At 36.7% G+C, this 135,695-nt stretch overlaps 1 long non-coding RNA gene across 1 annotated transcript; it reads left to right on the top strand.

Moving 5' to 3' along the window:
- Positions 1-8,179: 8,179 nt before the first annotated feature.
- Positions 8,180-66,904, top strand: LOC141748634 (uncharacterized). The gene is made up of 4 exons (XR_012589063.1): positions 8,180-8,245; positions 9,539-9,677; positions 38,315-38,463; positions 66,638-66,904. It is a non-coding gene; the product is annotated as an uncharacterized LOC141748634 (long non-coding RNA).
- The last annotated feature ends 68,791 nt before the right edge of the window (positions 66,905-135,695 follow it).

Genomic DNA, 135,695 nt, shown 5'->3' on the forward strand with positions numbered 1-135,695 from the left:
TGTCCAGTAACATGAAGTTTTGATGCCGGTTATTGGTCTCCTTCCTTTTGAAGAACAAGAAAGGTTAAATTAGCTGTAGAAGATCTTGAATTGCCAATAATTTGTATCTGATTCTATGATAAGAGCTAAAAATACTCTGCACAATTTTGTGGGCAATTAATTAATAATGTTATCTTTTATGTTGGAAGCACAGTCTTTCTGTTGGTATTATAAAAACATGTATAAAAGCAGCGATCAGAATTGATGTACAGTTACTGTAGGTGTTTTTGTCCATGACTAAAGTTACGTCTGCTTCCCTGGTGAAGACTAGATACATCAAAATACAGTTTTTCCTTAGTTTTCTTGAGATGGAGTATATGACAACAGATGAGATACTGTAAAACTATAGATCTTTGCTCTTCTTTGTCATTTTGAAACTCGCCTGCTGTGTGATCTTGAGGTGTCGTTACAAGAGTTAAGTACAGAGTCCCAAGAGCATGTTGTCTCTGCATCTGCAACCTAATGAAATACATTTTTGCATTTTCCCATGGGACATAATGACAGAAAATGAGACTTCCAGCATTCCTGAAACGATGCAGCCTGTCATAAAATTAAAGTCAATATCGAATAATTCAAAATGAAAGTACTGAGCGCAGCAATGCCAAATGAAATATTCCAATATGAGAGTATCAGAGCATTGTTACTATGAAACAATTTCCTGTTGTCAAATTGAGTTTTTGCCTGCTTTTACCTTCTGTTCCATTAATTATGTTAAAGTTTGAGTAAGAGGAAAATAAAGCTTAGATATCAAATTTCTGACAGCATAGAAATGGTGCTTTTTATTCTTCCTTGTCTTTACCATGGATGTTGTTTACGAATGTCACCAGTTGAGGTCTTTAGGCCTGCTAGAGTGCCTCTTGCAGGGTCCTGTGATCCACTGATCTTTCTGTACATCTGAGTGGCTCTTGTCAGGGCAGTGATTTGTGCATAATAAAGTTAATTTAGAATTCAAAAAGATGTGAAATTACTAGTATGGGGGGAAAGGGAGTTGCTGGCTTGCTTGTGAAAGAAAGAAAACATGGGCAAAAATTGTGCTAGTTTGATGTTTAATGGTGAGCTGAAGTGCCTTAAACCTCATATTTTCTATAGGAAACTTGATGGCCTGTGCTATGCAAGGTATTGAAAGCTCTGTCAAGAATAATGAACTAAGCGTGCAGATTCGGAGATGTAGGTTCTTTGTCTGTGGGAGTTTGACTATCAAATTGGAATTTTTGATTAATTTTTTTCATGAACCCTTTAAAAACTGCAGTTTTACAATTAGTCTTAGGAAGACAGAAATTGTATGACAGCTTGTTTAGCTGATAAATGATTCTCTGGAACATGGAGACTTAGTTATGGAGACTTGGTGTTGTCAGTGTGCGAGACTGATTTATCAGGGAGAACCCTCCCATGAGATGAAATACCACAGATGTCCAAAGCTGTCAGTGATACGTAAAGACTTGAGGTGGTTCATTTTTGTTTGGTGGAGAATAGGAGAGGGGAAGAGGGAGAGAGAAAGGGATATAAGGTCAAAAGGACAACAGTTGCTACATCTCTTACTGTTCTTGTGGTGGCTAAACTTTTATAAGGCACCTCATAACAAAACCACATGAGTCTTATGGAAGCCAGGTCATAGTGAAAGTTTACTGTGACGCAAGACACCAGGTAGTGTGTTTGTAAGACAATTAAATGTGCCAGCTGAGGACAAAGATGGTAAAGAAGGTGAATTACCATATAATTTGTATCTTGTGTCAGACTATTAAAAATGCATTCAGCAGTGAAACAAAGCTTGGTAAGTTTTCTTTGCTTCAGAGGTACAAAAGACTAACATAATACATAAAGACCGTTTCTGCAGACGTGTGCGATCGTGACATTTGTGAGGAGGGAAGAAAAAAATTGCAGAACTTTTTTGGCTATTTAATTTCTCCTGAAATAATTCTCATGTAAAACCTGAAGAAAGACCAAAAAAACGCCCAATTTTTTACTTAGTTATTTGCTGTTTCGTAGGTGGAAAAGCCAACTTTATAGGATTTCATAGTCTCAGGAAAAGTGGAGAAGAACGTGTGACTCATCGGCAGCGATAGGCAACCACTAATCCTCTGATAGATGATATGACAGCTAGTAGTAGCTACTGACTTGACAATGATTTCAAATTAATGACATTTGTGAAAAGTATTCATGTTACCAATTTCCAGCCCCTCGTGTTCTGACTTTTGGGTCCCTTAGAACTGATTAAATGGAAATAGGATTCATATTTTACAGTCTGTCAGTAAGTCCATCATATTTTTAGAAGAGGATATAGTTTCCAAGAGGCATTCACTGACTCAGGATTATCGTGATTTTCTTAGCTGGCAATTACAGATAGTGTATAATGGCGAGGGGAGCAAGACACCATCATTCCCAAGCCATAATGTGGGAGAGGAGATGAAAAGGAATTATACTGGCTTTAAATAGATTGAATTTTTGTATGAAGTAAGTTGAAGCTTTCCGCGTTGAATGATTTATATTTTTTTTCTGCAGTAACTCATCCAGTTGCTTCTATTCTGTTCTGGGGCCAGGGCATTAGTATAAGTGACTGGACACAGTACTGGGAAAATGGGTTGTCTTCTGTCTTTTACAGATAGGTGCCGCTTTTACGGAACTATCTTACTGGATAATCTGCTTCCAAACCACAGTGTTTCTAAAAATTACAGCTATGTTGCTGTATTGAAAGATAGAAGGTCTTGATTTTAGGCTCATTGTTAAGGAGTAAAGAAAATAGTAATGAAAAAATGGTTAACGTACTTCTATTCATACTCAGAACAAAGCGTATTTTAAAAAAGAGAAATCCTGTCAGAATTAAAAAACTGAAAACACTGTAGTTGATTGTGGCCTTGTTGTTATAATAATAGCAGACATGCTTTATTTTAGTGTTTATAAAAGCCGTTAGGTTAAATATCTCAAGTTGATTGTCATCTCTGCTACAAAGGAGAAATTAAATTAGGTTGATCAACTGGCTGATTTTGTGACTCAGCAACCAAACTTGAGTGTGTGGGGAGGCATTTTCATTTCATTACAGAAGAAAGCCACGGGGTTATTTTCTACACTATTCTACATTGTTCAAGAAATACAAGCTTGGATTTGGCGCATCTAACTTAAAATCTCTGCAATGAGTTGAAGTAAAGTTGGTAACCAATTGAAGTGAAATGACAGTTTGCTGCATAGAGCAGAATGGTTGTCTGTATTACAAAATACGAATCAAGCTTGAATGAACAGCATTTAGTATCATTAGAAATGTTAAGCTTTTGATCCTGTATGTCTGAAGAGTTCTCTTTGGTATTTAATTAAACCTTTTAGTGTGTTTTATTATATGATTAATGCTGATGTCATTGATGAATATGAAGAGTATTATTTTCCTTTTATCACTTAGCAATTGAGTTCTGTGTGTGATTTACTGCTCCACCTTTTACTGTAAAATAGATCAAGGGAAGTTTCCATTAATCTTGTTCTTTTGGCTGTAGTTGACTTTTCACAGAGTGAATAGCCGTCAGTGGCGACAGTGCATTAAAAAGAACAACGACAAAGAAAATTTAATTTGCTCAGTAGCTTGGTTGCAAAATGTGTTTGGAATGGTGAAGAGATCAGTTCTGTATTACAAGTTTCACGTTGAAAAATTTGTCAGGTATGTAATTACAGTGTAACTGGTAATACATATTATTTTGATTCTGCTACTTTATTTACTATTTTCTGTCTCTTCACAGTTACTGTTTAATAAACAGGAGTGGCTTGGTCTTGTTTATTAAGCAAATACTTTCCTGTTTGGATGCCTTGGTAATTAAAGAGTACCTTTACGCATTCTTTGCATAAACAGAGGTCTTTTAAGGATTTAGAGCTAAATAACAAAACCACCTGTGACTGCCCAGTGCAGTAATGATTTTTTTAGAGCCTTCTTCACCTTCTACCTAATGCAGAGGAATCTTAAGTCTATAGGCTTAATTTTCATTACCAGCTTTGAAGCTGTCTACAGTCATAAATGTCTGCTTTCCCATTTCCCAGCATATTTAATAAATTAAACTCTTTAAAGAGTGTTTTTAAGTTGATTTATTTGCTTGCTTTGTTTAAAGAGTATTTGCTGTACATTTGAAATCCAAAGTATAACGTCATGGTTTCATGGTAAGCAGTATCTAGTTAAATAAGTTTAAACATAACATATGTTTATGTGTTGAATTAAGAAAATGCATATTTAGCTGATATTAATGCTGAATCTCCAGCTTCTGGTACTTGAAGTAGTCTCAGCTGCAGCTCAGGGCTCCCCCCACCACTCAGACATAAGTAAGATTCGGGCAGAAATAAAATTTAATATATATGCTATTGTATTGCCAAAACTCAGAAAATGAAGGTTAATGCATTGAAAGCAAATTTAATTCAAAGACAGGAATTTTAAGCTCAAGGCCCTAACTTACTGAAGTGATCATCATGTTTCTCCAAGTCCCTTAGGCCAGCTTGCTTTCCTTTTTCCCTAAAATGAAAATTGATTGGGTATATTTGTATGAAATGACAGTGGAGCATTGAGTTTAGCACAGCCGATCTGGCAGGTGCACCCAAACTTAAAGTTGAATTGGTCACTTTATACTTTACAAAAGTTGATATTCTCGGTGTTGTGTCATTGGACGTCAGTGCTGTGAGAAAAGTGAAAGCAGCAATCTTCACTATTTTTTTGTAACGCAGCCACAGTGTCTTTCTCTTTTATTTATCCCAGAAGGCAGATTAAGCAATAATGTGTTGTATTATATATTCATATTTTTTTCCCCTTGACTGATTCCTAAGCAAAAATAGTAAAACAGGAAATAATTCAAACCAGGCTTCTCCCTGTTGCATTCTCAGGTTTTGTGATTAAATACATAAACTTCAGGTGAATGAAGCATGTTAATCCCGGCTGTTATTTTCAACATGACTTTGTAGGGAGCTAATGCCTTTTGAATTTGGCTTTCCTTTATCCAATGAACTGTATTGGATCAGGTAAAATTTCTTGTTTAAGTAATCCTCAGGAATAATTTCTTTATTTTATTTTTTTTTTTAACCCAAGTAATACACTGGAAATATTCATAGTTTTTAGTGGTGGTTGGACTAGTATTTTTTTGTTGTTGTGGAAAAATGTATGTAAAAAATGTTAAGGTGCAATGTGAGGATCATTTTGTGCAGGAATCGGTGGTCTGTCTGCTGATGGAAAACTTACTTAAGCAATACTTAAAGTCATCTCCAAAGTACTGTTTGAGGTGTGGTCAGGGCTGACTTGGCATAGTCGGGTACACTTTGAAAATAATGTTTGAGTAGCTTCCGGAGAGCTGGAAGTGCTCTAGTGGCACATAATAAGATACAGTGTGTAAAAGATGTTTTTATTCTTGATAGGGGTAGGAAATGATATCTGATGATTACATCCTAGCTACCTTTTCAAGTATTTTGATACTGTAATGATGATCGGCTCTTCACTCATGATAGAGGGAACAGTAATGATTAACACATCTCTTTAAGGATTCTGTTTTAAGTGGAGGCGGTACTTATATTTGACACGTAGCCAGGGATTGATCAAGTGCCTAGACAGCAGTGGAAGAGTAAGATGCTACACCTAGGAGGTGTTTAATTCCTCTATCTTGATGTACTGTCTCTCAAGGGATGAGATCTTTTGTTAAGATTCTGCTTTCCTATAGTACCACTTTTGTTCTGCTGCTCTAATGTAGATATTCAAAGCAATAAAGAGTTATCCTCTAATTTTTTGTGAATGCAGAAGCTACTGAATTTTACTTGAAACTCTGAAGAGAAGGGGGGAAAAAATCCCTACAGATTTAACGATGTACAGTGTAATTCTGATGATTTCCTATTGCCCTACAAGTAAGAGGACAAGGGAATACGGGTCCATATATTACCTTGATTGTGAATCAGTGTGCGGATTGAACCGATTGCATGTGGAGTTTTTTGAGGCACTCCAAAGAAAATATTTGATGTTTCTGAAATCTCTGAGGAGAAGAGACATCCTGAACTCAAATAAAGGATTTAGTAGAAGACTTTAATTCTGATGTATGAATGTTTTATGCAGACTGTGCGCACAGTATGCTAGCTGTTCACTGGAGTTGAATAGTCTATAAAAATCAAGGTTCCTTAACTTGGTGTGGGACCAGCAGGAGACCTAAAGAAGGAATAAGGAAGTGAAGCATGAATCCACTGGCAAAGCCCGAATTAATTTTTCTGTAGAAGCAAATCTGCTCCTATTTTTAGAAGGGAAGAAAACTGTTTAAAGATCTTAAAATAACGTGATCTCTGGAATGGATAGTAAATTCATAGGAGAATAATCTATTAAATACAAATCTGATACAAATCTAATATCAGGTGAAAATTACCCATCTTAGTTGACTGTCTGCCTTTGAACTAAAAATGATTAAACCAGTATTTATACACTTCTCTGACAGTTCTTATTACTGATTACAATTATGTTGACCAATTGTAGGGCTCGTTATGTGCAGAGTATAAATCTTTCCTGGCTGATGCTCAGCACTTTCATTTACCAATTTATTATTTTTCTAGCCGATGTACATTATCCTAATCGCATATTGCAAACGTCCCATTTTGGGCTTGTTTGCAGGAGGGAAAGAATTCCAGATGATCTTTCTTTCATTGGCAACTAACTTTAACAATTAACTCTCCATCAACCTGATGCTTAAACAAGTGGAAAATTACTTCCTCAAAGCATTGAATTGCATTTTTGGTTAGAATATTAGGATCTTGCAATTTGTTACTGATATAACTCACAGATTATTTTAATAGTCTTGTGGGGTATTTTTAAGAATAGACAATGTAGTCACAAGTTTTGTGCAAAGAATTTTTAGGTGGCTGTTTAAAGAGAAATAATTTTCTTCAAAATCAAGTTTAAAAACCAACACAATTTTTTTTATTCAAAACAAGGCACAAAGCTTTCAAATGGATGTGTATTGGTTTAACAGGAGCAGCCCTAATAAAATGTTTTATGAGATACAGTAATTTTTTTTTTTAATGTTTTCTAGGTACTAGTAATAGCATGAATTATAATACCATAGGAGTTGATGTGATTTAAGAATGTCACTCAACAGGGACAAAGTGCATGCAGTCAATACATAACTATATGTGGAATCAGACCTGAACTTGTATTAAACAAATAAGAGTTGTTTAATCTTACTGTTTATTAATCAGATACTCAGTTTTTATTCCTATAATTATATAGTGCTTCACTTTGTAATTGTATGCATTGTCATACGCAATATATATCTGTCACTCACAATCTTTTCCTTGTAAAACACATCGTTTGAAAAAGTTGGGTTTTTTTTAATTTTCTTCCACAAAACATTTTAAGAGCATTAGGATGCATTACTAGTTTTTGTTTTATAAAGCTCTGAAGTACTTATGACCTTTTATTCATAAAGCTTTAAATGGCTTAGGACTTACATTTAAGACTACTGGATTACATGGCACCCTATTGAGATAGCTGGGGAATTAAACTGGGACTTGTAAAGTCAGTGGGAGGAGTCTGTAAATAAGTTGTTTATAATGTGATGGTTTGGCTTGGCCCAGGTGAGGGATGATGAAGGAGGTAGGAAAATAGTGCTCCCTCCTGGAGGACTGATTTCGGGTTAGTAGACATTAGCTGTTGCACCCTTTGACTCATCGCAGAGTCATGGCAAAAAGGCCTTTGCCAACCTAAAATACATTCCTGTAAAACACATTGTGCTGGGAAAAGGGATTTGATAGAGGAACCTTTTCTGCATGGGGTAGTCTTGAAGTTTCTTTCTCCTGGTTGACCTATGAGGCTGGAATGGCCTCCAGCTGTGGTCTGTGGGAGGCTGGCCAAGGCTGGAGCACGAAAGGCACAAAGTGAGGATTCACAATCCCGTGCACTTGCTGGGGGGGCCGGCTGGGGCTTAATCTAATTAGGTTGTAGCAGAACCAAGTGGGCTGTGGAGCTACCACTCCCGGTTCAGCGATGGGTCAGACGAATAGTGAAATGTAAAGAAAATTGAAGGTGTGGAGGGAGAGTGGAAACTTTATTTAAGCTACCAGGATTCCTGTTATTGCTAGTATGGCATCGAGATTATTTCCTACACTTGACAGAAGAAAAACTGCAGGTCACGCTTTAAACTGTGACCGTAGCTACTAATATTTTTACAGAATTGATGAACAATAACAGAAGCAAGCACAGCAGCCTCTGGAAAAACTCTCTAGGGTAAGTTGTCTCAGAAAGACTTGGGTTTTTAAGGATTTTTTTTGAACACAGAAATCCAACAGATACAGAATAGTGCTTTTCAGTATTTTATTTTAAGTTAGAATTGTATTTATTGGAAAATCTTCATGAAATACCTCGATCAATGCCGACCCCTCTCCCGGCATGCCAATTCTTGCTATTCAGGCTGGACTTTCTGCCAATAAAAAAAAATAAAATAAATTTAGAGATAAAGCGCTTTTTAATGCCTAACAGCTAATACAAAAGATAATTAGCATTTATTGGCCACCTATACTGATTGCTGCAGAACAGACATTGGTGGAATGGGGGGTACAGAGAGGGGCACAAAGCATATGTACAGTCTTGTTACAGATGTGGTAGGATTACAGCTTGGCTTTATCACGTATTTGGAAAATAAGTGGAAGCAAAGCAAAAACCCACTTGCTTTTGCCATGTTCATGCTGCCATCAACCAGCGGCAAGACTGCAGCGAAAAGCATCATCATAGATTAACCAGACATTTCCAGAACTGGTCTTGGACATTGTGTGGTAGATAAATAGAAGAGATTAAATCAGATCAACAAACTGATTTACTTTCACTGTCTGTGTCTCTTTTGTATACCATTACGCTGGGTTACAGATTCTGTATAATGCATGGGTTAGGCTGGCCATATTAGCTTTTTGCAGAGGATTATTCAATCGCAAGAATTGTATAGAACTGCTGCTGAAGGTATTGAGTCCTGTGCAAAAAAAGATGTAAACCAAGTATTATTTTTCTAAGGGAAAAAACAATAGCCACTGATAGCTGGTGTAAAAGTCCGTTGGATTTACCTGGATAAATTCTGAAATCTGAAAGGACAGTTGCTGATACTGTTTATTAAGAAATCAGTAGTCTCTTATATTTTGTTTTGTTGATATTTTTGAAGAGGGTATTTTAGTAATACGTAAAAGCTTTGGATGAGAATTTAGGTGCCAGGTGTCCTATTCCCAACTCTTATTTCTCTGTTGTGCTGCTGTGAGTTGGAGACAGGATACTGGATTACGTGGGTGATTGGTCTGACCCAGCAGGGTAGTTCTGTTCTTAGCTAATGTGAACGAGATGAAGTCCAGTCCAGGTGGGAAGCCCTGTAAAGACATTCCCTGTGCTGCTTACCTTCTGTCATGGAACAGAAACTGAAGAAAAATCTGAAAAAAATTCTAAGCCCCTGAATTTTATGTGTTTGCTAGAAAAAAATAATAAATTCTGTGGATTGTTATTTTGGTTCACTTATTTTTTTTGTTGCATACATTTTTACAGTTACACACCTTGAAATGCTGTCACCTAAAAACTACTACTAGCAATGAATTTACATCTTTTGGTCAGAAGAGAGACTAACTTCCCGTAGGATTATACAACGTTATTCCTGATTTTCTTCCTGGAAATATGATGGATATTGGTAAGTCTAACTAAAATTCCATTCTACACCATCACAGTTCTGCAGGCGGATGTAATAAGAAGGGGGAGTAGCTGTACTAAATTGCATACCTCTTTGCCTCTGTGGAATAGTCCAAAATGATGTACAGGAGGTGTCTTCTGAATACTATATGAATAAACTTGCAGAAGGGATAAGTAAGCCACTTAGGAGAATCATAGGATGATGACAAGGATTACTGTCTTGTTCACTGTGTCTGGTTTGGTATTGGTCCTGCTGGACTCTTCGAGATGCCTCTGGGTGCTGCTATTATCCTTATTATGGTTAATCAATATGAAATTTGTACTGTAAGTAGACTTCATTAGATTTTAAATTTCAGTCTCTGTGTTACAAAGAATGCCAGCTGTCTCCCCAAGGAGAAGAGATGAAGAGGAATTACTGTGAAGTTTGGTGCATAGGATCAGATTGTAATAATCCGATGCTGCAATACAAGATAAATAGCAGGAATGCTACAGATCTAGGACTAGAGAAGGTGGCACTGTGGGGACCAGGGATACTGACCAAAAAAAAAAAAAAGACTTTGCTAACCTGACAGCTTAGGTACTCCCTAAGTGATTGGGTTTGTAGTCTTTTTCATCTTTGCAGTCAAGGAAATGTGCAGTAGAACTTTCAGTATTGGCTGTGTTATTTCTCAATTTACTATTTTCTAAATTATGTTGAATAAATTATAGAAAGTAAATACATTTTATCAACATTATTATGGAATAAAATGGTACTGGAGTAAGTCATAAGTAGATCCAAGGCAGTCCTTTTCTTGGGTATAGCGGAAGTATGGCTAAATCCCAGATAGGAATCAAAACCTGTACTGTTGAATTTGCTTTGAGCATAACTAACCACAGACAATATTTTGCTACCTGGAATATAATCATGTTTTTCCTCTCTGGTTACTAATTCTCTGTCTAGATTAAGAATAGCACTTCAATAACCACTGCATAGTCATAGTGAACACTTCTTGATTTCATCTCTGAAAAGCTTGTTTTTTGTCGTTATTTTTACCTTAATGCCAATTATGATTGGTAATTATGGCTGCAGTCCCAAAGTACTTCATCCTTGCTGAATGCCTGCCTTTATTAAAACGTTGCTATTGCTTTGACAGTGTGCACAAATTGTGCTCAGGATTACATAGACATGAAAGACTAAAAAGAATTTAGAAACCTTTAATCAGAATATTCTTAAAGTTATATAAAATAACTTCCTATTTAGTTCTTAGCTGTGGCTAACTCACTGTACTGTGAAATGAGGAGTAAAACGTTAACTTTCCAGGTTTAATGTTGGGAAATGCAGTTATACTGTCTTGAGAATTAACTTCATGGTATCATTATAAGGATGAGTAAAAAGATATTGGTTGATACAGGCAGCATACTCTTAAACTACGCTTTTTCAGAGATGAGCATCAGTACCGCTAGGAATGCTTTTCTGAATGTTTTCCAATGCCATTTATCAGATATTTGCAAGCAAAAGGTCTCTTTCTGAGATGTACTTCCATTCAATACAGTAACATTTAGGAGGGATAAGAGGCTTCTGGATAGCTTTAAAAGACAGGGCACTTAAAAGTGATTTTGAGTTCTTGTTTTCATGACGAAATTGATTGAAAATTGAAGACTGTATGTCATATCGGATAGTAAACTGCAAACCGAAAGTCATTTAATACAGCAGAGACCATGAAAATATAAGTAAACTGAGAACATATGAGCTTATTCAAAGGAAGAACAAAATGTTAATGGGTCTTCTGGTGTCAAGTTTCTGTTCAGGTAGGGAAATTGGCTCCCCCTCCAGCTTTAGGTCATGGCCTTCCACTTTATGTCCTTCACTTTCTAACTTCTATAAACATACTACTGCCACTCTTTATGATGCTTAAGAGATAGCTAATGTGAAAAAGGAAAACACAAGGCAGGAGAATATGCAGCCAATTAACCTTTAGATGGAGCTGTTTCTCCTTGGATGATGTGAAGGTTGCAAATACTTAGCGTACCTAATAAGCAAAGAAAAGAATGGACTGATTTGTGCTGTAGTTCAGCAATGCGTCTTTTTTTTAAATGCGTGTTTATCACTGACGAAGGAAAGTGTATCCTGTTCATACTTCTTCAAATTTCTCTTAGAAGAACAAAATATTGATAAGGAAAAGAAGATGTATAATAACATTTTGGAAAATCTGCAGGTATTTTTTTTTATAACTCAAGTTGGGGATAGTTTTGTGGCATGAAAAAAGCGAACGCTGCATGTAAGATAACGTTACACAGTGAAGTGAGCTGAGCCTCTGAGCATTTAAATATTTCCCTTGGAGATGAGAAAAAGTTGATTTATTTTTTTTTCTTTCTGTGTGAGCAGCAGTGTATTTGTGGGAGTGATCCTCAAAAGGCTAAGAGCTGTTTGTTAGTTTCCTATCATGATTAACACAGACCTCTCTCATTAACAAGGCCTTCACAGTTTATCCACATTAACTCCAGCATACCCAAGGCAATTCTGTTAGTTGGTCCTCGGGAAGTTGTCTATTCAACCTTTGAATTAAGTGTCAGTGCAGAATGATGTGTTCTCCGACATGTGTAGTTCCAGGTCTCTGCCCTTATGCAGGGTAAACCTGTTCAAATGGTCTATGGCTTCAGTGGTGCCCACCAACAGCTCATCAGCTACTCCAGAGCATGCAGTTAATCTTGCCTGCAGTTTTTTTGCTGTCAAGAAATTTGGGGTTGGCTATGGGCTACATTAATTGTTCTGGCAGCAGTAGCAGCCTGCTGCTGCCTTTCCTCTACCACTCTTATGAGACAGGGGCATATCCATGATTTGATGAGAGAGCAGAATCATCCCACAGGGAAGAAGTGTCTGGAGTTGACCTGGTGGCAAATGAACAATATATTTGGCCCAAGGACATCTCCCTTTCTTCTCATACAGCTCGAATTGTTAAGAACAGAACTGACCTGCTGGGTATGTTGGCCCATGTAGGCCAATATTTGATCTCCAACAGTGGCATTTTAAACTAATACTGCAATTGTGTGAGCCTAGTCACTTTTGGTTATCCATTCTCCTCAGAGTTCTCCTACATCCACACTTGATATATTAGGGATACTAGGTACATCTGTACCTATTCCCTTTACTGTGTGTTTTGGTAGTGCAGGATTATAAAAATAACAGTTCTGTGTTTAGATGGATATGTTGCCTTCATGATTTTGAAAATGTTCATTTTATATCCCCTTCAGCCTTTTCCATTCCAGATGGAATAGATCTTGCCTTTCATCCCTCCCTTGTAAAAGCAACTGTGCTTCATCCCCTTGGATCAGTTTAGCTGCCCGTGTCTCCTACCACTGTATCCTATTGAGACAGAGGCCAAAACCATACACAGTACTCACAATGTTGTGTAGCCTGGTAAATATGTTTTTGCCATTACTAGTAGGCAGCAACATGCCTTGTAGCGACCTGCCAGTGGAGGTTCTTGGGACTTGTCTGTGCCTGAGCTGCTTTTGGCTTGTTGTCAACAGCTGTCTGGTGGGTGAGTGACTATCACCTGACCTAGTGTAGCATTGAGATGTACATTTATGTTAAAGTTTTGAGACTGGATACTCACTGCCTAGCAACTAATCATCCTCTATGGCAGGTGGGCCTGCAGGGAAGCTATTGTGCCACTGCAAAAAAACCCCAACACAACATCAAAAAACCCAATACCAAAAAACCACCAACCAAACAAAAAAACCCAAAACCAAACAAAAAACCCAAGCCCAACCATCTATGGGAAATGCACTAAGATCTGATACAGTAGTTTTCATTTTTTATCTTCTTTGAGGTGGCATTATTCTTAAATGAAAATAGCATAACCTCAAAGCAGTAAGAAACAGGCAGTCTTTGGGCTAGGGGACAGACACTGGAATGCAGTACATACATTTTTAACGATTTTTAAATTATTTGCTTAATAAGTAATCATTAAACGATTTAAAAAATAAATTATGTTACTTAAACTTTAAAGGTGTCTTTAAATAATTTGCTTTCAGGTCACTTTGATGTTTTTTCAGCCTTGCTAAAGACTGTTTCTGGGAACAGCACACAGCGCATTAATAAGTGGATGTGACACATTCGTATAGAAAATTTTCCTGCTTACTCCTGGCTGCTGCACCAACTCTCTGTCTGGCCAGCGTATGAAATAGGGCCTGTTCTGTTGCCCTTAGGATACAGCAGAAAATAGGCTACACAAGTGAAATATTTATCAAGGTACCCAATGCTCTGACTTTGCAACCTTGATAATTAGGCTCAGAGGTAACATTTCTTTAAGCTATACTGAACTAAAGTGCAAACCCCCCTGCCCAACTAACCAAACCACAAAACTCAATAACAAAACACCCCAGACTTGAAGTTAAAAGGTTTATGAAGGATATAGGTGATGAAATGAAGGGAACTGTGCTTGAACATTATTACTCTGAGGTTATGTCAAAAGTGGACTCACTGACAAAGTGGCAGCTCAGCCTTCAGTCTTTGTGCACCTCAATTGCATCTGTCGGACAGATGCAATTCAGAAGCCTTTCCAAAGAATTCACATATAAGGTAATGTTTCCCTTGAGCTGCTGTCATCGAAGGATGGCTTTTAGAGACTGTGCTTCAAGATTCTCGCAACACCCTTCTGGATTTCCTTTCTTCACAGAGGATATTAACTTTTTTTGAAGTGTTTTTCCACTTCAAAATGTTTTTCAGAATCTAGATGGATTCAGCGTTTTATCCTGAAATATGATCTTCCCTGTCCAGGAGAGCACCTGTCTGTTCTTACTTAAATTAAGGATTGATTAATTTCTTTAGATACCTACATACCGCTTTGATGTTAACTTCAGACAATCGTTCAAAGTGAGTTAAAATGCTTTCTGTTGATTCAGATGGGAATGAATATTTCATTAAATCTTAGATTTTCATCAGTCTATTTTGTATTGAAAATTATTATTAATAATCTAAATAGACTAGATGCGTGTAGATCACCACTGGCTCTTCATTGAGACAAGTCACAAGGAATGGTTAATGAATTTAAGATGATTGATTCCCATCTGCTTTCTACTAAGCATGTCATAATACCTGTATCTATAGACAGAAAGACTCAGTAGCATGAAGAAGGAAGAAATACAGCTATTATTGTAAAAACTTTTTACGTACAGCTTTGTAGAGTGACTCTTCTAGATAGCTTTCACATGGTTCTTCTGAGCAGCGGGCACTAATTGTGTTTAATTAGCCATCGTAAGCTTATTTGGGCACTTGAGTTGTGGGCAAACAGCCTGATTTGGTATGTTGTCTTTTTCTGCTGGTAACACCAACTGGAATTTGAAGTGGGAAGTGTCTGTAAGTAGATCAGAGCCAAAAATGAGTAAGCGGGTGCTGTAGCAGCTTGAAGAGTTGAAGGTGTCTTGCAAGGACTGTGTTCTAGGGAAGCAAGGAGCTTGTTGCGCTAGTATTGCAACTCCCCTGGCCCTGCAAAGGGGCAGCAGAATGGACAAAGGCAGTACCACATTGCAGAGTTTGAAGTCAGCTAGATGACAATTGGCTGGTTTTCCAGGCTTTCAGGAGAGTCTTGATGCTCTTCCTCAGAAACCAGAGTGAATTCTGTAACGGAGGAATCCAGGAACTGTATTTGCACTAATTTTATATGGGTTCATAAAGGCCAGTCTTCCCTTTGTGAATAATTTTTTTTAACATTCACAGTTGCTTCAGGAGTTATAAGTAAGCTGTTGACTCTGTAGACCTGAAAACAGGAAGAGTTCTTCTGTTTCATAGTAAGAAATTTGAAGTGTAAGAGAGCAAAAGAAATGTAGCGTTGTTATGAAATTGGTATGAATCTCTCAGAAAACGCTCTATAGTATCATCTAAAGAATGTTTGAATGCTAAATAACAGCTTTTTAATGATTGGATAATGAAAAGCATATTTGTAGTACTGTTCTTTGTATGTTACTGGCTTTGCAATAGTTAAAAAAGATGGTCTGTGGTCCTCAGAGAGGTAGACAGAATCCAGAACAGATTAATAGAAAAATATGTGTTGAAGAACAGAAATTACAGGCAAGTTAGAGACATCAGATGCATTCATTCATTAATACCCATGTAATAAATGTGATTCTTTAATAGGAATTAAAAATCTTAAACTGTCTTGCCTGTTAATATCAAACTCTTGAGAAGAGCATTGTCCAAAGTCAACAATACAGAGGAATTGTGTCAAATTAATCTAAAACTTCTTGATGCCCTCTGGAAACTCACGTATGGGAGATATTTCTAGCAATCCAAGATAGCTTAAACCGAAAGACACCAATATAAATACTGTTTTCTGCTTAACTGACCACGTTAGTTGACATATCCTTGCTTGTACATTACCAAGGGGTTTTTCTGTTTAGCACCTGTTTCTCTCTTGACTTTCTGAAGACCTCCCACAACCTAATTCAAATATTCTGTCTGGCTTCTGGTAAGATCCCTGCAGGTTGTGATAAAGCTTTATTAGTTTCATTAGACTTTCATTACAGAATAATCAGAATCATGCTAACAAATCCTCTCGTTATTGCTGTATAAATCTTACATCATAGCTGCTTTGTTCCTAACAGTGAGTAGCTGAATGTTCTGCAAGCGCGAGAGGTAAATAAATCTCTAGTGGGCAGAGGCCTGTCAGGCTTCTATTTATTTCCAGACAGTCCTGAAACTCTTCCTCAAGCCTTTACTCATACTTATCTTCCATGAATGAAGTAATTGAGTAGCTGTCCTGCCTGTTGTAGAGCAGCATCCTAGAAGGTACCCAGTAGCTGTTTAGAACAGGATGTCATGGGAAACAGTGCTGCCCTACAAAGCCCAACCTGTGAGTAACAGGCAGAACTTTACTTCTCTTTTAAATTTGTCTTTGTATGTGCTATGAAGAGAATATCTAAGAACTTCTCTAACAAAGGTATCTTACATAGATATTTCAGATATTTTCCTACACAGTGTTGTAATGAAAGAAATTACAGGGTGACAAGATGACTTCTAACCTTCAAAAATAATTTGTCTTTTGATGTGATAGCAATTTAAAACCACTTCAAAGGTGTGATCATTTGGAGAAAATGCAGAGAATCAGACTCAGACATGTGATACAAAGACAATCTAATTTTCAGTTAAAAGTGCTAAATACTTCTTTTGTGAATATTTTCTTAAAAATACATACATGATTTCAGCAACATTTTTTTATACACTGGTGATCTCTGTGTGATGCATAAACTTGCATATTGTGCTAACTACTGTGAAATTAATCACGTTTTGTACTGTGCTTACACATCCTTGTCCTCTAATCAGCATCCCTGCAGTTTTCTTCTAATGTTGGATAATTTTTAGCAGCTTTTTTTGTTTTATACTTATGATTCTAAAGATGCTTCCCTCCTAATCTATTACTTTGGATTGATCATCAAATGTGAATATGGAATTTATCTCCATGCTTGTGCTCAAATTCTGATTGCTTGGCGCTGAAACATTGACCTGGACAACAAGAAGCTACATTTTCCTTGCTATGGTGCATTACTACATCTCTATATTAATAAAAAATAAACGCTTTCCAGATTAAAGATTTTATGTCAGTAGTAATTCTCGCCTATTCTGAGAAAGAACTGAGCTGCTTGGGAAAGCTGGAATACAGACTCCTGCTGTCTTGCTCAGTGGTACTGCCAGGTCACATCTCTTTTATCTAATTTTACAAGCAGTAGTGCTGTTTTTTTTTAAAAAAAAAAAAAACAACAAACACATACACAAAAAAGACATACATTAGAGAATATATCTGTATTTCTAATTAATTAATACAGATTTGCTTATAGTACTTAAGGCACTGTGAGTGGAGCCCTGCTCTTTGTGCTCAAGGTCACATTTTGGAAAGAAATTCCTGTCTTGGAGGAAAGGGGGGTGTAGGTTTTTTTTTTTATTTTAGATTTATGGACTGTCACCATAGCTGTTCCTATCTTTTTTATATATTCCATTTTACTGATTGTGTTAGAGAAATAATTTAATGTGCATATGTTGCTCTGTGTGCCTTGCTGGTATTCTGTCACGAAGCAGCTCGTACTCTTCTCTCTGCCACTTCAATTTACCTTTTTGCTTTTTGCGATCAAAGCACAGTATTTACTGTATTTTAATCCTGCTGTGGTTGAACCTATCTCAAAAATGATGTGTGTTTCTGTTTGTTAAAAAGGACTGATTGGCTGTTGCCTTAAGAGATTTCATTATTGAGATTTCTGGAATATTTTTCATTAGCAAAGCATTTTAGTTGAATGTCATTCAAACCTGCTGCATATACAGTCTGGGGATCAACCGGCTTTATTTCAGAAGACAACCTGATGGATTCAAATATACGTTCTGTCACTCGTTCTGCATCTCCCGTGCAGCGATAAAATGCTGGAGGTCTTTCCATTACTACTAAATTGGACAATGCACGATTTCTGGGCCTCCTGTTCAGAGGATACAGTTGAAAGAAGTTTTGCTATAGTAATCTCTTAGGAATTGTACCTTATTTCTCTTAAATATTTTTCCTAGAGTGGTGTACTTGTATGTTTATAAATCCTTCTTTTATGTATGCATTCATAGTTTAATCCTCCTGTGATTCAGACACTGGCCTACTCAAATATTTTTTTTCTATGGGAAATAAAGGCTTTAAGAAGTGACTGACTCTAGTCTGTCCAGGCTTTGATAAATTTTTAAGTTTCGGGTTGTTTTGAAAGGCATATACTCTATTTCGTGATGACATCTGTATTTTCAAAGTGGGGAGTAGGGCGGGGATGCAGAGTTTCATATTATAAATATTATATAAATATTATTCATATTATAAACAGTCTTTTGCTCAGGATCTTCAGAAGGAAACTAATTTATATCAAAACCTAAATAAAAAGAAAAGCAAACTTTTAGAACGGTATAAGGCGATTACTTTTTTTAATGATATGAATGGCTAATTACTTGCCTTCATTTCTGGTTTTAATGTTTGGTTTTATTTATATTATGTATCTTATATCCACATTCCTTTTCCAGTCTAATTAATTTTTTTTTTTAGTAGCATAAATATTTAGGAAGTTCGAAAGCTAGGCAAATAAATCTACTGTGTTATATTACTTTGGAATTCGATTATATCGTCTTCTGCTTTCTTGAGAAAAACCATGAAGTAATAAGGGGGAAAGGGGGAGTTCTTTAGTATGCACAGAGGCCTCTGAAAGTCTTGTGAGAGTACTTCTGAAGTAACCCTCAGTGGTTTGAGGGTTTTTGTCATGTAAAACTGACTGTTAAGGTAAGAGTATGAAAAATATCCTGGAACTGCGATACTAGGTGTTTGGTAGTAAATAGTTTAATCCCACTGACTCTTCTAACACCAGAAAGCTGAGCTGTGTTTCTCCAGGCCCAGAGAGGGCCTGCTGCTCCCGCCATTTTGCTGTGGTGGCTTCAGTCTGGAATCTTTGTGTTGCTCACAGAAACACATTTGCAATTCCACATACCGTTCCACTTATATCCAATAAATTCAGGATTTATAGCTTAGTTTCTGCAGCAAGAGAAGGTAAAATACTTTTGAGAAAAGGAATGAAGATAAAATAGGGGGGTTTCAGCCTAAAGAGAGTCCCCCCTTCCTTTCAGGCCTGCAGTTTGGTTTCTCAGAAAGTAAAGGTGTATCACAAAATGTGTATTTTGTCAGTGTTTCCATCATTCCTTATTGCTCAATACTGCTGAAAACCTGGATAAAAAGAATCTAAAAAAGAAATTAAATGCCTGAGTGTTAAAACCGGTATCTCATTGACCAGGCAGTTTTATTATCCAGCCATTTTCTCTAATGACTATATATGCAGTGTCTGTGAAACAGAAATTACATTAATTGATGGGAAGTGAAGAAATTGGTCTATGTACCAAAAACACCCTGTTGATGGTCATCGATCATCAGCAAAAATAAGCATTTGTGTCAACTCATTTTGAGAAGAAAAACTGCATTAAGTGCCCTTTAAGCCTGAGCTAATCTTGAGGTCAATTACTAACTTCTCTACTATTATAGTAAAAGAAACAATTATTTGGTTTGGGTTTGTTTTGTGCTCTGTGTTTGGGTTTGTTTCTTTTGTCCTTTTTTTTTTTTAAAGCCTCAGAATGTACAGCTGGCTTTTAGATTCATAACAGCATTTCAGCATCTCATGAAATCTACTTTTAAAACATGCGGTACTTATACAGCCTGACTTTTCTCTTTTCTAACATTCTATAAGAAAGTTTGGGTTTTCTAAACTTCAGAAGGTTGTCTATTTTCTTATTCAATGAAGAAACAATTGCTGTGTAACAGTTTAAGATAATATTGGCAAGATAATAATCAAGCTAAATTGCAGAAAAGGAACGTGTTATTTTGAATGGAAAAAAAGTTAATGTTGTAAATAGCCTTATTAAATTTTCTTAGGATTTATGTATGTAGATGATGAGTGATTGTCTTTTTTGATCCACACTGTTGAAGGACTTAGAATTTTCTTAGTAATCTCTCCTAGATAAGTGGCTTGTTTTTCTATTACAGATTTTGTGCTGTCCGTAGATGTTCAAAATTTTAAACTATTAGGCATCCAATACTCCATATTTGGTATATTGAAATATCTTGAAATTATCATTATCTAAGTCTAAAAGACTGAGATAAATGGACTTCTATAGGTCCAAAAGTCTTAGACTGAAATATCTTGAAATATCATTATAGAAGGGATTTCTTTATATTCTCACGATTTTCCTGTATATTCTAAGGCTCTTTCACAGCACCTGGTTTTGTTTGGATTTGTAAATCTTGTTCACTTTACCTTTCCCTGTGTTTCTGGATATTCCTCTCTTTAATATTTTCTTTTTTTCAGACTATATATTAAAGCTCTCTCTCTCTATTGCTTTAGGAGACCAGAATGTTTTAAAATGTTAGCATCTCCTTTTCTGACAGACAAAGAACATTCATACAGAAAGTGGAGTGTGGAGTGGAGATGATGGTTGGACTTGATGATCCCAAGGGTCTTTTCCAACCTAAATGATTCTATGAAAGAAGAGTTTGCAGTAACTCAGCAACTGGTGCATTTCCCTTGAGCATGGCAAAGTGTTCTGAGAACGTTCTGACACTGGCTAACATCACGTAGTGACGATCTCATGCGTTTGGAGGCTCTATATGAGAACTGGACTTGTCCTACATGTGTTTCCTGAAAGAGCAGTTCATCACCTTCCCACCACGCCTGAAACTGCCAGGGTCCCTTCTCCCACAGGACACCCTCACATCTGCTTGCCATCCCTTGGCCTGAAAGCTCCCAGCTAGCTAGTGCGTGCAACTCTGCCAACCACTGCGAACAGATAGGCCCAAAACTACAAATGTAGTAGGAAAGAATTCTTTTGTAGTACAAAAGAATTTCCAAAGCAGTCTGGCACAATAGTACAATTTACCAGAACTTGTGTCAATTGAGGCTTCAACATTACATAATATGCCAGAACCTCATTGTTCTCTGATTTACAGCAGATATCTCAGCTTCCATGTACCTGCATATATATGTAAATATATATTTAAACACACGTATTTCTGTAGAATCTATATAATCCCCCTTCCCCCCCATATATTCTCTCAACTTGAAGTTTACTCTTGGCTATATACCACTTACCTGAAAGTAGCACAGACCAATAGTACTGATTTCTCTTTTGAGTACATAAACAACCTTTTCCACAACTATAAAGGGAAAAAAAGTGCTTTGAATCTACACCTAGAGCCTTGAGAAAATTCAAAGCTAATGTAGAAGTGTTTTTCTATTGACAGTACAAGACATAAAGTACTGCTGACTACTAGAAAATGTATAAAAGTGTCGTCTGTATGTGTTAATTTCCAAGGGCGTTTTGATGGCCTGTGGCAGCAGGAAAAAGGAAACTGAAGTACAATGGCAGAAAATAATCGTGTTTTCAAACGGATGTAGAGAAACCTTCTTAGTCATTTTCCCCACCTTTCTCATGGAAGAAGCAGAACTGCAGTAAATAGACCATAAGTGTCTTCATGAGTATCTGTGTAGAACAAACCATTGTACAGAAATACTCACTGTGGTGAAGCTGAGGGACCAGGATCTGCCAGTGCAATTCTGTAGGAGTATGAGCTGGATGGAAAAATGCTGTTAAGCTGACTGTAAGGAGGATCGTTTGTCCCTTCCTTTCTCCAGGAAAAAGCCAGCTTCATTCCTGGTTAGGGGTATGTACCCCTGTCCTTCTGACACAGCTTTGTTATGATACTTAGTACATTCTGATTTCTAGGCATGGGCTGTTGAATGTATAGTTCCAACTAATGTCCCACTGAGGAGTATTGGTCACAAATGTATTGCAGTGCCCTGGTACTGCAGTTCATCTGTAAAGACTCCAAACAAGCTACCTGCCTGTGCGACGGTGTTCATGTCCCTTCATTGTCACTAAGAACAGAAAAGAAAGCTCTATAACCACAAAAACTTGTCATTTCGATTTAGTTATTACATTTGTCACAGGTTGAGTACCTTTAAAGGAAAGCTCAAGATCGCTTAAGAGAGGCTACTGCATCAGCTGAGGCAGGTTTTTAGATGATGAGATTAGTATACCTTTTATATTAGGTGCTAACATCAGTTAACCTTTCTCAATAGTTTATCGCTTCCTGCAAAAATTATTTTTTCGTGTGTCACTTTGCTTCCCAGAGAACAGCTATTCTTTCACGTTTCACCATTTGTAGCTGCAGTGATCCATCTTGCTGTAGAAGTATACACTGGTAGAAAGCTAAACAATTTTTGCAGGCTGTCAGTGTTAATAATTTGTTCCATTTTGTCATAAGAATAAATCTTATTTCAATGAGTTTCGTAAAAAGCTAAGTATAGCACAGGAGATAGAGAATTTGGGGGCAGGTAATGATACAATGCTTTTCTCAGAAAAAAGATTATTTCTGCGGAAGGGGATGTACCTATTTTTTGTGAATTTGTGTAATTTTTTAACTATTTTGCATTCTTGAAGTCTGTGAAATTTTCTTGCTTTTATGAAGGGGTACATGCATAGTGTGAGAAATCTAATTTTCCAGAGAAAACAAGATCATAATGGAAATGTGGAGTGTTCCTTCTTGTAAACAGATAGTTTTGTTTATTTTGAGGTGTGAGTTTCTTTGACCAGCAGTGTTTATTTTAAATTCCATTGAAAAGCTTTGAGGAAAAAATGATTAATTCTCCTTCATGTCTCATTAGTCTTTCTAAAATTCAGAACTGAACAGTGACTCAGTCCTTTAGAAACTAATGCTTTAATAAAGTTTTTATTGTTTTGAAATTCTTATTTAAATCAAGATTCATGTAGGGAAAATCTTTTCCAACAATACAAAGAAATATTTATAATCTTTGAATCTGTTGCCTCATGATTCTCGCTGCATTTCTTGCATAATCTTTAATTGCTCCCTTCTCACAGGAGGCCAATGCATAAGGCTTAGGGTGGTTTGTCACGTGCTTGAAAAGTTTACTTGTTACATTTTATTAATAATTTTCTTTTTAATATAAGGAAACAATCAACGATGCCATTAGGAGAAGAAAATCTGGATTTAGAAGAGGAGTGGGATTTCTGTCTTTCCATCCTCCTTATTTGTTAGTTGCCTTGTCTTTAGGTGGATTCCACCTTTTTTTTTTTTCCCCCCTATTTCCTCCCTTCCTCAACATCATAAGCATTAAGAACCCAGGCACTTCTCTGAACGTCTGCCAAATCTACTAAATTACTCTGGTGCTCACAACAGAAGATATTATGGCAGCTTTTGGAGAATCAGCTGGAGAAGAGTCTGTTGCTGCAATTTTTTCCTGTGGGATGCCAGGATGATGGAGTGTTCCATGCTACCACATAGAGCTATAAGCAGTTTGTAGTCTAATAATTACAGTGCAGAATACTGAATGCACAAAGACATGTCATTTTACAAAGTCAAATTAAAGCTTCGAAGATATCATTGCATCCTCTATATTTTGAACTTATATTAAAATAGATTCATAGAATGATGTACTTGTCTATAAATTTTCATATACTGCCAAAGCCACATGAAAACAGTAATGCTTTGAGGTTGTTTTGTTTGGGGTTTTTTGGTTTATTTTTTTAAACTGGCAGAGCAGACTAAAAGTGTTTGAAGAAATAAATGGTCCTGGCTTTGATCAAACCTTTCCACATAATGTGTCAGAAATTGCTTACTTTATTGTTTCTGTCTGAACCTTTTCTAGTCCTGTCTCTGTTTAGTCCCAATTCCTGTGACAGACCATTAGTAGCATCTTCTCAAAGTAGTGAATGGCTTGTCTGATTACATTTAAGGCTTGCCTGTGCTTACAGGCAGCAGCAAGTTGTGTGGCTTTGTCTAGAGCACAAGCCTTTTTTGCTTCTGGTATCCCAAGAATTCATGTGTGTTACTGTACCATGCAGAAAAGAACCTTCTGAAAATGAGTATTTCTGGTGATTTATTGGGCTGCTTATGTTTCATTAGTGGTGGGAACAATTCATTTGGCTTTGTTGTCCCAGCATGCTGTTCAGCTTCTGCAGGTGCCCATTTTGGGTTGGAGGCTCTGGCATTGTGTTGCTTTCTGCTGTTTCGTATGTTCTTATCGCTCTAATGAACGCCAGCTCGTCTCACGGCTGCTGTTAAACATGTTAGTGGTGTGCTTTACTGTAACTTAAATGATATTGGACTTAGTGATATGATAAAATTCTTTTCCTCTTTACATTGATGGCCACAATTTCCCTGTTCGGTGTCCATGCAGACCCGCTGCTCTGCTGATGGGATGTCAGGAGTCAGAGCCACACTAGTTGACACTCATGATCCATTTTGAACCACCAAATTGCTTGTTTTAGGTAATAATCTCTTGTGTGTAGAGGAAATCTAGAAAAGCTATGTAGCTTTGGATTCTACTTGCTGGTTGGCACAACGGCCGACGATATCCAGGTCTTGTGTACTCTTGCCATTTATTGTGCTGCCTGAATAAGGGAAGCCTATTGGGATGGTTTTGAAATAGGTTTTGAGTAGCTTCTTAATGACAGAAGCAAGAGAGAGACTGTAGAGGAAAAACAAAACCAGCAATGGCTTTTTAATATAGATGGCCAAATGGCATTCGTTTGAACTATGTTTTGTGACATTTGTTGAGGTGGGTGCATCTTTATTTGTGTATTTTATGTGTGATAAATGACTCACATATATGTTAGCCTATGTTTACTTAATCTGCAGGCATGTAACTAGAATAGAAGAAGGAAAAAGTTAAGTAAGAAAAAATATTAGAATTATGTAACAATTGTATTCACCCTAGAATAGGATAACAGTATAAAAGAAAAATGCTTTCTTGTTTACCTGCAGTAGGTAGTTGTGCTAACAATAGCGCAATCCTAGTGTAGGTTAAAAGCAGTGATACACAAATCTTGCAAAGTGTTTTCACTTCTTATTTTGCTAAACTGTTCTTGTGGGATTTTTTTTCTGCTTTGCTTAGTAGTATACCAATACTGAGGGTGAGCGTGCAACAGGGTATCTGCATCTGTGATTTACACTGTTGTTTAACCCTAGCAACTGCGTTTCCATTGAAGAGATTGATACAGCCTTGTACCTTTCTTCCCAGCACAAATACATATGGCCTCATAGTGAAGTTGAGTGAATTAACTTGTTATTGTTCTTAAACTCAGATCACTTGGTGTTTCAATTCACCACAAGTTTGTGGTGAAAGTTTGTGCTGACACAAGAAAAGAGGTGGCTCTGGGTTATGCGTGAGCAACTGAATGATGGGATTGCTTCTTTTAGCAGCAGATTGATTAAAATGGTTGTTGATATTCCACTGTTTTTAAACTGTGTCAAAGATCAAAGGCTTTTTCTGCAGCTGCAAACGATACTTTGGAAGCAACGTGCAAGGACTAATGATGCTGCCTCCAAGCACAGTTAGCTCTAGTTGCATGTCTTTCACGTTTTGGTATCTCTGTGCATGGGAACTGTTAGGCATTTAAGTTTGCAAGCCTACTATTTCTGCTTTGAATTTTGACTTGGAATCTTACATTTTACTTGAAGAATGGTATCTTTGTATTAAAAAGTCAAAATAGGTCTTTGCTTGTCACAACTCATGCCTCTTCCCAACTCCAATAATTAGATGTACTGGTATAATTTGCATCTAGTCAGACAGTTATTTGTAAATGACAACCATTTCCTAGATTTCTTTACTTTTTTAAAAATGATAAATCTCACGAGAGTTTCCTGCCTCTTATTGTAGTTCAAATTTTGAATGCAGGGGACAAGGAGAGAGGATGGTTTGTAGAATCCTGTTTTGCTTGAATATAGGCAAATTCACAGTAATAAATTATACTAAAAAAAAAAAAGTCTTTCTGGAAGTAAATCATAATATTGACAGTCAATTTTTGTGACTTAATACTTCCTCTTCTCTATCAAAAAATTTGGGTCTGTCGTCTCTGTGAAGATCGAGGGTTGTTTGTTCACAGGTTTGTAAGGCTCTTTCATCCACCACATATTTACTGCAAAACAATTCATTCTAATTTGAAAGAGTTCTTATAATGTAGAGCAGCTGGTCAGTATTAATTTCTTGGGTTAGAAAGCCCTTTATCTTATAAGAAAGACCCACATAAAGTTAAAATGTAAAAGGAGGTAGCTGTGAGGGGTTTTTTCTACTCACTTAAGAAAACCAAAGCATTTTGCAAGGCAATACTCCTAAATTTTGTGATTCAAGAAAATGCTGAGAAGCAGCAATTAAAAAGGTGGCGTTATCAGATTATTAATTTACAGTAAGCTTCATTTTCTATTTTGGATTACTTGGAGGATGTTGTTCTGTGTGAAGATTTGGGGTGGGGTGGATTTAAATTTTGCCCATGAAAAGCTTTTAAAATATGGAATTATTTGTAACAACTTCTACGCATGCATAATGCATGCAGATGTGAAGGTTTAGCGTTGCCTAAGATTGTAGATAATCCCCATTTAGAAAAAATGAAATGTCAGATTGGTGGAATTCATCCTGGGTTTATAACATAGTAAAGGGTGCACCACATTCCCATTTAATCAAACATTTCAGAACGAAGGATTTGTATATAGTCAATTCTTGGAAATACAATTCTTTTTTTCTTTGAGAAGGTAGATGCCATTACATTTTATTATTGTTTTAATTGCCATGTACTTTGTCTTCTGCTTAATACCAGTTGAGTCTTAAGACTGTTTTACCTCGCTTCTGTCATCTGTGTTTTACGACAGAAACTGAATGTAGCTCTTCTAATCAAGCTGGACCAGGTTATTGTGATGGGGACCTCTTAACAAAGTTGCAATTTTAGGGATGATCAAGTAGCATAATAGAAATATTCATGTATCCATGAAGCTTAAAGTAATTATTTCAACCTTTAATGTAAAGTTACTAAATCTCCATGAATAGTCAGGTTGTGTGCATATCCAATATTTATGGATTTTTTTGCTTGCTTGCTTTACACTGGGCATTACTAAACTAATGTTTTCTAGGAGGAAGTTTCAAATGTTTCCGAAACACAGAGTCAGAAAGCTTAATCAGATACTAAGAATGAAGGTGAAATGAGTCAACTCTTATAGAAACAATGTCAATTCAATTTATTTTCATTAGAAAACACTACAGAGATTCATAATCCCAAAGTATCAGTAATTCATAATGCTTACATTTGAAATTTTAATTGTATCCTTGTTGAACTGAACACTGATGTTAATTATCAGACAGCAAAGGCTAGCATTTCATTACTGAAATTAGCTTTAAGTTTGCACTGTGTCTTTCTATCTCAGTTCTGTGGGGGAGACATAAGGGAGTAGGTGCACCCAATACACAAATGTATGTTTAACTCAATTTTTTTGAACCTGGTAAATAATATGCCTTGGAATGTACATGCTTAATGGGTAGCAACTGAAGTCATCTCCCTGTAATCCTGCCTGTATAAGTCTTGGCAATAGAGAAGAGCCAAGCTCTACCTCAGAACTAATTTGGGAACTTAAAATAGTCCACACAAATTTTCATGCTGGCACAGGCAAGTGTAACCCATTGGATTTACTCCCCCAATTTTTCATGAAGGTTAACAGTTACAGTCTTCAGGTATCTTATTTTGCACCATTAATTGTTAATTTCTCCTCTTACCAAATAGTTTGTTGAATAATTAGTAGATAGATTTTAGACTTTAATTTTTGCATAATAACAGTTTGTGGCTCTGCTTCTTTGAGGTCCTGTATGCTGCGTGAATTCTGAATGGCAAAAAAATTCACTACCCTTATTTTGAAAACTTTAAGGAAAGTGTCTCTCTCTGGCAGGAATTTTATTTACTAATTCCACTGTGAGAATTGTCACTCAAAATAAATATTGCTGCATGGTCATATATTGTTTTATATATAAATAATATCAAATGTGTTAGGGGAAGTCTTTTTGCTCTTAACAGGAACAAAAAATTGAAAAAGCACTGCAGTTCTAAACCATCTTGTTAATACTGTTTGGTTCTTTATTACTTTAAATGTTCATAATTTTTTTATAATACTATAGACTTGATCCTCCCCTCTTTAATTTGAATGTTAAGTACTGCAGACAACATATGTTCTGGTTTGGAAAGTACATCTTTATTAAACTTATAAATAGACTAGCAGTAGATTTTTTTTATCTTTTTTTTTTTTTTTAACTCTTCTGGCACAATTGATGGTCTAAATTCTCACAACGAAGAAACCTCTGGCATCTGAAGCATTTCTGAAAGGTAGAACTGCATCGGCCTAAAATTTAAGTTCCTCTTGAGAGGTTTACAAAGGCTGGTAACCAAGTTTTATGTACTTACATACATAAAAAAACCTTGTTTATATGGTAACCTCACTACACATCCATGTACGCCTGGTTTATATGAAAATAATTCAATGCATGTCTTTTGGATAGTGTCAGACTCATGTCTCTCTCTTTTCTAACAAAAACCAAAAAAGGCAACAGTGTCAATAGAACTGTCATTCTGTAGCACTGAACTTGGGCCAAAACTCCTTAATGTTTAGACTGTACACTCTTGGATCCCCAGGCAGTACAGATTTGACACAGACTATATATGAATACACGATAAGATTTCTGTTCAGTTAGCTGGAACATATGATTAGGATTCGTGATGGCTTATTGCTGCTGTGTTGGATGTAGGAGGATAGATGAATGGGCATAGGATTAGAGTAGAGCAGACAGATTGTGATACAAAAGCTGATGTAATAAAGCTAGTCTTCACCATTTCTGAACAAATTTGACATGCTCTCAGGCTAGTGCTTGCAGTCATTTAGTTAGCATAATCTTAATCTGTCCCTAAATCTTGATTTACTGTGTCATGGATTATTTTCAGGCTTATTTATTCAGTTTGCCCTTTATGGTATCCAAGATGGATAGTCTGTAGAAACACAGTCGTGTTCTTATGAGTTTTGTCACATCTTTGTAGCAGAGGCAGATGTATTATAAAATGTGAGTCTCTCTCTTTCCAACTCCCTTGATTCTTTACCTCTGTGATATCCATCTCTGTTTGTTCCACTTCCTCTGAGTTTCACCTCATTGCCCTTGAGCTTCTCCTCTCCTTCACTGCAATTTTTTTCCTGCTAGAGTTCTAAGGGATTGTCTTGCTGTTGTGCCTGTGTTTTGCTCTTCTTTCATGACCTCTATTTTTTCTGCTGCTGAAGCTAATGTTTCCCTTTTCTACTCACTGATGGGGTTGGTGCCCCTGTCTCCCTGTCTCTCCTCTGACTCCATTCTTTCCCTGCTGCTGAGCACAAAAAAATTTGGACTGGAAAGGTAGATTAGGAAGTAAACTGATCAATGACAATTTGATAACCTTCCTCCCAACCTGGAACTCCCAAACAATGAATTTTGCTCCAATGTGTCTGCCAAAAATGAATTATATAGGAAGATTTTTAAAAGAATGTAGTAAAAAGAGTAAAGAAAGTAACCACCACAGGGAGCTTCTACCATTCTATCTATTTCAACAGAACATTAGGTCTTGGAAACTGTACTTCTAAAGCTTTCCTTGGAAAATAACTTTCTTTTATTCTCTCCAGAACTTTATGCCCTCAGGATACATACCAACACTGCGTAACACACTCCATGAAACAATCCTATCCCAGGGAGAGGTGTCATACTTCGCTGAATTCTTCACCTACCTGTAGCAATACCTATTTGCTGCACGGATCTTACTGATTGGTTAGTAAATGAAATAGAAATTTATGCAGCTGCTGTAGGAACTTGCATTTACTAAAACAGAACTTTATTATGTTCAAACAATGGGTTTTGTCGTGGCAGTAAAGTGGCTTTTTTACACCTTAAAAATAATGTACAGAGCAAGGACAGTGACTAAATAAAACATTTTGTTAGGGAACAGTGTGATGTCTTGGGAGCTTGTGCTTTTGTGTGGGGTGTTGTGTTCTCAGAACGAAAACTCTCCTCTCCCATCATTTCCAAGTGGATCAGTGGTGCTGCTGTATAAAATGGTGCATTCATATGGTGGGAAGCTGGCTTGTCTCTAGCTCTTTTTTTTTTTTTTTTTTCTTTTTTTTTTCCCCTGTGAGTTTCTAGGTATGGTCAGAAGCAGTCCAGAGCAGACAGACAATCAAACAATTTTGTTGATTGGTAAGATATGACTAGAGCTGATCTAACAGTGAGACTCTAAATCAGGGTTTTAAGGAGCGATGCTGAAGAGTACTAAGTTCTTTAGAAAGGTCTATCATTTCTTGAGGGAAACAGAGTGACAAGGTCTCACAGTGAAAAGCTCTGTGATTACAGCAGTACCACTGCTGTCTCTTACCCCCTCCAGTTGGAGGGAGTCCAGAATTGTGTAGATGGCTGGTAAAAGTATGGTGGAATCAGTCTGGCTTTCTTTTCCTTTCTAGCAGAGATAGATAGACAGAATTTGACGTTAGCTTTTCTAGTTATTATGGACATGGAAATGGATTTGGGATAATGTTTGTGGAAACAAACTGAATCGAGGGCTAGAAAACAAAGTACAGCAAGCTTTAAAAAAAAAAATAAATCTCAGCCAGGGGTATTAGCTTGTAAGACTTAAAGATCAAACTTTTTTAGACTGAGCTACTTGATTCCTCAGTGTAAGTTTTCTGAAGGATTTCTTACACCGTTAAGGAAGAGGTGTTTTCTCACCAGCTAATTGTCACATACTAAAGTAGTGATTAGAGTCTATTTTCCACATTGCATTGCTGGCCACTGAAAGGTGTGGGAGATGCACTTCTGGGGGTATCTGGGTATCACTGAGTCTTTTTCTGCTGATGGACAGGTGTGTGTGTTTCGGACTGGAATGCATTTGAGATGAAGCTAATCAACAAAAACCTTTTTTCCTAAATATGCTGTATCTGTCACTTCAGATAAAGATGTTCTAAAAACATAAATTATATTTTCCCACTAAATATTAATTCAGAAAGGACTTGCATAGAAAAATAAAAATAATGGGGAACCTCCTCTAATAATAGTGAAGCTAGTATATAAACATAGAGTATTTATTATTGTAACTATTAAAATAGTACAGTACATCAGTACTCAGTCAATACTGCTAAAAATTCCTTAAAAATGAACATTTTAATCAACCAGTCTACTGCATGTTATAGATATATACAGTCTTTCCTAGCAATTTTTCTTTTTATGGGATGAAAGAACAACTGCTTATTTAATGAATTTCTTTCTCCTCATGTGGTAGGCCGTTGCTGTGGTATGTAGTTGCTTAAGAAAAAAAAAAAAACCAAAACAAAAGAAAACTGCAAATTTATTTCTATAATCAGGCCAGAATACCCCTTGGCATTTTTCAGAAGTTGTTCTAGGATAACTCCTTTCTTAAAGTTTTTTTCCTGATACCTTTTTTTTCTATATGACGTATGCATAGTGTTTAGGAATAGCAAGAGAAAAGAAAAAGTAGGAGGAGATGATCTGGAGAAGGAGTCATTTTTGTACGGTTTTGCATGACTGCTGCTTTTTCAAGTATGAAAGCCTAAGGCCATGCTTTTGAAGTGCTTAGTACTTTTGAATGTCCATTTAAATGCTAAAGTAGCACCTAACTCTTAAAAAACATTCTGCACATAGTAAAACGTGACTCTTTAAATGTGCTTCAAATTGGATATCTGCAATCAGTAATAATTTCTGAAAATTGATTAATCTTTCTGTGATGAAGAAATACATACTCTCCGTTTTTAGCATAAGTCTGTTCCTGCTAATACTTGAGAGCCTACGTTGTGAAGAAAACCATCCAAATATTGAAAATTAAAGTAGTTTTCTTAATCTTTATCCCACTTTCTGATTCATTCTTTTCCTTGCTTTATCTTGGTAAAAAATGGAGGATGATTGGAACGCCCAAAGGGATGAAATAATGATCTCAATAGGAAGTGTGCGAGCTTGGAGGCACTGCTGTTATATAAATGCATATTGTGGGCCTCTATAAATTTCTATGCCAGTGGAAACTAAAGCGCTGCAGTAGGCTTTGCTTGGTACTAGTTCAATTTACAGATGTGGAGTAACCACAGCAGAAAGAGAAAATGATGAAATAATGGGATTTTTAAGCAAATGTTTATTCATGAAGTTCCCATTTTTCTCCTTGTCCTATCTGGCTCACTGGTGTCTCAGCGGGTTGTGTAACGAACACGACATGGTGGAGTCGCAGGCACAAACCAGCAGTGGTGAGGCATCTGTTACACAGTCACAAAAAAATTTAAAACACAACTCGGCTGGAAAAAAAATATTTTGTAGAGTAAAGACTTCATTATTCTTTTTCCAGTTTTAATATAACAGGGAATAATTTTGCTTGCTGTTGGCAATTAATTATGTCTGATTGATGCTACAGGAGATTTTTTTTGCGTATGTAAGGATTTAAGAAAAGTGTTGTCCATAAAAGAAGGGAACCTTCTGTCCTATAGGAATAATTTGGGACATAAGATACATGCAATACAATGAGAACTGAGTAGCTTCCCATGCCAGTGCTCTCTGAAAACATGCTGGTTTCATATCTCTTTCACTACTGACATGTTGCCTGCAAAACTATTTTTAAGATTAATTTGAGAATTCTAAAGTATTGATTTTTGTGATTCAGTGTGACTTGGGAAAGGTATTTTTAGTTTTGGGTAAAATTAGAAGGTGATTAAGGACATTATAGAAAGTGAAAGATATATCTAATGGTTTGTCAGCTTTGGTGGGTGTTTTGTGGTTTCGTTTATTAATCTACCTGATTTTGAAGTGTTTATATTTATTTCAACAGAACTATGGTATTTATCATCAGAAAGAAAGATAGATTGTTTGTGACAACTTAATGAGATAATTCTCGACATGACTTTTTTAGAATTCTAGAGATGTGGGAGAGTATCTGGGTTACATAAAAACACCATTACAATGCTACTGTTAGAGTAATATAAATGCACTTGAAATCACATAAATTTAATAAAGCATGGTACCATGAATTTATTTGGAGTCACAGATAAGACAGTAAATTTGTAACTTAACTTGGTAAAAGAGAAAAAGAATTTTAAGAAAAAAATTTGGCGCTTTTCCTCAAGAAAAAGTGTTTTAAATCTCTTGTACAGCGTAGCAAATCATCAAACTGTATTAACCGTATTTATTTCACTTAGAAACACATCCTTTCACATATTATTTACATTGCCCACCTTTCCTGATGGAAAACCATTTTAGGACAGTGAAAATGGATTTATGGGTGAGCACTTTGGGATGTAACAGTGCTGTACAGGCAGAGTTTATCCTTTGCAGTGAAGCCAGTGTTCTCTTTCACGTTCTTCATGGAGAGATAATATTTTGTCTCTGATATTTTTGTCTTTTATTGTATCTCCTGAATAAGATGATCATCATCTTGTTTTCTGTTATGTTGTTAAGGATTTGGTTGCAGACAGTGACTGCATTGGGCCAGCAAGTGCATCACCAGCATCCTGGTTTCCCCCTTACTGTGTTTAACTAGCAAAAATAGCTGAACAATGTTGCAAACAGCCCTGTGCATCTTGTTCTACACTTGGATGGGTGTTTTCTTTAAATGTTACCTTGTCAGGTTCTTCTGTGCGAAGCAATTACCCATCCATGTTGATACACGTACTTAATCCTTTCTCTCTTGCTCTTTAGTGAAATCTGTTTTGTCGTATTAGTGCTTGTATGTACTTTGGTGTGTTCTCAAGCCTTTGGCAATTATGAATGACCAGATGGCATTGCAAATGTTTTTAGTTTAAATGATAAACACTTAAAAAGGCATTGTAGCATGGCTAGCCAGGCAGCATAGCTACCTCCTCAGCAGGAAAGACAGTAACTTTGGCTTGTAACAAAGTTGAAGTCAAACTTTAACTGTAAAGCATATTAGTATTTGAAGAAGCTCCAAAAACCTTGCGTGATGTTTAGCTACTTGAAACTTTTGGTAGTTTTCCTACAGTTCTGCCCATTAAAAGCCATTAATTGGCTTTTCTATGCTATTTACTCGTTCTAGAAGACTTAAAATATTCTAATGAAGTCCCTTAAAAACCAAACCAAAACAAAAAACCACCAACCAAACAACAGCAACAAAAACCCCATCCTATCTTTTATCTCTACTCCAGGCTACACAAGCTGTAAAAAACCAATGGCAACAAAAAATCAAGTCTTTTGTATTTCAAGATTTGAACACAGATATTCAGAATGGCAGTATGAACAAGTTCATTCAAGTTCATTTTATGAATATTCAGTGTATCATAACAATATAAATTTAGGAGATAACGTCAATGGAACAGAAAATTATCTCAGGTTAATAAGTGCCTCCTGCTACTTAAATGTCAGGGCAAAGACAAAGGTATTACACATAATAAAAGTTGAAGATATTTCAAATCCATTGAGTAGTGAGAAACAGTGGTCACTTCTGTCGATTTTACTGTTCTTCTAACGACTTTGCAACAAACTGATACCTGAACTCATTTAAATCCCTATCATAATACAGTGAGAGACTAAAACACTTTGTCCCTATCACTTTATATTTAAAGGTTAAATGTGAAATAGAATATTGGTGACCTATTTGAAAAAGAATTAAGTATTCTTGAGGTCTTCACTTAAATAGTAACCACTTATTGGGATCAGCCTGCAATGAAGTGGCTTATGTACCCAGGGTGGGGGGGAAGGAAGGTGGGGAGGGTGACAACAACTGCAGAAATCAGTGCTATTACAATGTCAAACAGAGCTTTTAATCAGCACCTACTAAGCATCCAAAAAGATGAAATTTGGCAAGACTCCTGTTTTATTTGGAAGAAAACTCTTACTACTTTGCTGCCTTAATCTTCTGCATTTTGTTAATTAGCACTTTATTCATCTCCAATAGTAACATGACCTTTCCCGACCCCTAAGGCTACAACAAGTACTGTGAGAGGAACCCAGATGCTCCTGTATTACAGAGCCAAGATGACTGTGGTCCTAGAAGAATGTTGAACAGGACACTAGCTGAGATACTTGACTCATTCCATAAGTTCAAGTTATTTTCATTACTTTCAAGAAAAACACATCTGTGAAACTGCCAGATGATTTGAAAATAACTTACAGTAAGTGCAGAGAAGAATTTACTAGACTTTTGTCTGCTTTCAGTTTTTTAAAATAATTTTTCTTGCAGTATAGCTATCTCTTTTTGTCCTCTGAGTCTCGGATGTATGTTAGCACATTCACCATACTAATAGGACTGTGTGAAAAATGTAGTGGCACATCTTTTGTTTCCAAAAATATGCATTAGATGAGGAAAAAATTGAGGGTAAAAATCTATTTTGTGTACTGAGCAGTTACCTGGCTTTTGTTCTTTCATTTCCCAGACCAGGAAATAGTATTTTTGTCTCTGGAGTTTTCTTCTGGGAACTTAGTTCCTTTTTGAACCTTTGCAGGCTTAAAATATCAACAACACGCTGATGGCAGCTGGGTGGTAAAATGGTCGTGTGAAGGAAACAAGGGGTCGTCTTTTATGTCGGTTTCCCTTCTGCACACTGTGTTATGCCCTGTGACAATAAGGTTTTATGTTCGTACTTCCTAATTCTTTGTATTTGTCTTCCTATTCAGGAGAGCTAATGTGAATGTTTAGCATACCTAACTCATAGTGATTTACCAATATGCTGTGTTAGTTGCATACTGTTAGACTTTGGACTGTGACAGTGACGCATGCTTTAAGCTGATCAGTGATGCTTACCATGTTAAACAGGCATATCTTGGAGAAGTTATACAGTCACACCGAATTCTAACATAATTAAGCAGATCATATGTCATTTTTTGAAATGACTTTAAAGGGCAAACTGAATGACAATGTTTTGTTTATGACCTTTTAATCTTGTCTACAACAAATTAAATTTTGTCTACAGAAAATAAATTTATAAAGATGATGAAGTGTCTTATGGCAAGAAAATCCATTAGGAAGTCTTGAGTGTGTCTTGATTAACGTAGCTTTGTGAGCTTCACAGCCATTTGGCATTATATCTAGTGAATTCGTTTGTGTTTGTATGCGTTGAGAGGCGGAGAACGAACAAGAGGCACTTCATTTGATCTCATTGTGAAGAAATATTGGATGCTGTGGTTTCAGACACCTCAGAGGATAAAGCTTGTGTATGAAAACTTTAACTGAAAAACAATAAGCCATCTTCAATTCATGTCACAATCTCCATTTAGAAGTAGTTGGAAAACAGTGTTTTGCGAAGCAATTTATGAAGTCATAGATATTTGATTCTTATTTTATTTCTTTGCTATTACCATAGACTATTCTGTCATGTAATCCTTTCAGAAAATTTTCGAATTCCATCACAGTCATCACCATCACAAAGAAATTCTTCTAAACTTCATTACTAGGTTGAAAATGCCTTTTAAATTTCCAGCTTAGATCAGTTCAAGGTCCATCAAAACCCACTGAATCGTATTGCAAACATTGCTGTAATGCTCTATTCAAAAGTATGGGATAAACAATAAGCAAGAAACAGTAGAAAGTGTCTCAGCAGGGGCAGAAGCATCAGTTTACCCACAGAAAAAAACCAAGCATATAATAGGGATTAGTAGGATTAAAAGATTAAAGTAGAAAAGAAATAGGCAGTGTTCTGTACAAAGCTAACCACCTTGAAATAGCCTCTATTTCATTTCCAGCCCCAACTGCTCTGTGAAGTGTTCAGAAACAGATGAGATGGATATTCTCTGTCATCTCCAACTTGTAGGCAACCTGCACAACTTAGTGCTCTACACTAGAATATAGTTTTTATTTATCAAATGACAAACCTGAAAAATGAGGCAGTTTGGATGGCTCCTTGAAGGCGCCAGCTTGTCACGCAAACAAACATGAAATAGTTGTGGGATAAATCCTAATGTGAATTACCAATAGGGTACTTGCAGCCTTCATTTCCTATGGACTAAACACTGCAGATGTATTTAACCAAAAGTTCATTTAAAATGAAAGATGGCTTTCAAAAGGAGGGGATCGGGGAACTCGTTTCACTACAGAATTATGGGCTGAATAGTGACCATATCTTTAAAAAGTACAGACTTAAGTGAGACAGTATCCTTAGTAGTATAAATATTAGGACAAGTACTGTTTTTATGTGATGTTACTGTGTGAAAACTAACTTCTTAGATAAAGAAGAGACTAAAGAAATAGAACCTTAAGAAAAAAGAGTTAGCGTTAAGATATTTTGAGCAAGCTGTTAAAATCTGAGCTGTTCAGAACCTGGTTTAGCTAAAGAGACATTGAACATTTAATTGGCCTCACTGCAACTCAATCATTTGCCATTCATATAATTAAAGATAAAAATTAAAAAGTGACCTGAAATATCAGCAGAAATGTCACGAGTATTGTTTCTTTCTTCAGTCTCTCCTTTAATAAACCTAGAAGTGAAGTAGAAAATGGCAACTGTGTTAATCTGTTTTCTTACTTGAACACAATTCATGCCTTTTTTTAAAAACTATATTTCCTATGACTTGTGAAGTATAGCATTCAGTATGAATCAAATGAATGTTATACATTTATCCCTTGTTATGTAAATACATATTTAAAACCAGTATTTTCTGTGTAATCCAAGTGGGCTTTGTCTTAAAGGGTACAGAAGCTAGGTTTTCAAAAATGACGTAAGAAGCAGAACTACCTCAGTTCTTTTATATCATCTTTTCTAACCCATTAGTAGGTAAATGGCTCGTTACACCTGCGAGTGATAGGTATTAGTACTGACCACCGTGCAGGATAAGCGTCTACCCTGGCAAAACTTAGCACTGTAATAACTACGCTAGAAATCCCATTTCAAAAGGGTATTTCAGAGGAAAGTGTTTTAGTTGGAGTGGAGAAGGGACCTGTTTTGATAGTGATAGCATTTCTGCTCACTGGTTATATCCTTTCCCTACATTTTGCAAAGTATTAGCGTGAGTAAATTTTACTGTACTGACAATGAGTGTGTTTTGGAGCTGAATACATGTGGTTTTGCCTTGGCAACATTAGTATTCTCTGTATGCATTTGATCTTTAAAGTGCTCTGTCAGCTTTGAAATACATGACTCAATACAGTATTCAAAGAAAAAAAAAAAGCCAACCTTATTGAACAGACTTGTTAATGATTGTGAATTAAAATAATATCGATAATTAGCCTTTTACTATTGAGTGTCTTATGTGCTGTACCAGTAAGAAATCATTGCGAAATTTCCCTAAGAATATTCTGAACTGAGCATTACCTTTGGCATTTCTCAGCAGGTGGGAGCTCAAGACCTAGTTTGCTTAGCAAAGCCTGGCTTCACCCCATAACTGGAACCCCCTGCGAATGGGACACCTGTTACTAAGGACCTAACAGAACTGTTGACACAAGAACAGGAAGAAATACTGAACTAACCATACAACTGGTAAAAACTTTTTTGACTAATAATGCTTTGGGTCACAAAAGTAATAGATGTGTAGCAAAAGCCTCATCTGGCCTTAAGACAAGAACTGTTTTCTTTTATCATAACAGAACTATCCCCATACTACATTTCTGGTATTGGATATTTGCTACCCAGTATTGGTTCTATGTTGCTCATTTTTATTTCTTGGGAGAGAAGTGGAAGGTAATAGACTGCTGTTGTATGTTCTGCATTCTGTATAAAACCATATGGTAGGAATTGCACAAAGTGAACTTGAGCTCTGGCAGGGTGACACGTGCAGGGAGCTGCAGAACCTCTGCTGGCTCATTACTTTGAAAACCAGTTGAATTGATTGTTCTGTGAAGTTGGTCTCTTAAAGCAGCAGAGAAACACTGCACAGAATATGCTTAAGCATTTCTTGTGCTGGTCTTTAATGCCAAAGGCAACTATACAATTGGTTATTTAGGCACGTTTCATTGCTGTGAGATTTGTAATTTTTCCTTTTTCATGATATCATGTTCATATTTTCATGAATTGCATCATTTTAATGCATGCGGGAGTTTGCACTGTGCAAAGTGGGCTTCTCTGCAATTCAAGTAGTTGTAGCAATATTTAAATTATGTGTAAGGTACCATATTTCAGCTGCTGATATGATCATTTATGACTAACCTATTACAATTTGTTAGCACAGAACTGACCTTTTTCTTGTAAGCAAAGGGCACATTTTACAGCTTCCTGAACATGTCTTATCTGCTTAGAAGGTTTTACAGAAAAGTAAGATGTAGTGACATTTAGTTTTATTCTAGTTCACTGCCATTAACCTCCTCCTCCTGACTTTTACATAGTTGTGTATAGTGCTTTATCAAGAGAGCGCAAATTAAGCTTCTCTGTGTTTGTCTGAAGCCTGTTACCATGCTACATTTTACAGAACTGCAGTATTTGGGTACTTAATGATATGCTTTATGTGTTCCTGCCTATGACACACATTTAAACAATCATTTACAAAACCCAGCTTCGTCAAATAAATTATCACATTTCTTCATTGCTCTGAAGCATCATTCTTTCAAATATCTGTTGACTCCCCATGAGGAGTCTTTGCTGATTGGCTTGCACCCATGTGCTTGCTTGTACACAGAGAGCTATACAGGAAACAAGTTTACATGCTTAGGTTCTTTTGAATATTCATATGTCTCTTGGTTTGCTTTTCCATTTATGCCATGCCGTGCTATTTAGTATGCTCAGTGCTTTGCTTTGCACCCCATGGATCAATTCAGCTATGAAGTTAACAAAGTATGGAAGGTTTCTGTGAGCACATATTCAACCATGAATTTTCTGCACTTTTTTTCCAGCGTGTTTAATGGATTTGGACATAAAATCTAAGGCATTTCACAGGCTGTTTGATATGTATGGGAAAGCACAGTTCAAAATGAGGTTTTCCTTTCAGTTAATTTAATGTTTGGAGTCTGTCAGATTTACTGGAAGATGGGTAGTTATGCTGTGTGAGTAACAAAGGAATCATATCATCCCTCCTCCACCCCTATGGTTAGGCTTCCTTGAATGTGTTCATTAAACTGATAAATGATTTCCAGCAGGGAGCATTTAGAAATGCTCCAGACTAAGAGAAAATAAAGTCAGACCACATAAGAAGCTGTTTAAAGCAGATTGGGAGTCACCTCAAGTTTTAATTATTGCTTGGGATTGGTACGCTTTTCTGGTGTTACTACAATTTCCAGTATTTGTCAATGTTGATGGATTTCGAAATAATAGCGGCAGCGGGTACGAATTCAATCCAAATGTGAATTATTCACTGTCAAATATGTATTAGTCCTTACTTATTAACACTCACTAATGTATTGCTGGATAAGAATGTTTCAGATTTTAGTCTTACTCAGTTGAAGAGCTTTTTGCTAAACAATTAATATGCAATGTGCAATGCTGTTCCCTGTGATGGGTGAGAGCTTGCAGAGGACTGTCATTTCTTTTGAATACTTTTTTTGTCCTTTCAAGACATCTGTCTTGAAATATTTTGAGCTTGCCTTTGCACTACAAAGCTAAAATAACATGAATTTATATTTGAGTTCAGGCAATTAATTAAGCCTGTTTCTTTTGCCATGTGATGTGGCGCTGATCCTTGGGCCAGATTGTGTGTGTTTGATTTATTCACAAAGAGGTGTATCCTTGTACTGGGTTTATTTGGTTGTTTGTTTTTTTGGTTGGTGGTTGGTTGGGTTTTGGTTTTGTTTTTTGTTTTTTTTTCAACTGGGTTATGCTACATGGGTAACTATCAATGTCCATAGTATGTTTCTCTTTACCCATATGAGACTTTTTAAATGAACACAGTGGCTAGTTTAGAGCATAAATTCAGACTACTTTTCAAAAGCCCAGCCTAGCAATGGAATAAAACTAAGAACACTAAAGATATAAAAGCTGACAACCTGTATGGCAATGGCTCTATTTTTTGTCTGCAAGAAAAAAGTCTTTAGTAGTGTCTAAGTGGTGCAAATGAACATTATGTAAAGAAGGCAGGCAAAGGTTTATTTATGCGTATTTGTCATTTAAGTATTTTTATGTCAGTAAGAGAATGATGAGCTTGATTTCTGAAGATTCATCTTGAAGCAGAATTTCCTTATTTATGTACATAGGGGGAAAGAGATTAATTTCTACAGCAGCATTTATTTATTTTCTCCGTTTTGATTAGGAGCAATGACAACGTCCTTCCATTAATTTTGCATGAGAAATTTTGCTTTCTACAGTGCTTTGGTGAAAATGAGATTGCAGCAGATACCACCTTGATAAGTAGCTAAAATAATTTTGCACAACATAATCAGATCTGTCAGCTAATGTGTAGTTTAATATCTAATACATTAGACACATTACTTATTTTAAAATTTCTGTGGCTAAATTTGAAAGGTAGTTAGACAATTTTATGGTCACATATTAATACCATCTATATAGAGAACAATAAAGATGAATCAGGAAAGAAGTTTTCCTACCATGTACAGAATTGTATAGCTTGCTCGGTATTGCTTGCACTTTTCATGTCGAAAGGAGAGTTAAATGGTATTTCTGTCCAACTTATATACGGTCTGTAATGTTCATTTCTCCTGAAACAACTGTATGTGTCTGAATTAGATTTTCCTCTGGTGAGTTATTTTTATTACGTGGGAGATATAGGTCAAGAAAGATTAAGAAACTGAACGCAAGCCGATAATGACGACACCTATTTGGAACATGGGAGTAGAGTTTCCTGGCTTGCCAGGCCAAAAGCAAAGGTATGAAAGTGTCTCAGATGAATGAGGGGGCAGATGGATGGTTTTCCTTTTTTGTTTGCCCAGAACTTCTGTAGCAGAATAGAGAAGTCTTTTACACCGGGAAGCACATTTTACTAAGATTATGCCATTTTTAGAGCTGTCATTTTCAGGCTTGTTATTAGAATAAGGCACTTTTGAGCACATTGCTTTTGCAGGTGAATAAATTGGAGCTTTATTATACTGCAGAGCTGTTAGCCTTATCGTATCAGTGCAGATATCCTTCAGATAGGCAGGCATTTAGACCCCACTTAAATGGTTACAATTATATCAAGAATGAAAGAACGAAGATTGTTCTTAGTATTTGGAAACTCGGACATTGAATTGGGAAGACATAAAAAGATTCCAGTGCTTAGAATGTATATTTAGAGATTATGTATGAATGTATATCACTTCTTCTGCTTCAAAGTCTACCTATATCTTACTGCATAGTTATCCTTACCCAAAAAAGACAAGAAAAAAAGATAATTTCTGTCTTATCTCTATTTAAAAATATTTACATTAAAATGTCTGAGGTGGGGTTTGCACTGTATTTACAGTTCTGGAAAACTAGAAAGTATGGTGTTCCTTCTAGGCAGTTGTTTTTTTTTTTACTTTTTATGGCCCAATTTCAAATAAAAAGCATTTTTTAATCAGTACTCGGATGTCACTGAAATAATCAAAGGATTAGTTTAGATGAAAGAGTAACACCAAGGACTACAATAGAATGCATGTGTATAGAATGCCAGTAGTAAAATTGTAAAATTGTTGAAAAGTGCACCAGGGAGTGCACTGGTGTGGACTTCAGGCAGAAAAACAAAGGACAAAATTGAGAAAGAAAAATAAAACACACGTGGGCTGGTGATTTTGGCTGTTGGAAATAGTAAACAATTGGTAAACAGTCTTCCAAAAGAAATAGCAGAGGTTGCATCTTCTTTTACTCATTTTACGTTTACATTTTTAATTGTTTTTTATCTGTTTTGTTTCAGATAAGTGTGTTTATTTTTCATTCTAGTATCCTCACCCCTGATTCAGGCACAAGCACTTTAGTTATCACCCATTTGCCATGTTAATCTCTCGATTATAAGCTAACTTCTGACTGTTCTGTACTTGAGTCATTGTGCTTCTGAATGTTGCTTTAGACACTTTATTTGAGAACATGCAGCATTGAAATGTTGTTTTTTCTTTTCTGGTGTATTATTAAGACAGAAATCAGCTAGCTACATAGATCTTTTTCATAACTGAATCACAGGATGCCATCTCTTTAAGTTAAAAGTATATTTCTTTTCAGAAGATACATCTCTGTCATCTGAATAAGAATTTTACAGAGTACTTTGAATATTCTGAACTATCACCCACTGACACACAGCTGTGTAAATAAAGCACTTGTCTAGCTGACTCCTGATACTAAGAAAAGGTTTTGCATCTGTGATGGAAGCACGTATCCTTTCACATAGGAGATGTGCTGGAATGCGATGTGTAGGGGTCATGCATATGAAGATAGAAATTTTTTCAACGCAGAATTCTGAAGGCTGTTTTCATAGTAGGCATTATTGCAGGGTTCAGTTTTTGGACTCTTCCAGCTGATTCCAGAGAAGTTGTAAATGTTTTATGTTACAACTGGTTCACACATTTAGCATTTGAAGGCAGGACTTAGAATATCCCAATACAGAAAAGGATAACAGCAGGCATCTTATTTGACCAACCTAGCAGCCTTCTACAATAAAATGACTAGCTCAGAGGATGAGGAGAGAGCAGTGAATGTTTTTGATCTTGGCTTTAGCAATACTTTCAACACTACTTTCTCTCCCATAACTTCCTTATGGACAGATGGATGAAGTATATACTAGACAAGTGAACAGTAAGATAGGCTGAAAGTAAGCTGAAGTGTCAGCACAAAGGGTTGTCATCGGCAGGATGAAGTCCATCTGGAGGCCAGTCACTAGGGACATATCCCAGTATCAATACTGGGGCCAAAACTGTTAAAGACTTTCATTAGCCACCTGGATGGAGGGTGTAGCATGCACCCTCTGCAAATTCACAGGTGATAGAAAGCTGGGAAAAATGGTTGATAGATTAGATGGTTGCCTGGACAGACTAAATGTTGACTGACAGGAACCTTATGAAGTTTAACAGAGAAGTGTGAAGTCTTGCGCCTGGGGAGGAATAATCCCATGCACGAGTATAGACACAGGCTGACCAGCTGGAAAGCAACTTTGCAGAAAAGGACCCAGAAGTCTTGGTGGGTGTGAAGCTCAACATGACCCACCAATGCACCCTCATGGCAGAGGTCAACAGCATCCTGTGAATTAGGAAAAGCATTGCAAGCAGGCTGAAGGAGATGTTCTTTCCCCTCTGTGCAGCCCTATTGAGATAGTTATGGAGTGTTTTGTCCACTTCATTGCTCCTCAGTACAAAACAGACGCTGGAATGAGTCCAGCAAAGAGCCGTAAAGTTGATCAAGGTCTTGGAGAATCTGACATAAGAGGAGAGGTGGAGGGAGAGAGATTGCGTTGCTTGGCCTAGATGAGAGAAGCCTCAGAGTGGGGGCAAGGGGACTGTTAGATTTTATATATATGTATAAAATACACGCTTTGATAAATACCTGGTGGAAGGGTGTAAAGAAGATGGAGCCAGACTCTTCTTTCTTTAGTGTCTAGTGAATGGACAAGACACAACAGACACAAATAGAAACGCAAGATATTCCATTTAAATATAAGCTTTTTCACAGTGAGAGTGGTCAAACACTGGAAGAGGCTGCCCAGAGAGGTTGTGGAGTCTCTGTGTTCACAGATACTCAAAACCAAAGCGGACAGTATCCTTAAAGAGCTGCCCTAGTTGACCCAGCCTTGAGTGGTGGGGGGGTTGGACTTAATGGTCTCCAGAACCTCTGGTTCTGTAATCCTGCTGTGGAGTCTGGGGTAGACTCTTTGGTGCCAGCATGTTAGTTAACTGAGTTGCTGTTGTGTTTCTGTTTCTTCTTAATGATGGTACCAATGACCCCAGTCACAATTAACAATTTGTTGAGATGAGTACTTAGTCTTCCCCACTCTGAATTTCATGGGTTTTGTGATAGTGTCTACACAAGGGAAATTTCCTTTCTGTCATAAAGAAACACCAAGATGAGTTTTTATCAAGGCTCACTGAGGATTACAAATCCCTCTGAAAAGTCACTTCTGGTAAGAATATGTGTGTCTGTAAAAACTAAATTTGAAGGATAGGTGGGGCCATCTTTCCTTTGCGTTTCTACTTTCCTGAGACAGATTTAACTGGCGAAAAATCTCTTGAGAGTCTGCTTGGTATCACAGTTAAAGTATCCACTCTTTCTGACAAATATTAAAGTGTAGCGGACTTCAGATTCTATCAGTTAATGAACCTTGGTTTTACATGTCCAGTGTAATTAAAATAAGATTCTTAAAACTGCAGGGAAGTGTAAGAGTTAATACTATAGATATAAAATTCCTGATATTTTTTTCTTGAATGCTGTTATTGCAGAAAGCTTTAGGAGTTATCTGAACTGATGTTGTTTTCAAAAGCAGAATGTGCCCTTTAAAACAAATCAAGGGCATGTCTGAATTCTTAAATTTTTTTGAGTTATTACTGTTGGAAAAGAGGTCAGATTAACTGGAAGATGTCTCCACTGGAGTTCTGAAACCTTGGCTAGTTTCTCACTTCAGACCTGCTTTAAAATAGCGATATACAAAGAAATAAAAGGAATCTCAGGGTTTTTGTTCTTTTTTTCTGAAGAATGATATGACCTTTTCAAGCAAAGAAGTCTACAACGCCTGAAGTCACAATATATCCACAAACAAGTCTAGAAATAATGGTTTACCATGTTTTCTTTAATTTACAGTCTGAATGGGTTGAAGATTGTGTTTAATGTGAGTGTTATACTTGAATATTTAAGTAAGAATGTATACTGTAATTAAAAACTCATCCCTTTCTCTTGTGCTATGAGGTATGAGTTACGATAAAATATGCATCAATAATTAATTTACAGAGCCAAAGGAAGAATGATTCTGAGTAAACTAAGCAGTTAATCTCATTGCAGTAATAGATCGTAATTGTGATTTTAAATATGGTCTCTGAAAGCTGTGTGTCCTCAGCAAAACCCCAGTCGAGACAAAGGCATAAATGTGGAAGATGCCAAAGACCTTCCTTTTTCTCAAGGGCCACCAGGTCCCAGGAAGACAGCCTGGCTGTGGCATAGAACTAGAACTGATGGTCTGTATCTGGGTAGCAAACTGGTCCAGAGCTTCACTTCTCCCGTCTCTCACAGGAAATGGTGTTTCGGAATTAAAGGGTGAGTCCACAGTAAGCAAATCTTTACAGATAACATGAGATACGGGCAAATATCTTTACTTTCTGTAGAAGAATTGGTGGTCTTGTAGAAAAGGTTACAGGAAGAAAAGAATTCCTGAGAGTTCAGGAATTGCAATGGGTTTTCTGACTGTCATGTGAGCAAAGATTAAACTTAAGGGGAAGAAAACCTATAAGGTTGGCTGTAGTTTTGAGTCTTCAGGCCAAGAGTCATTGAAGTCTGAATTCAAACTTTTGCTGAAGAAAAGCAATTTCAACTAAACCAGATAATTAGCTCTTTCTATTTAATTGTTGCAACTGGCAATTTCAGAGTAGGGAGTATCACCTCACGGCAGTGTGATGTAATAGTCTCTCTAAAAATAGCTAAGATCACAAAAAAGGGGGTTTACTGAATGTAAACACCTGACTCCCTGATACCTCTGAATTAGCTTGAAGACAAGCAGAATAAGACGAATCACTTATTGGTAAATCTATTATGTATGACCCATATTCTTAGTCAAGATGTCAGCAACTGTTTTATTTTGTATATATGAAATTATATTTAGAAATTAGTGCAGAAGAGGCATGTACACTGTCAGGTGTTTAGTCTGCCACTGTGCCTTGAAGTTGTCTCTTTGCTGGCTAGCATCGGCTGTTTTCTTTCTGTCAAATTTTTTAAGGTACGGTATATGTTCGGCAACAAAAAGGATAGTAAAGATGAAGAGCAACAAAGATTATCAGGCTAGGTAGCCTTACTTTACATCAGAAAAATAGATTATTGTATCTAGGGCCAGTCAGGTATTTTCCATCAAAACAGTATTTTTTTGGGGAAGTGTGGATTTTGTTGAGTTTGAAGTGTTTTCTTTGAAACTTCTTGGCTTAAAGAACTTTTCATGTACAGAGCCCTGGGAATTCTGGCTCATACCAAGTTTTTGAGGCAAACCTGTCCAAGAGAGGCAATTGTGAAAAACAGGGAGTCTAAAGGGCAACACAAATAATCCTGAAAAACTGAGGTAAGGAAGTAGCAAAAATTTTCTGTGAATGGGTCTTTTCTGCCACATCCATTTCTAGACGTTTTAAGATTATTTTAATTGTTATTAACTAGCTAGCTGTGTATGGAGGTGAGTGGTATACACATTTTCATGTTTGGATAATTGCATTACCCCATGTTTCTCTAGAATGATACAAATGAATCTTGGGTTTTCTAACAGTTTTCGTGTTTGTTATTTTTATGTGGGCAGAAGATGGGAGTTGGAAACTTGTTGCTAAATATACCTCTGAAATCGATGTAGATATTTTACAAGTTCCAGTGCTAGCAAAATACACCTTTCATCTGCTCTGATATGGCAGCATTTAGGTTTCTGGAGGGTGTATATGTTTGTCCATGTATGTGTACACATGTGTGTGTGTACATAAAGAGCTGTAAGCATAGCTGTTGTATTATTTCTATTGTAAGTAATACCTTCACGTGTATAGTGGCTCTACATACTTCAGTAGGTATGTTCTTCTAGCTTACTATTAGTTGTCAAAGATTGAAAAAGAGACGATCTTTTTTATAGCTATGTTTGCTATTCAGAGTAATGTTAATTATAATACATCGGTCTGTTGGTAGAAGGGATTGTAATTGAAAGGCTATTAACTGTCTCTGTTAGGTTTGTTGTTTTGTCTTGTAGATTGTCTACTGTTTTAAATCTTTTTTTTTGCTATTCACACAGAAAACTTCTAGTTTTGCTGTAATTTCTGTAGAGAATGTTTATTTTGCCTCATTTTAACACTGTATTGTTAAAATGTGGTTTACTTAGTACATGAAAATATTTAATTCCATGTTTCTGTCTCTTCCTGTATATACATGTTCTGTTCAGTTATGCAACACAGTGGAATATCAAATAACTTGTGTTATCAATATCAAATATCAAATAACTTATTTATGGTGTTAGAAATACGTACTGAAGAAAATTGTCTCTTAAAATCACAAAATACTGCATGTAATCTTAACAAATTTAGTGATTATAATTGCTAGAAGGTCTACACAGATATAAGCTTTATATTTATTCCTTTAAACAAAGGCAATGTCATGTTATGATTGTGTGTGAAGAAGTTTCCTTAAGAGAACTGAAATGGATGGTAATTTTGCACTGTCTTCCTTTTTTTAACACTATTTTTAAAAACTTACATATTTAAATAGCCTCTTACATTTTTTGCAGTAGCTTATTTTTTAAGAAATCCTCTGATGTTTTGCCCTAAATGCTTGCCCATAAAAAGAAAATTGAGCTTTACCTTTTTAAAATTCCTGGGCTGACCATTTTTCCATTTTTGCCCATTCTTTGGGCAAAGCAGTCTTACATGAGGTCAGTTTCCATAGACTTTCTAATTAAGAGCTGGACACGGTACTCCAGGTGCGGTCTCACCAGAGTGGAGTAGAGGAATCATCTCCCCTAACGTGCTGGCCACGCTTCTTTTGATACAGTCCAGGATACGGTTGGCCTCCTGGGCTGTGAGTGCACGTTGCTGGCAAGCGTATGTGTGGGCTTTGCTGCCAGCTGGGGTTAAACCATGACACAAGTCCTTCTTGGCAGGGCTGCTCTCAATCCCTTCATCCCCCAGCCTGTATGGATACCTAGGGTTGCCCCGACCCAGGTGCAGGACCCTGCATTTGACCTTGTTGAACTTCATGAGGTTCACATGGGCCCACGTCTCAAGCCTGTCATGGTCCCTCTGGATGGCATCCCATCTGCAAACTTGCTGAGGGTGTGCTTGATCTCACTGTCTGTGTCATTAGATGAAGATATTGAACAGCACTGGTCCCAGTACTGACCCCTGAGGAACACCACTTGTCACCAACCTCCATGTGGACATTGAACCATTGACCAATACCCTACTGGATGTGACCATCCAGCCACTTGCTCATCCATTGAACAGTCCACCTATCAAATCCCTATCTCTCCATTTTAGAGAGAAGGTTGTTGACAGGCACTGAGTCAAAGGCCTTGGAGAGGTCCAGATAGATGATATCCATAGCTCTTCCTTTGTCCACTGACATAGTCACTCCATCATGGAAGGCCACTAGGTTAGTCAGGCAGGACTTGCCCTTGGTGAAGCCATGCTGGCTGCCTCAAATCACTTCCCTGTCCTCCATGTACCTTAGTATAGCTTCTAGGAGGATCTGTTCCATGATCTTCCTAGGTACAGAGGTGAGGCTGACAGGTTAGTAGTTCCCAGTTACTCCTTTCTACCCTTTTTACAAATCAGTGCAATGTTTCGCTTTTTCCAGTCACCTGACTGCCATGACTTTTGAAATACCATGGAGGGTGCCTTGGCAACTACATCAACCAATTCCCTCAGAACTCTGGGATGCATCTTGCCGGGCCCCATAGACCTATGTAAGTAGGTTCAAGTTCCTCAGGTCGTCACGAACGTGATCTTCTCTTACAGTGGGAGGGACTTTACTCCTCCAGTCCCCATCTTGTGATCCGTCCACTTGAGAGGTGTGGGAAAGAGAGGTTGCCAGTGAAGACTGAGGCAAAAATGTCCTTGAGTACCTCAGCCTTCTCCTTCTCTGTTGTTACCCGTTTGCCAGTCTTGCTCATCAGGGAGGGTATGCTTTCTTTACTTCCCTTGTCTGGCTGACACACCTGTAGAAGCTATTATATATTTTGTATACTTCGTAGTATTTTGTAAAGAAAAACAAAAGAAAATTGGGACTAAAAGTTCTAAAAAGCAAACATTTCTTAATGTGATCTATCAAAACATTCATTCTATTTTTTTTTTTTAATATACACAGGACCTAAACAAAGATTTTCTTTTTAAAATCCCCAAATAATTCTAATCTCAGCAGTTTTCACTCCTTAACTGATTTGGTGAGCATTGTAATGCTTAATAGGGGTCAGAATATCTTACCTGACCAATATACTTGGACAATGTTTACAGAACCTATATTTTAAGAACAAGTTTCACTGAATTGCCTTGTTTTACTTTCATGAATGGAACTGATCCAAATTTTAAAAAATGGCAATTAATTGAAACCTACTTAAAAACTTTGTGTTTGTCATGCATTTGAAAGAGAGAGGGAAATGAGAGAAGAAATAGCAGTGAACAATAACCAACAGCTGATGTTTTCATCTCTATTATGATATAGTAGAAGAAAGAAATCACGTAAACAAAGAAATCCTCCAAGACTTGAAAAGTAACAAAATACAGATGTGGTTTATTGTATGAACAGGGTATGTTACTGTTTGAAAACAAATATGTGTTATAGGTAGAAAGAAACTATCTATCTTGTGTAAAGCTTTCTCAAACCAAGTTGTGTCCTCCTCGGTCCAAATCAAAATTACAAATCTGGGACATGTAGTCGGGACTACATGGTCAGACTATCACGTAGAGAAGCCTTCATGACCTTGCAGATAGGAGAAATAAAAGGAAATTCAATACTATAACATGTACATAGGTAATAAAGGTCATGTATGTAAGGAATGAAGACTGTCAGTAATAATTTATGAGAAGGCTGCTGACTTGATCTGATCACTGTGGGCTGTCAGTGTAAAGCTGATAAAGTAGCATAAATATTTCCCTCTCAGAATATTTTTTTTTTTAATCTGGAATACTCTTTACAATTTGTATCAGCTATATTAAAGAAAGGATTTCTTTTGTCTGACATATTTATGACTACATGATTAGAAGACATATTGTATGGAGCAGCAGTTATAAGAGTAGAATGATGGAGCTCGATATTTTGTGGTTGTTTTTGACAAAATTATTGCAAGGATATTATTGAGCTGTAAAATACATAGAGAGAAGAGAAGAGGGAATAAATATCACAGTGAAACGCTTTTTCAGCACATGAACAAATAGGAGTGAACTGGTTACATCAATATGCTGGAAATGAGAAGTGACCTTAGTGTCTTAATTTCTGTAAGTGGGTCAGAAAACTTAAATGTTTTTAAGATGACATTCAATTAAATATGAACAAAGACTAAATTATACAATCCAAGTTTTTGTTTCTGAATAAGTGGAAGAATGTCAGAAATAGCCCTTCATTCCCACTGAGCTAAGTAATCCTTTCCCAAGAGCCTCTATCTCCTGTTTAGCAGCATAAATCTGCAAGAAGGTTTGAAAATAACCACCACTTCTGAGACTGTTTCGTGGGCTTTTTGAATCATGTAATGTCTCATACATTTGTCCAGTTGCCTCTCCCTTGAAAGTAAATTAGGCACTTGCAGTTTCGCTGAAGAGTGAGCACTGTATTTATAGTGGATTTTTTCTCAGTTATTATGCAGATTGATGCTTGATAGCTTCAAATCTACAGTAGCAGGGCACAGAAGCAAAATGGATTCTTCAAACTGTTGCAGTCATTTCTGTGGAACCTTTGTGGAGCATCAGTAAGCCCAAATACCGTCAGAGCAAAACTTTGAGCCAGTGTAATCACAGATTTGGATCTTGAACAAGCTGTGAGTAGTGATAAGTGGACTTACTGAGCCCAGAGCTGGCTAAGTCAGGCCAGTGCACTTGTCCTTTTTACAGATGAGTGATCAGGGATTATTTTATTTTATTTTATTTCTCAAGGGAATGCCTCATCTTTCACTGATTGTGACTTATCACTACCAGAGATAATCTACTGGGAAACAGGAATACTTGAGGGAAGGATTCCTAAACTACTAGGTGCTTTCAGTCATCCGAATCAAAAATTGTCTCCAATCCACTCCGCTCTTCTCAAACTTTCTGTTCCCTGAACTAACTTTGGCCCTGCTCATTTCCATTAGATATTAAACTGTGTATATGAGAAAGAAATTTGTTTAAAAAAATTTCTTCAGCAAGGTAACTACCCAACTATTGGATGGTTATCCCTGTATATCATCCACTACGGATCTTTCCTTTGATAGTGTTACTTATTTTTTTCTTATCACCCAAGAATGTTATTAACCACTTGCACACAGTAGGTATTGGTGACAGTAAAGTATCTCAAGGTTTGATGAAAGTTTAGCAGAAGATTTGACATCCTTTAGAGATAATAGTAGAATAAAGAAAAATTACCATTCAGAAGCCAGTTAATAAACAAAATGATCAGGTTTTAAAAAGATATTTAATTGCTCTACATGTAAATCTAATTATTTTTGTGTCCTGACTCATGATGTTTGAACTTTGTAGTTGGCAATACTGAGACTGACAAAAAGAAAAATACCACTTAGTAACTTTTACTACCTTTTGACAAATAATTCTTTGAGAAATGGCTTAGTGTTCGTAGCTTACAAGAAAGAAAAACAATATCAAACTTGAAATTCTGTTCAAAGCAAAAAAACATGTATTTTAGATACATATTTTTATTGAGTATTTTCAAAAGTCCGGACACTATATTAATTCTTTCTGGGAAATCTCCTATTACTCAAACAGGACCCATCAGTTTAAATAGGTTTCAGTGTAACTTTTTTGGAAATTACTGAAAATCATGTAATTAAAGGCAACTTAACAAGGTAAAAACCCTTTAAATAGTTAACGTAGATGGATGTGACAACATGGGCAAAAATTACGTTTGTTTGGAGAGAAGCTGTTTCACTAGTACTAAACCTTGTCACATTGTTGAGGGAGGAAACAGCTTCCAATGCAAAGTGGTGTTCGTCTACAAAAAAGATGCCTGAGCCATGTGTTAATAAATACAACAAATAAAAGAAAATTCATTTGAAGTTGAATTTAATAACTTAGAAATGCGTGGCAGCAACATATAACTGGAGGAAAGAGCACGTATGAATTTAATTTCTTTAGTTCCTAATATTATCTAGGAGGTTGCTCGGCTTCCCTCTGTATTTGTAACTTATGACTCTGCTTGTCTTCCACACAGAAATGATATAAATTCAGAGTCTTCTGGGAGTTAATTGAGATATTAGATAATTACATTTAGACATCTAACAGCCATGTCTTTGCTTAAAGTATTATAAAACCTTTACTCATTTCAGACCCATTAAGCTTAGACAGTTACTCAGGACCTTTAGATTTTTGTATAGCATCCTGCAGCTGAAACTTTATATCTCCTGTAAGTTAAATTCCTCTCTATAAAAACAACAACAAAAAAACAACAAAAAAATCCCTACCCATCATTTCTGAGCTCCTGCATTTCGTTCTTTCAGAGACTTGTAACATTATTGTTGCTTTTTACATTACTGTCTTTATGTGCAAATATTTATAGTATACTTTTCTCCCTAAAAAATACTCTATATCTCTTGAGATATAAAAAAGCTAAAAGTGTAATTGTACACAATGACTTCAGGTTCACCCCTTCAGCCTTTTCTGACAAGCATCAGCGACATTATCTAAAATGTCTTTTCAAGCTGCAAATGGAAATAGGAAGTCCTTTTAATTTCTTTGTGTTATCTTTCAATGTACATGAATGTGTGAGGAAATCTGCATGGGAATTTTTAGAGAACCAGGGTAGCAAATTTTATGAAAGCAGCTGTAAAATTTGCAAGATTAGAAGGATTTTCTTTAAAGGCTAAAAAAGAAGCCTTTTTTAGCTTGTGTAGGTGAGCTATCTAGGTTCCTGTGGTAAGTGATGTATAAAATGTATACAATGTAAAGGGTAATACTGTAAGCTTTACATTTTTTAATTCCATTTTACAGTAAGAATAAGTTTTACCTGCTTAAGCTAATTTCTTGGAGAGGTGGATGTATACAACAGGTGACCTTTGAGCTTACAAAAACGATGCCTGCAGATTTATCCATTCTCCTGGAGTATACTAAGGAAAGATATTCTAGGATTAAGAAATCTGTCCAGTCTAGTGTTAATTAAATTTGTAGACATCCATAATCTTCTCCGCCATGCAGCTGAAAGATTTGCAATTTGTGCATCACCATGTCATTAAAACATCAACTCACTTTTCTTAATAAAGTTTCCATCTGTGTACTAATTGTACCAGTGAACGTAAAATCTAGGCCCTTCAGAGACGAAGCAGGATATAATAGGACACCTAGTTGGAAACAGCTGACTGGATTCAAGATGCTATTACCTTTTCCAAGCTTCTGTGGTCCAGGCTGAGGCACATAAAGAGTGACCCAAGGATTTCTAATCTATATACAGAAGTGCACCAGGTGCTCACAAGGGGTACGGAATGGCCAGGTTTAGGTGGAAAACTACTTTGTAGTAATGTGTAGCTTTGATTTAGAGGATCTTTAGCAGCTGAAAGCAGAAATCCTATTCATCTGCTCACACTATACCCAGAACAGCTTATGCGATAAGGCCCTGCTGAAAGTACAGGGGGTGTGTGCGTACAGCAGTCAAAGAGGGGATTTTCATCAGGCAGCGCTCACTTCCCTGGCAGAGAAGATGGTTAAATCTTCCACCACAGTAGCCATAAAGTGTAAAGAGATTCCGGATTTGCTCACGCCACAATCCTAGCACTGTTCTGGTTACAAAATTGTTATATTTGTGGGGTTTTTTTCACAGAGGAGAAGGGGGAAGAAGCAGCTCTAGAGCCCAGAGTGATTTCCATTGTAAAGTTTCATAAGATGACAGGCTGCTTTGCAAAGGATGTCATTTTTATGGTGCATTTCCCCATAATGGCAGGGAATCATATCTATTTTAAGCCTGCCCAACCTGTCTTTGTTTTTACTTTTTACCTCCTGTTCAAATTTCCAGACAAGGCACAGAGCTGCTGTTTGAGCTCTAAGTGAAATTCCTTCTCTGCTTCCCTGTTCTCTGCCAGACAGTGCTAACAAGAAGCCTTCCCAGCAAACCTTTAGATGGAAAAAGCTCTGATAACCTGAAAGAGGACTTTTTGTTGCAACTCCTCTAAAGCCCAGAGGTGTGGGTTGTCTTTTCCTCAAAGCACGCACGCCTCTAAACCCCAAGATGTTGGATCTTCTCTTCCTCAAAGAAACACAGTCACAAAGACCTTTTAAGAGAGAGATTCCTTTTTTAGTCCTTTGAGTGTCTGGGAAAGGGAAGCAATGGAAACTAATGTGACAATCCTCAAGTGCAGTCTGCAGGTGGATTCTTTCTCAAAGGGAAGGATGGAGTTAATACATTAGCTTTACTTTTAGTGTAACCCAACCTCTGACAGCTCTGGTACTGTCAGTTACCTGCAGTTTTGCTCCCACTGTGGTAGCGCTGAGAGGTCTCGTGCTCTTTTAAACAACCCAGGGGTGAGGGGCAGAGGGGAACCTTACTGTTCGTAGAGCAGCTCTGCACACTCTACCTGGCACAGCCACATCCTAACCGTACGCAGGAGTTATTGGGTTTCTTTGGTATCAGTGTCATTTAGAAGCAAGTTAGAGGTAGACGAATGCTGGGCATTTTTCCTTTATGCAGATTCTTTGTTAATAGATGCTGGGGAGATGTTTGGCGGTATTTGGGATACAGGTATGGCTTAAGGTCCCATTGTTCAGATTTTTTTTGCCTGTGCTACTTTCTCTCTTTTTGTGGCCATCTTCTGTTTGCCTCAAGGAGCTAAGAAACTGAGGATAAAATGGAAAACAATTCTTTTTTGAAATGCATTCATGGTTAAAGCCAGCTTATGTAGAAATCAGTGAATGAAACCTGTATCTAGAATGAGGCTTTAAAAGGCTGTTGTGCAAGTGGTAGTTTTGATTTCTTCGTTCACTATTTATTTTGATTAACTGAAATGAATCGTTCCTTCACAAAGTCAATCTGTGACTGTGTGAATAATTTCTGCTTTCTGGAGCTTGCTGTAACTTTAAATGGTTCGAAGTATTCAGACTCATATCAGCACTGCATGGTACATATCCCGGGCCAGGAGCAATGGGGATCAGTAACTGAAGGCGGTTTCCGTTCAAATGAGAACATCTTGGGACAATAGCGAAATGCAGTAGAATGAGTCCTGCCAAGCTGGCGTGGAGGGGTTGGGAATTTAGACTGAATCTGTAAGGGTGAGGATTAGAGGCAGGCCTGAAAAACAACAGAACCTGATAAACCCAAGGAAGTTTACTTACAGGTAAGATAACCAGTTCTCTGCTCCTTGTTTATCTCAGCTTTCTATGTGTCTAGTATGTGAGAATTGCCACTGGGCAATGACAGGAGAACGCATCAGCTGTGGTGGATCAAGTAATGGATGTAACTTTCTATGAATCATGTTTGGAGAGGCGGCTCATTTGAAGAGGCAGGACCTGTGCGGCATCTCTGGGAGGGCCATTCCCAGCTTCAGTTTAGCTCTCGGGTTTCTTTTCAGCTCCGAGTAATGCTGCGTGTCTGGCACAGCCAGTCAGTTCTGGTGTTTGCCCAAGACAGGCTTTGCAGTGGGATAACAGGTCGGATTGCATAAACCTTGAACTTACTGTATGGAATTGTCCTGCTTCAGGTAACTGGCAAAGCACACCTGCAAGGAGCATATTAGAGTGGCCAGAAAAACCTAGGCACACACAGGCCAGGATATGCAGCCATTTGGTAAATGTCATCTTGGAGTGGTGGAGAGGTAGCTGAGCAACAGTATGAAAACTGCCTTGAGATGAAAAATCGGTTCTGTAACACCTTTCAGATCATCCCAGGAAGCAAGACCTAGTCATTAGCTTGCTGCTGTTGTACTAGCCAGACAATTTATTGTTAAATGCTTGTCTGTGAAGAAAAATCTGCTTTTTCTGGGAGCTCTCGATAGCACTGACATTTACTCAGAGTAAATCTAACATGGATTGGCTCAGAACAGTACAGCTTGACAGACATGACATTTACTGCTGCCATACTTTAACCAATATTGTGATGATAAGGTCTTGGATATCCAATGGAATTGGGGAAATACAATTTTAAACCTAATGGATAGTCTATTTACCTTTACACTAAGCTGTAAGAAGAAATAAATTAAGGATCTTTCCATGCTTCTTGGTATACAGTGAAAAAAAACCTCATGAATTGAAATTTACCCTTATTTCCATTGTCTCCAGACATTTAAAGTACAAGTTAGTTTTTCCTGTCCTTTTTTGGAGTTTGTAAGTCTGTTTCCCACAGCCTTGCTAAACTGTAGATTGTACATGGTCTTTAAATACTGTATGATTATTATGAGAAAGGAAAAGACATTTGTTCACTTTCAGTGTCATCCATAAAAACCAAGAGAGCTGTGGTTGTAAGTGACCTTTGATAGTTTTCCAGACTTCTTGAAAAATTCAGCTTGAGTTATAGTCCTGTCCTGCCCTGTGCAGTTAAGTTCTGTGTTTGCTGCTAAGTTTAATATAATAAATGAAACGGCACTTAATGCATATCTAATGCTAGACACCTTATAGCTGTGTGCTGGGATTGCAAATATGACACAGTGCATGGTTTTTTTCCCCTGTAGGATACTAGGAAATGAATTATGGAAAGAAGCTAAGTTTGACAAAAGGGGGTAGCGCTCATTAAACAGAATTGTTGGAGGTCTGTATGAGCTAAGGATTTGTATTTCTTAGAAAATGCTATTTCCCCAACTGTTGATCTTTAGTGATGGTGCAGTAGAATAGATGGATGCTTTCCAAGTGCAACACGCCACAGTTTCATTTTGTCCCTCTTTGTCCATATCATCCACTTTTCTTTCTGTTTTCCTTCCAAGGTGAAGTCAGTGACACAAAATGGAATTTATCCACTGGTAGACTGCAGTGGAATGGCAAGTGGTATTGGTGCACGGGTACTTTAAAGTTTCTTAAACCAGCTTTAGTAATGCATCTCTTCCATTCTTTAGAATCTTCTGATTGCTTGGAAGAAGAAGTTATTTTGTGAAGAACAAAACAAATTATTCCAGGTTCCTTGAGAGTTCTTAAGGTTTCTCTCAGGGCATTTATAAGGAATCATGCAGATATTTTAGTTTCTAAGAATGATTGGCCAAGAACTGCAACCTGCCTCTCTTCTGGGGGATGAAAAAGATTGCTTTGAGAGAGTCTTTCCTTTGGAGCCTGGCGGGAATTTTGAGGCACCTGTCCTCTGGAAAAACTTTTTGGAAAAAAGCCCCAACCAAACAAAAAACAACAAGAATTTAAAGTGGAGAAGACATACAAGTTCATACTTATGCACCTAAATCAAGTTTCTGATGCTGCCTTTTTTCCCTTTTACTGTTTATCTCTTTGCTGTATTTTTCTTTGTGATATTTGAGCTCCTCTTAAAGGCGTATGAATATAGTAAGTAGTGCCTCATTTTTTCATTGTTGTTGAGGTTAATTTCTAGACAGCTCTTGTTTAATACTTAGTTTTTCTTTCAGTGTTTTGTAGTATAAAGTGTATACATTAAAGCTTTAAGAGATACCACATAGCACTGAAGACTTGTTTTCATAAAATTAATCTAAAAGTATGTATCTAAGTGAAAGGTGTGTATTTTCTTCATAGTGAACACTTTAAAAAAAGAAAAAGAAGCTATATCATAATGTGACTAATGAGCACAGACAACTACAATATTTTACTTAGTTTCTGAATTTTAGGAATGTTCCAAGTTTTGAATTTTTTACTTTAACTGGCTCATGGTGGGTTTGTCATGAATTGCTAAAAGGTAGTGAAAGCAGTGCCTTATATAGCTACCCTACCTTAGGTCTTGCATTTATTGTTATATTCATGAAAACACAAATTACCTTGAAGTAGGCGTATTAATCATAGTTTGGATGCAATATTTGAGAAACTTCAGTGAATTCCATAAATTAATTATTTTATCAGGTCAATCTATTTTTAGGTGCAACTCTCACTGTAAGCTTGGCACAGTGCTTGTGTTTTTTAAAAGAGTGCATATTGAGATGAAGTATTTTGGTGTGGTGGGAGATTGAAATGTGAACCGAAGACAGTGTTTTGAGGCTTCATTAGTTAAACCATTTTCCTTACTCCGACCACATGAAGAATTTCTAAATTAGATGACATCGTCAGACCCCTATGGTTGTGAGGATTACTGTGGTACTGCATGTAAAAAAGTTCTTACCAAGCTAGCAGCTAAGGTTTGATGCACAAGACCTATCGGTCCTGATCTGTGGCCCCCCCTGCAAGGCTGATCCTGAGTGTGAGCCATGGCAGCTCCCCTGAAAGCAACCCAAAGTCCTTCCCCTTGCTTACACCCACCCAAGTCCCTCAACCTGAAGGAAGTAATAGAATTTTCTTATCATAATTAATCAATTGGGACTAAAAGGTCCTAGTGAAAGAGAGGAGGAAAATATCAAGTTGGAATTACTGCCTTAAAAACAGCGTGCTGGAAAAATATTATAAACATGAGTAGTATTCAGCATCAGCGGGGAATATCTTACAGGAAATGAAATAATGTATTATTAAAAATATGGAATAGTTTTATTTCCACCAGGAAATGAAAGAATTGCATGAGGATATCTACTTTAGTTTTTTCATAAATCATTCACATAATATTTCTTTCTTAGTATTAGTCATAAATTCAATTATCAGTAGTGTAGTGTGTCGGGAATTAGTTATGTCTTGACGACATCTAATTATTCATGAGTTTATTTTGCCAGATTTTTTTTAAAGTGTGATGAAGTAAAGGTTACTGTCCTTCATGGTTTAAGATAATGAAATTATACACAGAGTGTTATTGGGGGAGGGAAGCAATTACCAGTCATGCACACACAATTACAATAAGTTCTGAAGCCTTCAGAGAGCTTTAACATTTTATTACCATTCTTAACTAAGAATATTGTCATAGTAGTTTATAAAGCTGCTAGAAAGTCAGAACCTATTCTTTTTAATGCAGGCTGCTTATAAATTTATTTTAGTGGATCTTCCCTTTGAATTAGTGTAACATCTTTGGTGATCAGCGTAGTAGTTCTGTTGAATGATTCTAAATTATGAAGGTAGACATGGGAAAAATTAATAAAAAACTTACGTGTCCATCAGCCTGGAAAAGTAATCTGAATTATTTTAAAGCCATAACTGATGAGATCCTCTTGGTTTTCTGACTCTGGTAGATAGCTCTTGATTAAGTAGGTGGTGGTTAACAAAGAATATTGAATGAAACCTTAACACTGTAGAACATAGTTCACGTTGTTCCAAATTTAAGTGCCCTTTGAGCATTAAGCCACTTAAGGGTTAATGGTTGCTTAACATTTTTGAAGGGACAGTAACATTGTTCCAAAAAATATATCAAATTATTGTCATCATATAGCAGAACAGTGATTAGTAGTAGAAATGACACAAGGCTTAATTAAATAAATTAAAATGTTGCAAGAAAGTATTAGCTAGTAAAGGGAATGGGACTCTTGCAAGGCATCTTACAAACAAGTGCTAGATCTGGGATGAGGGCAAACTCTGTTTGCTTTGTAAGGTGCTTGCTATGTGTAGTTTTATAGAAGAGAGTGCCAGGGAGTGTTATTTACCTAAAATATCAACTTGTTTTCTGTCTTTGAAACATATGCCAACAAAGGAAACGTGATGCAGTTAATGTCAAGATGATGGCTTTATATCAGAGTAACAGAATTTTCCTTCATACACTCTGGAGATAGCAAAGACTAGTACCAGTCAATAAAATCAAATAGCAGCTGTTTGGGAGTTTTCCTTTTTCAGCCTTTCATAGTTCGGTGGCATCAAGTCTGATTAGGCAGAAGGTATGCAAGGGAACTAGCTGCTTCTCCCAGGATTGAGTAGATCAGTGACCCATTTTACAAAAGCCAAGACCTTTCTGTTCAGTTTGGATTTTGTCTGACTTCAATGTGCACAAAGAATTTCTCACTACTGTGAACGTAGAGCTTGGAAAAGCTATTTTTACTCACTTTTGTTGTAGTCCTGCTGTCACCTGCAGAACAGATGTTAAAGCTTGTGTGAGCGCCGCCTACTAGCTTCAGCAGGTGTTTGCTTCAGTTGGTGACTTTCTTTTTAAGTACTTGATCACGAGTAAAATTAGTGTATCCAGTTTCACTCACATTCTACAGTGTTGTGTACATGAAAAAAGTCCCACAATACCACAAGTGAGATTGGAACCCTTGTTTTGTTTCATGGGTTACTGAGAATGGCAGAAGTTACAAACCATTAGTGGAATGGTTGAAAATGCTCATTTTATTCCTTCTCTCTCCAGAGCATTGCAAGGACCTCATCAGCAAGGTGCTGCTCTTATTAGTAATTAACTAATTGCTAATTGGATTTTAATTTAAGCCTATCAGAATAACTGTTATAAATCGATTCAACTCAGAGATCTTCAAAACCAGTTCAGCTTCTTTAAAGAATAGGGCAAAATTATATGAATTACATGCCTAAATCTTTGCACTTCAATCCAGACTTGAAGAGAAGGTGTTATTAACCAACCTGTGGATAAATTTTAAGCTGTAAGTTTAAAAACTGTGAACTTCTGTGTACTTACAAAATGATAGTTTATCATAATTGAAGTGTTCATAAATTTCATAAATGGAGAAATAAACCCCTTTTTTGTTGTTTGAGGTTTTTCCAAGCATGGTTGCTTTACTATCAAAAAAATGTCGAGCACTTGACGATTTTTACAAGGTTAAGAGGACCTATGGCGGGTTCTGGTTCCTTACAGAAACGGTATCACAAATCCAAAGTTAAAGAGCAATATCTGCAATCTAAATTTGAATGCAAAATGTAATGATCAGTAATTTAGACTGTAATTTTGTCTGTGACTGAATTGCTTTATGGACTTTTGTGATGTAGAAAGGAGAATATTCTGTTAAGTGGGGTATGTGTGTATTTGCAAATTAAACAAAACTTTCAGAGCCATGTGTTAGAACAGGGTTTGTAATAGCATTTGTATCTTTTGTTAGACTAACTACCATAATTTTAAAGTAGGAAAGCTTTTCAACTCACAGACCCTTTTCCAGATCCAGAGAAAAATTGAGGAAAGTTGGACCCCATTTGTGCTCAACTTCTTGTATAAGCAAAATTGCAAATAAATCCTAGAAGATGCTGAATTTTGCCACTTGAATTGTGGCTTGCACAGCATAGAATGAAAATAAATCCAAGCTGAAAAAACGGGGGTTTGCTTGCATACTTAGACCATCATGGCAACAGCAACACTACCCAAATTAAACTGCCTTTTAGAAGGACAAAGGTCTTTATTTCTTTTATGCATATTTTCCTGGTAAGTGGAAAGACAGTATAAAACGGCATATATGTGCTGTTTTGAAGGTGGGAGAAAGGATTGCCTTCCTCTACAATTCATAATTGATGAGATTCCATTAAGATTTAATGATTCTTTCAAAAGTAACTTTAGTTTCCTTTGCCCTTTTTATTTTTTGTTGGCCGTTAGCAATTTGGGGGTTATATTTTTACATTGATCTTTGAAATTCAGAGGATTGATTCCTCCTCCCCTGTCGCCCCCCAACTGAGCTAATGTCATTAAATGATGGTTTCGGCATAATTATGTCAATTGAGCCTTTCCACACAGTAACAAAAAGTGTTTTGCACTGGAAAACTAATTTATGATGTTCATTGTGTAGCGTGCCAACTTTTCTGGAGATCACTGGAAAAGCTCGATGATTAGTCTACAACGTACTTTTCTTTGGGAGCTCTGTTTTCTGCAAAATGTTACCTTTGAAATATTTGAGATTTGGAAACAAAGTTAACAAGAACCGTGTTCATTTCCCTACAGTTATAAACCTCATTGTACAAGTCTTCCTGGGAAAACCTTTGATCAGGATGTGGAGAACATGCTGATAATTTTTTTAGAAGGTTTGAAATAGCTTTTTTTTTTTGTATGTAAATATTACAGACTGAAATACCGGAATGTTGAAAACACCGAATTTCTGTGGGTCACTTTTCATCCATTGTTTTTGTGGTTTATGTGTTAAAGCATGCGCATTAAAGCATTCTGACTGTGTGTGACTGAGAAGCAAAAGTTATGGTTAAAAGTTAGAAACACGGAAAGTAATAGCCAGCAGGGAAAAATACAAACTTTCTTAAGCTGCGTACTGACAGGTATTGATCTAACAAAATTGTGAGTAATGGTGACTGGTGACATCCCAGTGGGAAGGTACTGGCATGTAAAGGTATGTGCCGAATCATTTTAAATCTGCAGTAGATCAAAACAAGGCAGGTATGAAATGTCATTGCGGTACTGCAAAGCTGGAAGAGGCTGACATTCTTGACAACAGCTGCCACTGCTGTATTAGTGTTACTTCTGAATGTCAGTCATTCTCCATTTGAGGAATGAATGACCTACTTGGAAAATCAAAGTAACCTGCTCTTGTCCTTTGGGAAGTAGTGCCGCCTTTTTTTCCGATTGAGTTACCACCAATTAGTAGATGGCGTATGAAACTACCACACACAGACTTTGCCCTAGGCTGCAGAACAGGAGCAAAATATAGAGGATAACTGTGTTTAATGGTACCTTGGCACATCTGACCATTTCTTTAGGGTTTAGAGCACAGTGTTCCATTTAGATATGATCAGCTTGTGAAGGGCTAACTGAAGAGAGAAACTGTGTATCTTTCCAGAGGAAAAAATTAGAATTACTTTTTCTAAGAATGCAGGATCCAGAATGTTAATGATGAAATGGTAAGGAATAGGGCAGACTGTAACCTACTGTTCTTACAGTGAGGAATATTCCCCTGGATGACAGTGTCCTCTTAAGATGAGTGTTTTAACAAGTGTAGCAGAAAGTGTCAGGCTTTGCATAAACCAGGCTTTCAATTGCTGTCAGAGCTCAGCTGGTGTCTAAATGAGAGCACGCATTTGGTCGTTTGTATTCCAAAGGGAACTTGATACTGAGATCTGAGTGCCACAGCAAATTTCAGCAGCCTGCTCGAGAGGAGTAAACCTGGAAATAAATGCTCTGATAGAAACCAGAATCAATGCAAAATCCTAAATTACTGATTTCTAGCTTCTGTTTTAAATCCAAAACAAGAAATACCCTCCTACCCCCACCCCCTCGCAAAAAGGGGTGTAGGAGGATCCTCTTTACTGTGTGCAAAATAACTTAGTGGTGTTGGTTCTGCTTTGTTTGCTGCTCCTTACTAATATTAAGAATCACAGAAGGAAAAGCTGACCTAATTTTTTAGCAATGATTATGCAGTTTTTATTCCAAAATTGAAAAAAAAAATAAATGTGTAACTGCTTCTTTTAAATGTAGCAGAAAAGACATCAAAGGGTAAATAGAACTACAATCTGTGTTTTTTATTCCCACTGTCATGCAGTTTGTCCAGTCTAAGGTTTAATTCACCTTTGCCATTTACAAGTCAGAAGGAAGATGGTAGGGTTCATAGGGTTGGCTGGATCCTTTGTGGGGTTCCAGTTTTTATTGGTTTTGAGCCTCCATAGACAGCATAAGATCTGTCAGAGTTTCATTGCATAGGAGCAAGGCAGGGAGCCTGGATATTTACATTTGTGGTCCTTTTCCTGCTGTAGCATTTCAGGCTATTGCTGTTAGAAAGGCTTTGGTTATCAAGGGAACGGTATGGCAATTCTCCATAACCTTTTTTGTTGCTAACAATCTCATCTCTGACAGTGAATGGAAATGATGCCAGACAATCAAAGCCAGCTTTAATACATGGACAGTGGAACCACACATGTAAGTGGTGGTGAAATTGAACAGCTTTGGAATTTTCCATTTCAGTGTGCAGGAGAAAAAACAGGTCTTGTATTTAATGTTGCTGTCCATCACTGAGGACTGAGTGCCTTCTCATCCTCTAATGTCCACAGAAAAATTAGAGAAATCAGTGCAACAACATAAGAGCAGACAATATCAAATAATAGAAAATAGTTGTTTAATCTAGTGTCAAACTCTCTAAGACAGGGTCAACTCTGACTAGAAGCCCCACTTTCCAGAGGTTTATTATCTTCCTCAGGTTACTAACAGCAGTTCTCAGAGGTAACGATCAAGAAGGGAGGGTGTCATCAATCATCCCACATTGTCTGTGTTTAAACCCTGTGGTTTCTGTAAGAATAATATTGAGCTCCTTTCTTTTTTGACGGTGAGATTAAATTCTAGCACACTTGAAATTGTAAGTAGACAATGAGTAGAGAGGAGAGCTGTCCACAAATCAGATTCTTTCTAGTTTAAATGCTATTTATTCCAAACAAAGTATCTGAAAAACAGGCAAATTTTTGAAAGAGTCTGCAAGGAAGAGGTAACAATGGTCTTCTTTTGCCAAAAATATCAAAACATTTCCAGTAGGGGATAAAAGAGAAGAGGCATCTACTATAGTACTTTCTAGAGTTCCTGGAGCTGACATTCCTTGGAAAAGTTGAGGAGGAGACAGTCCTGTGGCAGATCAGATTTTGGAAGTTTACATCTTGACATGATTCCCCGTTTACGAGGTGTGTAAAAATTGCAGACATTTTTACCATTGCAGTTAACTCATCAGTAGTTGGGTAATCCTGAAACTGGAAGTGGGTTCCCATGAACCCATGGGAGAAGCTTCTAGGCAGGGCCTTGAAATCTGTGAGAACCAACTTACACAAATGCATTGCTTTCACAGACTCCCTTTTCTCACTCACTGAATTGGGGAGAGAGAGAAAACCCCTGAAAACATTATGTACTTAAAGTAAAAATCTGGGTTGAGAGGGTGATAGAGGAGGCTCCCCTTTTTAAACCAAGAGCTAAAGCTTAGTGACTTTCCACTCTTTTTAACAAAAAGTTATATATTGCATTTAATGCCATTAGTGCAAATGAAAGAAATCTTAAGAATTCTTAAACTGTGTAACAAAACCCAGAATAGATGTGATGTGGCCTATGCATTTGTTTTTATTTTTTAGCTAAATATTGTTGTAATAGTTAATGTTGTAACTAATAGTTAATATTGTGATTTGTTAGCTAAATATTGTAGCTAATAATAGTCATACCCAGCACCTTAGATATTTAATATTTTAGTATTTTTTTTTAATCATGGGCTTTTGAACACCATAGTAGTCAGAAGGTTAAAGAATATTTTCATTAATTAACCACAGACCCTACAGATCTTACCCCCACAGATCTTACATTAGTAGATACACGAAAGCATTAACTAGAAGTTGCCCTTTTACAGTCAAGTGGTAGTCACTAAAGACTTTGTGGTCAATGATAACTTCTGCTTTGATAACCAAATTCTGGTGAAATTCCGATTTGATCAAACCAGCAAAGCAAAGCTCTGACATATTTCTTATGTTACAATTATTCTATTGCAAAAAAAAAAAAAAAAGTGTGTTTTTTCTTTCAGGAAATATGTTGCACTTAATAAAATTTAAAATATAGCTAGAGTACAAGACCTTAATGATGAACATCCTATAAATTTCTTTATCAGGTAGCTTTGGATATGGTGATGATGGTTTTTTGCATTTACCAAAATAATTGTCTTGAAATAACATAGAAAGATTTTTCTATTACTTAGACTACAGAGGTTTAGTTGTATTGCCAAATCGAAATGAGAAACAGTTGTTAAGTGGTAAGCAGCATTTAAAAATTGCTGGCCTTTTGTACCCATGTTTATGTTTAATGCTCAGTCTGAATTTTCTGATGCATCATGGTAATAAAAAATGCACTGCATTTCCTCTAATAGTGGTAGCCTCTGACCCTCTTGGCATCAAGAGATAATAACAAGCAAAGTAGGTAAACAACATATGCTTGCTGCATTGTTATGCTTGAAATTGGCATCTGATGGTGATGGAAAACTTATCCCAAAGCAGGATTGTTGCTGCTTTAATATTTTATGCTATTCAGTGGCTCGCAGGAGCTGAATACCTCAATTGGTGTTCTGTTTGAAAAAGTTTACTCTTTCCTCTTCCTCTTACAGGACGACAAAGCAAACCAGGGAACCGTTGTGTTGGAATCATACCATCAACAAGCTGAAATACAAATTGAAAGGCGTTGGCTGCACAGCATAAAGTGATACGGTGTGGAGATTGCTGAGGCAAGGCTGGAACAGAGTCCTCTGGGTCCAGAAGGAGTCTCTGTTTTCTGCTGCTTTTCAGAGCTAATCAAATGGGATTTAGCACCTTTTCCCCAAGCTAGTATCACTGGGTGAATATCATGTTATTTAGTTGACTACCTCACTCCCTAGTTCAGGCCTGTGGTACAGCAATGCATCCCCAAAACCTTGCCTTTCATGTCAGTGTTGGCATCCAGACAAAACCTGTAGCTCATCTTAAGAAACTGACTTTCAGAATAAATAATTTTGTTGCTGTATTTTTGTCGTATAATTAGAGTGACTGGTAGTGGCAGAGACCAGTCCCATGCTCTCTTAATGAGATCTGTAAGAAATTAGTATGATCTTCATAAGCACTTGTCTCTGGTAGCCAGAAATTCCTACCTTCTCTCTCATATCATTTCATATCCACATGAGGAAGCAGACCTTCCTGTTTCATGAACTGCCAGAAAATCCAAATATATGTAGAAACTGTACCAAAGAAAGCATTTGTAGGAAAAGAGGACTGGAGTAGAATTTATACATTGATGATGAGGATTGAATTGTGAGAAGCTTCTTTCTGAGGACTTGAAGGTGAGTGAGTACTTGAACCTTAAACCATTAATGCAAGGAAGTGGTCAGTACTAGTTTGCTTGGAGAGGATAATAAATACTTTAAATTTATAGCTTTCTTCCCACCAACTCTTTTTTCCCCCCTCCTATACTCTTTAAGCAGATCCCTTTATTTCCTAAAAAGGAGTGTAATTTTTACCATTTCAAAGTGAATATTGTAGCTGGAACTTGAAGAATAATTATCGTATTTATTATAATACAAGATAGGACAATTAAAAAAATACATGAAAATGGCTTTTTTTGGCAGGTAAAGTGTGTTAATATGGGATTGGCAGGTTAACTGATTATTTCAAAAAATGAAGCATGCGAGACACTGTCTTCCTCCTTGTTTGGAATATGAAAAGAGTGGTGAAAGCAAGTTTTTCAACTCGGTCTTGAATGTTTAAGAGCATAATTACAGACACATGAAAACACATTGTCGTCAGTGTTAAGAACTTGGGGTTCACAAAGAGGTTTCAGTGGTCACATTTTCTTCATGTTAAGTTGTACCATTAACTCCTGGTATGTAAAAGGTCAAAAACACCTGCTGAGTGCTACTTTATAAGAAATAAGCCAAGGAAGTTTCTCAAAGGTATATGTTAATCTGGGACTAAGCAAATTACGTGTAGAAAAAGTTACTGTTGAGAGTATGAATGAGTAATTTGAAGGCCAAGCCTCAAACAAGTCAGATATTCTGTGATCATTTATGAATAAGGAGTTCAAAAACTACTAAATAGCTTAAAAAAACCCGAGAACAACTTCATGGTTAAAGTGCTGCCACTACAGTGCTCCACATATAAGAATCGCCAAATCTCTGTGGCTTTGGGGTAGATTTCTTCCAAACTTGAATCAATATAGGAAACTTATTCAGCCACCTTTGTAACCAGCTCTCAGCTTGGTGGTTCTCTAAATCTCTAAAGCTTTCAAGCTGTTTCTTGTCTGACACCATGTATGCTGTGCTGGTAGCATGTCGACATTTTTATTCTTTCAACTGCAAAGGAACGTAAAAATTACATGAAAGAAAGAAAGAAGCGGTTATGAGCACCTGACCTAGATTTGAATTCTTTTTAAAGCAAAGTGGTTCATGGTAACTTTGAATATATCCTGCGTTTTCTGGGCTTTGTAAATCTGCTGTGGAATCATTTCTGGATGGACTGCTAAATCTATGTATTAAATGACTCCTTGAAGTAAAGCTAAAAAAAAATAATAGTGCCATTGAATGCTAATTTTCTCTCTTTATCCTGCTTATTTCTTTCAGCCTGTGCCACTCTTAAATACTCTGCAAATGTTTATTAGTCTGTGCATTTCTTAAATGTTATGGTCCTACCTTGGTGATTGGTTTGTTGTATGAAAGCAGTGGGGTGACAGCTTTGAGAAGGTGAAAAAGGGAAATTTCTGGATCATTAGTGACCAGAGCTTGTGCCTGTGTGCCTGGGAGGGTTCAGTAAGGCACCAAGACAGAATCCTGCGTGGCAGTGTTGGCCACTGTGGCATAGTTTCTCCTCAAGCTGTGTTGCAACTGCACGTTGGTCTTCTGGGTATGCATTACTCAGTGGTTTCTCCCCCTCTCTTTTGTTAATTTTTTTTGGTTCTTCGGTGATAGGACTGCTTCCTCAAAAATCCTCATTTTCTGGCTTGCCTCTGAGGAATGTGGGAGCATAAATGATTACCGCTTGTTCTGTAGTTTTTTGTAAATTTTATAATAGTGTTGAACAAAATGCTGTTCTCTTATATCCATATACCACAGGAAACTGATCTATGCTTTATTAAGAATACATGCATTACATATGAAGTTAATGTGTTCTTAGTATTTTGCCTTCTCTTTAAAAAGATAATGTCTCTTACTAGTCCCCACTCAGAGGAAAACTAATAAGGCGCCAGAAATTCTGAAATGCGGGTACATTAGGGTTTCTTTGGTTTGCTTGCTGTATGTTGTTTTGTATTGTTTTCTTCTGCCCAATGTGTTTCTACATCTGGGCTGTTTTGGGTCTGTGGTGAAAGGTTTAAGACAATATATATAAATGGCAGTTAATGAGGGCTTTTTGTGGTAACATTAAAAAAACCAAACAACACAACAGACCCCAAAACCTAAGAGGTGCCTCGAGAGGTAGAATATTTAGCACAAATTACACCTTTATCTTGCAAAAATTTGATAGACTCCTTTTTCTACAAGAATTCACAGGGCCAGACAACCAAACAAGACAGTAACATAAATACTGTTCCACTTGCTGCTTTTGTGTATAGCACGTGATTACGTGGAGGGACTATCTATGTCAACATTTAAATGCAAAGAAATGTTGTCATATTTAAAATTTCAGAAGGCACCTTATTCCTAATGGTAACAATGTGATGCTTAAAAGAATTCTGGTTGCTTGTAGTTCTGTGCTCAGCTTTTGCATTCAGATGTTTTGTTAGGCAGTCTCAGTGCTTGGTTTTCTTTCACAGCAATCATTTTGCAGTATTCACAGGTGATGAAAATAAGTTACTTGGGTAAAATGAAAAATAACTTTGTTGATGTTATAAAGTCTGTTTTGTTCAGATCATGTTTTCTCAAATGTGTGTTAAGTTATTGAAGTGCAGATTGCTTGCTCTATCAACTGAAGCTTCCATTGAAAAAACAGGATCTGATCATATCTGAAATGTGGATTTGAAAAGTATGTGATCAATAAAGGCTCAAACTGAATGTCAAACAAAGAGTTGAGGAATCATGGAAGCAAAATCCATCAGCAATTTCTAAGAGAGTGGTCTCTCTGGCTCATGAAGTTTTTGAGATCTCATGAGTCACTGAATGCCTTACCTTTTCCTTGGCAACTCCTCTTAGTCCCTCTCAAGGTACTGGGTTACAACAGCTTTTACTACAGAAAGCTGTTCTTGTTTATACCCTGCAGGCTTTGAACAAAAAGAGGCCAGATCTGGAGGAAAAATTATTGCGTAAAGATTGTGCCATAATCCAGAGAGGTGCATCTATGTACATGGACCAAGTCCTTCACTTAATGCAATAACAGCAACCTCAGGATGTTTCTCATCTCTTCTGCTTGGGAGGGCCTGATGGCACATGTATCAAAATTACTATGTTTTAATACTGTTTTAACAGGGTGATTCTCTAACAGGTTATAACTCATGGCCATCACAGCAGTACTTTTTGCAGCCTCCTAGAAGGCAGATAGTAGTGACCTAGAGCGGCCAATGTTTCCGCTTTATTTCTGCTCTTCCCAGAAGAAAAGGTTATACAATATGCATCAAGAGTCAGTGTTTCTTTCATGTTTAGACTGCAGTAACTAATTTTATGCATTTTTCTCCATTTTAATGGCTCACATGTTGTCTTATCCACCAAGTTCAGAGCCTAGCAAATCTTCCAGAACTGTTTATTTTTAGGGTTGCAGAGTCTGGAAACCACCTGTGACTCTGAAAAATGTTGTCTGTGTATTTACAATCCCTAAACTATAGGGACTTTATTGTCCTTCAGCAAGCCTTTCGGTAAGTCTCCTATGTTGGAGGTGGAATATGGTACTGGTTACTTAGGGAATCTCTTATATTTGTCAGGAGCAATGCAGCTTGCACTTTGAACATTGAAACGGCCTTCATGGGTTTGGATGGTCTTGCTTCACTGTTGGTATTGTTTGTGGGAAAGTATCCAAAACAAAGATCTTTTTTTTTTTTCTTTCTTTCTTCCTTCCTTCCTTCATATTAGACACTCTGTGTTTAAATTACAGAAGAAAATTACAGAACAAAATCACAATAGTGATCATACTGTATACTATGCTATATTAGTTGGATAGCTTTCATGATAGGTATATCCATTTTAAGCAGCAGAAATGTTACTTTAAACTCTCAGGGAAACTCATATCAGGGACTCATACAGGCCAAACAAAAGATTGTCATGACCCTTTCCAACCAATGATCACCAATGAAGGTTTGGGAGTTTGGTTGTTTTTTGGGTTTTTTTCGGGTGGTTGTTTTTTTTTTTTCGTTGGTTGGTTTTGGGGTTTATTGTTTGTTTTTACCAAAGTGCCTTGCCATACTGTAGAAGCTTTCAAATTTGTTCCTGTTAGGGAAGATGTGGATGATGGAGGTTGGTTCTCCCTTCCACGCAGTTCTATTTGTTTAAATTCAATATATGTTCTTTACTTCTTTGCTCCTGGAATCAAGGGCATCTCTGCCACTGTAAGAACCAGTATTATATACAAACTTCCTGGGCTGAGAGATTGCAATGTTTAGAATTCTTGGGTTTTAGTTTGATAAGGAAGCTGATGGAGAAGAATGGAGATATTAATAATTACCAAGCTGCAATGAACATTTGCCTTTCCATGGAAAACTTTTCCTTTCCTTGCCTTTTGTTGCTTCTTGTTGGATAGTGACTTCATGAAGTAAGTGCACGCATGCTTACGAAAGGTAGACCAATCTACATTTAAAAGCAGTTCTCCTTGAAGTAGCAAACAGATTCACTCTATATTAAATTGCTATCAGCTACAGGCAGGATACAGGAGGAAGAGAAGGTTTCCACGCAAATTGCTGTCTAAGTGGTGTGCCTGATCCTGCAAACTTACTTGTACAATTAATTTCAATGAATACATTGAAATGGTTTATTGGTTCTATAACAGTTTTTAGTACACTTATATATCTTGATTTTGAGTGATGACTAAATGCGTTGAACTCATTGGAGGTGCAGCTGATGAATATTTATCAAGTACCAAAACATTTTTAGGGCAGAAGAATTTGCTTTTAAGATACGTAAGCAACTAGCCATAATTGTTTCCAAACTGCATAACTTCTATCATCTGACTATTTCTGTTCAATTGATTATTTAATTGAGTTGAATATTATTTCTATAAATGAACTCAAGAAATTATAATATTTAGCAATAATACTTTAATTAGTAAAATCTATGTTCTTGAGAATAACTATTTAACAACATTTTGAGTTTAATTAACAGTTATATTATTCTGCCTTTTATGCTACAATAATTAATACATTACTAATTCTGTTGGCACAGATAGAAGAAACTAATTACTTTAAATTTTCATGCCTATAAAAAGATGAAATTCATTAAGGTTAGCATTGGAGTAATTTTTACAGCATTTTGGGTAACTAATATTCTGGTTTATTTTCCTTGTTAAAAAAAATTATAAAAGATAATAAATTTCTAAGAAGTTGCATGCAGAAAAACTACATAACTTCATGCAAGTATCTTATAAATGAAAATCCTATTTTTGGTTTTATTCCAAAATCTCCCTTTTTGCAGTTTTCAATATACAGTGTTTGGCCAGTATAGCTTTTACTGTCAAGTTTGTAAGCAGGACTGTTCCCTGTTAAAACGATTACCAGATATAATTTACCATGGTGAATTATGCACCTGTAGAGAAAAGCGCATGACAGAATTTCAGAAACCACCTAGTTTATCTTATAATTATTTATATATTTTAGCTTTATTATGTTTGATTAGTTTATGTTACTAATATGTGCGTAGGTGCAAAGTACATTCTGACAATAACTGTAGGGTTGGATGATGTAATATTCTGTGAATCATCATGCCAGTGTTAGCATAGGCATAAGAGTAAAATCCTGACAGATATTTATACAAACTTACACTAATATGCAGCCTGAGATATCCTCGCCCAACTTTCTGACCATGGAGAGAGTCAGGTTACTAAATTGTGCCTGGAATGATGGAGAGAAGAGGCAGTGTGGAGAATTTTGAGGGGCTGAAGATTAGGAGCTCTGTTTTAATGACACTGAGCTTGATTTCGTATTGAGAGTGTGATGAAAGTCCTCCATGAGGAAGACTTTGAAGAATTTGTTCTCTGGGACTTTTGGCAGCATCTCCTGTTGGGCAACTTGAAGCTTCCACGTGGTGGGAGTGGAAATGGTGTAATGTTTGTTAGACATGTTAGGGAATATGTCACTAAAAATCAGGATTTATTTGTTGTGATCTCGCAGATGAAAAGAACATCCAGTGCATCTGTTTGTACAGATGCTGTGCTATGCACAAAATACTACCAGAAAGTCATGTAAACTTTGTAGTGTCTTACTTCTCTTTCTCTCCTTTAATGTTTCTGTGCTCAAAAGAAACATTGAAAATTAGTTTTGTGATGAACTAATGATATGGCAATGGAAGAGAGAGAGGGCTCTGTTAGAGTGCAGAGAATCGCAGAGTACTTGACATTGGAAGGGACTTAGCCTGGGTGGTAGCCCAGTGCCACTTAGTTTAAAGTAATGAGCACTCTTATGATCTGTAAGCTGTTGGTTTTTTTTTTTTTCTTTAGATCCATTCCATCAAGTGGAGAAATATAAGCAAGGGAATACAGTTCTACCTCACATAATGCCGACATTTTATTCTTTAATTATACTGGAGCAGAAGGGATCAATGGATTGTCACTAGGACTGTTAGCCACTCTGTAACAGTGAGAGAGTCAGCCTCTAAGGTTTGTTATTTTTAAACTTTAAATAGGCAGCTGTAGGTGAAATCATATCATTTTCCCATTTCTCTCTCACTTTTAAATCCTAACTTTATCAAGCAGCATGAATTTCAACTGATACAGAGCTGCAGTACTAATTTAGTGGTTTAATGCATTAAACTCTTCCTCGGAAACTTGGGTGCGTGTTCAGTTTCTCATGTAATATCAGTTTGTTAATCCTTATCCTTTGTCAAAAAAGATTTTGTGTCTGTGTATTCACACACACGCATAACTGAAAAATAAATGCCGCCTCAGTTTTCAGCACAATTTATATGATTAGATCTTCTATTAAGTTTAGAGCTTTGAAAAGGCAAGGAAGTGCAGATTAAGACCAAGGTACATTAATGTGGCTGTGTGTGATCCATTTCTACCTTACTTACCTGTTGCTGGTTTGCATTTAATTTCAGCCATCTCTTTTCAGGGTCCTACTCTCTCATTTTTGCCTTATAATCAGCCATTCATTGGATAGCTTGTTTGCAAAAGTCACTTTTCCTCTCAAATTCAACTCAACTACGAAGACAGACACTTAAAATCATAGTGGAGATTGTGGTAACTTATCTCCTGCTCTCACCACATCTGACGGTCTAGAGGAAAAGTCTTGGTAGCGCATATCTTTCTAGTATCTGAGACAGGTTTTGCTCATTTTAGCATGCTGGTTTTCATGTCTTTAAGCAAAATATTTTTAAGGTATTAATTGAAGAAGTTCCGGAAAGTTATTAAAGTATTTCAGGTATCAAAGCAGCTTTAAGTGCTTAAATATTTTAAAGTGTGTTATGGGGACAAGGTAGGTGAGAAGTGTTCTTTCTCTTAGACCCCCAAATCCAGCTGCATTTTCACTTGCGGCTTTCCACCATAGGGCTGCTGGAATGTATCCTAGAGGAGGTTCTTACTGCTGTGATACTTGACTGTGCTCAGGTGCCATGGGCTGCCTGGACTTGCTCAGTGGTAAGGCCTGCTGCGTGTTAGAAGTCTTCAGTAGAACAGGTTGCTGATGTTTATTTCAGCATTTAAAAAATATTTTCTTCTGTTGTGACTGAGCCCTCATCCAAAGCTGAAACGTTTTCATCACAATTTGAACTAAAACCAAATTATGAGATAGAAAAATGGTGTAACAATTTCAGTTGTGCAGGCTATTAGGTTTTGCAGGTGTTGCCAGGGCTCTGGAAATGCCAGGCAACTGCTGTGGGCTTGCAAAGTAGTGAGCTGGCAGAGGCAGCTCTGGCGTGGGTGTCCTTAGGGAATGCTACCTTGAGCCTGCTGCAGAGCCCAAGTCTTTTTGGTCAATGAGAACAGGAGGTGTGCTCTAGGAATTTATCCATTGATTAATAGCAATGCTGTATGCATGTTTAAAAATTCTAGTCTGGATCTCCGGAGCCTATGGCACGTGTTATGCGTGGGGTCTTATCCTGCTTTTATTTTAACAGGGTCCTAATGTAGATGTTAGGTAGAAAGCTGTCAATCTGTGTTATAACTGCTAATCAATAAAACATTCCCGAGAATTTTCTTGTTGACGTAGAGATTAAAGAGCTTTACTCACTGAGCCAATAGAAATACTAATGAGTTTGTTACCGTTTAGAGGAATGGGATTATTTGATTATGTGACTAGAAGTCACCATTACTGTGAATGGTTTAATCAAGGCTAATGAGTAACCTTTTGCTAACATTAGTCAAGTTTATTTTTGTATGAAATTCTTCCATGATGGCTGGTTTTGGGTGTTTCTTGGTTGTTGGTTTTTTTGGAGGTTAATTTGTTTTGGTTTGTTTTTTGTTACTTGCTCAAGTGTTTACTAAACTGCCATGAATGGACTTGAACAAAAAAAACTTGCGCATGTTAAAAAGAGTTTTTCTGTCTTACTTCATATTTAGCTGTTAATGATGGGAAAACTCCTTTTTAGTTTAATTATATTCTTGGTATATCTGCAGATATACCTTCTTATTATTATTTCTAATTATCTCCAAGTATCCGTGGGTAATTTTGTAAATATATTATTGTATAATTTATAACTTCACTATCCTCAAAGCATCTGGGAAAAACTAGCTTTAGTGAACTGAAATCCACCATAATCCATATTATACAGGAGTAAAAATTAAGGCAACAGCAAAGGTGATCGAACCTTTTGTTGTTCATGAAGTATGTCAACGTAGAAGAATATTATACTTTCTTCTTACCCTTGAATAACTGCTAATATGCAGACACTGTTCATCGCTTGATTTTTGTGTTTATGATAAAAGAAATACCACGTAGTGTTACCATTTGAAGAGATTTTTGTCCTGTACTTCGGTACTTTTCCTTTTGACTCTACTGTTTACAGCAAATCTGTTAATTTCACCTTTTCTGGCAGAATTCTAATGGATATTTGAATACTAGAATATGTAGCCATTCTTACATTCCTTTACTAATATGGACTGTTTACATACAGAAATCAAAGCCCATTTCTGAACATGCAGTATCTTTTGCTCATAATTCTTTCCATATAGAACGGTGTATGGTAGTTTTGGCTGTTAAACATGACATATATCATCTCATGGTTTCTTTAGTGAAACATCAAGAAAAAGAAAAAAGGAGAGGTATTTGCATTGAACTATTTCCAGGTAGTACACTTGTTCCTTGATAGGCATTTCTAATGGGATGGCCGGATAGATTTATATTGCTACACTATATAATGACATTTCTAAGTCTTCATTATCTGAAGGGAACTGTGATTCGTGCTGGCAATTCATGGAGAATTATAAAGCAGGGGAGAGGAATGAGCTCTTGGGTTGCTGATGGCTCTTCAGCGCTTTACATATTACATAGAAATATACTTCGGTACTTTCTTTTGGCATCAAATTCTGCAGGTCTGTAAACAATCATTAGCCACAGATGTGTCTGTTGGGAAACCAGATTTTTGGTATCTCTCTAAATGCTTTTTGGTTTAATACGCTATATGTTTGTTCAATATTTATCTTTCATCAATAGCAAGTAATACAAAGGTGCTTTGGAAATTAAATGAATTTGTATCATGATTCTCTCACCTTTTGGTGAGGATTCAGCTATGCATAAACAGGTAGAATTAAAATGGATACTCAGGTCACTCATTTTCCCTGTCTTGCCTACCATTCTGCACACTCGGAACCTCTGATAGTAAAACTTAACATCCTTTGCCATTTTTTGAGATGCTATCAAGGATTTCAAAGGATTTAGGACTGGTATTGCTACCTCACCATGCCCATTAAATGTGTACTTTCACGTAACAGAGAATTAATTCTTACTATTGTCTCTGTGACTAACACAAAACATGCCAAAATAACCATCAGGAATTTCGTATTTTTACAAACTTCCTCTTACGTATAAGATAAGCATTTATATAATCTGTTGAAATATTAGTTCTCTGCAGTTGCATGAATGGTCAGAATTTCGTGTTAATGTGGTCTTTATAGAGAGCATTTCATTGTGATAAGAGTCATTTACCACTGGATGGCACTATTTAGTAAATTATATCAGAGGAAGTTGATTGCTACAATATGCAAACTTTAGATTCGGTGGACATTATAGAAGTGACCTTTAGAATAACTAAATATATTCTCTGTCTCTTCTTTTTGTAATAGAGACTACAAAACACGTTGGTCCAATGAGCACATTAATGACCAGTGAGGCCACCTTAGCAGCACGTGTTTTACGTGAAACTAGGTAACTGTAATATCATAGGTCTGACAACTAATGCATTTTATATTTTATTGAAGTTCTGGTCCTCACCTCTTCAAAAGCATTGGTTTTTAAAAGCATAAATGTTCCTTCTTTTTCTTCCACCAGGAGAAACCGAATTTAATACACTCTTGATGATACATGGTGCTGAGGTCGTCTTCTATTTTCTTATTCCTTAATATAAAATGTCAGCAGTTACCATTCAGTAAGTTATCAGGGGGCTTTTTCTTGTTTCTTATGCAGGACCTTAACAGAAAAGCTGGTGTACAAACTTTGGCACTTCACAGAAGAAAGATTCCAGATAAAAATCGAATTAAATCAGTTTCATTTGCTAGAAAGTAAGAATGCTGGAATGCTTTTTTCCAGTTTTTGAAAGATGATTGAGGAGGAACTTACACTGTAAATGGGCAAGCCCGAACTTAGTGGATAAAAAGAAAATGAATGTTTTGAAGAATTAATTTAAGGACATGTCAAGCTTCATTGACAAGCAGTCAAGAAATAAAAATTCAGTAAGGGAATTGAAGAAAGGCAACTATCCTGGAATAATAATACAGCAGAGATGTGCAGAAATACAGGGAACATGAAGATAGTATAGGCTCTGCTTTCCTTTCCTGCCCGATTGGTGCAATGGATGCACAATTTATGCTGACAGAGACATTAAGCATCTGTATAGAAACGATGGCTTTTGTTTTCAGGGTGGTGTTGAAGTTAAAAATAATCAGGATGTGGCCTTGTGTTTTGCTGCTGAGGTTTCCCACTTTCACTAAGCTGAGTATCAGGTGATCAACCTGTAAACTCTGTATCTATAGCAGCAGCAGCACCTTTCCCTGGAGCTGTGAGTTTTGTGGAGAACCTGTCCTGAACCTGTACAGTGTTATCTTCTGTGTATTCTGTGCCTTGTGCATAGCACCAATTGCCCTCAGTGCGAGGGAACATAACTGAACAAATCATGGAAAATGTTTACTGAACTAAATCTAAACTTCAGCCTTTTTATTTTCTGTTTGATGAGCATTTAAAAGGACTTAGACTAGCATGCAGCCCTAGCAGCTAATAGGAAACCCTGTTCTTCAATAGCTCTACCACTACACATATGCTATGTCACTTTTAAAACAAAGAAGAGGTTTCACTCCTGATATTAGTGGGAAACAAGAAACCAGTCAAGATTTGAAGACTGAAGGCAAGATCCATGAAATACTTCTCATAAAGTATGACATTTTTTGATCCAGGCGACTTCCCTTTCTTTCCCATGGCACAGTCCTCATTTTTACTCTCTCTGAATTGGAGAGTTGATTTTTTTCATACTTGCCAGGAGCTGAAGAAGAATTGATTACTAATGCACAGGAGTCAGTCTTAAGTTCTAGCAGATTTTAAAGAAATTACTAAGAAAAAAACACCTGATGCTCAAAAGTGAGTGTGTCAGTTAAAATGGTTTCAAGACTATTGTACTTACTGGTTTGCTTTTCTAATCCATATAGAATGAGCTTGTTTCTCTTTTCAGCAATGACTTCTGCATTTAAGAGGTTGTGTTCTGGATGTAACACAACAAGTAGAGTACCCCTATAGAGAAATTATGTGATCAATTCTGTGAAATAACCGTTGGCATATATGTTTCCATTCTCTGCATCTAATTGGAGTACGGTCATTCGAACTGGGAGTGAATAGTATCTAACAAGTTATAGTAAGAAATGAAACTCAGAGCTGGCTTGGTATTCATCACTGCGTAATGTGTGTTACTTCCTTAATCTCAGAGCAGACTGCACTGTTTTCTTTATACGACTTCTTACCTTCCAATTTCAGAACCTGGAAGAATAAAAGAGATGACCTTTAAAAAGCAAAAAGCAGTTCGCCAAGCATCTGTTAGGAGACTGAAGGCTCTTGGACTCTAGATCTACAGTGAAGTCAATTTTCTTGTTATCAAACCACTGATACATTTCGAGTGCGGGCTACTTATATCATCCAGCATTTTAACATCAGTTTGAGAGGTATTGCGGCCTGCTAAATCTGTATGTTGTTTCTGATAAAGTGAGTTCGACTCCATAATTCAATTTCTTCTTTTAACCTCTGCTATGTCTGTTTGGATGGGGGGGGATAAGAAAAGGCAAAAGTCTTTGCTCAAACACCAAACAAGCTTGAAGTATGTTTATTCAGCACTTAGTCTAGGGAATTTCAACCTCAGCTGTAGCCTCCCTGTGCTTCCATGACATTAATTAAAATTAGGAGGAAAAATATATTAATATTTGTTTACAGTGAAGAAAGAAAATGAAACAGTCAATGTTTAATGAGGATAACAAAGTGGAGCTGCTTTAACCAGCAAGACAGATTTAGATTTAGAGAGACCTATTACAGAATACCTGTAGGCCTGTGAAGACTGTGAGTTCATCCTTTTTCAAAATAAGGAGAAATTCAAGCTCACTTTCATTCCAAGAGAACTGTCAAATAGAGCTACTCCTTGGAAATACCTTGTGGGGAGAGGCTTGGTGCTAAGTGATGTGGGTGTCTAATTTACAAATCCTTGTGGAGTGAAGGACTTGAGTACCACAAACTGCTTAATTTAGGCTGGAAATTAAAATGTGTTTGTGAAAAAGTTAGGAAATACCTCAGGAAAAATGCAGGCACTACTGTAATTAGAATTTGAGGAGGTCTTACACATCTAGAACTTGGGTCTAACTTAATGTAAGTTACTTTGTTGTGAACCCTATTTTCTAACTTTTTTTCTAAATGTTTTTGTCAGGTAAGCAGCTACTACCCCATGTGTAGCCACTGTTTCATAACATTTATTGCTTATTGTATATTACAAATCTGATATGGTTAAGTGAAGGCTAAGATTTTTACAGAATATCATTCTTAAAAATTATATATCCTTATCTTAAAAAATATATCCTTTTCTATATAAACTATGATTAGTCTTGCCAGTTTCTAGAAACTGCTTCTCAAAGACTAACAGAAGTTAGCAGAATTTAGAAGATAATATAATATAAATAGTTCTTCTATAGTATTTTTTCCTAGGATGTAGCAGGTGTTAGATTCTGAACTCATGCTATCCTATACAAATTCAGCCTAGAAGTATTGTCTAAATTCTAAATAAATGTTAATAATGATAGCTTTGTCACTTGCGCTATAAAAATTTCAGATCATTCTACGGAAATTGGCTGTGATTTGTAACTTGGGTGAACAAACACGTATCCTTCTAATCTCTCTTGCTCCTGGCTGCTTGAAGACAGTCTGTCAGTTCATCTCTTGTGGATAGCCATGTAACTAATTCATATTATTTAAGGTTTGAATTAACATATGGTGAAACATAAAGGATTCTCCAGTTCATTGGACCTACAGAAGCTTCCTTAAAACTGACTAAAGGCAAAAATGTTAAAATATGATTTAAAGTCTTTATGCAGTTTCAAAATGTTATTTTTTAATTGTAAGCCTTAAAATGTAAAAGCTCCACTTCAGGCTCCACTGTAAAATCCGATGTTTAAAAAGTATAGTTGACTGAAGTAGGAGTGGGTTTCCTTAAAGGAGGTACCTGGATGCTCTGTTCCCAATTCATAATGGATTTACTTTAGAATTATCATCTTGGGTAGACTTTTGTGGTATCTACAGGACAGAAAAACAAATTATCTATGTTCTGCTTTACCATACCATTACCATAATTTCCTGCATCCATTCTTACACTATTTTAACTAATTTAATCTAGGTAACTTAATATGTTACGAAGTGTTCTTCTACCCAGAGCGCCCCATAAATTCTATTTTTGATTAATCTTTGATTCCATTTCCATTATTCATTCATTAGATGTCTAAGGTCATGATTCTTTATGGAAAAGTATACAGTTGCTGGAAGTCACTCTTACACAAAGAATTGTGGGGTGATATTAAGATTTAAGCATTTCATGACAAGAGAGTATTTTTATGTATGCCCAATAGAACTATAGGATATTTGGGACTTTCTTGGCTGCTCCCTATGGATTTTTCTAAGAAAAGAGGAGGACCAATTCTCATGTGTAAGTCCATTTATTTCTCTGACCTTAAATAGGAGCTTTAAAGTTCCAAGTTTGGTAGGGACATATAAGTATTTAAGGTATATTTCTTCTGTGAGTTTCTTCTCTGGAAGTACTCTGTTACAACTGAGGATGATAAAAGCTCAGTACAGTCAGTGCTAGTTAGACTATACGGTGGCAGTAAAAGAAGCTCAGCTGTGAACGCTTTACCCACACTGTATAAACTATTTATCTGACCTACAGCTGGTGAACATTCTTGCGCACTGCAGGGGATCCATAGTGCCAGCCTACAGACCCTGCAAGCACCACTTCTACCTGCAGCACTCCTACAGAATGTAATGAAAACGTTACACATTAAGGAAAAGATTATACCCTGGGGTAGGACAATGGTGAAACAATCACTGTTAGGAGTGTTTGGGGTTTGGTTTGTATTTTAAGTGGTGGTTTTGTTCTATTAATTAGATGGAACACTTAGCTTTTAAATTTCCATTGTAGAAATACCACCATGATTAGCACAGAAGAAGGGAAATTGGCTAGCAGGATCATATTGTTAAAAAAAATTAAAAAGACAGAACTGAGTGTCACCTTTCCAAATCATGTACTATTTGGTTTCATTCCAGGTTTGGCATATCCCCTGCAACCATTCATTCTCATCCTCAAGTTACACAAAAACATATTTATTACAACTGCATTGTAATCTAATTGAATTTTTTTTCAATGCTGATGATCTTTTTAGCTAATATCTTACTTTAGCAGATGGCCAGGTAAAAACTGTGTATTTAAACATCCTTTCAGACAGTGTTTTAAAAATAACAACTTCCCTTTCAAAGTTACTCGGGCCTTCCTCTGAGACTCTTCTTGGGATCGTGTTAAGGAATTAATGAAAATGATATATCAATAAATACTTTGAAGGGTTTTTTCTATACTTGTCTAGTTATGTTTGAAAACAACACTAATACTAGCATAATTCAAAAGACATGAGTAAGAAATGAAACTAAAAGTAAAAAAAAAACCCCTCTGTAATCACAATTTTAATAGCAAATGACATTGTAACTGTCATTTCCTTCATGAAACTTGACCGTGAGTCTCCTGTTGCAGTTTCTTAGGCCAGCATAAAGTGTTTTATTTTATGGTAAATACTAAAAGGAGAAGCTTTGTAGAATTATCTCTGTTAGTGCTACAAATAATGTAATCAAAGTAGGTGTGCATTTACTGTCTTTACTTTTTTAGAGCACGATTGTCGTACTGTCACGGTTTAACCCCAGCCAGCAAATAGGACCACGTAGCCGCTCTTTCACTCCCCCCAGTTGTGATGGAAGAGTAAAAGTGAGAAAAAACTTCTGGGTTGAGATAAAGACAGTCTAATAGGTAAAGTAAAAGCCTCACATGCAAGCAAAGCAAAACAAGGAATTAATTCCCTGCTTCCCATCATCAGGCAGGTGTTCAGCCGTCTCCAGGAAAGCAGGGGTCCATCATATGTAACAGTTACTTGGGAAGTCAAACCCCATCACTCTGAACATCCCCCCGCCCCCGGTTTCCTCCTTCTTCCCACAGTTTTATATGCTGAGTGTGACGTCACATGGCATGGGATAGCCCTTTGGTAAGTTGGAGTCAGCTGTCCCAGGCGTGTCCCCTCCCAACTTCTTGTGCACCCCCAGCCCACTCGCTGGCGGGTCATTGTGAGGAGCAGAAAAGACCTTGAGAGCTTAGCAACAACCAAAACCACTAGTGTGCTACCAATGCTATTCTCATCCCAAATCCAAAACATAGCACTACACCAGCTGCTACCAAGAAAGTCAAGCCCATCCCACCCGAAACCATGACAGGTACAAATAAAGTTTTGTGGAATGCTGTTATTGAGACATGTAAAATGATGCTTGTATAAAATGTGTTACTTCTACAAATGATGGGTTTGGGTTTTTTTTCCTTATTGCCATGATTAAAAAACAGCTTCCCTGATTGGCCATGGCCCTCATCTAATTGCAATTGTCATGCGGATTCCTTTGGAGTACTAAAGGAGAACTTTGCTTGCTAAAAGTAGTTTTGAGTTAGGAGGTGTTCAACGTGGTGGTATTAGGATGGAAGGCATCAATTACTTGTAACTATTTGATAAGCTGGAATAGTACTTTTTCCATCCCTTGACTTAGCAGAAGATTATGTTGCGTTTTGGATTACATTTACAGGTTTTGAGCTGCCATGAGCCTGAGGATTTCACCAGCATCTGCGCAGAACTCGTTAGAAGTCAGCTTATTAGGTGGCACTACAATGGATTTGGGGTCAGGTGTGATGTAGGTTAGTCTGGAGCATGCCAAAGACCTTGCTGGTAAGCGTTTGATTCTCTTAAGAAATTTTATGACATACAGGCCTCTTATAACTAGCCCCCAAACCCACATGTTCAGTTAGTTACAGATATATCTCCTACTAATTACCTAGGAGAAATGTACTATGTTTCTGGATATACAGACTACCTGGAAATCATTGTGAAACACCTTGATTTGAGAAATTTGTCTTGAAATTGTCCTTAATCAGAATCACTGTAAATACAAAGAAAATACTTTCAAATATTTTTAATGTTAGAATGCTTTTAAATGGTGAAATGGAATGGTAGTAAGTTCAGTTCTCATACAAATTCTCAAAGACTATTTGAGAGCCTTCAGAGAAATGACTTTCTGTATCATATTCTATTACACTTTCAAAAAGTAAACTTTCTTTTTTTTCCTTTGAAAGGAAAAATAATTTAAAGCACTCTGTGACTTTTGGAATTGCAGGAATACATTCTTGTGTGGAAAATATTCTTCAGTAGATGCTGCTTCCCTTTATCTAACTTGTTTTTTTTCCCAGTTGTTCCAATTCTCATGACTCCTCGAGTGCTTTATATGCAATTGCAAATTTTAAGACAATTGCTTGTCATTTCCTTTAAGAGTAGTCATTAATCCAAGAAATAATTTGAAAATAGATTAATTCATTATTCCTGATTATTTTCCCAATGTGTATACATAAAAATTAACTATTGGAAAATTAGTGCCCTACACAGCCAGCTGGATGGTTCCACCCTTTCTGTTTTCCCAGCCTTGGTTCTTGCCTGACTGCATTGTGAGATGACTTAACCTGCTAAAACAGCATAAACCCTTGCAATTTTTTGCTGGGTTTGTCTGCTGCCATTTTAGAAAGTTAAATTGCTCATGAAGGGCCTGGAGCAAGGTACATTGTTGGAATTGCGTAGCAGGAAGGAGTGGGAATTTCCTTTCTAATATTGATGGACAGTTATTTGAGCTCCCACTTCTGCAGCAGATACCCTGACACATCAGATAGAGGAGCTGAGCTATCATGAGAATGTGACATATATATCAGAGCAAGTGACAGAATAGAAGCGGAGCCCAGCCTCTGTGTGTGTGGTACAGATTACAAAATGCGGATCTTCATCAGAGTTGCTGGTTGGAGTTGACCTCCTGCTATTCAAAAGTGTTCAGTCTTTGATGTGTCTTTCTTCAGTATCTTTGGAAACACATTTGCTACCTTAACAGGTAAAGTTTTTATATTGCTAATTGTTACATTATCAGAGCAATTCATTCAAAGAATTGATTTCTATTATATTGCAGTACAATGCTGCCTATTAAGCAAAAAAAACCCCAACCAACCCAGAAAGTTTTTGCTGTGTCTTCTTTGACCTGTTTATATTAGTTTTGACCTTTGTTCTGTCCTATGTCTCCGTCTCTGGAGACATTAAAAAACCGCCCAGATGCGTTCCTGTGCAACCTGCTCTGGGTGACCCTGCTCTGGCAGGAGGTTGGACTAGATGATCTGCAGAGGGCCCTTCCAACTGTTCTGTGATTCCATCACTGACAATTGGCTCTCAAACACAAAGCCTTATTTTCTGTTCAGTCAGTCCTTTGGTAATAATAAAGCCAGATTTGTGGAGACTGTAGAAGGAAAGTTCTTTGAAGTTGTAGGAGTTTCTTATGTATTAACAACAACGCCTACTACAGTGCCATTTTTTTCTTATTTTAATTTCTGGATTTCATGAAGGTTAGTACCGATATTCCTAGAATACAGCAAGAACAAGTGTCATCTCAAAAAGGCTTGGGAAGTGGAAATGGAAAGGCTTAGCAAGGCATTTGCTATCTAGCCTACTGCTTTTTTCCATGTAGTTATTCAGAAATGTACTCCTCTTACATTTCAGATAAATATTTTTTTCTTCAGTGGATTCAGAATAAATTTTGTAATACATAATGGGGGCGAAGCCTAAGTCTAAATTAACCATAGCTTTGTGTCTGTCTTTGTGGAATAGGCAGTTATTGATTATCTATTCATCAGATAAGTCTCTTTCTAATGCCAGGAAGTAATTTTATTATGTCTCAAAGCGTGCATTTAAGAAGTTATTAAAAGTTTATTCAATACTGCGGAGAATGATCTGTCTAGCTACTACTCTGTCTTAATAAGCACTAGTGAATTTTAAGTACCGTATAATACAATTTCATTTTTTCCCTTAGATTTTCTAATTCCACTGGGGTGTATTTTAACATTATGAACAAATACGTCTACAACTTTTCTTTGTTTAGTGTTCCAAAGCCATTTTATACCTGTCTGTTATGGCTATGTACATGACATCTTATTTATCCAGTTTGCCCTCTCAGACTGTCATGCATTCTACACGTTTTAGAATAAATCACCATGGGACGATAGGGCAATTCAGGTGCTTCATAATTAAGAATGTTTCTGGACAATTTCTTCAGTGATTAAGGGCGTGAATGTTTCATATTTTATAAGAAAATAGGCAAAGTCCAGCAGCACATTTACTTGGCTATTTACTTTGTATATAAACAAATATACATTTACTAAAACGTATATTCATGTATAAAAGTTGTTCAAACACCATGCAATGGAAAGGGAGTGCTATTGCTAAGCTTCTACTAATTTTAGTTTGGACAAAGTTCATAGGCAAACTAACTTAAGAGAAAGCTGAATGTTGAAAGTCGAGGGCAGAGGTCCACCTGAAGCAGTCTGGGTGTTTTTGTCACACAATTATATGGGTGGCATTTCAAGAAGCCTTTGACTCTGGAGTCCAGATGACTTTGTGCCAGCTTAGAGCTGGATCAAGTGAAGGCAGGTGTCAGTATAAAGCAAAACTGAAGCTCAGACTCTCAGTAGTGTTTAATGAGACGCCAGGATCTTCCTGCTGCAGATTCCCAGTAGTACCAAAAGAGGTCTCCCTTGATTTTTTTGTGTATTCCTAAAATGTAAATCATAGCCCTGACTAGCACCTTTATTTATGTGTGTAAAAATGTATTTATGAAGAACTGAATATTTAGTTGCTCTTATAACTACTATAAATATTTATTAAATTGGAACATACAAGAACCTTTTTAAATCACTAAAAATACCTTTAAAAATCTGCCAGCCTTATTAATATCTGTTGCTGCCTTAGATATTTGCATGCTTACCTTCAGAATGGACTTCTGAAACATCTGGTGTTAATGTCTCACTTCTAAGTAATAATTAAATAAGATGTGAAAACAGCAGACAGTCAAATCAGTATTAAAACTTGGAGAGAAAAAAAAAAAAGAATAGTGGCCACAGAAAGCCCACTGACTGGCTGTCCTGTGGAACCAGAGGCAAGTTTAGGTCCTTGCTACAGTCACAGGTATACTGTCTTCCAATTTTCAAATTGTCTGTTTATTAAGCTATATGATAAATACTGCTGTTTATGTTACTAACGGTTTCAACACACAGTTAAGATGTCTGTTTGGAATTTTATAGGTTGGGAATGTGATACTGCACCTTAAGGGTTTCCACAGAAGCTGTTTGAATAATTTGTATATTTTCTTGAGCGGTGTTTATTATTTTTTTTAATCCCTTGTGTTGAATCTTATGAACATCTTAGAGTTGTTATGTAGGTATGTAGGTATCTGCATTTTCTGGATTATACTTTAATTTGTTTTCCTGTCGTTACAGAGTAAATGTAGAATCTATGGCTGAACAGAGTGTTTTGTTGAAGTGTCCCACACTTTTAGTCTGCAGTGCAAATTAAGGTAGACAGACCGCAGGTAGGGCAATCGTTAATTGAATTTTATGCCTTTTCTTCCTGGTTTTAGCACTTCTAGGCACGAAGATGAATGTTTGTGGCCATATCTCCAAGCCAAGATTAGTTCTCTGAACCTGTACTGATTGTTTTGCTTTTCAGATTTAATTGTGGTTTTCCTTTCCCGTATTTTGTATTTCATAATAAATTTCCTTCTCTTTAGGTCTTCAGTGGCAGAATTACCTTCATAGAAAGCTTATGTGGTGTGCTTTGGAGAAAGACTTAATGCAGTATTTTCCTGGGTATTATATAACGTGTTGCAAAACATGGACCCACCATTTTGACAGAAATTAACTCTCCTGTGTTTGTTGGGGTTTTCCCCCCCTCTCTTCCTCAAAGCTTAGCATCCTTTGCAGCCCTTCTGTAAAGTCTTCACAGCCCAAAGCCGCCTTTGTCTTATCGACACGAGCTTTTCAAACAGTTGTAATTCCTGTGATTCTGTATCCATGTGTGCCTGTTTTCCCTTTTCTTTAACCCTACTCCCTGTACTGACACCTGCTGTCAGGGCAGGCTTGGCAGAAGCACCAGCGCAGACACCAGTACAGAAGGTTAGTGGCATCGCTCTTTTAGTCACCTCCCTCTTGCCTTTCCTCCCCGAGAGGACCTTTATGTAGCGGAGTTAAAATGCTAGTGACAGTAAGCACCGAGCCCTCATTAGCACTGCTACTATGCCTCATAGCCTAATGATTGACGCTTCCAGAAGGCTTGTATTATGTTCTCTGCCAAGAATAGAGTACTGCTAATAAAGGTATGTAGACTGATATAACTACTGATTATTTAGCATACTTAGTGCATTTGTATCAAAATTCACGGCACCCTTTGCTGCTGGTGATTGCAGGGATAGATTGCATAGTTGCATAGAAAGTTACTTCTTTTTTCATCTATAAGAGCATACCGATATGTGGCAATCCTTACTAAACCAGTTCACTACAGTTAGCAAAGATGTGCTGATCTGCCCTACTCAAACCCTTTTATTGCAATAAGTTCAGTAGAAAGCAGTGCAGTTGTGTACTGCATAAGGTGCTCAGGACATGCTGAGAGACAGTCACACAGGTAAGAGCTTGGCATAAAGGATATTTTCAAATACCACATGTAGGATCCCTGCAGTTTGCTGCAAAAAATGTTAGTTGGTGGTGATAAAAAGAAAAAGCACTGTAGCTTTAAAGACAAATTGAGGCCATTAGTTCACATTCATTATTTCATCTAGCAACCTGGTGAGGAAAATTACAATCCCCATTACAGCACCATTTGGCATTTTCTAAGGCAGCTAAGAATTACTGCTGTTTGGTGTCTCTTGGTATAAGCAAGTAGGACAGTTAACATTTGTGCATGGTGTGTTTCCTTCTGTGCAGTCAACTTTTTGTTCCTACGAACTGGATAGTCTTTGGAGTTGTTTTGTTTAAAATGTGAAGCAGATAGCCTCCTATGAAACCACCTGCTGTACTTAGTATAGCTGGCATACCGAATTACCAGCACTACGGAATTTGGCACTGATGTCCTTGTTTGAGGAATGCAAATTCTCTTTTTCTAAAGGGATGTAGGATTAAAGTTGTAGAATCATATTTGTGCTCAAAAAGAGAGTGTTCACAGGCTAGGAAATGTCTGTGAATACAACAGAATCCTACCACTGCTTGCTAGTAACTTATCACTGTATTGCGGGATGATAAATATTCAAGTTAAGAAGTCTGGTTTTGAGGGAGAGAGCAAAGACTATTAGAACTGACTTCACAGGAATGTTTATTCTACTTTGGAAAAGTATTTATTTGTTCTTGGCTGATACTCATTCTCAGGATTTTGATTCCTTCGGAAATAAAAGAAATTTAAGTTTGTAAGTTTTTCTTGCTATCTGTTCTGCTGCAGAACTCCAAGTGAATTCTAGGTGGGCGTTCATACTTCAATCCTTGAACTGCAGGGCACAGAGAATGGCTTCTCTGGACCAGTGCTTAGCTTTTGGAGTCAACTTGCATGGATGATACTTGGATTTGTGCAAAAAGTCATGAGGGGCATGGAGAAGAAATGCTTTTGCCTATTGCCCTGGCCAAGAACCCTTAATGAGGACAGCCACAAAAGACAAACTGGTGAGTGCTCAGAAACCAATTCTCCTCCTCAAACAATTCTAAAAACTAAATGAACTTTTAGAAGAAGTGAAGTTTCTATCTTACTTCTTCCTGACAACTTTTAATAGAAACAGGCATACAGCATGGTTCAGCATACTGTTCATTCTCCAACAGAGGGACAGTAAGCAAGTGACTTGTTTAGCATGGTGGTTGCTACAATCCTAAATAGAGATCAAGCGAATCCTGTTTGGAATATCATTTTACTGATGTCTAGCAGAAATTCAGGCTATATTCTTGGCTATCATCTTCAAGGGTATGTTCTTTGATTTAAATTATCAGCAATACTTTAGTGCATAACAAAGTTAAGTGTTCCCAAAAGTGATTAAAATGCAGAGCTTCTGAAAAATTTGATAAATAATTTTGAAGGAAAGTACTGTAGAATTTCTTTGAGTTTCTTAATAGCTAGTTTCCATGGTGTTTTGAATCTGGTTTATCACTTCTCTATTTTTAATATCCAATCCAGAAGATCTATTTTCTTACTTACATTGCGTTAGATAATAATTTTGCCTGTGCAAACTGTAATCTTTAAAGGATTTATACCCTAACAGGAATTGTCTGCTTTACTGCATACAAAAGATAGAATAATTTCTTCATGGTTGCCACTTCTATTTATGAAAGGCTGTAACTGAATGACTGTATTTGCGGCTCCCTGCAAGTAAATAATCTAGGCTGCAGATGCCAAACAAGCACTGACATGTGACAGCACAATAGTAGTATTTCCTGGAGTTCATGTTAACATAGCTAGTGCCACATAAGAGTGATTTCTGAAAAAGATGGGTACCAACAATTATTACCAACATTATCAGTTGTTTAATTTACATTAATTTTCCCTGCTGAGCAATATATAAATATTCATGGTATTATCAGTTTAGTTTGCATTTTGAGATGTTACCAGAGATGAGAGAGAAATTTGCCATAAATATTTTAACTTTTCTAAACATGAGGTTCCTTTGAATCCCTGATGATAGTCACAGTGACATTAGTAGAAGAAAAAGTTTTATGAAAAAGTTTTATAAAAAATTTTATTTGCGGGAGTAAACACTTGTGAAGTTGAAACGTATTTATGTAACTATTCGTGAATCCAGTGGAATTGTTATCTCGCAGGTCTTTCTCTTCTTTGCACGTGTTTGATCAATATTAGTTGAACTGCAGCTAAACTTTGAAGAAAATAAATAAGTTCTTAATTAGATTATCATTGCCACTGATGTCTTGCTGTGAACTGTTCAAGTAGTATTCATTTTTCATCCTTTGGAAAAAAACTACTGTAGCAGGGCAAAGTTACAGAATCAAAATATACGATTATTCCCCAGTGAAGGGGGAAAGTGTTATTAATTTTAGTCTCATAGGTAGCAGCCATTGAAGTCAGTGTGAAACTTTAAGGGCTTATATCTATTATTGGATGAGGTGACCCCTGTTTCTGCTATATTAACCTCGAACCTGAAAGTGTAGGGAAGCTTAGTAAAAAGCTTTCTAACTTGTGCGGGTGCCAGCTATGTGATGTTTGTTTTATAACTGGAACTCCCTTGCTTAGCTTGCCACTCTAAATATCATTTGTTCGAATTGGTTGATTTTTTTTTAAAAGTAGTTATGTTTTCTAAGAATATTTTGTATTTTTAAATTATCCAAATACGTAAATGTTTGAAATGTTTTCTAAAAATGTTGGAGAAATTCAGTACAAACATTCAGTTTCTCAAACAATTTTGGGTCTTTTCCTAAAGTTGCCAGTTTGTGCAAAAATCACCTTATCAGAAGGTTCTCTATTAGTCTTAGTTAAAAGAGTTGGCATCCCACCCTACCTGTTAAGTAACGAATGCATAGCTTTGATCATCGTCTCTCATAATGTGGAGTCTTCACTTAGCTCTTAATCTTTGATATTCTGTGGTGAAACTCTGCTATGGCAATGGATAATTAAAATGCAAGTACAATGTCCTGATTAGGTATCACTTCAGTTACAGAACTTTAAATCATCTTTTCCTAAGTAAAGATTTTTAGATTCAGTCATTTAATTAGTTTGCATCTGTGTTTGTGTATCCACAAAGGTGTGATAGTATTAGTAATAGCTGCCAGTATAACAATATTGGCCTTAGAATTTGTAAATATAATCTTTTGCTGTTTGTACTCTACCATTTAGAAGATCTGATATTTTAGTGTCTAATGCAGATATTTCCAGAATCCTGACCAGTTTTGTTATTGGTTTGGTATGTAAGCTAATGCTTTGATTCCTTGCATGCCTCACCAGCCACAGAGAGATGATGTTTTTGTTTGTAAAGCTTGAGAACAATATAATTGTGCATTGTGAAGGCTTTTTTTTTTTTTTTTTTTTTTTTTTTTAAGAAAGATTGCTGAAATAGCTACATTTGATGAAATATCTAACAGTAATGGTGTCATGGTCCCAGGTGGAATGGTCCATAAGCTAGAGACCTGGTAGCACTTCATAAATGCTGTGTCCCTGCTGGATTGAAGGGTTTTAGCCATTTCGGAGTGGAAAAGGGAAACACCAGAAAAAACACTCTGAACTTCAAAAACAATTGGAAGTTTAAGAGCAATCATGGTGGGCCTCAGAATACTCCAGGGAAGATGATGAGTTTTTCTGACTGTACAGGTGGAAAATAGATGCACAGCATCTTAATTGACATGCTAAAAAACTAAAGCCTTTGGCCGAGCTGATTTTGGAAACCTTTGATCCTCACTCACTGTCGTTTGATGTAGTTGTGACCTTTTGTCCTGAAACCTTGTCATTGTCTAGGCTGGGCTGGCCCGGCCCCTGAATGAATGACGGATGCTCTCTTTAACTTCTTTCCCTTCCCAGAAGAGAAGGGAGAGAGAATAAGGGAGGGAGACTTATGGGTTGAAATATTAATAATAGAAAGAAAAGATAATAATATATATGTTAAAAAAAGAATATAATGAAATATATATAAAATATATACAAAACCAATATCAAGGTCCCAGGATGATGTCACCTTCAGGCATTGGAAAAGTCCCAGACTGGACTCAGCGACAGATGGGAACTAGATTCTAGGTCTGGATTCAGGAACGCACAGACTGGGCTCAAAGGCAGACAAAGAGAGTCCTGCTTGGATGCCGGTCACTGAAGGAAGGGACTGACCCCTTTGATCCCTCAGCTTTTCTACTGAGCATGATGCAGATGGGATGGAATACCCCATTGGTCAGTTTTGGGTCACCTGTCCTGTCCAGTCCCCCCTGCAGGTGTGACCCCTCTATGCTTTTCCACTTCCCTCCATCCAAGTTGGTGCATAACAAAGTTACCTGCCCGTGGTAGGTACCTGCCTAGGTACCTTATAGCAATAAGTATAAGCAGAAGCCTCTCTGCATACCATCCCTTGGTATTCATTATAAGCATCAGACCTTATCACTGCCAGAAGCAGACACTGTCTGAAGAATATGCCGTTAATTTCAGAGAGTGCCGCTAGTTAGAAGGGACGTAACTGAAAAGTAAAATTACTGAAAAGAAAATTGGTTCTGTTCTACCTCAAACCAGGACAAACCTGTGTAAGTAAAAAGGAAACCGCTCTTCTGTCAGAAGCTATGTAGCCTTGAAAATAACAAGAAACCAATTTGCATTCATTTCTGTGTAATACGGAAAGGAAATAATTGCTGTATGATTAAGTTTCATGGTTAGTTCTGTGGAGTTCTCAATATCAAGAAACTTTCGCTATTTTAAACACTTTTGGACTCTGCTATTAATTCGTGCGTTGATTGCTAGTTAGGTTTTTGAAGATAGCTTCCATTATTTTAACCTTTAATTGGTAATAAATTTCTTAACTATTTATTTTATTGGCATTTTTAATAGATTTAATTATTGTGATTTTAATAAGGACTTGGCAACAGTATCAGAGACAATTAGTATTTGACAGATGGGTGTCACAGTAATCAGTATGCAAGAAATACCCGGGCAGATAAAAAGAATCTTGTCACATTTAAGCTTCTGTATAGTTTCACTTTGCATAAACAGATAGCAAACATATTAGAAATCTTACAGAAAGTTTGCTGAGGTAAGACATTATTCCTTGCAAAGGAACACCATTGGTATTTTATAATTACAATACAAAGCTTGGTAATGTCACATTCTGACAGACATTTTGTCATCATCCTAGTCATTACTATTAATATCTCTTTGAATGCAGAATAAAATATAAAGCTTTAGCTGTAGATGGTTTTGATCTCGCACTAGTTTTTCCACAGTATAAATAAATTTTGTATTACTATTGTATCTGTGCTCAACACTCCCTTACAGCCAGTCAGTAACAGCAATGCCATTTGGCTTCATTTTTACTTTAAGAAAACAGTACAGTGTTTTCTTCTGCCACCTCAATGTTGTGAAGGCCTTCCCCTGAGCTTTGGGAGAAACGGATTGTTATTACAGTAATTGGGTAGTCTGTGACAACTTGCTATAATTTCTTTATTAATAATGTTTCTTAATATGGAAAAACGACATCTTTGTGTGTTTGAATTCAGCTGCCCTGACAAAGCTAATTGCTCCTCAAGAGATGCCATCCTAGGATGTGCTGGGAGTGTGAAAAAGAACAACTGCTGACTTCAGTAACTTTTTTTCCCAGCAATTTAACATTTTTCATATAATTAGCCCTGGTGTTCTTCTTAGATTAACAGATCTACTAATAATATTGTGCTTGAAAAGCTGCAAACCGAGGAGAACAGAACGTAGAGCATATTCAAAGGGTGCCAGCTCATTACACTGGCAGGTTTGGTAAGTACAACATAGTTAACCTTTAACCTTCACAAATGCTTTAATACATTTCAAATACAATCTTGATCATATATCGTAAGTTTATAGATTTGTGCTTTACTTGAATAACAGGATAATCTACTGCAATGAGCTTTCTGATTATTTTGATTGCAGTCAGATTTTTTCTAAAGAGAAATTATAATTTTTCTGTATCATCTACTTCAATAACTCAAAGTCTAACTAGGGGAAGAAGGGAACACCCCATAAGTATATCTATCTTTATATATATGTATATATACATACACACGTGCAAATGTAGATAGATATGTAGCAGAGTTCTTTCTCGTTAGTCAAAATAATGCTTTAAAAGTCTAACGATACAAATTATTTAATTAATAGAGAAAAGCTCTTTAACAGTGTAGGTAAGGTTATATGAAATATTCCTGGTGTCTGTCCCTTCTCTATGGTGTTAGCTCGCCCTGCCAGCAAGCTGTGGGTGGTCGGTTTAGCTCTGCCTCGCCAATTCCCAAGGGGCCGGCTGGGCGAGGTGAGGCCTTTGCCAAGAGGACTGCAGGGTGGGGGGGTTCCTTGGGGCTCTGTCTGTGTGTTTCCTTATCAGTTTCCTTCTCCTTTGTTCCCAGGAACATGATGGCCTCTGCCCAGCCTCGACTGCCGAGAATGGCTGTTGACTGTTAGCAGGAGGTGCCTGAGCTTGTCTGGCCATGGCCATGACCAGCACCCACAAAGCCTGAGCCACCCCAGGAGTCATGTGGCTGCCAGACAAAGACGAGGCCTGACACCTACCCTGCCTGTCGGGTCAGTAAAGAGCCCGTGGCTTTCTGATCGTAGTGACAAAAATCATAAAGACAGGGCTTATAGCCCTTTTGAGTTTTTCTTGTGTGATTTTCAAAATCCTCAAGAGTTACAGCCTATTCTACAGGGAAATGCATAGATTAATATTCTCTTCCAAAGCCCATGCAGTTCTTGCAAATCATGCTGGAACTGCAAGGGGAGATTCTTAGGAAAACCTAATGTAAAATAAAGTGAATGAAACTAGTCTGAACTTCACTAAACAGATTTTGGAAGTAATAAGCATCAGATGATTTGATCAGCTAGAACTTCTACTGACCAGAAAAGTAGGAGGGTTAATAGCAAAACTAGGGTAGACTATGCACTAGGAAATGCTAGGGAAGGGATGTGTGTTCAAAAGGATCTGGCAAAACCCTGCTTGTGAGAGAGAGTTCCACTGCAGAAACCAATTCACGAGATGATTGTGAATAATAAATGAGCTTCCAGGCACTGAAATAAGTTTGCTTGCCTTATATTTAGAATTTAGGGGGCCATAATAATAAGGATCAAAAGGAACAAAGATTGAATTGCAATTCTATCTTTAATTTTCGTTAAGATGTCAGCTCATATATCTGTTTACAATTTAATACAGACTTCTTTCAACTCAAAGTACCTTTTTGTTATATAACAGATATATTAAAATCAGTGTCTGAAAGTCTTAACTAATTTTCATTGGTGGAAATCTAGATTTTGAAGTAATACAAGCATGGCTGGCAAAACACACAGGTTTAAGGGGTTGTTTACATAGATTATAAGATGCTAATTTTATCAATGAAATGGAAAATGTAATATAAAACAGTATGGGCATGGTTATTTACCTCAAAGAAGATGGGCTGGAGGAGACCATAGACCTTATTAACCTTAATTATAAGTCCTTGGGGTGCCCTAAATTCTTAGTCCATTAAGTATAAAATTATAATCTGCAGGGGCTGTAGACTCACCATGTGCAAAATTATTTGAAAATGCAAATGGGAGTTAGAAGAGAAATATTCATCCACGTCCGATTAATTCTTCACTACTTCTGTCTCTCTGGATATATACTGCCTAGTGTCTAACTTTAGCCGTATGAACTTGTTGAAGTGCTCAGGTCCGACAGAGGCTAATCTTCAGGCTGTTCGTTACAAAAAAATACATATGGCAAGGGCTTGGTGAAATTTTACCCCAGTTAGAATAGCAGAGGATTTTCGAGTCGTTTATAGTACATGATTTTTTCTCCGTGTATCCTGCAGACCTACTTGTGTCTATTCCTGGTTTAAAATGACTCAGTGCTACCTGGCTGTATTTCTGGATTTTACAACTCTCTGAAAAGTGACTCAGTTGTGACGTTCATTTTCCAATCATATGTTATACTTTCTCAGTGTGTTGTGTTGTAAAGTCTGCTTGTTTTAGTAATGTAAACTCAAAATACAACATGGAAATGAACTACAAAAAAAAAAAAAAAGCCCTAGAGAACGTTCTCATACTGAAGCACAGAAACCCTGAAAAATTTTTAGTCTATGTTAACCACAGTGGTTTCTATGAAGTGAATACTATTGACTTGTGAACGCCTCTCATATGAGCAATGCTGAGATTTAAGACCACTGTCATGGGCCGTTAGTTCTTAGTTTATGGAAACTGGCTTTGTGTATTGATATAAATGGATTTCAAGCTTTCTAAATATGAAAACATACAAATGGAGTATATATCTTCACTGGTACTGACCTCACTATGATCAAGGGTTTGAAAAACTGTTTGACAAATACTAGTTGTCATTTTTGTTTCATTTCTCTTAGCTTTTTTGCTAAAGTGTCTTCAATAGGCAAGGATTTCTGGATAATAAATTTCAGTGAGTTGATATTTCTCTGTTAAGGTGAGAAAGAAAAAAAAACAACAGTAAAATTAAGATTTATTGCTTATGGGCCTGACAAGCTACAATTTCCTTGGCAATTGGTTACTCTGGTAGACCTAATACCAAAAATAAATCAGGAATTGTGAAAAAGTGGCACCAATCAGGAATAAGTTTGATGTGAAAATAGACTGTGTTGTCAGTGTTTTATAAGTGAGGTATGTGTGTAATTACTCAGTGGATACTTCTTACTTAGAAAATATGAGATAGAAAAATAGGACCTGTAACTTTAAAGAAAATCTTTCCCAGTTGAAGAGAGTACAGTTCTTACTAAATTAGGAAGGGTAGGAAAAGGAAATGGTATCAAATAATATAACAGTTGAATGATTCTATAATGATCTTTTTTTTTTTTTCCGCAAATGTTTACACATGTTGATAACTTTATGTGTGTCTTAGATTGCTCAGTCTTCTCAAACACTTCTAAAACTCACAAGCATAAACTTATCATGAGATCTGCAAGACAGGAAGACTGACATTGACCTGTTCTTTCTATTTGTTTTGTTTTTTCCTCAGAGAAAAGCATACAAGGATGTTTATTTAGGTCCATGCTACAAGAAATCAGTCTACCTGTGCTGCAGGTGTCATTGAGTTTACTGAATCTGAGAACTTGGGGTTTCTTCTCCACCACTGGATTTACTTCTGGCTATTCAGATACACATCTAGTAATCATTTGGCCCACATGATCACAGTATTTCCTGTCCTGTGAATCTGAGCTTTGCGTACCACTGTTTTAAAAGTGTCTCTAAGACTCCCTTTACACCTGGATTTTTAAAGACAAAAATTTTACAAGAGACAAATTATTCTTTATATTTCTTACTTTCACCAGCGGTCCATTGCAACGACCATTTTATTCTTTACCTTCAGCAGCACAATCATCACATTGAAACAGTTTTCTGAAGATTTTCTTCAAATAAAACCATTTCTTTTACTAGGAAAATCAGCACTGAAACAGAGTGATTTAATGCTTAAGTTGCATTGATTCTCCTTTAATAAAAATGTTTAGGTATTACCTGTTTTAAATTTTCATTTCATATCATGTTTTTCATATAGTACAATAGCCATTTCCTATACAGTGACTACCATATCTACCAATTCATACTCATTTTCAAAGATGACCTTGTGTAATTTCATATCTACGAAATAGCCGATTGCATCTGATACAATGGCTTTGCAGAAATAAGTTGCAGGATGTTTTACTTAGAGCTAGATTGTGACTGCAACCTGTTTCTGAGCTGTAGAAGGTTTTCAGGGTCCCTTCCAACCACTAATCCTGTGATTTGTGATGTCCTTGGGAGTCCTCCAGTCTATAGCTTGTTTGAGCAGGAAATTACCGCTCCAGATTCATGTAGCCAACTTGGTTGTGTTGGCAGCTGGAGTTAAAGGTCTGGCCATTCCTGATCTAAGTCTCTTATCTGCCTTTTGATTTGAACAAAAAAAAGTCTAGAATATAGGAATAGCCATAATGGCTGAGACCAAAGGTCTGTCTAGCTAGTGCCCTGTCTTAGCTGTGGCTCTTCACAAATGGAAGAAAAGGAAAGAGGGAAAAGTACATGCAAATCTTCCTTCAAATATTCTTCTAACCTGCAATTAGTTTTGATTCAAAGATCCTGAGCTAGATATTTTGTTTAGGTAGTATCTTGACAGGGATTTTTCTGCTGTGATCTTGTCCAGTCTTACTTGACATCTTTTGCCATTATATGAGAAAATACATTCACTGAACATAAAGTAAAATAAAAAGGTTTGGTGGTTTTTTTTAATCATAAGAATTGAGATATCTGTAATGCCAGCAGAGGTTTGGTTCTCTTCATGTTAGGAAAATACACAGAGGAAAGTAACTTAATGAAGTTGCTGTTTATCTGTTCAAATGTTTAGCTGTATTTTATATGTAAGTAATGAAGTTACAGAGATGCGTTAAGCAGTCAACAGTTGAATTGGAACGATTGCCTCTGATAGTAAATTGAGACAAAGGCCAGCTAGAGTGATGTCTTGTGTCCTTGCCTCGGAGTATGAGGGCAGCCGAACTGAAGATTAGTCATTCTCTCCTTTCTAAGACTACCCTCAAATGTGTAAGCCCTCAATTTTTCTGTTTTCTGATTTGCAACAAGATTTGGGAAGAAAGGATGCCGTTTCAGCATATTGCCTTAAAAAATAACAATCTGAAGGGTGCAAAACACTCTTTTTGTATAATCAGTGTTGCAAATATATAGCCAAAATGCAATTCCAGAAGGTAGCTTTGGTTATGCATTACAAATGCTTGGATATCAAGGGTTACTTTATCTCTTTAGAAAAAAAAAAATCTTAATTTAGTACTTTAAAATTTTAGAAAGCTAATTTTTGATGCTACAATATGACATTCAAGATAACTTTTTTCTTTGGTGTAATTGGTCTGCATAAGAGTTACAACAATCTCATGTGAGTTCTTGAATTAGAATAATTTTGTTGTCTAGTAATATTCTTTTGAGCGGTTCTTTAGGGCAACAAAATAAAAATTGTGAGAAATTAATTAAGCGTGAACTACGTACAGGCCACATGCTGGCAGTATCTAACTGTTAATACTAAATGAATTGCAGTAATATTATAGTTTAGGAAAGTTGATAGGACTATAGCCTTGAAATTGCTAGTGGAATATAACTTTGTATTAATATAATTTCTTAACTTAATAGCTTAATTGCTGTCTGCTTTATTCAGCTTTGTGTTGATTCAAAGTAGTTAGTTAGCATATGTATATTCTAGTGAAGAAATTCATAAAAGTATCTTGCTTACGAACAATTTAAACAGAATCAAGGATGACAAAGATTATAACACAGCAGCACCAGGTAATCTCAAGATACTTAAAAGATTTTTCTGGTTTTGACAATAATAGCAGTCTATGATTGGCTTTTGAGGTGTGAGGAACAGCCTGAACATCTGCAATCCTGCTGAGTGAAACAGAAAAAACACTTGAAAGTTATTCAAGTGTAACTCTGATCTTTTAAACTTTCGAGTGATCATCATCACTGTAGACTTGGTGACACATGCCTCTAAGCATGAACACTGAAATTCTGTGTCCTTTCAGATATCTAGTTCTTTATGTAAAATCCATTTGTTGTAGAAATACCTTGGAATAGGAAGTAAGACATGGAACTCTTTGAGGCCAACATTTTTTCACTAATAGTATTGCTTGCTAAGGTTAGATTTTGTTTCTGTTGATAATCACTGCTACCTGTTGCTGTGAGAAATCTAGACCAAACCATCCAAGAATTACACAGAAATGTAGAGATTACATGATCCAATAAAGTTTATTCCTAGAGGTTGATCAGGCTTTTTTATTATTTTTGGATGTCAAAGATTCCCAGTACGTTAAGTCTGCAAACTCTTCTGTCCTGAAGAATTTATAGCCTTCATTTCAGCAAGTGCCTGACTTTACACAGGTGCATAATCTTAATGAGGCCTGAATATGCCATAGACAGATGAGTTTTATAATTTCACAAACAAGAAATTAAATGTACAGAGGCTTAGTATTTTTTTATATATTTCTCTCTAGGTATTACGATTATTGATTTCTTTGGGAAATAAAATATGACCAAATGGCTTAAATAGACATATTTTTATTTACTTTCCTGAATCTATGCAAACTCATTGATGGTTCCATAGGTTTACTTATCTAACAAAATTATTTGTGACAGAATACATACCCATCAGTGCAAGATGGTTTTCCTTGCATTTTTATTTTAATTGTATCACTTAAAATGTTATTAGCTACCATAAACTTACTATCTGCTGTTATGTTTACAGCTCATTAGAGTGGTGGATCACTTATACATCAGTTTACCGCAATGATTGTTCCCACAAAACTGAAGACTAAATGTTTTGTGTTGTCATTTTTATCCATGCCAGAGGTGACACTTCATTATTAAAATAATTGCTTACTTCTTATTTCTTTAAAATAGACTATTCTTCTTATGTGGCAAGCAATTTGAAACCTTTATTCTCTGTTTTGTTGTGCATTCGGGCCTTTTAACTTGGGCTTTTTTTGCACTTTATGCATCTTGGGCTGCTGTAATTGTGTGTAATTGTAATTTCGGTGTTGTGTTCGATACATTGTCTTTGTTGTTCCCCATGTTTTTCTCTAGAAACAGTAATAGCCAGGAATTGTAAAAATTTCTCATGTATTTAATTTTTATTGTAAAAGGAAATCTGGTCTTAAATTCTAAAATTGTTATGGGAAACTATACTCAGGAAGTACCCTTGTTTCATAGTAGATCATATTTAACTAAGAAGTTGCAACAGCTAAGGAAATGCACACTGCTGTAGAAATTCTTATCAATAGCACCTCACAACTCATCTTAATGAGGAAAACCTGTAGAGTTATTTGCAGACAGCTGGGAGACAATATGAACCTTTGGTAAAGAGGAGCGGAGATTTGTCTATATCAGGTTTTGGTATTTGTAACTTCTGTGAGTGCAGAACTGAGATTTTTGTTGAAGTTGTGCACTGTATCTTCAATGTAGCTGTTGTGTTGCCAGACGTGTAACTTATGCTTGCCTCTTTTCCTTTCAAACTGATACTGCGGCCATGATGTAGGTTTAAATCCAGTGTAAGATTAGTTTCTAGGGCTTCTCTCTGGATCTCAGTGGGAAGCCTTTTTATAGACCACGCCTGAAGAACTGTAACTCTTCTGGGAATGATCCATTCTAGTTTCCATGGTCAGGTATTGCTTACATAAGCATTAATGCCGTATTATTTGAGAGCAGCACTAAAATACAACTTTTATTTTGTATCCTTCTTCCCATATTTGAAAAATTGCCATTTCATGTGTAGAATAACAGTTTTTATGACATGTTAGGGCACAAATCAGTGTCTGACCTTATAAAGCAATTTTATGTTGTACACTTTTATTGGTGTAATATAGTATTGGAGACTTTGAATCATAAGAGGCTATGAAACTATGTAAAGAACATTACAACCTATCTCAGGTTTTAGGAGAGAAAGATAAGTTGCATATTTACTACATTTTTAGTCTTGACACTTTTTGCTGCAAGATACTGGTCATGCATTTCTCTTCTAAAAGGTTTCTTTGCAAAAACAGTTATTTAAAGCTGAGGTTTTGATTCTAACAAAAAAAACCAAACCACCACAAAACCAAAACAAAAACAAAAAAAACCCCCAAAAACCCAAACTTCAGAAATTTAGAAAAGCTCATTTCAAGGCAAAATTCATGGCAGAGTCATCATCATTCATAAGCTGTACAAACTGAGGTATGGTTTCAAGCTGGCCCAGGACCAGCTCCACCACTTACCTGTTGGCAGATTGCTGGGCATGAGCATACCTCTGCCAGCACGGGATCTCAGAGAAAATGCTCCAGGATGGATTGAACAAAACCACTGTCAAGGGGCTGTTCCTATGGTCTTAACTGTAAAATTTAATGGGGAAAATGGAGCACTCCATACATACAGAGTTGAGTTCTTGTTGTTGGTCCAAATAATGCTTTTAAAGTCTCCTAATCCAAATGATATAATTAATAGAGGAAAGTGCATGTGGAGTTGTCACACAGTGCGGACAAGATCATCCTGTTTTGTATGAAGTGGTAAAGAACTTAGCAAGTTTTGCCATACTGTTTTTCCTCAGTATCAGTAAATGAGTTATTACAGGCGTTTCTATTTACTGCATATCTATCAGCGAGAGAGAAAATCAGTTAATTGCTCTGAACTAATGCTTAACTAGTATGAAATAACATGTAGCAGTTTCTACAGACCAGTCATTCAGTAGCCACTGGTTTGGTGGTCAGAGTATTCATCTGGGACATGGGAGACTAGAATGTGAAAGTTCATGAGGTCAGTGTGAAGTGCCTAAAGGATGGTCAGTCAGGGGCCAGTTTAACATAATAGTTAAGCTAGTAAATAATAAAGTGTTCATATAAGTATAGCTCTCTAAATTTTGCCTAGAAATGAGGGATTTTTAAGTGAACCCCTTTGATTAATGAGGTTCTCTTGTGTCTTGATGCTATGATGCATGGTGAAAGTTTTGGGAAACTTCATTGGCCTATGGAAAATATTTTATGCTTTACTATTGGCTTTTATTATATATACTTCGGATGTTAGAAACTTATCAGCATCCCCTCTTTGAAAACGAGATTCCTTTGAAGTTATCCCATTTAGTGTCATTTCTTAGCTATTCTTGAAAATCCTAGCTATAAATATGTATATCTTTAAGTAACAGTTAAAGTCAGAAAGAAGTAGGAGGGAGACGGAACTGCCACAGCCAGTCAAGCATTTTAAAATATTCAGACGTATTCTTAGCCAAAATTATTACTATTGAAACACAACAGCATGTTGTGGTGTTCTCTTAACCTGTTTTCATTTTTTTTAACTGGCAGAGCATGCAATGGTAATTTTGCATCGCTTTTTTTCTGTGCATATGTGGACAGATGTTCATAATTCACAAAGTTTGCTGTATGTCAGCACAAATGATTTTGTTGTGGGAACATAGATAAGCAGATACTGAATCATTATGCTGTCTTAAAGGCAATTACTCAAATAAGTAATTAGACAAAAAGAGCCACAGTACTTTCATTTCCCAATTATAATCAAAGTGAGAATGATTCAGTAGACATTTCACTTTTTCTAGGAACAGTGACTATATAGTAAGCCATAGCTTGCGTGATTCAAATTCTTGATTTTTGGGCAAATATTTGGAGTTAACAAGTGTTTATTAGTGTGTTAGATCTCATTTGGTAATTAATTAATTACATAAATAAAACCAACCGCGACAACAAAAGCCAGACTAGAAATAAGGGGAACGTGCAAAATCCTTATACTGATATGGGAAGGATGAGGTAAAGCCAAAATATTGCTGGAACAAAAGTTCTTGGTTAAGAATTGTGACTACCGTATTGTCTAAAGAGACCTTGTTTATTCTCAGCTGAAGTAAAGAGCTGTGAATATGCCATGACTCTTGGTTTCTCTCAGTTTGTAACCTAGTATAGTCTGGTTACTGCTCTGGATTTCTAGTTAATGTCAACATCAAATGCATTTAACAGAGATAAACTCTAAACATCAAGAAGTAGTAAATTGATGGATTTGTTCCTTGGGCTTACATTTCAAATCTGGCTCACTATTTTATATTTAAATACACAGTTTTTGTCTTTGAGGTTTTTTTGTTGTTGTTCCAGGCCATATTTTTAGGAAAGTCCCAGGCTTTTTTAAATAGGAAATACCCAAAGTGTTAGTGTTTTATTAATTTCTATTTGAGGCAACTTGATAGGTTTTTTTCCACCGGAAGGCGGGGAATACTCATTCCATTATAACCATCAAGAGGTATTTCTCTGACATGTAGTGGCCTTTTATCTCCTTAAATGCTTCTGTTTAATGATCACGAGGAAACTTTTACAAATCTCTGAGATAGAATAAATAGGTGGAATAAATAGGAAGCATTTTTCCATTAAACTTGTCTAAGTTCATTTGAAAGGGAGGATTGTGGTACTATGCTCTAATTCTTTAGTACTTTTTCCTTGTTGAAATGCTATTTCTCTGCACTTTTCCCTGATTTTTTTCCCCTCATGGTTAGTATATTGGAGTTTCTTTGAGTACATAGAAAGCAAATGGTGACATTGATCAAATTTATAGTGATAGGTCATCAGCAAGGCTTCTGTTATATATGTTACCTACTGGAAGTTCTTTTAGAAAGTCCCTATTTCATAGACATGCAAGGATAAAAAAAACCCTCACAAGATAAAGATTCCTGTTTAAAAGAATATTTTTGTGTGTGTGTTGCAATTGTGTTCATATTTATTCAACTTTTTGGGACCACACCAACTAAAATAACCTGGAATGACAGATACACAAAGCAAGAATATAAAACCTCATCGTTTCTCCCCCATTGGAACATTAAGTTATTGTAGCTCTGTCTGTGGCACAGGGCTGAAAAAGGGTCAGGGGAAGACCAGAAAAAAGGCAGGGAGAGGAAGGAAAGGGAAAAAAGGGCCTGGGAATGCAGCATCAGCCTTGGTTGACTGTGGTACTGATTTGACACATGGAGTAATAAAACAGCAGCATCGGTCAGAAATGTGAGATGAATCAGTAATTCTTTCATTGTGGCAGGGCATGAACCAATTTGTGGAAATAATAGCAAAACCTCGTATTTTCAAGAAGAGCGGTTTGGTTATTGGGAATGAATTTTGGAGTATTAACAAGGAACCACATAATCCATGTGGAAAATTAACTTTCTTGAAAGGCCAACTTTAAAATTCCATCAAAATAAGCATCAATGTGAAGAGAGCAATACTTCTGTCTTGAATGTTTCTTTATATACTTTATGGACCTTGTGGTATATGTCATGCTCCTTATTCATGAATATGGAGTCCTTAGAATTGTAATCTCTATGATACCCAGTAACATATCTCTGACATCTGTCTGTCTTCATTAAAAATGAAGTTCATTCTTAATCCTTGGAGTCTAGCTTACAGAACAGAAACCCTGACAGGACTGCAAAAATCATTTGAGGGTGCATACACTGGTCAGATTGATTATTTCTTGCCATTGTCTTGAAGCATTTTGGAGGAGCACGTATTGGACTAGCAGAAAAAAAGTGGATTAGGAAAATGAGTATGTGATGGGACTCCATCAAAGCCTGAAGCAGTTGTACCTAGTAGCAACGTTTTAACCAATATATTAAGGCATTTAAATGTGGTTTTGCCTTTAAGAAGAATCCTTGACATGCCTTTGCTTTTAGAAGCGGTAATAACCCTCCAAATGTGATTTGTACTTTAAAAGCTTACTTACAGAAGACAGACCACTGTTAATGACATCTGCATGGAAATTTCCCAGATGAATATTTATAAACATGAAATATGAATACAGTACAGCGTAGTGTATGTACTGGCACAAACATTTCTATATAGAGATGTATGATTTTTGTTGAACTCAGCATAACTGACAAATCTCTTGGGGAAACACCAAACAGTTTGTTCCACATACAGATGTCCCTTTGGCATCTTATTATAAAGACTTGAAAACACACTGTTTTACTGGCAATAAAGCAGCAATAATGTCTTAATAGAATCTGAAAGAATAACTAAGCACTTCAAATGCCTGAAATAAAGGGATAATTGAAGTTGCTTTGGGTTTAAGCCTCAGTAATTTCTTACTTTATAACAACTCAGGTGATTGTTTATATCTAATGGAAGGCAATAAAATAAGACCACATTATTGATTGAGAACTTAACGTTTACTTGTACCTATAGTGTGTCTTGTTGATACACATCATTGTAATGGAAGAAACAAATTATTTAAATTATATCTCGTTATGCTTAGAACAAGCCAGTAACTCACTTGCACAGAGACTTCTCTTAAACTTTGCAAAAATTTTGATGAGTATGTTGCAAAATAAACCCCTGAAATAATTTGTACTCATAGTTTTCTTGTTAAAGTGTGATCATTGAAATTGTCAGGATTATTTATCTCAAATACTCTAGAGTTAGATTTCTACTGTCATACTTAAAAAATAAGATTGATTTTTATTGTTCTGACTATCATAGTCCTTATGGTTAGGCTCTTAAGCTTTTCTCTGTAGATGCAGGCCCTTCAAGTATACTAAAGCAGGCAGGCAGTTTCCACCCTAATCCAAGCACTGACAGATGGTGTTTAAAGAAAAGCAGTGAATGTGATGTGAATAAGCAGCTTGCTTTCCAACTTTCCAAACCAATTTTATGCCTTTAGATGTTCTGGTAATGTAATGGGTTACAGTAGAAGCTCTAAAGGTGTCTGGTCATGGTCTGCTGGTCAAAACGTAGGTAGCATCATCTCCATCATAACTATGCAAGTCTGCGTTTAAAATTTTTATTGTAGGTATTTAATCTTATCCTGCTGCAGTATAGAGAAACATGGGATATATTCATTATGGAGTTAATATGGCAGGAGCTCCTTTGTTAACATCGCCTTTTGGACGTTGGGCTGCCGGTAAAGTGACAAAGGGTAGAGAGTTATATGTGCCCTATTATCATAACAGCCACGTCCAACACTAGTAGAAATGGTCTATCAGCCCTCCTTTATGAAAGACCTTGCTTTCCAGTTTAGGAAATTAAAAAAAAAAAAAATGCAAATTATTTTTCCACTTCTGTGTGACTGTGAATTGTTCTCCTACCATTCCCCAAAACATGCACAAGAGAAGTGGTGACATGTGCAGTCTTCTGCACAGTAGGTCGTGAATCACACTTTTTAATGTGCCTGCTACTGTGCTGAAGAGATAATTGCTACCTTTTTGCTCACGGTTTCTGTTACTGCTGTAGAGTAGTATATGCATGGAAAAGAGGAACTAGCAACCCTTAGTCTGTATAAACCATGATTTCAAGCTTTTTAGTGATTCTCATTTTCTTTGCTAAATTTCACAATGTAGATAAGAATCTGTGAACTGTGGCGATTTTGTGTCTTGACTGTTGCAAATCACCTGGACTTTTTCACCAAGAGAACAGTTAAATATACATAAAGAATCTTCTAGAAAAGATGTCAATATACCTTGGGCGTTAGCTGTCTCCATAAAGTTTAGTAACCAGTGGGTTTTTCAAGGACAAGCCTTATTTTCAAATGTCTGGAATTACCGCAAATAGAATCCTCCTTCACTTCATTCCTCCTCATAGGAGGGGAAAAGAAAAACAAGTAGATTCTGGGCATTTTCATGAAATTTAGATTTTGAGTCCAGTGTGTGAAGGAAGGTTAATGGAAAGAATCTGTGCTGAGACAGCAGGACTCTGGTCAGTTACTGGGGATTCTTTCAAGTCATTCTGTCTGACCAGGGCTCTGCCAAAATATGTTGACATACCAGCAATGCCAATTTCCTACAGGTAACACAAAGTTTAATCAAGCTAAGCTGTTATGACTGATTGAGGAAGAATTTGAGAAGCTATAAAACAAAAACAGTAGAAACACAGTTCAGCGTTTTACTTGTGAAATGGTTCTTCACTGGAAAACTATTTCATATAATTGCCATGGTATTTTCTGCCATGACAAGTGTGGAATTTGTCAGATGTTTGAAAAATAACACTATGAAGTCTTATTTTGTACTTAAATTGTATGGGTAAGATAATTGAGAAAATTTTTTTCTAGAAATTGTTCTTCCCTCATTTGAATGAAGAAGTATTTACTTTTAAAATCAGCGTTTCTTGGCACACAACTTCTATTCTTTCAATCTGTTTTCTAAAAACTAGTTTCCCTTAAATTTGGTCTGTTTATCACTCTGTCCTTGATGAATCACACTGTGATGCATCATTTTGGGTTATTTCAGTGATAAGGAATAGCCTATAATACAACAATTTGAGTAGTTGGTAGGAAAGAGTAGAATTGTTTTACTGAAGATAACAGACAGCAGCTGATAACAGTTATCCTAGGTGCGATGTATTGAAGAAGAAAAATCTTATAAATAAGAATCGATATTTCAAGCAATAAACTATAACATGTAATAGTATACAAATAAAGCAGTTTGTAGGTGATCTTAACAGGATATTTCTGGTATAAAATTACAATGAAGTTATATTTTAAGTTAGAAACCGAGTTGGAGATAGAAGCCTTAAATGGTCAAATTTTCTCCAGCAGGAACAATTCAATTCTGCTTTTTCTTATTTCATGAAAGTTCTTTTACTCATCTGGTTTTCAGGAGGTGCCAGGACATTGTGGATTAGAGCCAGAAAGGCTACATCTCAGTGTGAATCTGAAAAATAACCAATACTGGATGTGTGTGTCGGAATCCACTCTGAATGGAAAGTTAATCTGAAGAGGAGGCTTATTCAGTATATACTGCAAGTTCCTAATACGTAGACTGAAGAATGGATTTTGAACAGAAAAAGTATAATTGCCGTGTAAGGAGTGCAGGAAAGCAGCTGTACAACTGTAAATACATCTATATATATTTATTCTATACAAACAATGTCACTAAAATTACATAACAGTAAGTGATGTTATGATAGTTAAACAAAAAATCATGGAAATTTCCTATGTACTGCAAGTACAGTAACTGTCTGGCTTCAGGTAATGAATGTTATTTCTATGTTAGCCACCCTTGCCGAGCTCTGCCAGTTTTTTACTGGATGAACAAAAACTGCTGTGGACCAGACTGTAATCAACAAACCCTGTTTGACTTGGCCCTAATATAATGGTGATGTGAATCAGTTTCTTGTATGCTTTCTCTAGGGTCTGTTAGTAAATGAGAATAAACTGCACTAGAGTCAGCTGAATTTTTATTCATCATGTTACTCTGATTTCTCCGTACCCAGGGCTGGCACCGTGAATTAATGTAAATCATTCCTCTAGTGTGTTATTATATTTTCATGTGTTTTAGTCACACCCTCTCCCTCCCCCCTTCCCTCCCCCCCCCCAACGAAATGTTAATTTTCCGTCTAAAATACATACCTGTCACTTCTCATAGGCAGGCTGAATGCATTCTGAAGTGTGCTTGCCAATGATTTTATGCAACACAAGAAACATTGCAGCGTTAGTTGAATATTAACACAGAAGTTCTTGGTTTTGAGGACTCTCTTCCTTAAGCAACGTGATAAGCTTTCAAGGTTTGCTAACAAAGAAGTGAACTGTATGTTATTAACTTTTATTTAAGAATATTTTAAATACAGTATTTCCTACTTATTAATTTTGATGCATAAGAGAATTACCCACTTTAAGAATAGCACTTTAAAAAGTCTTCACACTGGGCAGCAGGAGAGAGTTATTTTTCTAAGGAAAGATCTGATTTTTTTTAATCAAAACCTTTCATGAAGTTGTGATATCTGTCTGTCCTTCTGAGATTACTGTGTAAGAGATACTCATGATAGTGAAGAGGCCATCTATTAATATTTTTTTCAAATAGTGTTTGTCCTCATTCTGTATCTGCAGAGAGCAATTTCCTTTTTCCTGTCTTTTTAGTGCATAACGTAAAGGATTTAAAATCTGCAGTTTTAACTTCATAGAAATGTTGATGTCATGGTGTTACTTTAGAGTATCTCAAAAATGAGTGGTAGCTATTAGGACAGCTTTCAAATAATCCGCAACGTTCTATTTCTAACCTGGTATTGATCCTGATACACAGATGAAAGGATGTGCGTTGAACATAATAAAAAGGTAAAGTGTCTTTTCATAACCATGGGCTGATCTGTCAGATTCATACCGCTGAGCCCAGCACGTCTCCGCACCTGTGCGGTACGTGTTGGCATTGGATGGATAACCTGGCCAAAGAGGTTAACGCGGAGGCAGCTGTAGCATAGAGTTGGAAGTCACATAGTGGCTAGTCAAGTTAAATCAAATGCTTATTTTTGTCTAGACTGATAATTGAATCAGTGTGCTTTTTCCCTAACATCAGTCATCACTTGTATCGTTTCCTTAAACTGAGCCAACAGGAATTCTTGAAGGAAAAAGATTGATCTGAAGGCCATAAAAAGAGCATTTGCCATGCTCTTTAGCAACCACTTATATTCAGAACAAAAAAAAAGTCACATGAATGGGATTTAAGCTCCCAAAGCTCATGTATGAACAGAAATGCAGGCCATAATTCTGCTCTTAATTTCAACAGAAGTTTCTGGTACAGTTCTTGTATCAATAACACCATCTTTCAAGGAATACTCAGTCTCCCTGTGACATCCTGTTGCCTTGCTCAGTACAGTGAATCAAAGGTTGGACTGGAGTCCGTAAAAATGTAACCATTTTGTCAAAGCAAAGAACAAAAAGAACACTCTCAAGGGAAAGCTCTGGTTGACAGTTGGTCTGTTGATCAGCCGCTGCTGTGAAGTATGTCACAGGTTCAAGATGTGGTACCGATTGTATCTATCCTGTGTATTAGTATAGTCTCAAAGCCACTTTAAACCCAAATTTTCTTCGTATTGGAATTGCAGTGAAAGTTTCAGCTCAGATTTCTTTCACAGGTGTGTAAGCACGTGCCTCCATGCAGTGTGCCTTGCCCAGCCTTCTAATACCATGGGGAGGTTCCAGCTCACAAAATCAAGGGATTTTTTTTGGCCGGTGAAGTCAGTGTCTACTTGCTCCCTGGCTACGGGACACGGGTCTATATGCAAAGTCATTGTGTAGTGTGGGCTGAACGAGCGCTCTCAGAGTGGAGGTCACATAATGCTGTTCAGAACAGCAGCCATTGTAGAGATTTTCATTACAAGTAAAAAAATTACCGTATTGCAGTGGTTGCTGCATCTGGCATTATTGTCATAGTTGAATAAATACAGTTTTGACATCCTTCTTCCTGCTGTCAAGCTGTCATGCTTAGCTCCTTAATGTTTACAACTACTTTACTCATTCTAAAGATAGAATATAAGTTTTTCAGGTGGAAATGTATATATTAAGGTGTAGAGAATAGGTGGTTTTTTTTTGACGTTAGTGAACAATTAAAAAGTTTTCAAAGCAGTAAATACATTCTTTTTTTATATTAAGAAAGTAGAAAAGAGATGAGCAATTTCATTAGACTTTCTAAGCATTAATTCATTTGGATGAACATGGCATGACTTCATTTGAATATCTGAATGTTAATTGCATTGACATTGTTATTAAAGCAATTAACTTATCAGCTATTTTTGACTATGGCTAATCAACTGCAATAAAGTAGTGTGGCATGAAACTTTATAGAGCTATATTCACAGAATGATGGTCAGATTGCTCTCTATTAAAAAAGAGAACGGGGATTTATTTATGAATATTCATTTTAATTAGTAGATATTTGTTGAGAAGTAATTCAGCAATCATCCTTAATAATATGTGATCTTGCCTATAAGCTGTCTGTATAGATACACACAACTGTATGTAGGCAGAAGGTTTTATTAGAGAAATAAATTAATGTTTTAAGTATTGGTTTTGAAGAATAATTTACTATTTACCCATTAGGGAGAGTTGTTGGTCTATCTTAACACACTGAAAATCTAATTTTCTTTTAAAAAAATATTAATTATTCCTCCTAGCCAAAAAGGACTACATCATTAACCCCAAAGGAATGGTAATAAACAAAAATAGTTTAAAAGCTTTATTAAGTTCAATTAATTGGTTGTAGCAGACTAATTTTGTCATGCTTTGGTAGACAGTGTATTGTAAGTAATTTTGATGATCTCCAATTGAGTTGGACAAACAAGCCTGCACACTAAAGCAAAAATTGAATTGTCTTGATAATTACAAAAACCATTGGCCTGTTTGGTATTTGTGATAAATGGGTTAATTAGCTACTTTTTTATTACATCTAGACTTTCAATGTGGTAGAACAGTGGTAATTTATTTTGCTGTGTAAACTAGTATAGTCAAAATTCTATTGTTCTGATTTGTTCAGGATAAAAATCTTTAGAGCTACTTGATTTAATATTAGATAAGTGTGGCCGTGGATGTAGTTTTCATTATTTGCAGTTGGTTTATGTAATTTATGGAACTTGTTTTTATGCTAGTCATTTTTCAGTCTTTTGCCTAACAGTAAAGCCAGCTTTGACTCATTTCAAAGGGCCCATCAAAATCATCCTTAAGAAAAATTAGATACTGATACAGTAGAGTACTTTTGAATAGACAGCGCACATGTTGTGAGAAAGAATTTTTAGGAACCAATATATTACCCTGGGGGTGAAAAGTTTTGGCTGAGCAGTGTTTATAAGAAATTATCTAAAATGATAGCCAAGTAAGCTCCTGTTTTAATTTTGTTGCTGTTGTTGAGCTTGAGGTAATTTATAGAGCTTTGAAGCAGATCACATAATACAAAAGAAATTATTTGGGCTCAGAAGAAGGTACGGTGTTGATCCAAAGTTTTGGGGGGGGGGGGGGGTTTGGTTTGTTTTTTTGTTGTTGTTTGGGGGTTTGTTTTTTTTGGCAGGCCTCCCTACAAATAAATTTAACTTTTTTCCAATAAATTATTCTGTTCTGCAAGTGAGCACACACTGCTGCACCACCAAAACTACTTCCTTTGGCTCGTCTTAGAGATCTTTGACTGTTCTTGAGAAACAGTGTGTCAGACTATAAAGTATTTACAAGAGATTTTCATCCTCCTTTTGCAGTGGTAACTGGACTAGACTCTGAAGCATTTAGGAGCATAGGCTATATAGTCACTGAAAAAAATGAGGAAAATTAATTATTTTAAATTTTAAAGTCTAATATTTTTATTTGATTAAATCTCTAATGCTTAGCGGAGGTGATTCAGCTAATTCACCATAATGAAATTAAATTTTTTATTTTTAATGTTTTCCTTTTCAGTTTTGACTGCTGTCTTCCTATTGACATTTCATGCTGTGTTTTGTCTGACTTATTGGTGTGATCTATTCCATTGCCTGTCATCTCTTTCTTCAGCAAAATCGTCTTAATCATTGGTTTCTCCTTGTGGTATTTTCGTGACTCTAAAATGCATTGGCATGTAGAATTGGCTCACTTTTTGTTTTGTTTCAGAGATAGGAAAATTTGAAACCAAGCACTTTTCTTTTTGAGTACACTTTGAAGTGATAAAGTAAGGTTGTATTTATAGAAATCCTCCTTTTCCTTATTTTTGTGTTTTATTTGGCCTATGGTCTTTTCTACAAATTGATGAGGTATTTTGAGCAGCGTTGGTACACAGCTCTTCCTCCAACTCATAAATAATTTGAAATATAAAAATGATTCATTCAAATTATGGCTCACTAGAAGTCTAAGAATTAATCATTCTGTTTACATGTCATCTTGTATTTGCCATAATATTATTTTGATGAGTCATTTTGTTTAATATTTGTTTAACTGGATGGGGCCATTATGAATGTCATATGAATTATAACTTGTTGACTTGGTGTCATTGTACAGTAATGAATGGTGAGCTTGGTCTTAGCAAAATGTTTGGAAAGATGAGATAATTTGTGTCTTCCCTGCAACACAATTTTGATACAAAACCAAAAGTCTTGCATATGCAATTTTTCATTTTGGAGCTTTCCTAATGCTTACTCTATGCTTGCCTTAAGATGTTGCTTTTGATGGTTTTTTAATTTTTTTTGTTTTGGGGTTTGGGGTTGGGTGGTTTTTGGGTGGGTTGTTTTGTGGGTTTTTTTGTTAATCTTATATTGACAGTATGTCATGACAATATGACAATCTAAAAATAACAGAAAATAGAAAGCAAAACCAAAACATTAAGGGTGTTTGTTTATGTTACAGGAAATTGTAGTAATTCTTTCTTTTCCAGGTTCTTTTTGTCAATATGTGAGTTTATGTTTTCATACAATTGTTTTGATTCAGCACAGTTCTGCTGAATGACAGTCAGCATGTGAAGCGGTGCTACACAGCAGAAAGTGAATTTACTTTCGCTAACAATTTCTGGTGTTACATATAACCTGCTGGATAGGAACCAAGGGTGTATTTTACTTGTGTCTTGGGCTGAGACAGTCCTTCAGGATAAAGCAGGTATTTTTATCACAACAGAACTCCTCGAGCAAGCCAGAAAATAGAATCTGCCTGTTAGATCCACACCACAAGACTGGGGAATGAGGGAACAGAAGGGATGGCATAGCAGGTGTGTGCCACCTGGTCTGGAACCAACCCGATTGGAGCATCTGCTTGTTAGTCTACATCATACGTTGAGGAGCAATGGATGTGCTTCTTGAAGAATAGCCTTCTCTCTTTAAAATTTATCTGTTTCTTGCATACGTGTAAATAAGATGTTCAGTTATTTTATGTGACTGGTTTTTCTTTCATTGGGAAGCGGGCTTCTGAAGCCAAGGAGAAATGGCACTTCAGTTATTTTCCCTCTCTCTGTGTAGTCACATACTTTTTGTTTTTTTCAAAGCGATATTATTGTTAGAACATTTATAGGCATTAGTATAATGTTTATTATAAAGCTCTGAGTGAAAAAAATTAATTTTATCAAAAATTACTTGTTTCAGTTTGGTATATTATGTCTGAATTAAGTTTGTGTGCATGTTTACATAAACAAATGATGTGCCTTTTATGGCAGGAACACAATAACATCCTTCCCCTCTTTGAATATAAAAATTGACATGGATTTATTGGCTAATACATGCTATTTTAAAAACTTCTGTATTCATCAGGAAGTAATTTGTATTTTTAATATATTGAATAAGGAGAAAATGTGAAAAGATATTATCCAATGTTGAACAGAGAATACTCACAAATGCAACTCTAGATAAATAAATTTATTTAATAGTATAGATAAATCTAATTCTGTATTCTAGGAAATGAGCAGGAATCAGGCATAATTTTTTTCTAGTGCTGCTTATCACTAGTATTCTTTTCCAAAAAAACGGTAAAAACATCACTGAACTGTTTTAAAAGTTCCTGCTGTGCTCTTAATTAAATTTAGTCTTCTATATTTAGTCACTCTTTCAGGTGTGGATCACATGGGCATATGTTAATGAGGACTCAAATGCTTTAATTTGTATACACCTGAAATCTCTCCTTAGTGCACAGTAAAAGCAAAATTCTTATATTGATCGCATTTTGCAGTTGTTTCTAAAAACAGCAGTCCCTGCTATTACATAGTAACGATATTTGTTGTTTTCTGAGAAATTTTTACATTTAGATGGAATTTATTAGCAGAACAACATTCAAAAAAATTAAAGGCTCGATTATTACTTAAAATTTCAACAACAGAATTCCAGTACAGAAAACTCAAATATACTTATACACTGCTTGTGTATAAGCTAAAAATTTAGTGGGTTTTTTTTTTTTTAGAGTGTGGTGGGTTAGATGAAAGGTCTGTGCATTTAGTACCTTCTCTATAGCAGCGGGCAACAGTGGATGCCTACAGAAGCATGTAAGAACAGGGGAAGCATATTTCATACTACTTCCAGGTATTCTTCCGAAAGTCAGGATTTTGTGGCTTAGGGACTTCTGGAACGGGATACGATTTCTGTTTATTTAACATCCCTGAGACATTACTTAATGAGACTGGCAATACTAGTAATTGATAAATAAATCCATAGACGTATCTTCTCATGTACAGGTTGCAGAAAGAGGTTGGTTAAATCTTCACCCTTGGAGATACTCAGAGATCCGAACAGACTGAACTAACTCGGGAGCATGTCTAACTTCGTTTCATAGAATCATAGGGTTGGAAGGGCCCTCTGCAGATCACCTAGTCCAACCCCCTGCCAGAGCAGGGTCACCCAGAGCAGGTTGCACAGGAACGTGTCCAGGCGGGTTTGGAATGTCTCCAGAGACGGAGACTCCATCACCTCTCTGGGCAGCCTGTGCCAGGGCTCTGCCACTCTCAAAGGAAAGAAGTTCCTCCTCATGTTGAGATGGAATTTCCTATGGTCAAGTTTGTGCCCGTTACCCCTAGTCCTGTCGCTGGGCCCCACTGAAAAGAGCCTGGCCCCATCCTCCTGACACCCACCCTTTCAGTATTTATAAGCATTGATAAGATCCCCCCTCAGTCGTCTTTTTTCCAGACTGAAGAGATCCAAATCCCTCAGCCTTTCTTCATAAGAGAGGTGTTCCAGTCCCCTTTGACGTGTTAGTTAAAGTGTTGTTTGCAGACCACTCTATTGCTCCCTCCATTGTGTCTTTTTTTACCTTCGTCGTCTTTGTTGTCGTGGGAATTATAGCGACTACGCAACCAAGCCTTTGAAGTCTCAGGTCACTGTGGAGCTTGAACGCCAATTAGAAAGCTGGCAGACATTAGGCAAGCTTATTTCTACTGCAGAGAGTTTTACAAAAGTTAATATCAAGTTATGGGTCCTAATGCAATTGAATCATTTGAGCCTCCTAAGCATTGCTGAGCTGTGGGACTTTTTGTAGGTTAACTATTGCTGACTGATACGAGAGGGGCAGTCTGCCTGCTCTTCCGACTTTGCCCAGTACCTGGAAATGTATAATGGTAAGGCCTATGTGTGATAACAGCAGCATGTATGCATGTAAACATAGTGTGGAGAAAAGCAGCACTTTCTGGCACATAATTATTAGTATTCGCAAAAATTGTAAAAAGGGAAAAACCCACAAAGCCTGGTATTTTCAGTGCAGTATTTAGTGGAGCACACCAACTAGGCAGGCAGCAATGTGTTGAAGTTTATTTCAGGAGGAACACAATGATGATAAACTGGGCTATTTCTTGTCTTTGGACTTATTAAAAAAGAGATTTTGGGGGGAAAAGATATGGCTCAGAAATTCCTGAACAACTCTTAATTGTTGGTCTGGCATATAGTGAAATGTGCTCTTCAGTGATGTTGAAGCTACGTGAAATGTTTTAGATGATCCAACAGCTCTCTGCTGTGAAAAGGCACAGTTATAACTGTCCCTATCTGCCTTTTCCTCCTCTGTTACCCTTCCTCTGTGTGTGCTGCTGGCTGGGCATTTCTGTCTCACCCTTGTGCTGACTCTGGTGTTTGTCAAACCCTTCACAAAACCCATTCAGGAGCAACATAGCCATTTTTTTTCCATGTCAGTTTTCCTGGATAAATGACTTGAATCAGCTCACCAGGGAAGAGCTGAAGTTTTGTTAATAATGAGCAAAAAACTTCATTCCACTGCAACCTGTTCTGATTCTTATATTATTTCAATGAGCTGTACCCTAAAAAGTCAGGTAAGATCAAGTCTCTGTTTCTGTTCCTTGCTTGTAGCTGACCTATTGAGCTTCCTCTCTCCCGCTTTTGACCCATTCTCCTTGGAACAGGGACTGGTTCTCAGCGGATGTTCGGTCTGGCACCGTAGGGCCTGGAAGCATTCATCTAGTGTAAATGACCGATTCCAGCAGTCAGCGTAGTTTAGCCTTATACTTGCAGATGACAACAAAATAAAATCAATGTTCTATGTCTCTTTTTTTTTTTTTCCTAGGAGAATTGTATTTTGAGATAATTAAAAAGAAATACATAACCCTCTCCCTCCTCCCCCAGAAACCTGTGTGTTCATTAAGTTTAATAGCATTTTTGAAAGTGATAGTATTTCCAGACACTCTGATTCTCTAAGAAATCTAATTACTTCTGTCTCCATTACAACTTTGGAAGGATTATTCAAGTATTTTATAGTTCTAACTGCACAGAGCGCTTTAATCCTATTGTTTGTAGATTGTCACTCTCCTGCCTTCTTTCTGCTTGCAGTCTCCCATCAGACACCGCAGGCACATCCTCGTAATCTCAAAATCCAGGGAAGTGCTATCAGGCAATCAATGCCTGCCTGCCCCCTCTATTTACTTTCCACTCCTTGCATATTTTAAAATAAAAGAACTAGACTCACAATCTTCTCTCTAGCACAGTACAAACTATGACTTTAAAAAAAACCCATATATAATTGGTATCTGTCCTTCTTAGTTGTGGTCTTGTTGATGTCGTCTGTTTTCTTGATCCTTTATCTGCCTTCTGATAACTCCAAAGGATTCACCTGTTTGCTTTCAGACAGACATGCCACCCTGAGGAAAGTATTAACTGAGTAAAATAAGATTCCAATCTCTTAGCTAAAAGGGAGAAGGATATGAGCATATACCTCCAAATAACAGGGCCTAAATGACAGCTCCTAAATTTCTGTGAAAAGTGCTGAAGTGCCATGAATTTGCCGGAGCAGTAAGTCTCCATTTGCTGTTGCTCCCAGAGCTCTCAAAGAAAGGCAAGGTCGGATCCAGAGCACTGAAAACTGGTTCTTACCATGCGTGGTGTAGGCACTGCAGCCTGTTTGTACGTAATTGTTTGGTTATGTGGCAATACCAGTGATTTCAGGACAGTCCTTTTGGCAAACTTCCACAAGAATTGTAAGACAAGTTCTACTTCTCAAAATGTTCTTTACCCCCATGCAATTGTTGCTTTTCGTTTTTAATAGAAGTCTAGAATTGTGTGGGTACATAAACATTTATGTTTGTGCATTATAGATGTAAATTCCATGTATTTTAGTGTAAGAAAACATTGCCACCCTTGATAAGAACATTAAACAAGCAAAAAGAGATTAATGAAAAGAGAGATGCATAATCTTTTCTCTGAAAGATATTTTTTTTCTTTTACAGAGAAAGTGCCATAGTCCGTTAATGACAGCAGATCCTGCGCAGAACATCTTCCTCTGCAGTAAAATTCACTCCTTTTGGTTGTTACTGGTTCTACCAAATGACTCTATTTTTTGTCACCAGTGCTGCTGAACTGGTGCAGAAAATCCTTGGACTGGGACTTCTGTAGAGTAATAACAAAGAAGAGTTTCCAGACAAATATTTGGCATTTTGCAAGCTTCTGTAGAGAAACAAGGAGGTGAGGTATGTAATAGTCACAGTGTTCCATTTCTCATTAACTGTTTTGTGCTTCAGGAATCAGAAGTGTGTGTTTGCTGTTCAGAGTCATCATTTGCTGTCACTGCGGAACCAATTTTCAAGCAATAAGTGCCTTTTTGTGTTTGAAAGGGGCATTTCCTCTGTAGCACCACCTGACTACTTTCTATTTATCACACAACTGGGATTAACCGAAGCCTTTTTTGCACCATCATATCTTACTATATCATTATATATAATTTCTGCTGCTGGGGTTTTTACCTGTTCTGCTATAGCAAAGCAAATCAAATTATGGAGATCAATCCTCACTTCCTTAGCAACCCTTAAAATTTGTTGGGAATGGGTTAAACACCACTTTAGCCCTTCTAATTTGCTTTTGTATTTCTTAACTCCACTGTTCCAAAAGCAAAATGATCTGGGAGTTAATAGGACTGCACTTTTTATAGTTCCACTGTTCATCAGCTGCATTTCATAGCGAGCATGTCAAAAATTAACTTATTTCTGTCTGTGCTTCTGAAAATAAGTGTTTTAAGCCTAGTGTGCGGTTCCAAATTTTTTCACTGTATGTGAACTCCAACCTCTCCCATTCCTTGACTAATAAACCAGTCTGTTTTTCCAGTTCAACAGATTTGTTTCACAAGTACTTTACCGGGTGAGAAGCATTCACAAGTAGCTTTGCTGACAGGGGAAAAGGCTGCCAGAGCAGATTTTAGAAATGGGGAGCTTTTGCCACCTGTATTGTTTGGAGATTTCAGAAGCTAACAGACTGGTTAGTTGACTTGTTACAAGGCCTTCTGATTGCCATCTGCCACACACACCTTGCATGATAATTTACCAACAGTGATGAGGTCTCCAAATAGATTTACAGCTGGCATGTACTTTTTGCAAGAATTCACAACAGTTGCTTTCAAGTAAGCACCAGAAATGCTTTTATTTTATTTAATGTTTTCCTATAAAGCGTGAATCAGTCGAGCACCCATAGTTAAATGTGTGATAACAGCGTGGCTTGTTTTCTGTTATATAAAAACACTGCACATTCAAACAAGAATCTTGTTTGCTGTGGAATTGATTCTTCCAAACAATGAACCCGTTTCCTGAGTTGAAGGAACTTTTTTCTTGTACGTACTTGAACTTTTGTACATACTACTTCTGTCTTTTTTTAGGGAATTCAGGTTAGTTGAACTCTTTTGAGCTTCTAGGGTTTTACCTGTTGTGCTGGACCAAATTAGGTAGGTAAGTTTTGGGTTTTTTTCCTCCAAACGGCAAAGAGGAAGGATTGTGGTTATCCTCCATAATGGGAGAAATGTTGTGAAGAGGCAGAGTTGCAGTAAATTGGATACATTTCTGCAAGTTAGCTAATCTGGCATCCCCAGTAGCTCATACTGGCCACTACTTTTAAAGGATGAAAGAAACAAAACATGTTTTTCTACTGAAATGCTTTACTTTCATGTGCAGATTACTCACTATTGGGAACAGAAAAATTAAATTCCTGTTGTTCATCATTTTTTTTCCTTAGATTTTAGTAAAGTATACGCATATTATCTTGAACACCCCACAGATTTCCAACCTGCCAGACACTGGAAATTTTATTGAATTTACTTTTTTATTTTAGAAGTACCCTGCTTTGGACAAGGAGTAGAAGGAAATGCTGTTACTTAAGAAAGGGGTTATGCTTTTGTGGTTATAATTGGACTTTCAATCCCATGAATATGTGCTAAAGAATGAATGCTGAGAGACCTGATAGAAGGACAATATTTGGGATGCATTTCTGATTTTCATGTATTTTTCATGTATTACAAAGATACTATGTAAAGCAATTTTTGCCTAAATGTTCCATGAGATTGTTGAAGCCCATACGTTCATGGAAGCTTTTAAGTTCGGTGGAGTTGAGTTTGTTGAAATATGGTATTTTATTTTCTCATCAGTTAAAGCAACTGTTACAGTTGTAGCACTGAATATTCTGCCTGCAATCAAGAAGGGATTAATGTTTGTCACTTATTCTGCTCTACTTAGCATAATTCATATCTATCAGAAACATAGTATGTCTTTTATTTGAAATTTTCAATATTTTACATTGTGACTAGATGTCCATTGTGCTTGTTTCCTTCGCTTACGTGGGCTAGAAAAAGATGGGGAGAATAGTATAATGGCCTGGGTTTAAATTACCCTATACCATAAGGGTAGGTAGTTTTATATACCATAAAGTGTAGCTTGCTATCCTTCACAGAATTTCTGATGGGAAAATTAGGTTACCTTAATAAAACCGTAACCCAAAATCATGCAGTGTGAATCAAATTCTTTGGTAGTTTTGAAGATGGCAATGTGAGAAGGTTCCGACGATGTCAGTGGCCACATATTTGAGGTACTTGGTAGTATATTGGTATCATGTAGAATAGAAAGACTTAGATTTTTTTTTTTTCCTTCTCATTTTTCCATTTAAATGAGAAGTGCTAATAATGCTGTAATGCCGCCACACGTTTCTTCTACTTCAGTTGCTTCAGGGACACATGTCTGACTATCAAAATCTGTCTTTAAACTTTCATTAAGAAAAGAAAAATTGGTTTATAGGAGGCAAGTAACTGGCCTAGATTTCTTACAATTAGGAAATAGTCAATATATAGGATTACTGTTTTATTTCCTTCGGTGTCTCTATTTTCTTTTAAAGGTAGTTAAACTCATCTATCCATTCTCCTTTCTTCCCTAGCATTTTTGCATGATCATGGAGCTTTGAAGCTGTCCCTCTGATCCTTTAATATTTTATTTTCCAGTAGGTTGTAGGGCATAGTAGTCTGGTGTGATATTAATGGTTCTAATTGAGATAAAGTTTAATGGTTTTTCTCACACACTTCATCATTAGGCCAGTGGCACATTTTATTGTCATCTTTTCTCTGTGGTCGTTGTGTTAGCTGGTCCTAATTATAATTAAATGTTTCAAGGCTAGGTAGAATAACGTTTGGGTTTTTTTTATGCCTAAATCTTTTTTTTGTTTGTTTGTTTATTTTTTTCCCTCTCCCTTTTTCCCCCCACCATTATAAGGGATTTAATTCCATCCTGCTTACCACCATCTGGAAGAAAATATTTCTATTTACAAACTGTTTTCATTCATCCAGTTCATGGCTAAACCAATTTGCATATAGCTCATAAAATCTGTTAATCATCTTTGACTAATATTTAAAACATACTTTAGGCAATCACAAGAATAAGTATCATAAATATATCTCATGGACAATTCTAGCCTCTTAAACCCTCCTATATCAAGGAAGGAATACTTCCTTCATTTCTGAAATGGTCAATCAGATCTATACTGATCGTTAAGCCACAGAAATAAAAAAAAACCCAACTTGATTTATACCCACGCTACTAATTCTGATTATTTGTGTAATAGTATAGGTCTACAACTTTAGAGAGGATAATGCCTCCTAACGGGTAAATTTAATTTTTAAGCCTGCAACTGAATGCATCTTGTGCAGTCAGTCCTGGTTTTCTTGCAGTTATGCTGTCTGTGTAGTGGAATGGCTGAATAAAAAATGTGAGGCATCTGTTTCACAGTAACAGAATTAGTTCTCTGCTGAATATTGTAATATTAAGGTGTCTTGAGAGACACTGGATTCATGAGAAGTAAAGGGGTTGTTAAGGTGCATACTTTTAAAGTATTACTGACGTATAGTCATTAATAGCAGTCTTACTTTAGTTCCATTGTATAAACTGGGCATTCATTGTGGACAGTAACACAATTCTGTCTTTAAAGCAGATTACTAAATGTATTAAGCATTAAACTTGTCTTTGGCCCTATGCAGAAAAAAAAAAGTCCAATGACAGATTATATATCAACATTTAATGAAAACATTAGTACAAGCTTCCCTATGCCAATATGAGGCACGGTGATTATACCTTTGAGTAGCCTTGAAGAAATAAATAAAATTACCATCTTAAGCAACTTGCAGGAGTTGCACTGAGGAGTCAGCTCAGGAGTCAGCTGTATCATTTAGCTCACGTTATCATTTGCACCTGCTGCAACAGCCAGACTTTGCAATGCACCAGAAAGAGGTAAAAGAAGATGGAGAATACAGTCAGAAAAACGCTCCTGTATTTCAACACCACAAAGTATTGTGTCTTTCCTGTAGTTTACAATTTTAAGACAAGAAATGATGACAAAAATTCTTCGGTCAAGTTCTTAAAGAGGCTACATGATCTTACTCCTTTATATCCCATAAGCACATTTATTGTTACTACTCCATGTACAAAACCTGGCTTTTAACACCTCTAAAGGAAAGCAGCTTTCTCCAGGTCTGTCAAACTCAAGCACTGGTAGTTTATGTTCTGCATTTTTGTTTGCTAGCGCTTGGTTGAGTCCTCCAGCTATAGTGGCCTTTGATAGATCCTTCCTCTGATGACAATAATGGCAAATAAACATTTTACATCAGGGTTTAGGCTTATAATATAGCAATGGAGGTAAGGCTATGTGTGAGATATCAATACCTTTGCCATTCTTCAAAGTGATTCTAAGTTCATTGTCTTTCTTTCTTTTTTCCGTTTCTGTGTTAACAGTCTATGTAGACTTGGCAAATCATGGTGTGTGAGCAAATATGATAATCCAGCTCTCTTTCTTTTAGCTGTTTTTCTGGCATCCAAATGGATTACTGAAAGTTTAATTTAGGCAATACAGTGAAAACTGGAAGCGAAAGTAATCTCGGAAAGCAAATCTCCTGAAACAGGAGGTGTCACTTCGGACAGGTATTCATAGCTCAGATCCATACTGTTAGCAATGATTTGGTTTTGTTGCACACGTTTCTAAAAAATCAGCAGGTATTTCTGGGCAACATTGCCAGGACACATTAACTAATTATAAATATGTTAAATGTGAAATAAACAGAAGTTAAATTTTCTAGAATAAAATTGAACAATCAGATTAGATATAGGCATCTTCTGAATATAAAGATATCTTTTTTCCAACTTGGGATTTTCCACAAAAGTAGCTTTGATTTTAATTCACCACCTTGCTTTGTCAAGTTTGCTTGCAGCTGCTGTGTACTTATTAAATCTAAATATTCCATACTTTCAAACCACGGTTTTATGCTTGGCTGGAACCTTGGTTTCAAAGCAGAAGGTATTGAGGCCTCAGTATTTATCGTGGTTCATCTTTTGTAGTGCCACCTGGTGTCAATTAAAAGAATAGTAACTTCCTTGTGTTCTAAGTGTTCTAGCTGAAAAATAGAAACAAGAGAATGAAAAAAATACAACTAAAGTTCCGTATAAAACCAGCCTGAATTTTATGATTCCTAGATATATTTAAAAAAAAGGGGGACCTGGATTTTAAAATCGAATCATGGAAATTTATATTATTTTTTTTTGAGTATTTGTGGTTACTCATAAGGAAATAATCTGGTAAATACCATTTGTGGAAGTTGGAAGGCATTTTGGATTTCATTGGTAGCTTGGCCTGCGAATAGCTTCAGGGCACTATGGTAACTGGCTTCCATTTCTACCTTCCACAAAACAACACTTTCTACCTGAAAGACTGATAACAAATTTTATCACTTTCCATCTTTACTTTAAAATATTAACTAAAACCTAAGGTATTATTTTTTTCATAAGGTTTTAATATATATGATGTGAATATTTAGTTGAATTTTTGCATGTGGGGAGATGCCTTGCAACCATAATGGATTATTTCATGCATTCCTTTGACAGTAAATTTCTCAAAGAAAAGCATACCTGTGACAGAATCCTTATTATTTCAGAATATTTTTCTTAGGTTTAGACTAAATATAAAGATATTGTGGTGATGTATTATTAGCTGACATTGTCTAAAGTAGGCTATACCAATTGATGGCGGTTAGCCAAATGAAGTTCAAATGAGTTTGTTGTCTGGAAACATTTCCTATTTTGCAAGATTGGGATATTGGTGATTCGGTTGGGGTTTTATGTTTTTGTTGGGGGAGTGGGAGGTTGGTACTGAAATTCATGCCAACTTGGATATGCCGTGTATTTATGGACTTCAGTACTAATATCATCTGGGTGTTATACCTGGAGAGCCTCTTCCTATTTTTTTGTGGTCTCAGAGAAATTTGTTCTTTTGAAGTTAATAAAAACTAAACTAAAATACATAGTTTTTTGCTGACAATGGAGGTGTTGGTTTTGCTTTATTCTGAATCCAACAGATGGTATTTTAGAGGACAAAAGGACTTGCTGCCTGTGCAAAAACTTGATCTCGGTACAACTCTCACTTGAGGTTACTGTAAAAACTTACTAAGCAGATTATTCTAATTGAACTGATTGACCTAATCCTTTGTCTCTTTCAATTTATCCTTAATGTGTCCATCAAACTGTGCCTTAGAAAATGTCTAATTCTGAAATGCTAGCACTTGGAAGACATCTACCTTGATTCCTAATACTTTTAAGATTTGTGATTGGGGTAATTTGATTAACTTAAAATGGTCATTCTTTCCGATCAGTCAGAAACTTAAAAAACAGCAGCAAAGAGTGGGACCGTTTTCAGAGGTTAAGTATCAACATTAACTGTTTCATTTTGCTTCTCTGGGCTCAATCTAGAGTGTATCCATCAAAGTCAAACACAGGTGTTTATATTCTAGCCTGAAATAGGATCAGAACCTATTCCTGCTTCATTTTTCTGACTGTCTTTACATCATTAATAGTTACTGCGTGCTCTTGAGGTCAAGCAGCTAATGAGAGCTGCACGGCTTACGCTACATATCTCTGAGCTGTTAGTACAAGTCACATCTGCTGCACTGGCGTTATTCTTTTCACCAGCACCCGAATCCTCTCTAGAGCTACCGTAGCCTTGGCTCTCTGCAGAGTTTGAAACTGTGTGACTTGGCTTGCTGTAAAGGTTTAGGCCCTTGTTCATTTAGATCAGATTCAGAATTCATTAAAGGAAAGATGGGAAAAGCTGTATTTCTGTCAATCTCAGTATGATGATGATAATAAATCCACCTGCTAGGCTACCTAGCTAGAGTTTAGCTAGGCTTTGTGCTTTAAAGTCTATTGTCTAGGCTTACAAAAACATAGACACTTTGAAAAGCAGGCAGGTACAGTAACTAACTCCCATTGGAATAAATATAAGCTCGCCATGAAGCTTTAGTAGAGGAAACTTAAAAAAATTGCTGTCTGTATCTTCAGTCTTTTGAAAATTTGACCCTTCCCTTTATCTGATTCGCACTCCCCCTCCCCCCCTCATGTATTGAGAAAATTTCTGTAATCATTATAAGATTTGGGAATTTGGGGAATGTTAACTTTTAGCATGTATCTCGCCCTTTTTGTAATCTAAGGTTGTAGCAGAGGAAAAATATAGTAGACCCAATTATCCAACTGTAATCACATATAATTATGCAATTCATGTAATGTAATCAAGCATTTCATTTTAGCTTTTATTGTTACTTCGTGTCAACCAATTGCTTCTTTTCACTGTCTTCTGTTTGCCAACAGATGGCAGCAAAGGATTGAAAAGTAAATTTGGTCTATTTTGTTCGAACAAATAATTATCTACCAAGGAGCAATCAAATATCACTGAAGGCATGTTTTCTTCATCTCAGCAATATAAGATAAATTTTTAAAGATGTTTTTTAGTGATCAGACAACACAAGAAAAATAAAACTTGTGATTATTTTTCAAGGTCGTTTTTAAGCTCATCTATCTGTTAATGTGTATGCTTCAGACTGAAATTCTTTCTAATATAATACATTAAGGAACACTCACATTCTGTCATCAGCATGCACAAGGAATGAATCATAGTCTTTGTTTTTTCACTAAAATCTATATTTCAGGTAAGTTTGTGGCACATGACAGTTTCCATGGGATTTCCTGACACGAAGGCCCAGATTCACAAACACTTCAGAAGCACATTTTCCCATCCTGCGTGGATGCTCAGGAAAGAAATTTACAGTAGCCATGATTTCAGAATGGAGAGACACAGTAGCAGTTGAGAAGAAACAAAGAAAAAAATATACCCTTGAAATCCTGTTGCTCACCAGAACTTTGGTGCCTACCACACAGGATATAAGAATTTCCTTCACCACCTGCACAGCCTTTGGTGAGAGACTTAAGACAGCACAAGTTACCAGAGCCTGAAGCTGCGGGTGACTTCCATTACTGAAAGCATCCTTGCAGGTCAGCTGAGCTGTATAACTCATACACTTCCTAGCTTGGTGGCAGTGCCACACTGGTGTGGTGGTACTCCTTCCAAACAAAAGCTAGAGTTGCTGTAGAATAGTGCATTATTCCGTGTGGCTGTGTAAATTTAGATTAGGACTTTAGGACAGCTAAGGATTACTGCAGGGCTGGGATGTATTTTATGTTGTTCCATAGCCCATGGAAGACTATGCTGTGCTTTGCTTTCAGAATACAGGGGTAGATGGTGGTGGTTCCAGCCAGGTCTTATGTGATTGCCAAGTTCAGCAGTTGCCAATCTGTTTTAGGCTGTTGGAGCTACTACTTTAAGGTGCTTTTTCTCTTTCTCTGATCACTCTGTTTCTTTTTATTTATTTTTTTTAATTTCTCCATACGCTGTGCCCAACTGCCTTTTCAATCACTCTAGTCTTCTCATGCTGCCTCTTTGCTTTCCCTTATCACATGCTGCTGCTCTCCTGTTTCTGCTGTGTCTTTGTTGCACTTCTAGTGCTGCAAGGAGGCACTAGCAATATTAGAATAATGATGTAATTATGTCGTTAGTTCCCTTTCACATCCTTACAGCTGCCAGCTCCCAAGTGCAGCAGATCTTGCAAGGAACCAGCAAATCATGGTGGCGCTTACTGCCTTGTGCTCAGCCCTTATGCAGTCTACCAGTAAAACCAATGTTGGATCTGCTGCAGTACCAGTTAGAGCCAATTCCCCAAAAGATTTCTGGGGAAAATCTGGTTGTTTGACCAACCCAGTGGCCTTCTATCATGGAGTGACTACTTCAGCGGACAAGGGAAGAGCTACGGATGTCGTCTGCCTGGACCTCTCTAAGCTTGCTTTGAAAAGGCACATCATTACATCTGAAAGTTTTGTTGGCATCTAAGCAGGTATATTTTGTAATACTACAACTATTAAATATAATACTTCAGACTTGCTACTTTGAACATGGTTCTTTTTCAGAACGACAGAAGACATTGATTTTTGTTCACTGTAAACAGAGCTGATACTGTAGAAGAGAGAGGAGTGGGAACTTACCAGTTGATTTTGCAGAACAGCGAGTCAATGAGAGTTGATATAATCTGTTACAGGGGATTTGTTCGTTAGTGTGAATGTTCATAAGACAGAAGATTATCTTTTTTTTTTCTCATATAATGCAATTCTATCCATAAACATGTAAACTGGCAATTTCTTAGTTTGTGAGAAAGAAATGCCATAAATATTCTTGGGAAAAAGCTCTGATTGTACTGTGCTAATGACATGAGGTCATTACCTATAGAGCTGCCAATAGTGCTGTCTTTGGTGAAGGGCTCCAAGAGTAAGAAGTACGAGGCATTTTATATATATATATATATATATATATGACATATATTTGAGAGGCCTGATCCAATAGCGAACCACCCAAAATGATAGTGATTCATCTTGGAAACATATTTCAGTCTTCATCACTTTTGCCTGAAAATATTATATTGAATAATAATGTAAACTTATACCGGTTATAACGAAACATCATTTTCTTGGAGACTGGAACAATAATTTAGATAAATGATCTCAAATGTTTTTAACAGTTATTATTTTTAAAAGTTACATAGAAAGAATAGAAGTTGCAGAAAAAACTATAGCAAAGCAGGATGACGGGGGAGTAACAAAGAGAAGGGAAAATAAACGTGATGGCCTCTGTGTGCTGGGTGGGTGTAAGATGCATTTGAATTTCAAACATCCCCAATGGCTTTACTCAGCAGAAATGATCTGCATCTCCTTTGTGTAAGTAATATCTCAGCAAGCCTTGGAACAAATCCTCACACCCTACTGACTTTTAATACTTAGCAGAAAATGAGTTGCTGAATAAAAGATGCGACAAGTTAAAAGGGTCTTTTCATGGGGAGTCAAAATAAATGCTGCAGAGAGTTGGTGCTTTTGCTGTCAGGAGCAGGTGAATTACGTTTCCACTCTCATCCCATCTCACGCAACTGCTTACAGCTTTTCTAACACATACCTGGGGATCTCTCCTCATGTGAAACTTAATCCATTTATGTGGAGGACAGTTAAGAGACTAGTCTGCTGCTCATTAAGGAATGTAAAAGAAGCCTAGGATAAGGAACACGTTTTAAAACAGTACCCAGGAGAGGAAAGAGGTAGGCAGGGGATTGGAGTGTGAGTATTAAAACAGTTTTAACTGTCATTATTTTTTATTAAGCATTGAGAACTCGGAGGAGACTTTATAATAGTAGAGATTTAATTCTCTATTTCTCTACATGGTTTAGGGGCCAAGAAGAGGATTTGTTTTAAAACACTGAATGAAAGAATTGCATCATGTTTCTGAAGGGATAGAAAAGATACAAAAGGGAGGGTCTGAAAGCTAGTACAGTCATTGATTCCTGCCCTGTCCTCTCCTTTAAGCAATCATTAACCGAAAGCATCAGGAAGGCTCTAATATTTTCATAAGGGTAGATCTAGATTAGGGTTCAGCTCTCCTAAAGTGGCAATGTGTGCAGAGCTCACCTCATGGGAGAGCTGGTAAGGTCTCTAGAAAACTCCTTAGAGAAAATGAGTTTGAGAGATCAGTAGCTCACTGAGAATAGATTGTAAACATTTATGACAAGTTAAAAGAGTTTCCATGGCAGGTTGGCAGCCTTATGCCATTGAATTATTGCATGAAAATAATGCATTCCTTCATTCCTGTAGTAGCCTGCAAACACACCTTTTAAATGTTTTATTTATTGCATCAAATTCTTATTTTCATAATCCTAAATGGCAGTGTTAGAAGTCTCTTGTGACAAATATGAATGAAGCATGATCTGCAAAAGAACTAACATTTTTCATAGTTAAAATTACCTTCTATCCATTGTATGTAGCCATAATGCAACAGCTCACTGTGTCAGTGGTAGTAAATCTGGATATTAAACACAGCTTTTGGTCTCTGGCATCCAGAACAGATCCGTTTCGGTTTAGATGGCACTACAGAACTATTGTTTAACTTTCCTTTAAAACAAAAAAATAGAACAAAAAACAGAGGCTGAAATCTATATGTGTGTTAGGAAATGCATTTAAATGTGTACGTGTTTGGATTTGCATGACCTCAGCCCTGCCAGCACAGATTTGTCTGCTGTATTTCACATGACATGTCCTGTCCTGTAGTCTGTATAGCTAACCTTGAACATGGGAGGAAGGAGGACGCGCATAGAGAACCCACAGAGCCTAATGACTGTTGTTGAGGCAAATTCACATCTTAGTTGCTTAGAAGAAGGACTTAGATGACCCAATCTTTAACAGTAGAATTGGGAAGAGTCAACAGTAGAGGCTTTCAGCCCACAATGCCAAAATACTTTGTTGCATGTTTCTTAACTTCACAGGCTCAGCCTCAAAGCCTTGCGCTGTGACTTTTTTCCCCTAGCCTTTGAGTTGCTGCAGGTTAGTGAACAACTTCATTCTTCCTTTCTTCTTTTCCCTGGGTCTTCCTCTTGCAATAATTGTCTGTAAGTTACAGAGTTTGGTGCCCAATAGCAGCAATAGCAGAAACTTTCTAGGAAGTAATTAACTCAGTAGAGATATTTTTTTTTTCTTTTTTCTTCCTGAAAGGACTGACTGTTTCCTTTTTAGATGAGAATTTACAGATCCAGTTTTGTAGTGGGTAACAATTCTGAAACAATGTCATAGTTCAGAGATATGTTTTAATTGCCCCACGTACAGGAGAAAATGAATGTGAATTCTAGAATATCTTGAAAAGCTGTATACATACAAAGGAGAGAGAGACAATATGGTTGCCATAGACACAATTTCATAGTCTCTTCTCTGTTTACTGCATTGATAACTACTTTATTGAAACCCAGAAAAAAAGCCCAACTGCGGATGTTCTGAAAAGTCTGTTATCCTTGCTATCGTAATGAGACTATTTTCAGAGCTCTTCAAACCACTAATTACCATAAAGAGATTGTCCTGCAGAGCTCCAGTTAAATATTTGTATATGCAAGAATACGTACAAGATCAATATGTAATTATGATATGCATAGAAAGATTTCATAGTCAAATTTAGTAAAAACAGATGGACTTGCTACATATGGTTAGTAGAGATTTAAAGTTGGTAGGAAAAGTTTAATTTCTGTAGATACACACCAAGAATGTAAGATTTCTTACTCTTCCTTATCAGGAAGACAGTATGCTAATTCGCCTGAAGTCTGCTGCTTTCTTCTTTTGTACATAATACCTAAAATGTCAGTAAGAGTTGATACATATGTGCATGTGGGATAGAGAAATCTAGAGAAGCCTTTCTCGTAGTTCCGCACATTATTCTACTAGTAAAATTCTCCATCAAATCACTGAAAGATATAATCTGTTCTTAAGCTATTTGGATGTCATTGCAATATCCACTAAGTTCTTGAAAATTCCCTTTGTTGAAAATAGATGTGAGATAGAGAGGTTTTTAAAATATCAATGGTACGACTTCATTTTGTCTAATATAAAGAGAAAAAATCAGACCATTCATTCTAAACCTTTGGTAACTGGAAGCTTGCAAGGATATTACTGCTTAAAAAAAACCTTGACAACCCAACATGTAGGGATTTAGTGAGTAACTCCATTAACTCTAATGGGAGCGGTTCAGCTAATCTCTGACATTGCAACTAGCCTGCTGACAAGCTCAGCTGCTCTTTCAGATGAGGGAATTGTGGCAACTGAAAAGGTGATAGTCACAGAGTGAGAGATGGTGTCTGAAGAAGAGTTAGACAGGATTTTTTCATTAACATTAAAGAGCTCTTGCTATTCATTAGGCAACTTGCTCTCAAGACCACGTGAGAATTGTCACTCATAGTATCTTGTTGTAAGAAATATATGTATCATATAGAATCGTAAGAAATATATGTATCATATAGAATTGCATTTTATCTGTTTCCTTATGGAGTTCTACACAAAACCAAAATACAGGCAGTTTAGATTTTTTGTTAAAAGAATTTATTTTATCCTAAGTTTTAAAGTGATTGACCAGAATTAAAAGCCCTTTTACTGTTATATTCATGTCAGCATACCATGTCCTGAGCTGCGGTGGTGACAACATTCATATATAGGAGGCTGCACTAGACCCCGGAAAAAATAGTTTGAACTTTTCAGGGCCAAGTTCGCTTTCATGATGCACCATACCGACATCACTCTGACACGTGGCAGGGTTAGTCCTTGCTTGTAAAACACTCCATTAAAACACAGAAACAGTTTCTAGTTACACAAGTAATGTTCAGGAGGGCTGAAGACGAGACACTCATCTCAGCTGTTCAATTAATTACCAGATTGCTCACGACAGCAACAGAATGGGCAGCTGGTCATACAGAAATTTTGTGGCCCAGTTACCAATGTCCAGCCTATGCAGGACTACAGGTTTTCTGCCTTTTGTTCTGGCCTCTAAAAGGCTGTTGCGGACTGTAGGTGGTCAAAGCAGGAAACACTCAGAATACAGAAATCAAATGTGAATCCTTCAAAATAAGGGCATATGAAATTGATTGGCTTCTGGTCCCTCTTTAAACTATGGCTAAAATACTTGCCCAATTAAAAATGCATAATAGATGTATGATAGAAGATATCAAGTAGATGAAAGGAAGATATGAAGTGGTTATGAATTGAAGCCATCAGTCTTTGCCGTGACTCCGGTGGCAGGACTCGCCCATGTGCATTGATCATCAGTGCTGGTCTCGTGCTCGCCCGCTCTGTGTCACTTGGGTAAAGAATCTGAATTAAGAAATGTCACTGGAGGAGTCCCTTGTGCGGCCAAAGGAATGGGTACAACTTCAAGGGAACAACCAAGAGTACCCAGGTATAAAAAAGATAAAGCTAGATACAGCCTTTTCTAATTCAGAAGCATTTTGTTCACTAAACTACTGCACAAATGAGTGAGGGTTTGCCATGTTTGCTCAGGATTACATGGCGTCACAAATTTACACTGTTGCTGTGAGAATTACAGAACACAGGAGTGTTTCTTCTGCTCCTGCTGTTTTGAAGTTTCTTTTGAAGTGCACCAAACTTTACTCCTGTCTGAAGTGTTCTTTGATAATAGCAAAATGAAAAATGTTATTTCTGAACTTTATCTGTACCTATCTATAACACTCTATTGCTTACAAACAACTATGACCTTTCTATTCTTTTGAAAGTGTTCCTAGCTAATGAGAGGCATTTGTTGTTGTCAGTCTCATCTGCTGTGCAAATTAGATAATTCTGATAGGATTCTGTTTGGTTTATGCTTTTAAGGAATGAGCTTGCAGGAACAGACAAGAGAAATGAAACTGAGAATTAGTAATTTTTTACAGATACATTCAGGATAGCATTTCTTCTGCAAGACCCAATTAAAATAAGAAATGTGTTTTTTTCCCCTTGCTTTCTTTCTTTTGTTCCTTCATCACATTCTTCCTTTGGAAGTGGCAGTTATAATTATAGGGGGGTATATGTAGTCAATATGGAAACTTTTACCAAAATGGAGTCCCAGCATCGGAGGGAATGCGGAAAATGACACTTTAAAGGTTGTCTTGTGCTAATTTTACTATGCTTTCATTTTGTTCCAGATACTGTTTGGGGTACATTGCTTGAAGGTTATAAAATCATTAAATCTTTAATCTAAAATTATGCTTATCTAGGAGTAAAATAATAGGAAATTATGCTATCTCAGTAGAATTGCATTAATATATGGATTGCTATTTAATTAAAAAAATGTGTCAAAGATGCTGTAGTGTATGAGGTTATACTTTTGGTGTTTAGGATAAGTAAAATGCAAACACTCTGTGTATCTTTTTACATCTACTTCTTATGGGGCAATAATAAACCTTTATGTAGATACGGATTACTGCCTTACTTCATTAGTCATATCTAAGCTTTTATTTTAATTTCTTCTTCCATTGTCTTTACCACTGCATTTAAATGTGGAGCTGTACTGTGATGTTCCATTTGTTTTTTAATTGACTTTATTATCTATTGTGTAGAACTTAATCAGTTCTATTGGATGCTATCTGCAGGTGCCTACAGTAAGGGCATATTACATTGATTTTTCATTTTTCATATCAAACCAACTGCATACATATAGTTGTTGCTGTGTTAGCTATCGACAACAGGGTTATTTACAGGCACTCAGTCAAAATGTAACATATATCAGGACAATTACAAACTCCACAGTATAGATTTATTAGACAGCAAATAAGAAAATAGTAACTTGTGGCAGCTGACTACCCAAGATGAAGGATTCAGAGGGCATGGAGAGCTTGGGAAAAGCATTCAGCATCAGCGTAAGAGTTCTTCAGCTGAAGGTGAATGTCTGCCAAGGAACCGTGGTGGTGAGTGAGGTATGATGCTGCCTCCCTATTAGGAGTATTTTTATGCAAGTGAGTATTCGATTTTGTCAAACTGCAGGGCAATATATTGAAAACATGTTGAAAATTTTATAGAACCAGTAGAAACTGTTGCATTCTAAAGACTGGGGACTTTGGAGGTAGATGGAGAAAATGTGTATGTATACTGATTGTAATTTAAAATTCAATACTGCATTTTCGCTGCATACACAAACAATTCTGGCAATTCTTCTTAACTGTGAGGAAAAGTAAAAGAGGTAAACCTGAAAGGGCAGATGCAATGTGTAGACAATCCTAACATCAAATGTAATCCTGTCATCATTCACTATATTTGTGTCCTCCAGAGCACTGTGTCACAGAACCTTGTATTTTCACTTCAGAAGTTGTGGATTCAGTTGCCAGTTGGCCATCTGAACTGAGCTTTTGGGGCAGATGAGCTTTTGCCTACAGTTTGGAAGTGGCCAGACTTGAAAAGTGTACATTTAATATAACAAGTTTTAAATAACTTATCTTAAATCGTGTTTCCTAGTTGCTCTTCACCCAGAGAGCAGTATTCTATGCAGAATGGATAATTTTTTCTCTTGTGGTAATTGTTTATCAAGGTTTTCAAGGTAATCGTAGAAATCTTAGGTTCTCTCTGCAGTGTTATTTCTGCTACTGTGGTCTACACAGAGAGTTAGGTTTTATCAGTTTCGATATTTATTTTTTTTTCTCCTCTATACAGTAGAGGTTAATAAAAATCTACAGCCCAATTTTGCACCCATTTTTTTTCTGTTGGTGAACGCAGAGTGGATTGATTAGAGTCACACAACCATTTGGGAGCGTAGCTGTGTTCTGACTGAAGAAAAGGGCTGTAATCAAGCAGGCTGTCAGTAGACACTAAAGAAATGCTGCAAACAATCCTGTATTTGTGTCAGACTTTCTTTCTAGGCCTAGCTCTGCTCTGTTAAACCATTAATAACTTCTTTTCTCTTGCTT

Source organism: Larus michahellis, chromosome 9 (assembly GCF_964199755.1).
Source record: "Larus michahellis chromosome 9, bLarMic1.1, whole genome shotgun sequence".
In the NCBI taxonomy this organism is placed as follows: domain Eukaryota; kingdom Metazoa; phylum Chordata; class Aves; order Charadriiformes; family Laridae; genus Larus; species Larus michahellis.